The following is a 144,179-nucleotide window of genomic DNA, read 5'->3' as shown; positions in this document are numbered from 1 at the left end:
GAGGAAGAAACGAGGACAACCGTACCGACCGTTTCAGTTTGAAGGGGATATAATAAATCGTTGGGAGTAACTTTGCTGAGAAGGTTAATGTCTCTCCTTTGGTCCTTTGGGATGGGACAGAGGTATTTACACCTTGCCCTGGCTAATAAGCCTAGGTTATAGCGCCTTTACTCGCTCTGAATTGTTTCTTGAACTCACTGTTTTAAAGGAAAAATTGTTTTGAGCCCCTACATACACTAGAAAAAAGTTGGGCATGAAAGGGTTAACACTAACTTTTTCCCTTGAACTTTCCTGTCTGATCGCTACACAGTGGCACTTGTTCATATCAAGTTGTGACAAAATTATGAAAAATTGGTTTATTTGGCAAAAAATTGCGTTTTTAACTAATTTTGGGTCGCTGAATCCATTTCAGCTATCAATTATGAAATTCCATAATTCATTTTTTCGACTACTTTATTGTAACCCCATTTGAAGGCATTGGACATTGAAGGGTTAATATTCAATCACATATGATAAAACTAGTAAAAACCACTATTTTCAGTAATATAATGTTGTTTAGGCAACTAATTTGTAAGAATATTTATGAGCTACAGGGCGTCTCCATATGGGTATTTTTAAAAACATAGATAGAACAACTTCGGGCAAAAATGCGCAAGATGAGGTCCATATACCTGGAAACTATACTAAATTTTGAGTGATGATAGGTGATCCATGGGACATCATCTCAAAAATTGGAAGACGTATAAAGATACATTACTGATATGACATAGAATTACTCAATTGCTTTTTCTTGATGCAGAACAAACGTAAACAATGTTTGCACAAAAAGTTTGCATTTATAGATCAGCAATCTTCGTTTTTCTTTTCAAAGACCTCAAAATTACTCCAATCGGCCGTGTAGTTCTTGAGTTATTTGAAGTTCGAAGGTACGAACAATTCTAATGAATTGAATTGAACAGAAATCCTCGACATCACCTGCATAAACAACATGTGTAAAATTTTGTTTTCGTCCGATTGCGGTAAAATTTTGAGACGCTTTTTTGCAATCTGAGAGAAATAAATATTTACAAAAGAATTACAAGCCATTGATTTTTGGGGTTTTGTCACTCGTCGTGCCACTGTGCACTGGGCTGTCTTTTCGTAAAGTGAACCCAATTAAATTCTTAACCCAGTAGCCATCTATCCTCAACCAATTCCCTCTCTTTTCATCTCTTTTCCGAAACTTCTCGCATTTTCTTCCTTTTCCGATAAACCAGTGTGCACTGGGCTGTCTTTTCGTAAAGTGAACCCAATTAAATTCTTAACCCAGTAGCCATCTATCCTCAACCAATTCCCTCTCTTTTCATCTCTTTTCCGAAACTTCTCGCATTTTCTTCCTTTTCCGATAAACCAGTTATCCCATGTATGTATTTTGTGTTGTAATCTTAAGTGTATTGTTTAACAAATTTTATTCTAGGGTTTTCAAGGGGTTATATACAAAGTTGTGGCGAAAAAGTAAGCTAAGTTCGTGATTTTTTTTAAAGCGCTTTATGCATTTTTTTTTTGAAAAAGCGAAAGACAGCTCGTTGGTTGTGCTATCGAAGTTCGAAAAAAACAAGCTGAATTAAAAAAAATATTGAAGGTTGGCGGAGTTATGGCCCAGCCCCCGTAGCGAGTTTTTTTTGGCAGAGGTTTGCTGTGAACGCTCTCCAAGCCGAACAGCTCAACTGCAATCAAAAAAGTAAAAAGATTATTGAAGAAAAATGTATTTTGGTGTACTTGAAGGGATCGGTTCCCCAATAAAAAAATTTTTTCGTGCAAAAAAGATGTTTTGTGGTGTTCAAAATTTTAAACAAAAATTCATGGCAAAGAATAAAAAAATCTTGGACGAAAAAGGAACCGTTCAAGTACACGAGAATGTAAATACAAACAATTCAAAAAAAATTTATGAAAATCGGATGAATAGTTTTTGCGATATCACGTTCACCGCAACGGTACTTTTCAAACAACTTAGTTCCGAGATAATTGCGTTTGAAGTTTTGTGTTAACTTCATACGCGGAAGAACCAGCGCGCTGTGAACGGCTGTGATTTGAAATCTAGTGCTCCGATCTAGATGAAATTTCGCACAGACATTTTCAAAAGTATGTACTTTTAGAATATTCAATAATTTTTTTTTAGATTTTTTGAGTTCCAACTTTGTATATAACCCCTTAAGTTGACCGTTGGTCGCAAATAGTAAAGTATTTTAATTATTTTTATCATGCATCACAATAAACATTAAGTTGACTACATGTAATTATTTCTTCATATCAATTTACTTAATTTATTTATTCTACATATATATATATATATATATATATATATATATATATATATATATATATATATATATATATATATATATATATATATATATATATATATATATATATATATATATATATATATATATATATATATATATATATATATATATATATATATATATATATATATATATATATATATATATATATATATATATATATATATATATATATATATATATATATATATATATATATATATATATATATATATATATATATATATATATATATATATATATATATATATATATATATATATATATATATATATATATATATATATATATATATATATATATATATATATATATATATATATATATATATATATATATATATCTATACTAATATTTATGTTTTTATGGCAGGTAGTCGCTCACCTATCAGCACTAATTTCTGTAGGACTTGCAGTATGACCTGACCTACACTCACTCTTGATACTCACATCTCAAAGCTGCATAGGACAAAGTACCCAAACGGTAGCACAGTTTTATGTCTAATTACTTCATTAAAATACGAGAATTGCAGCCTGGTGGGTTCTGAGCCTTTTGAGGGCGAATTACTAAAACGCGACCTTATATATAAAATCATAACATAACATATATAACACTTCCACCATCCCAAGACTAAAAGTCAGCTAGCAAAAAATATAAAAGTCGATTCCGGTAGCATCTATTATTAGTGGTACTCCTTACTAGCATTTGAACCGTACACTCGAACATTCAAAAGCCCAAACGCATGAATATACAAACGCTCAGTCTTTTCGCGACAATACAAACCTGGTCACAAAGGCGAACACGCAATCGCTATATTGCACGCAGACCTACGTCCACGATCGCAGCCAATCATCTACTTAGTTCCCTTACCCAAGCACCTACTTAGTACCACTTTTTCCTGTATAAGATCTGTTTCTAATTGTCTCAAGATTTAAAATAAAATGTTATTTTTCCTGTTGGGTACATATTCCACTGCGACCGGTGTTTTAATGTACAGTGGCAAAATTGTAAGTCTTCTTGATATGTAGTTTTGAAATTGAAATAATGGCAATTATTTCTAATTAATTCATAGATTCTTCTCCACATTTACTGATCAAAAATTCAAGATGTTTCGATTGAAATAAAGTACCTTGCTTCCTTACTTTTTTTTCTAAAATTCCTGATTGTTTCGAGATCTTTTAGGATCAATGGATTTTTTGCCTCAAGTTTTCTGTCAAACGGTCCGAGCGGATCAATGTCTTGCATAGTTTGCTACTTTAAAGTATTTCCCCATCAATGACTCTCGCAACATCTCAACATCTCTTGATTCAAAAAATTTGAACACCTCAAGAAAACCAACCCCAAGCCAAAATATTCCTTCCTCTACGTTTAATGATTTCTTAGTATATTGTGGTTTGAACGTCGAATTCATTAAACCCAACCCTCGTCTCATGCTATCACAGGTATTACATAATATACATTTTAGTTATATTTTGAAGCTCACCCTATCTCATAGAAAGTTTTCTAACTTAAAACACTGCATCCAAAATATTTTAACCCCACACCCAAAGACTAAACGCGCAAATGATTTCCCAGAGCATAACTTTCTATTTAGCACCCTCACGTCATCCCTTTACCATAATCCGAAAGCTGGGAAAACAAATCCCCATCCAGGAAAAGTCCACCAACAATACCAGCTGTCACCACCGCCAACGGGCCGTTGTTTGTTTTGCTCTGTCAGAGCGCAAATTCCAAACTCTAATTTGATTCACATTTTAAAAGGATTAGAAATCCTTCAACGACGACGTCGGTCATGGAGCGTGAACTTTGTGCGGCTCCTGTCACTGCCACGGCGACGTGGTGTGTTGGTGGTCCGTTTGACGGCGAACATAAGCGACGACGATTGCGTTCCGCGCAGACAAAAGGCTTCCCAATGCTAGGTCCCTACCGCTGATGTATGACGAGAAGAAGGGGAACATATTTCAAGTTGCCGGGCTTTAAAATCCTTAAAATCACACGCTCATGCCAGCACGACGCTCGTGGGTGGGAAGGATTGTGGGATCGCAGCAGGCCACAAATAAGGATATCTGGCGTTGACATACATTACATGTTGAGTGGTGTGACGCGTGAAAATACGCAAAATTCTGTCACTGGACAGAGAATTAGGTTTGTCACTTGATGCTTTACGTTGAGAGGGCGATCATCATTAAACTAATACCCGGACTGACCACTACCCGGCAGAACGACCCGATAAAATACCTCAATCAAAATTGACCCCCAGCGGGGTGTGGACGTGAATAACGACGTACCTAATATCAAAACTAATTGACATGCTGAAGTATGTTTTCAAGCTGTGTCCTATTTTGCCTCGGTTACCTTTTTGTAGCGAGTACATTTGAAAAATGCCTTCGGGCAAAACCGATGTTATTAAAAAGAGTGAAGGGCATGCCTTTTGATGCCATAAGCAAGTATCGAGATCGTTTTCAAATTTTGAGTTTTCTGAATGTGTTATTAGATAGTGCAGGAATGGTTGCATTGTTGTCATTCCAAGTTACTGACGAAATAGTCAAATTTTCTACTACACCCTGTCACGGAACTTCGACGTCTTTCGCGGCTCAATATCGTAATATAATGTGAATGTAGAGATAATGACCCTCCTGACACTAAGAATCTTTACTGGTCAGGGTCAAACATAACGGTTAATCTGTAAGAACATCAACTCACTTCGGTACCAGTAGACTAGGTCAATTTCCTCGTTCATTGTGCTGTGCGTGAACAAATGTCATTTAGCGACTAATTATTCTATTGGGAGCATCCAACTTCAATATTTCCCCTTCTCTGAAACCTATATATTATTCAGCGAACACTACTCTACTATTATTATGTTTGTTTACAAGACTAAAGTACAGTCAAAATCCCAACATCTGCTCTAACTAATCTCGAAAAGCATGACATGGTGGAAAACGCGTCCGGATAAAAACCGTTGAAAATCTCTTCAGTCTCACGGCGATACCTACATACTCAATTCACAATCCCCGAAATGCACAACTCCCGCAAAAGAGGATCGCCAGCGTGTGTCCATTGCAAATCCACAATCACATCTCAGTACGACTCCCGTTTTGACCTTTTTCTCACCAGGCTCGAAGTAATTTCCGCAGACGCCCGACGGGAAACCTTTCCGGAGTGCCATTGAGCGAGAGAGAATGAAAAAAAATCAAATGAACATTTTCGCGCGCGCGTTGTTCATATATCGGCGCGCGAAATCCAAATGGGAACAAAGAACGAAACTCAAACGAAATCTCGAATCGATGGCAATTCCGATCAGCTGGAAGTCCGTTTCGTGTGGAACGTGTGGCCCCGGGACGTCTCGTCAAGCTCAAGAGGGCAAGATTCTGTAAACTACCGCCACATATGGTGCGGTGAAAGGACAGCTGTTACCGGGTTTTCGCTCTACGCCCAGCGTACTCACATACAAAGAGGCGCACAATTAGAACTCGGTTCCTTCCGCCCTTCCCGATGACAGACGCAGCCAACTCCTAACATCATAAAACAGTTGAGAAGTTCGCCTTTTTTTCGCTACGGGTCCAAATCTCACCCCTCCGCCAAAAAACATGCTATAGCGCTGCTCGAGTTCTAAGTGTCGTTACCCAAAACACATCGAGATCGGCAGCATAATTGCCGATAAAATAATTATAATGTGTACATTTAATAGTAACAACAGTCAACACATGCTTGCTAGGCTAAGCTTGTAGAGGGGGAAACAGCGAAATCTGTATGCTGTTTGCTTTAATGCTGTCGATGGTATTTTTAACAGTGTGGGTTTTTTTCGGTGGTACTTTCAATGAACACCGTATCGCATAAGCTTAAGCATAACAGTACATTTTGTTATTTCGACGGTATCTAAAGCTAATTTCATTTTTGGATAAGTGTCGCTCTAACTTTGCTCGAATGTTTTATATTTAAATAAATTCCCGATTAGAAACACATAACAAAAACATTACAAAACTATATCTTGCCTTGTTACTTGGTATAATTTTCTATTATTTTAACTACTAACGAGACCAGATTTATAACACAGTTTACTAAAAAAATGCATTCTGTTATAATCTTGTTATTGCATTCTAATCGGGTTTTGTAAAAATTCGAATCCAGAGTGAATCGAATCAAAAAAATCAAAGCGTAAGCTCGATAAAATCTCATTTGGATTCAACAAACAACACAAAATGTACGAACATTTTACAACAGTGCTGGTTTCGGTTCCAAACGGCTGCGCAAAATTTTAGGCTGATTGGTAATGGCCTGGCATCTCGATCTACAAGTTTGTAACAGGATGTAATTGTCGTAGTAGACTGTGTTACAAATCTGGTCTCATTAGCGGTTAAAATAACAGAAAATTATAACAAGTAACAGCGTGAGATATAGTTTTGATGTTTCTGTTATGTGTTTTTCCGATCGGGATCCCGCATTGCATTTAAAATTTGTATGGAAATTAGTATGGCAAAACCTACTCTTTTGCATTTTAATTTCTGGAGCCCACAGTTTCTCCAAAAGTCAGTGGTCAATTACGTAGATACCAAATCTGGGTAATGTACAACAGCTTTGCCGAAGAGAGAAAGACGGTACGGATTAAATACTAAATATTATTTGTATCTTCCAACACTGACGCTGCCAACCGAAGCCTCATTTCAAACTGAAATAACTTCCATTTTGTTTAATTTTTCTGGTTTGGTACTGTTTAGATGAATAGATCTAAAGGATTTGTTAATTTCATAAAAAGAAGTAAAGTTCCTCACTGGAATAATTCTCATGTTTGTCATCTTGTCGAGTGTTAGAAGAAAATATGATATTTATTCACTAATGGAAATTTTCAACAACTTTATTTTATTCAATTCGTTTATTTGATAAGGCAAACTTGCGTTAGCTTAAGAGGACCTTCTCCTGGATTCGGCGGAAAAACAAGAAATATTTAAGAATTTTTTGTCGAAAAATGAAGACATATGAGCTTCTGTTTTTGATCTTTTATTCGTTATTTATCGATAAGATTTAATTTAAGATTTTAATTCAAAATGGCGGCTTCAAAATGGCGGATCTCGTCGGCCTCTGCGCGCGAAGCATTGTTCTATTTTGTCAAATGCAGGTCCTATCGTAGTTAACTGAAATCAGAAATGTTAAAATAGAAAAAAAAATCCTATCACTTATACCCAATTTCAATAAATTTTGACTTCAAACCCGATTTATGTCCTTGTACTTCGACTACATGGCACAGAGCATTAATTCTTCTTCGTATACTCCCAACCGTGTCCGTTTCCTAGATACTTCTGATTCTACTGTATTCTTCGACACATCCATGAAGGAAGAGATTCGTGGAATCCCGGACCATATACGCCCGCAAGTGATTCCCAATATATTTTATAATAAATTCCAAAAAGTCGGCTGCGACAAAATGTTTTACACTGACGCATCAAATCTCGATGGGTCCACTGGCTTCGGTATCTTCAATAATACTATCAGCGCTTCATTCAAGCTCAATGATCCTGCTTCAGTTTACGTCGCAGAGTTAGCTGCAATTCAGTACATCCTTGGGATCATCGACACTTTGCCCACAGATCACTACTTCACCATCTCGGACAGCCTCAGCGCTAACGAGGCTCTTCGTGCGATGAAGCCTAAAAAGCAATTCACATATTTCCTGGGGAAGATACGGGAGTCCTTGTGTACGTTATCTGGAAAATCTTATCTGATTACCTTTGTTTGGGTCCCCTCTCATTGCTTTATCCCGGGCAATGAAAAGGCCGACTCATTAGCAAAGGTGGGCGCATTAAATGGTGACATATACGAAAGACCAATCTGCTTCAATGATTTTTTTAGTATTTGTCATCAGAGGACGCTCAACAGTTGGCAAACCTCGTGGAGTAATGGGGAACTTGGACGATGGCTTCATTCGATTATCCTAAAGGTATCAACGAAGCCTTGGTTCAGGTAGATGGATGTGGGTCGAGATTTCGTACGTGTAATATCCCGACTTATGTCCAACCTATACACCTTGGATGCGCATTTGCGGCGTATTGGGCTTGCGGAGAGTAGTCTGTGCGCTTGTGGCGAGGGCTATCGCGACATCGAGCACGTTGTCTGGGTGTGCGCTGGGTATTTGGACGCCAGGTCTCAGTTAAAGGATTCCCTTCGGGCCCGAGGTAGACCACCCAATGTGCCAGTTCGAGATATGCTGGCAAATCGCGATCTTCCCTATATGTCCCTTATTTATACTTTCATAAAAACGATAAATATCCCAATTTAACCACTCTCTTTTATTTCTTGATTTTAGAAGTTTCTTCTTGCCTTGTGGAACCAATCAGCTCCAGAGTGCCGCTATGTAACCGCCGTCGCCCTTACCACTACGCCTGCATAGAAGGAAACTGAAGCGAGAGCGACTCGAGGTCCGATGACTTTTGGGGATTCCCCGCGGGTCCGAAGAATACCATCCGCCAATTCGGTACTCGACAACTTACTAGACTGAGGCGCTAATTTGTTTCGCTGATCTCCCATTTGCGCGAAAGTTGCAAGTTTTACTCTTCTTTCCCTGTCACCATATACGCCTTCTCTCCCTGTCTTTGATACAACTGCTGCTACACTGATGTGGAAATAAGCCCCCCTCTGAATATCTTGACCAAGCATAAGTCTTCGTTAAAAAAAATCAAATTTGTATTCTGTATTCCTAGTTTTAAGATAGCTGTAACTTTTACTCTTTATTGAAACTCTTGTCCTCCATCTTGTAAATAGAAGTGTATCCCTAGTCTGTGAAATTTCTCATAAATATTTGTTCCCCCTTTTGTGAACTAAACTATATTGTTAGTTTTAAGATAACTGTAAAATATTTCGTAGAATACTTATTATTATTATTTATTCAGTAGGCTTTAACCGCACAGGGTCATTCGCCATTCGTAGAATACTATTACTCCCCCTCTTGTATAACAAACTTAATCTCTTGTTTTAAATTTTTTCATGAAAAAATCTTTTGGCCCTCTCTTGTATATAGAATCTTATTTCTAGTCGTAAGGTAGATGTAAACTTTTTTTTCTTTCGTAAAAAAAATTTCAATATTGTAACCTCATAGTTTTAAGATATCCAAAATCTAAAAACAAAGAATTCGGCACCGCTAAGCTAACGCATTTGTGTCTATCAAATAAACGAAATAAATAAAAAAAAATTGATGAAAAAACAATTTTATAAACCTTTCTTACAAAATTGAAAACTCAACAGGATTAATTTATAAACGTTGAAAAAAGTGAAATTTGTCACTATTTTACTGGAACCTCGTTTAAAAATTATAAATAATTTTTCATGCCAATTTTAGGTAAAAGTCAGACAAAAAAGTATATACGTCCAAACACTTTTGGAATAAAGGAAATCCGATCAATAGAAAAAGACCTATTCTTGACGGTAGCCGAAAAAACATGGTTTTATCCACCTAGAGGTGCAATTGTACCTTTCGCATTTATCCAAACCATGATTTAATACCTAGTTACGTTCAATTTAACACTGTGGAAATGTCCATCACGTTCCTATTACACTCGATATGCATATATAAGTGTACGACTGTCACGAACCTGATAAGAAACATGTCGACGCTGGCACAATTGGAATAAACAAAAATACGATATTTAATTAGCTTAATCAGCGTAAGTTCAATGTTGTCATATTTTGAAATGGGGGTGGGTATAATTAGTGGTAAGGGGAGTATACGTCGGGAGCCACCTAACTTATTTCGCTATACAGGGTGGGCGAAGGGAATGCAAGTGTGAGATTGGTTTATCATACCTTCCATTTGAGACTAGGTTAGAGAACATTGGTTCAGTCATCACCGAAGTGGCTTTAGTTCTGGATTATGCCCGAAACCAGGACCTTGCGGAATAATTGATAGTGAACAATATATTCCAAGAATCAGAATTTTTAACCTATAAGGTATTACGATTGTACCGGTTTATATGAGAAATTCCTATGTGACCTCAATGACAAACCTGTAACTCCAGAACCAAAAGTCAGAACCGAATGAAATTTTATAGCTGTCAGTGGGAGTATTATATCTTTCATTTGAAGTCAAGTTTGTATAAATCGGTTTGGAGTTTGCTGGGAAATAGTTGTGACATTAGCTCAGAAACTTGGTGAGTTCCCCGAGGGCGACAATATTTGTCATAGGTGGCCAATGGGGTCAAAGCTACTTTAATTAGTGATCAAAATCTGCAAATCCAAGTAATGTTGAACGTATTTGAATATGTATTACATCATTTGGACATCATAGGGTTACCGGGTTTATATGGCAATGTGCTGCGTGACCGCACTCTTCAACCCGTAACTACGAAGTCCGATTAACTAAAAATTCCATAGCGTCTTCTGGGATACCGTTATACCGTCCATTTGAAACTAAGTCCAGCCATCTCTGAGAAAATTGAGTGACATTATTTGACACACATACATACATACAGAGACATTTTGCGATCTCGACGAACTGAATCGAATGGTATATGACACGCGGCTTTCTGGGCCTCGGTTGGAAAGTCGATTTTTGTGGTGATTGCATAGTCTTATATGAGAAAGGCTAATCATGGTTTCGAAAAATGCGCCATTTTAGTAAAATTAGAAGAAATGATTTCTCATGTGAAAAAATATGCTATGAATGTGATGGTTTGTCCGGAATATTCCTCCAAAGTAGTTTATCACTTTATTGGTCTTTGAATAAAGCAACACCGTTTTTAATATCGAATAAGATAATAAAAAATCCACCAATACAACACATGATCCGTAGAAGACACAGTTTTCGTCTGACTTAGGATTAGGGCTTAATTCCAATTGCTAAAATTCGCTTACGACAAGGGATGTATCGCTTAGAACAATGTCCCATACATACTATATTACCGTAAAACGGGGGAATATTAATCATTTTTTCGAAAGTTTTTCGAATAACTTTCTAGAACTAAAGTTGATACAACAGTTTGCATAACGCTGATTAGCAACACGTAGATCACGTTTTATTGATTTGTAAAGAATACAACGAGAAGCGTAGTATACTCCTGAAAAAACTAAAGACCCTCGATAAAACTCCGTCAACTCCTATAGGTGATATCCTAGGGTGCATAGATTTCGATTATCTCAAAGAAATATGTCATTTTCCTAAAAATATTTATCTAAAAATATAACATTTTTCGGCAGGTCACACCAAACCAGCTAAACAGATGAAATGATGCCGTCTATTAGACTCAAACCTGTAAAGTTTAGCTCCGTATTGTAACGATTGTACTAATGAGCCGAATAATAAATGCATAGGAAAAAAGTTTTCATTTTTAAAACAAGTACTGGTACAGCTAATAAAACCAAATCACGTGTGATAGTCCAGCTGCGGTGAACATATTCTCAACTGTTTTATCACCAAAAAGCCCCGAGGCGGAGTCTATTTGTAACATGTCATGAAAACATACGCTGTATGGTAACCTAGTTTCAAATCGAGTTCAATTATGTTTGGAAAATTTTCGGTGCTAATAATGGAATAATATGTTATTTTGGCAAGATAAAATGGAAAATTTAGAATCGAATATTTTGCTCGTCTATACTTAAATTTCTCCGGCGCGTCATGATTTACCGTGAATTCTTCAATTTTACGTTTATATTTTTAACACGCCCTCAAATAAACTCAGAAATGGATGAAAATATAACTATTAGATAGAGCACTCTAGGCAAATCACGCAGTTTTCGATTGCGCCTACCAATATGCAATTCGAATATGGTTCAAATTATAAAAGCATCATGGCCGCCTTCTTGTTGTGGCTGATTCGTTGACAGAAGAAAAACAACGATGCAGATGCATCGATGACGCCATCTTGTTGTTGCAAATTTGTTTTGTTAAAGTGTCGGGAAGTATTTCACAAGTTTGCAAGAATTTTGTTCTACATATGATACTTATTGCAAACAAACACTGCCAGCTGCTATCCATCATAGTATTGAGTTACTTTCAACTAACAGTTATCAAACATAATAGGCTCCACCTACTAACTATCATTTAGAGTCGATGTTGTTAATTCGAGAATAATTCTTTTAGTCAACAAAACCACATTTTACGGTCCGATTAGCAGCAGCAAACTTGTTTGTGGTCTATTAGCAACAAACCGTAGTTCGAAAAATGCTTCGATACTTTTCTACAACTGATATTCAACTAAATGGGTAAAACAGTTGTCCTATACTTGTTACATATGTTGCTTGGGTGGTCATAGATTCAAAACGTTCAAATTGTTGAGTATTTTATTTTGTATTACTATAAGAATAAAATAACTTAGTTTTTTCCTTTTTTATTTCGACTATGTTAGTCACATTTTCTTTTTTACATTTTAACGACATTCAATTAGCTAGAGATTACTGGGTAGCAGTCTTCCCATATGCACATCGCACACAATGTTCGCTCTGGTTCTGTGCTCATATTAAACCCACACTTCGTGTACGAACTCAAACACGCTGTTTCGTACCTAAACACGTGCACATGTTCGCCTGCACAACTGAACCCCATGTACGTACACGGTGTGCGTACACATCGGTTCGTGACACCAGTTTTCTCTTTCTCACTCTCATCGTCACTAGCGCTGACTCTTTTTGCCATGTGCGAATCGTTCTCGTGTACGCACCCGGTGTACGTACTAGAGTTTGCACATCCTTCGCTTGAGTTCGATGTTCGAGGCGAACTTCTACATCGAGACGAAGCATGTTTGAAGTTGAACGCGTTCACGAAATTTTGTACACAGGTACAAAATTGTCCATGTTCATGGGAAGTCTACTGGGTAGGGAAAGTTATGAAAATTAAGGCCGTAGTACTCAAGTGAGAGCAGTACTGCCTAAGCTCGACCCTCATTAACAGAAGACAAAGATTAAGCCCGCACGATATTAAGCCTGTTCTAATAACCATGCCACTTCTAGTTTTCCGATCTGTTTACTTCACATCATTGCTCTCACTTAATTTTCATAACTTTCCCTACCCAGTAATCTCTAGCTAATTGAATGTCGTTAAAATGTAAAAAAATAACTTTGTAATAAATTTTTATTCGATGTTTTCGGGGTAACTTTGATCAGCCAAATATGTGTAGGGGAAAGTTGTCTAATACGGACACGGTGAGTAAGACGGACACTTTGCGTTTCTCACAAACTGCAATATTTAATGAAAATGTAATGATACGATAACATTTCAAATAGATTTTAAATGCTTCTGAAAAATACTGCAATAATCAAGTATGAGAAATATAAGATATACGAGCAAAACATTTTTTTTTCGTCAGCGTGGTAATGGACATCATTTTCTGATAAGAGAAAATAACGATTAAAACCTGAAAATCGTTGATTTTGGGAAATATTTCTAAGTGGGCATGATGTACTGGGTATTTAACAATTGATTGGCGAAAAAACAGATACTTAATATAATAATTCCGAATGTAGACACATTTTTTAAAATTTGTGCCATGGTGGGTATGACGGACACAGTAGAGTAGGGAAAGGTGGACATATTTCTTATGCCAATACAAATCAGAATGCCATCAAATTGCATACCCTTGGGCTATTTTTTGTTATCGCTAGATTGTGATGTACTCACAGAAAACAAAATTTATTGATCGAGAAGCGTCTCACTCTGCCCTTATCCTATGTCCATCTTTACCTACGCTGCATGTTCATCTTACCCTCCCCAGGTGTCCATCTTTCCCATACAATTTTGGGCCTATTTTTCAAAATCATTTAAAACATATTTATGTTTGATTTTTTTGTATAAGTTCTTATACTGATGCAACATGATCTCAAATCACGGTTTATGTGAAATTTGCGAGCAAAGCATCCATGGATGAGTCGAATTTGCTATTTAACCTTAAACTGTCCGTCTTAGGCACCGTTCCCCTATCGAAATAAGAAAAAACGCTCGAAATGTTGTGTAAATTGCATATCTACAGGCAACTTTATGGCCCGATATTGTGAGGTCTCGAAGGAAAACAAAATTGCCTAGAAGAATACAGCTGCCTTTTATCAAACTTTTCCAGCAAAAGAGTGGAAATTAAATATTTAACAACAAAACTATCGCATTTTTAATTTAATTATTGGACAAAAATATTGACGGTTTCCAAAAAACTGATCAGTTCAGTTTGATTGAAATCATTAACCCTCTGCTGCTCAACCCCGCCTTTTGGCGGGTTGCGAGAAAATCGCTATTGAATATTCAAAACACGATTGTATGTTGCAACCACGATGAAAAACTCTTCACAATATTCCCATTAATCATACAAATACATCGTTTGCATTTTGACATCACTATGTTGAATACATTCAACGTTGAGAGTTGAACATTTGAGGAAAACGAAAAAAATAAAAAAATTGTGTATAGCAGTGTAATTTTGTTCAAAATTTTCCATGGTTTCTTAAATTTTCAGAGAAAATTACATAAAAAAATTTAAGTTGCCAGCTTGTAGTACTTCTCTGTAGCTGTGAAATTATCTTGCGAACGTTGCGGAAATAGAAGTGATTAGCAATAAAATCATGACTCGTAAAATGGACATATTGGACATTTTTGAGGGTTAAGTGAAAAATCCGTAGCTTTCGTGAGCTGGCAATATATTTTTTGGCTTTCTCATTACAAAACCATTCTACAATACCATTTCTGAGCAAAACAAAAATTTGGGCAGCAGATGGTTAATATACGAGGGATTGTTTAAACAGATTAAAACGATGCAGGAGAGTTGTGTGATTTTCAATTTAAATTTGTGTTTATAAAAGGTTCATTAAATGACGAAATAATCGTTACTGATAGATACTAAATATTTTTAAAATATGGTTTATTTTTTGTTTCGATGATTTTGTTAGAGGGAATCATCTTATCGTAACTTACTGAAAAAGGTATCATTTGATCAAACTTACCCCGGTGATCAAAGATACCGCGATGAGAACCAGTTAAATTGAAACTTGACCCGGTTAAGTAAACCAATGCAATATGCTATATTGCACCTTAATTTGGGTGAAATCCGGCGCTAGCTTAGTCTGGTTTTAAGTTAGTGTGGGATTCTGATGGGATAGTCGAAACGTAATTTGGATTTTGAAGTATGAGTGTATTATTAACACAGACTAGACAGGTGACGCCACTGATCGCAAATCAAGCAATAGTTCGTGAATAAATGCGGCTGCGGACTAATTGGACAGGCTACCATAAACATAAATGTTAAACTTTGGCGAGAAACTGATTTTTCCGATTCTGGTCAATCGACAGCTGAATTTCATCGCGGTTCGACTAAAAACAGCTGAATGAAAGCAATTTAGGCTGCACTTGTTACATCAAAAGCTTTAATTCGTGTCTATAGAGAGCCAACGACCACAGGTGTGTTAATTACCTTTACTGAGCCCTCGATCGTTTCCCAAATTTATTATTAAATCTAATTTTTAGAACTTCTCTAAATCAAGAAGTTTACTGAAGAAAGCAAAGTTCAAATCATTATGAAGCATTTTCGATACCAGAATAAATTGCAGCTCTACCACCATAACTCACTAACTCATCATAAGTCAAGAAACCATTTCTCCCACCATCAATCGCCCTGACACCACTTCCAAACAACATCGATCCTTTATTAGGAAGGATGGTTTACCCACGCCGCCAACCGGAAGGGGTGTGCGTGTGTGCTGCGGGAAACCATTTAAACAATATTACAAACAAATCAATTGCAAATAACACGACCGGCCGATTCGGAAGCCAAACAATTTCGCTAGCATAGAACGGTAGGTAACAGTTTATGGGTGGGCAGATAATAAAGATGAGCTTATCGGCTTGCAATCGAAATCGGTCACGTGCCAGGACGTCGTTCTCAATATTCCACTCCAAGTTCTATCACGTGCTGGTTGTGTTTTCCTCACCCAAGACATCGTGTTTTCCCTCTGACGGGTGACGGCGACACTGGAGGAAATAGAATTATTAACTGCTAACACGAAATATGCTTCCGATGGGATGTCTCAATTGACTCATGAGCTTCCGCCGGATGCCACGCTGCCTATAATAGCGATGAGTTGTGGCCGAGGATAGATCGAAAAGGCGATGGAGAAACATATATTTTGTTAATAATAACTATTTGCCGTAAGCAGAGGTAGGAGAACCGATTACGAATATAATCCAGTTCAAATATTGTTATTTCGTGTGACTGAAGGGGGACTTGCTGTTTGTTGCTTGTCGCTTGTTGGTGCGAACCTGTCCTTGCAGAAACAGATATTAGCAGGTTTTCTACAAAGGAAGCAATAGCACGTCCTATGATTGGGAAATATATTTGGGGAGTGCTTCCTGGAATGTAATATGTTTTCAATAAACACCACTTATTTGGGAACCTTAACCGTATCGTAGCCCGAATTTTAATATCTATCGTGATAGACCAAACAAACATACCTACCTAGAAGTACCTTCGAATAATTTTTTTGTGGACTCAAGAAAATATAATAATCTATTTCTTTGTTTTTGGTTACAAAATAAAGCAGTTTCTATCCCAGTTCACACAAGTTTCAAACGCAACGATGGTTTTAAACATTTTTCCCTTAATAGAGAAAAAATAGTTTTTACCAAATTTTTTCTCCACTCAGGAGAAGTATAGCATAGTGCATATTGCATTGGCTTACTAAGCCAAACCAAATTTCGATTTCATTAATTCTCATCAGCTTAAGCAAGAAAAGGAGTTCTGATTAATCAGAACTCCTTTTCTTGCAGGACATCACGCAAAACTAGGGGTTTGCTCAGAAATACAAATAGTGTTTTCGTTTTTGGGAGCTAGCGTCGATCCGGTGTCACTAAGTTAGTGTAGGATTCTGATAAGACGAAGTCGAAACGCAAATTCCATAACTAATTTAACTAAAGTTGCTAGCTAAATTTGAAGTTGTTAATTCTGAATTGTATAGTAACATTTCAACGACATTTTACAGATTGTCTTCATGATATTGCATAAGCATGATCCTTTACAAATTTATAGTCATTCTTAGAGGAAAAGAAAAAATCGATAATGGGACATAGATATTAGTAAAATACCATCTAACTCCTTGCTTTAATTTCAAAATCAGCAATTTCGTTACGTGCTATCGGTATCCACAGCATGTTCCGAACCACAAATAACCTTCCAACGGCGACGTTTAGCAATTGACTGCTCTGAATGTTCCTTCCTCATATGGCAAGTACACGCTCCCTTCTGCATCCGTTAATAAAAGAACCCAAACGGTAATTTGAGGCAAATCTTTGGGTGGGCGTCGACGATGCGACTGCGGAGGGCGGATTTGCAGCCGCTGTCGGGTGATGTTTTCATGTGTCGATCAATTGATTCCGGCGCGCCGGAAGTGGCGTTTATATCAAACACCACTATTGTATGGATGGATGGATGGTATAGCGGTTCTGGCTTCAAGCACAACAATTGCGAGGCTCGTTGAATTGGTTTGTACGTGACAGAATTGGGAAGACGCGTGTCGCGGCTTCTGAATACATCCAGTAACGGCTTATGGGCAGGGATGCTTTGTAGGTTAGATTCTATTTCGATTCGGAAGCGTTGTGCAGTTGTGGAATACGAACAAATGGTATGCGTGTAAATGATGTAGATCAAGCATACTGCTTTATCATCGTTTGACATTGCTAATTGAGCAGGCGACAGTGAATGTGTATAATTATTATAACAAGAATCAGTGCAACATATAGGTAGGGTGAATTCACTAAACCAAGCTCAGGCCGCTTGAAATTCAATCTACCTAACCACTTTGAAAAACCCGAAAAAATAGGTTGCGCTCAATTTGAATACGAATATATAGTTGAAAGTTGGTATGAGATTAATCAATACAATTTCATATACCCGGAATCTATTTTTTTATTGTTTATTTCACACGGCTCGATGCGGAGCATAGCTGAGCCCTGTAGGTTTTACAATATCAAAATAAAAAAAAATCTCAATTCTGCCCGTCCGTCGGATCATATTGATGTGGTTTGCTATTGCGTTTTGAAACCTGCTTTCTTGGCGGTGAGGCTGCCTTATTCACTGCACTGCACTAGGGATCAATCCGACTGCCTTCTCTCGCGTTATTGTTCCTGTCTATGTCTTCATAGGAATTGCTTTTTTTGTTGTTCACGGTCGGAGGCTCTTGTGTGTTTCTTGTTCTTATGGGTCTTGATCGGTAATCGCTTCTCTGTTAATGATGCTGGTTGTTGGTTTGGAGAGGTAGATCATTGTGGAGAGGATATATCTTACTGCCTGATCCACAGTTATGTTGATTTTGCAGTAAGCTGGTTTTGGTTGTAACAGGCGGACTTTTCTTAACAGCACCTCATTGCAGAATTGCACATATGAATCTGCCCTGGGTGAGTGACGACCGTTATAAAACATTCCATTTTAAGGTTATCTTCATAAAATGACTATATATGAATCCACCGGACTATGTTTTAGAAATCCCTTTCGGTTCGTCTAATTTTCATCCGCTTTGGTAATTTTTTTTCGAGAAAAACTGGTGAAATTTGGTGAATAACACAATGCAGATCACTGGTTGCTCACCATTTTTCGATAAGTTTCACCTATCGAATATAATGTTCAATAAATCGATTATTGCAACGGCCGTATGCCGTATTATCCCAACTTGTTTATATAAAAGGTCCTCTAAATATTGTATAACATTTGGAAGCAACCACTTCTCTACCATATCTCGATATTGCTCGCAAGTGGTGTTAACGTTGTCTTCAGTACAGTTATGAAAAATGTACACAGTATGCCATTCGTGTAAAAACTCCACCACACAGTCACTGTATTGGGATAAAATGGAATGTCTAGGCTCTTCTTTGGATGTTCATTACACTAAATAGGCAGTTTAGTATATTTAATACCCCATACACCAAATGCGAACTTTGTCTGAAAAGTTAAATTTTTTGGTAGCTTATTACGAAAAGTTGGCTTGACCGAGAGGTCATCTTTGATTGAACACTCCAAGATTTGAAGACGTGGTTCAAGCGTATATGTAGTATGATAAAATTATAGAGAAAACTGAACCATTTAAAAGAAAAATTAAGTTAGGATGTCAACTCGCATAAAAATCGTGATTGACAAAAATGATAAAAAAAAACACCCTTTACAATATTTACTTGAAGTTATGTATGAATCCATTCTAACTTACAACAAAGTTGTAAATATTTGGTGCTGCACCAGGCCCGTGCGCAGAAAATTCTCAAGGGGGGGGGGTTGATTTTTTGACGTTTATTTTAAAAGAAACGTACTGAAACCCTCAAACTTTGAAGATTTTTTCAGAGACGTGGACCTAGTCTTGTGAACCAGACAACTCTGCTCAACAAATTGGGTAAATGTTTGTTATCGAGAAGGAGTCATCAAAAGACACCGCTGCATAGTGGTCGGAAACCCAAAAAACATGAACTTAATACACTAGAGGCCAAACCATCGAATATATTCACAAGGTATCTTTGGTAAGGTAAAAATTAACGACGAGGTAGAAAATTGGTGTCTTCGACAAAGTTTTAGAAATGCTCGTAATGAAGAATTTTGTTGAATCTTGTAGAATTTAATGTTATCGATTTGTAAAGCGTTTTCAATGGCAACACCCTCAAATTTAGTTTTTTTAATGTAACTTTTTCCACAGTGACTTTTCGTGCAAACCGTGCTCCAGACAAATGTAGAGGCATTAAAGCCACATAATATTGTTGAAGACTGTAAGTAATAATACCCAAGTAAAAAACATTACAAAATGAGGCCAAAACCTTCTTACCTTTATTATGCGTAGTCCGGACATTGAAAATAGTGCTTGCTCGTCCATCCTGGTATGCACCTTTCTCTCTTATACGCAGTTGAACTTGGTGTAAACAAATTTATAATTCTTCAATAACTCTAAAACGAATGAGTATCTTTACAAGAGGTATGCGCCGCGCCCCCAATTTCAGGTGAAAGTTTTATATGCAGTATTCAACAATATTTTTACATGCAATCTTCAACAATAATTTAATTTTTACATGCAGTCTTCAACAATATTTTTTAATGCCTCAAAATTTGTCTGGAACATCGTTTGCACGAAAGTCGCAGCAAAAAAAGCTATATTAAAAGGCTAAATTTAAGGGGTTTGCCTTAGAAAACGCTTCATAAATCGATAACATTAAGTCCTACTAGCTCAAGTTGTTCAACAAATTTCTTCATTATGAGCATTCCTAAAACTTTGTCGAAGACACCACCTGCTGTTATGCCAAATTTGTATTTGTATTTGTATTTGTATAAAAAAAACTGACAATTTGTCTTAATGAACTATACTAAACTAAGGTAAACTAAACATAATTAAAATAGTGACAATACACGACGACGAAACTGCGAAGAGTTCATGACGAAGTCAAAAATTTCAGCAAACTCGTTGAAGCGACGACTCATTGCTAAAATTGGACTATTGGTAGCGTAGTTAGTGCTGCGCATTTCAGAATGCAGCAGGGCTCGAGGGCGAAGAGAACGGGTAGGCGCGTAGAGGTTGATTTGCGCTAGTAGCTCCGGATCATCATATTCAGCCAGCAGAATCTTTGACACGAAGGAACATTGCGCTGCATGTCTCCGGCGTGTTAAAGTATTAAATCCTAAAAGACGACAACGGTCCTCGTACGGTGGCAGGTTTAATGGATCGTTCCACGGCAATTCACGTAACGCATATCGTATGAATTTACGCTGAACTGCTTCGATCCTAAGGCTCATTATGAACATTATGCCAAATAAACTTATGCCAAATGAACTTATGCCAAACGAACTTATGCCAAACGACGTGCTCCCGGATCAAGTGAACCCATAGCATCTATTTCAGCAAACTTTAGTAAAAATATAGTTGAACAAAAGAATCAGCTCAATCATAACGTATTCATATAATTGCCATTCTTCTGTAATTCTGTATGCAAAAGTAGAGTATGTAGTGGGTGATTTTATCAATTTTATAAAAGTTTGAAAATTTGAAAAATAAATCTTCTTCATTTCTTCTGAGACTTTTTTTTAAATCGGTAAAAATTCGGTTACACAAAAGTCCAATTTCTTTTTTCTGTGTTAATGAAATTTATGTTCAGATAAAACTACGCAACTTTATAGTATACTAGCTAATACCCATCGCGCGTTGCTGCGACACTCTGCGAAATAGGAGGAAAACACAATTTGTTCCAAAGCGCCATCTGGCGGGCAGATAATCTCCAACTAATAGCACACAAACACGCCCCATACCAAATAGCTACTGTGTGCAAATTTTTACGGAAATCGGTTAAGCCGTTTGGGAGTCTATAAATCATATACATACAAACTTTGACTTTTATATATAGACTAGCTAAGACCCATCGCGCGTTGCTGCGATTTTCAACGAAATAGGAGGAAAACACAATTTGTTCCAAACCGCCATCTGGCGGGCAGATAATCTCCAACTAATAGCACACAAACACGCTCCACAACAAATGCCTACTATGTATGAATTTTTACGGCAATCGGTTAAGCCATTTGGGAGTCTATAAATCATATACATACAAACATTGACTTTTATATATATAGATAGATAGATAGATAGATAGATAGATAGATAGATAGATAGATAGATAGATAGATAGATAGATAGATAGATAGATAGATAGATAGATAGATAGATAGATAGATAGATAGATAGATAGATAGATAGATAGATAGATAGATAGATAGATAGATAGATAGATAGATAGATAGATAGATAGATAGATAGATAGATAGATAGATAGATAGATAGATAGATAGATAGATAGATAGATAGATAGATAGATAGATAGATAGATAGATAGATAGATAGATAGATAGATAGATAGATAGATAGATAGATAGATAGATAGATAGATAGATAGATAGATAGATAGATAGATAGATAGATAGATAGATAGATAGATAGATAGATAGATAGATAGATAGATAGATAGATAGATAGATAGATAGATAGATAGATAGATAGATAGATAGATAGATAGATAGATAGATAGATAGATAGATAGATAGATAGATAGATAGATAGATAGATAGATAGATAGATAGATAGATAGATAGATAGATAGATAGATAGATAGATAGATAGATAGATAGATAGATAGATAGATAGATAGATAGATAGATAGATAGATAGATAGATAGATAGATAGATAGATAGATAGATAGATAGATAGATAGATAGATAGATAGATAGATAGATAGATAGATAGATAGATAGATAGATAGATAGATAGATAGATAGATAGATAGATAGATAGATAGATAGATAGATAGATAGATAGATAGATAGATAGATAGATAGATAGATAGATAGATAGATAGATAGATAGATAGATAGATAGATAGATAGATAGATAGATAGATAGATAGATAGATAGATAGATAGATAGATAGATAGATAGATAGATAGATAGATAGATAGATAGATAGATAGATAGATAGATAGATAGATAGATAGATAGATAGATAGATAGATAGATAGATAGATAGATAGATAGATAGATAGATAGATAGATAGATAGATAGATAGATAGATAGATAGATAGATAGATAGATAGATAGATAGATAGATAGATAGATAGATAGATAGATAGATAGATAGATAGATAGATAGATAGATAGATAGATAGATAGATAGATAGATAGATAGATAGATAGATAGATAGATAGATAGATAGATAGATAGATAGATAGATAGATAGATAGATAGATAGATAGATAGATAGATAGATAGATAGATAGATAGATAGATAGATAGATAGATAGATAGATAGATAGATAGATAGATAGATAGATAGATAGATAGATAGATAGATAGATAGATAGATAGATAGATAGATAGATAGATAGATAGATAGATAGATAGATAGATAGATAGATAGATAGATAGATAGATAGATAGATAGATAGATAGATAGATAGATAGATAGATAGATAGATAGATAGATAGATAGATAGATAGATAGATAGATAGATAGATAGATAGATAGATAGATAGATAGATAGATAGATAGATAGATAGATAGATAGATAGATAGATAGATAGATAGATAGATAGATAGATAGATAGATAGATAGATAGATAGATAGATAGATAGATAGATAGATAGATAGATAGATAGATAGATAGATAGATAGATAGATAGATAGATAGATAGATAGATAGATAGATAGATAGATAGATAGATAGATAGATAGATAGATAGATAGATAGATAGATAGATAGATAGATAGATAGATAGATAGATAGATAGATAGATAGATAGATAGATAGATAGATAGATAGATAGATAGATAGATAGATAGATAGATAGATAGATAGATAGATAGATAGATAGATAGATAGATAGATAGATAGATAGATAGATAGATAGATAGATAGATAGATAGATAGATAGATAGATAGATAGATAGATAGATAGATAGATAGATAGATAGATAGATAGATAGATAGATAGATAGATAGATAGATAGATAGATAGATAGATAGATAGATAGATAGATAGATAGATAGATAGATAGATAGATAGATAGATAGATAGATAGATAGATAGATAGATAGATAGATAGATAGATAGATAGATAGATAGATAGATAGATAGATAGATAGATAGATAGATAGATAGATAGATAGATAGATAGATAGATAGATAGATAGATAGATATATAGATATAGATAGATAGATTCGATTAATGTATTCTGATCCGCCTTTGAGTTACAATGATGGGATCAAGTCTCCCCGGGGATCAAATCTCCTCAGTCTCCTCTATACATCTGAAAACAACGGTTTAGACTCTATTAATCTTGTGCACGAAACGGGCGGACTAAAACCTTGTTAAGTGTCACATACCTGACGCAAATGAGCATTCAATGACATTCCGAGGTGAAAAAGGTTACATTTTAGCTACGCATCCTCCTCCATCGAGTGCGGCATCTCACCCGCAATTTTGAAGTGGCATCTCTCCCAATAGACCTTTCTCGTCAAAAAATTTTATATGATAGGATGCTTCCTTTTTTATCCCCAATTCGTTACTGCTGATTGCCGCGATGATTTGGTACCTGTAACTATTGAAAAAATCAAAAATAGTGCAAGCTGCTTATTTAACCCCATATTCTGAATACCTATCTTGCCTTGCTTCCCCGTATTTTTACACCATTTGGATGAATTTCCTGTGGGGAATAATAAAAGGATGCCAGATCTGCATATATATTAGTAAATCTGCAGATTTTGCATTTTCACTACAGATGTTTTGCAGATTACAAATATTTAGCAGAACAAAGCCTATGCCAGCCAATTTATACACAAGCCTTTAACATTTTTGATCATTTAAAATATATACATACTACATTTCTATGTCAAATTTATTGAAGATTTTTGTAGCAATCTGCAGACTTTTATATTTTCACTGCAGGCTATTGTTTAAATAGACCTGGCATCACTGATGCTGAAATGATTCATTCATATACCTGTCAAAAACATAGAGCATTGCATGAAGATGTATAACCTCACTTTTCTGACAGTTCAGTGTGCTTGTTTACCTAAGACTAGTTTACATGGACTTTTAAAATTTACATTACTTGAATACTTTCGATGCTCTTTGAAAGACTATCAACTCAAGACGGATGAGGATTGGAACAATGGGAACCTGGTGTCACATTATGCAACCAATTCGAATCGACCTTTTCACACAAGCTTGAATACAATAAACCTTTCGTTTCGAGATGCGTAATGTCACCCCTGGTTCATACATTGACCAATCGGCGCTGGATGCAAAACCCGGTGGCATATGCTGAATCGTAAGATCAAGCATTGGGCTATAAAACGATTGCTCTCTGGATGATGGATAAGGATTTATACACATTTGTTTGTTTGCTCGTGGGTTAAGTCCTAACAAGATGATCCGATTTCTTACTCATTTTTGGGTGGTGAAGTTTACCTGAACTTTATAGGTAACGAATTCGGTCGATGATAAGTTATTGAAATGATCGCGCAATGTCCATACCGAAAAACGTCTCCATTGGTCAGAATGCCTACCAGCGTATGATAGCTGCAAACATGAGGACAACAAGGTTATCGCTTTCGAATGGAACAATTATTTATTATTCGTGTTCAAGTTCTATTACAGCAAAAGTTTCGTCGATTGACGATTATCGCATTGTCGTTGATTTAGCCGGCAAATGCAAAACAGTGCTCGGCACTGACACTGACATTCTGGAAGAATATCAGGGAGGAGAAATTATATGTAAATTTATATTATATCCCGAGTTGCCATCATTTTTGCACCGCAATAAAGCTTTCTGCAACTGCTGTCTTGTTCAAATTGGCAGGAAATAACTAGGCAGCGAATGATAAATTACATAGTCAATTTATTTACATTTTCGGAAGGATAAGTAATTAGTATGTTGTGAATATATATGTGTCACCGGTGCCGTGTGTTATGGTGGTACCGGACGGAACCGTTGGTCAGCAAACCGTCCTTGTCGTACTGGACATAGATGCGACGTTTTTTCTCATCTGATAGCACTTGACATGTTTCGGAGATCTGTCTTAACGCTCTCTACTTAGCGCAGGATACGCGAAACCGCTGCTAGCTTTCGAAAGAAAATTCCTAGCTGCTGCTACTCTATCAGTCTTTCTCTCGACTGAGGACTACAATTTCGGTCGACTAAATTGTGCTATGAAAATTGTACTTCCTGGAATTTCACCTAACGAGATCAATTCATTGTGAGGAATTTCGCTGCGTTCCAATATTGCTTGCCTCTGTAGGTGATGATGTGTGTGTATTCACTTCGGCAGCCAGGTCTTATGTTTTGGGTAATTTTGCTATCTTATTCTGCTGAATAAATCATCTGGCTAAAGCCTCTACGTTATACTATGGTCACTTTAAAAACGCATTGCTATTTAATCTTGTAGCTGTTGGCAAGTCAGTCCTGGCACTGTTCTCGACTAATCCTGGCACTATACCGCTGACGTCGCACTTATTACGGTGATCAAACTTGGCGAGAGCGGCAGTGGTTTCGTCGGAATTGTTCACTCGACAAGCAGGAAGTGCAAGGACTCTGCTACTTATGCCTGAGCCCCTCGTTGAAACCTTCGTCCTGTCGGAGTGTTAGCTTCGTTCGATACCGGAGCGTATTGCTGAACCTAAGCAGTCTGCTACTGGCGCTGCTTCCTTCGAATCGGAATCGCTGAATATTCCCGTTAGCCGAATGTCCAACGTGGCCGAAGGCAAACCGATTGCAGCAACACCACCAACCGTAGCTGAAATTTTGGCCTTTAATCCAAGTCCCTGCCATTGACATAGCGACAGACGAGTGCGGCGCAGGTTGGACCATCGGTTGACTCGGTGCCGGACAGGGCGAAACAGCTGCAATAGGAGCGGACCTAGTATGGGGTGTAAATGTCATCAATTGCCATAGATCACCAAAATGCTCTGCGACTAACATTGTGAACAAAACAAACCAAACGAAATTGATCGCAACAACGATAAAATAATCTAAATTCTACCCAAACATTTGAAAATGAGAAAAAGGCAAAAGAAGTTTTGGTCGAATTCATTATAATTCTGTTTAAAAATTGAATACTGTTTTATTTAGTTTGATTGCGCATATTGTTTACATCAGACACACCCCTTAATTCATTGAGTACGTATTTCACTGCCTTTATAATCCTTTTGGAATCAGTTACAATAATCCTTTATAATCATTTTATAATAAGTGTATTGCTAGTTAGGACTTTTATATCAGCCGGGCTCTTTTATAATTTGTTATAAAATCATTATCAAAATTCTTCATAATCCATTGTTGCGTTATGTTTATGTACATGGCCAGGTAGATAGTTTTTAACTGGGACGGAACGTGTGGATACGAAAAAACCTAATGTCAATTGTAGCCAGGGGGAGCTGTCAAATGCAGCCAAAGGGAACCGTCAAATGCAGTCAGGGGGGACTGTCAAATGTAGCCAGTCCATTTAAAATATGTGAGGAAGAAAGAGTGGCTATGCAAGACAAGAGATAAAATGAACAGAAAAAAGAAAAAGAAAACATCTATCCACAGGTTCTGTCCCAGGATTTTAATAGAGAACATCAAAATTCGATTTGTTTGCATTTGGCAGTAGGCCTTTTTCAAATGTTTGGCTAGAAATTCCTTGCTTCTTCAATGAATCATGTACAAGAAAAGTAAAAATGTTAAATTTAACGGAACAATGTATGATGCCGACATCAATTAAAAAATACAGCTGAACGACCTTGTTGGGAAAGTGGTAGCGAACCAAACCAAGTTTCTCATACTATGATCGAATCAACAAAAATTCCAAGATCATGTAAACAATCTCTTTGAACTGTCAAAAAAGTGAGGTTAAACATTACCATGCAACGTTCTCCACCGAGAGGTTCACTTTAGTTTGTTTACATAACCAATGAACTTTGTACCGCGACTCACCACTTCATTTGCCGCGTTGCCAGGAAGCCAAGCAAAAATATACAAAACAGTGCTGCCCAAACACATATTTTGAGTCCCACCATTCTTGCAAAGGTGGAAAAAATACTCAACATTCTTGCATTTTTCAAATTTAAAAAAATCATTAAAAAATCACGATAGCTCTAAAAAGTCTCATTTCAGCGGAAATATTCTTAAAAATGTGGAGTCTTTTGAATAAAAATAAGAAAAAAGGGGGTTAGGTCGGACGAGAAAGGTCTATTGTGGAGGAGAGATGCCGCACAACGACATTTTCCTCTGAAATTATGGATAACCGTGCTCATAATCAGAATGCCTTCTAAAAGGTCCCAGCTATTCAACCGCTATATGATTTACCAAAAAAATCAAACAATTTAAAAAAACGAAATTTTAATGTGGCGAAATTTTAATGTCGGCGCTCCGTGATGCAACTGGACGCACATTGTCATTAATAAAATTTTCGTGAGTTAATAATATGGATTGTTTTATGCTATATGTTTTATGCTATATTGTTTGGATTGTTCTACATCTCCAGTGTTGTAATTCTTCCAAAGACAAACTCACAATATCATATCACGGTATAAAAGTAACCCTATATACGAGATATAGAGAGTGCAACATCTCTCCCGAAATTACCCTATTATTTGATTTTGAATATTTGACCCACGGCCTTTCTGGAAGAACTCAACTGATTGGAGAAAAAACACAAAAAATAGTAAAGCGTCAGTTTAGAATTCACAGTGATACACACTACACATTGTTGCATCTGCAGAAAAACATATACATGATTGTATAAGAAGCCTGTTCAATATTTTCTAGCAGTTTTCTCTGGCATGTTTTGTATAATAACAAAACTGAAAAGAATAATATACATAACTGACACTATCTGTAATTATACAATTCTTTAAACCAGAACCATCATTATCAGTCGTTCCGTACATAGCTCTTGTGATGTTGTTGTGTCTACTATAGTTAACGATATTTTAATTAAGCCATATAACAAGGGACAAACATATTCCCCCTTTGCCAAGCAACTCTGTATGTAGTGTTTGCATAAGCTATCTCAGCTGTTTCCATTATCTCACTTTCGTTTGGCTCGTGTTCACCGTCCAGAAGTAGACAGTTGGATAGAAACTAGCTAAAAAAGATCAACTTCATATTTACACATGATTCACTTTTCCCTCAGCACCTAGGTACCCACTAAAAGCAGAACTACGAACAGCAAAAGTATCGCTCGGTAGCAGAAACAAATTGTGATGTGAAGTGAACCGTAGAAATGACGCGCACATGGTCCGCTTATGCGTTCCGCTTATGTTAGGTACCATTTCAGCGAGCCGAGAAACATCTGCACCGATACCAACACAAACTCGCAAGCCACCATAGTTCCAGCATAAGCAGCGCATATTATCACGGTAGAAAGAGTATAAATCATAAGCACACACTCTTGATGATGCAAGCAAAGCAAAGGGCAGAAGATTAAAAATGGAAACATTGTAGCATATTGCAGCTGCCAGGTGGGATTTGCCCTTGGTGACCAGAACAGGACGGCATATTCTTGCATGTTCTCTGTCGTTGAGTATCCAATCGAGATGTATGAAAAATGTAGCCACGCCTACCGGTGGTTGTGGTAGTAATGCAGAGTAAAAACATCGCAGAGCGTGTAGCACACCAATACAGAAACTTAGAGATGGTTCGGAATTCTATGTTATTTTGTGAGCGCATCAATCTTAAACACGCAGTGAACCATGCGGCTGCACAGCAAAAATTCGTTCAATTTCGGTCAATTTGTGGTGCATGATTTTGAGTATGAAGTTAATAGGAATATTCAAGCGATCGAATGCTAAAGTTATAGGTGTTTTGTTTTGTAGATTTAAGCATTAATAATGGATAGCATGCTATAGCCGCATTAGTTAAAATTCTAACAACTTTTTCGCGTGATTTTGTGTTTAAAAATATATTCTAAATGAAAAACTAAAACTTTATTGCACATTTCGATCGGATCCGAACAAAATTCAACAGCAGCCGATGGAGATGTAGTACATTTTATGTAAAACTAACCTCGAAAAAATCGGTTTTGCCAGCTCCGACAAACTGATGTGGCGTTTCTAATAGCATACAAACAAACGAACACACCAATAATTTTTCTTCAACGGATTTTTTTTCTGAAAAGCTGTAATTTGCCTCATTACACTAACTAGCTCCACACATAGTTAAAGGCAGAAATGGTTGTTCGCACGATTCAGTCGCGCATAACAAATAGTTGTTACTGTTAAATTCAATTACAAATAATATGATATATTCCTCCTTAAGGGAGGGGTAAAGATTTCAGTGTGAAAAGAACACTTTTGCGATTTAGAATATCATTCCAATGACATTCTGTAATTTTTCTATGCAAAAATAACGACAAACGACTCGGTGACAAAGCTTTTTGTAGAACGTCTGTTGGGACGATGGGACGGAAAGTCTTTTTAGCAGAACACAACGTATGTGTGATGAAATCTCGCTAAAAGCTATATTTGTTTTATTAATTTTTCAATTCAATACAATAAATGTGGTTACTTACATTTAAACTAACCTCACTTTTCCAAATACCCTCAACAATAGATTAATTCACGATTTGAAGAACTACAGAGCTGTGAGGTAACTATTAGTGATAATAAATGAAGTTACTTACATTTCCAATAATGTGATAATTATTAATTTAATATAGGAAGTTGTATAATTGGTCTCGAACTGGTGCCTGAAGATAACGTGTTCGCTTTGTTGATCGCTTCTTTTGCCAGTTAGATTATTCCTACCTACGATGAATTTTGTGACATATCTGATCCCATGTTCGGGGGGATCGTCGATGTTTGCTTACTCGGTAACATTCCCCCGGCCGTAACACTGGTCTGGGTCTCAGGGCCAGTTTTACCGATTTCTTGTTCCAAATCCATTTTCGCCAGCTTTGCAATTGGTCGACGAAGTACACCAGTTGATGTTTGTATCAAAGCTCTTCGCGATCTACCGTCTGATCCCATAATCAATTCTACGACTCGCCCTCTGATCCATCCGTTGCGCCGGGTATCTTCCACAATCATTACGAGATCACCTACTTCAATAGGTGCGACGTCTGTGAACCATTTGGTACGGCGTGTAAGGGTAGGCAGGTATTCTCGAACCCATCTTCTCCAAAACTGGTCTACCATGACACGCGACAGATTCCAATTACGGCGAGGAGATGTATGTGACTCCTGCAACGACTTTGATGGTTGTGTGACACCGCTGGAGTTCATGAGGAGAAAATGATTGGGAGTTATGGCTTCTTGGTGTTACGACTCAACTGGAACAAATGTCAAAGGCCGAGAATTTGCTATACCTTCCGCCTCCAGTAACAAGGTGGTGAAAGTCTCTTCGTCTAGGTTTCGACACGAGTACATTGATCCCAAAGCGGTCTTTACGGACCTCACGAGTCGTTCCCATGAACCGCCCATATGTGGGGCTGATGGTGGGTTGAAGTTCCATCGAGTGTTAGCGTTCGTAAATACCTCTGCCAGATCCTGGTCTATGCGGCTTAGTTCACGCCGAAGGTCGCTGCTCGCGCCCACGAAATTCGTCCCGTTGTCGCTATAAATCTCGATAGGGGCTCCTCGTCTGGCTATAAATCGTCTAATCGCCATTTTGCAGGATTCTGTGGATAGGGAATGCACCACCTCCAAGTGCACTGCGCGTATCGTAAGACAAGTGAACAATGCCACCCATCTCTTGACAATAGATCTGCCGACGCGTACGGGTAGTGGTCCAAAATAATCCAGGCCTACGTAGGAGAACGGCCGGACAAACGCCATCATCCTCGCCGTGGGAAGCGGGGCCATATGAGGTACTGCCGGAAGCGCCTTTCTAATTCGACAAACGTTGCAGAACTTGGCGATCGAAGATGAGATATATAAAAGCGTTGCTTCATCTCGTTGACAACTGAGCGACCGAAAATAAAAGTCGCAAGGACAGAACATGCTTCGTAAAACCCGTTTCAAATATATTAGGATATAAAAACCGGATATAAACTTCAAGCATAAAAATCGGACTGGGGCATTCCTTTGCAAGAGTGCGATAAAAAAATCTTCAGTAAAAAAAATCGGAAAAAATATATCCGATTCTTACAAAGTAGTTTTTGTTAACCGAATTTTAATCTTGAACATCAAGATATACGGATGCTCCTACGAGCGATTTATTATTTTTAAACGATTTTTATACTGGAGGTTCATCCTTGCCGAGTTTTACGAGTGATAACTTTTTAAGCGATTCTTTTGCTGAAGGATTTCTGTCCGATTTTTATGCTTGAAGTTTATTTCCGATTTTTATACTCTAATATGTTTGAAACGGGTTTTGCGAAGCACGTTCTATCCTTGCGACTTTTATTCTCGGTCGCTCAACTGTCTCGCTGTTTGCGTGTAGATACCGACAGTGGTACTCGGCGAGAAGTCTTGTAGCCCGATGTTGCTTGGGCATGATGATAGGAAACCTGGTGTCATATGGAACAAAAGATGCACCTGCAATACGGCTTTCCATTCGCACAACGCCTACGGTATCCTTGAAAGCGGACAGCCCTTGCAGCTTACTATTTCCTACGATCTTCGTCTTTCGTTGTTGACTTGGGGTTGATAGAACGGGTACGTCCTCTTGATACTCTTCTTCCTGGACCCATCGCCAAATTGTTGACTCGGCCGTCGATAACTCTTCCTGAGTCAGATGCCCCAGCACTAACGATATTTTCCTCGCCTTCCGTTGAACATTTTGAGTGTATCGGTGTATATATGACACTGTTCTCAACAGTCGGTTCCACTTTGAAAAGCGCTCCCAGGAAACTATTTGCCGATGTTTATCTTCTTAATGTACAAAACACGCTCGAAGCTCTTCGTTAGTCTCCAAAACTACCTTTCGATTTGTTGGCCACTGATCTTCCGGAAGGTACAGAAAATTTGGCCCCCTGAACCAACGACTGTCGGGGGGAAAACATGGACCTTTTCCCCATTTGGTTGCATCGTCTGCCACATTATCCTTAGACGGAATCCATCTCCAATCTTCAGGATTAGTTGTGGTTAAAATTTCGCCAACTCTGCAAGTAACAAACTGTCGGTATTTTTTGTGATCTAGATTGATCCACGCCAACACCGTTTGAGAATCGCTCCAGAATACACATTTTGTTATTGGGAGAGTGTGCGAGCTTCGAATAGTCTTTTGTAGACGAGCACCAAGTACCGCTGCTTGCAGTTCTAGCTTTGGGATGGAAAGGGTCTTTAGAAGGGCAACTTTCGACTTAGCCCCCACACTAACGCTACGTTGACTTCACCCTTTACTTCGGCTCGCAAGTACGCCACACAGGCATATGCTTCCTCGCTGGCATCCACAAAGATATGCAATTGGAGGGACTTTATCTGTCGCTCAGTAATAATAGGAAAGTAACATCAATTTATCCGTACCTGAGCCAGTTCTCCAAACTTGCTAGTCCACCTTAACCATTTGTCATGTTGCTGTCTCGGAATCAGTTCATCCCACTCTGTCTTCGCTCGCCAAATTTCTTGGATAAGAGTTTTACCATGGATCAGAAACTGCGAAAGAAGCCCTAAAGGATCGAACAACGACATCACTGCTCGCAGCACTTGCCGCTTGGTGGGGTGTGTTGTCTCCCAGCCATTGTCGTAGAAAAAGTGAAAAAATCAGGTTTGGGATGCCACAGCATTCCCAGAACTCGTTCGGTGGATCCGTTTCCGTCCAGATCAAGACTTTTCGGATTAGTTGCCTTGGCCTCCCCAATCCGACGCAGAACATTTGAAGAATTCGAGATCCAGTTCCTTATGTGGAACCCAACTCTAGAATGTACGTATTTAACATCCAGTGCTAGCTGAACTGCTTTGTCCTCGTCATCCAAACTGTCCAGATAGTCGTCGACGTAATGTCTCTTAGTAATAGCGACTGCGGCTTCTGGATATCTATCCCGCCAAATAAGTTTTTGGGCGTGACGATCCTCGTGTCGAATTAATATCTGGTGGAACATCTCTTTGATGTCAGCGCAGATGGCCACCCTTCGCTCCCGAAAACCAAACAGCACCGTCGACAGTGAACTCATCAGATCAGGTCCCTTTAGCAGCATCGAATTCAAAGGAACGCCTTCTACTTTCGCCGCCGCGTCGCAAAATATTCTTATTTTCTCTGGCTTTTTGGGATTTAATACCACTCCCAAAGGCAAATACCACGTTCGTCGGGGGTCCGCCTCTTTCAATTCTTCAGCAGTGGCTTTTCGTATGTATCCCTTTTCTGAGTACTCACGCATCTGCCTTTTAACACTAGCGCCGATTGTCGAATCTTTTTCCATTCGTCTTTCTAAGCACTGCATGCGTCGAATCGCCATTGGGAGGCTGTCAGGAAACTCGAACGTGTCAAATTTCCATAAAAGGCCGGTCTCGAAGCGGTTACCAACACGTTTAGTAGTTTCACGAAGAATTCGGCCAGCTCGCCGATTGTCGTCGGAATCTGGACATTCCGCTAGAGCAACGCCCATGTTGTCGATCGAAAAGTATTCTTTTACCAGATCGTGAAGTGTGCGATCATCATTACACTGACAAATGTGGAAGCTATGTGCTGAGCTGGTACGCTCATTATTCTCGGCACCGTATATCGTCCATCCTAAACGGATCTTTGCTGCAATAGGATCTGTTTGCCGTCCTTCCCTGATTTTCAACATCGCACTCAGATGGGAATTGTTATTCCCAATTAGTATCTGCGGTACAGCGTCAACATAGTCCTCGGGTAAGCCCTTCAAGTGCGGGTATCGCTCGGATAGCTGATTATATTTAATCGACTGACGCGGAAGGTTCAGACTGCTCACGGTCCGTACATCGGAAAGCAGATATTTTTGCTCAACCTTACTGCCGGTGATTTCTAATGAAACACGCTGCGAACATTTTTCCAACCTTATCATGTTTGCTGTCCACTGTAGGCAAAGTGGGTCTCGTTCCCCGTCTAACCCCAACTGCTTCGCGATTATATCATCTACCAAAGTCATCGAAGATCCGTCATCCAGAAAGACGAAAGTTGTAACCGAGCGATTATTTCCGTATAGGTCGACTGGCACAATCCGAAATAGGCTCGAAATTTTAGAGTGGTGATGATTGGTGACGGCTTCCGATGTCACGGCTTTCTGGCTAGCACAAGGCTTACTTGAATATGTATGTAGGAGGGGATGGTGTTTCAATTGGCAGCCACCAATTCCGCATAACTTCTTTATTTTACACGGGCGTCTACCATGGGCCCCTAAGCAGATCCTACATAAGCTATTTTCATTAACTGCTTTCCAGCGGCTTTCCAAGGCCATCTTGACAAAACGAGGACAATTCTTTACCCTGTGATCGACCTGCTTACAGACGAAGCATTCTGGGCGTGTAGCTCGTCTTTGCTCGGTTTCTAGGTATCGTTCATCAACAGCAGCGTTCGAAACCTCGTCCGACACGTGCGCATCGCAAAAACTTCTCTCTTTGCCTTTCTCCTGTTTTCCCACTCGCTGTTGCTTTGTGTCAATGTGAAGTGTTACTTGAGAAGCTGCTGAAACCAATGTTGTCATGTACTGGGCAAATGTTTGCAGATTTACCGCATCATAACGCTGTTTATGTAGTGCCCAGTCTAGTTTCAGATTTCCCGGTAGTTTTTCGACTAACTCAAACAGCAAGATAGGGTTATTCAGATGAGCCATCTGGCCGCCAGCCTCCAGGTGATCGCAAAGAGTTTGCACTGTCATTCGGAATCCTATCAATGTCTCGAGTTTATCGGACCTCGGTGCTGAGACCTCGCGCACTTTTTGCAGTAAAGTGTGTATTAAAAGCTCCGGTCGCCCATACAGTGTCTGCAGTGTAGCGATAACGTGGGGTACGGATGCGGGCAGCAAAAGCCTGCTGCGCACCGAATCCAAAGCGGAACCCTTTAAGCAACGTTGCAACCTGATCAAATTTTCTGCATCTGTGTACCCGCAGGCTTGACTGCTTGTATGGTACGAGCTTATAAAGAGGGGCCAGTCTTCAGGGTTCCCGGTGAAGGTCGGCAATTCTCGTGGCATTACCTGCCTGGCAGCCAGTCGTTGGGGCGATGGACCCCATCCATACGGCGGGGTAGAGAGTATACTACTTGACCCCTGTGCGGGCAGCTCAGGCATTTGTTGTCCGGATGGCACTGTAGGTGGATGTGGCATAGGAATTGGTCCCTCGGGTGTACGATCGAGGTGTCTGTGAAGCATCCCATATACTCCCGCGCGAGAATCATACTCCGGACCGAGTGTCGATCGCAGATTGGCTGGCTCTCTGATTATCCCCGTTGATTGATTATTAAGCTACTTACTGGCGGCATATTTGGCGCATAAGGAGCAATGTTACTAATTGATGCACGCCGGTCCACTTTCATAGTGGGGTTAGGAGGGTTAACGCCACCAAGTGTTCTGCTAGGCGCTTCATTTCTCGGGTGATCCTGCCAATTTGTCGCTGTGGCTGATCCCGGGAGTTTCGCAGCTACAGATTTTTGCATCGTCGAGCTAGTGAACCCTTGCCGTAGTGGAATCTGGTGCCTCCATTGGTTCACCTTGCTGAAAATACTTTGATGAGAACATATGCTTGACCTATCATTATCGGCCTCTTCCAATTCCGCTTCCATTATTCGAAATCTTTCATCGTGGAACTCCTGGTCAAGTTGCAGTTGCTTCATTTCGAATTCTGCCTTCTTCGGCGACTTCTGCTGCTCGTGAGTGCGATCCTCTTCTCGACGTTCTAGCTCTAATTGTCTGTCCAAAAGAGCTTCTCGGCACCTTCTAAAACGGGTGGTAATGTCGGAGGAAGTGTTGAACACTTAGGGCAAAGGAAATCCCTTTCGCTGACGCTGTCCCCGACTCCTACGCACGCGTAATGCCACCACGATCGCACTGAAACATTTCATTATTGTCCGCCGAGTTGCATACGGGGCAATTTATTGTTGGTGCCTTCCGGCTATGTTTGGATGGCATCCTTTAAATCTTTTAATTTGTTGGGACGATGGGACGGAAAGTCTTTTTAGCAGAACACAACGTATGTGTGATGAAATCTCGCTAAAAGCTATATTTGTTTTATTAATTTTTCAATTCAATACAACAAATGTGGTTACTTACATTTAAACTAACCTCACTTTTCCAAATACCCTCAACAATAGATTAATTCACGATTTGAAGAACTACAGATCAAAATAGCTGTGAGGTAACTATTAGTGATAATAAATGAAGTTACTTACATTTCCAATGATGCGATAATTATTAATTTAATATAGGAAGTTGTATAATTGGTCTCGAACTGGTGCCTGAAGATAACGTGTTCGCTTCGTTGATCGCTTCTTTTGCCAGTTAGATTATTCCTACCTACGATGAATTTTGTGACATATCTGATCCCATTTTCGGGGAGATCGTCGATGTTTGCTTACTCGGTAACAACGTCTCTGGAAAAAATATGATTTGCGGTGTTACCTGCCATTCAAAAACTACTTTACCGATTTCTTTCAAACTTTGCATACACATTCTATGTAAAAAATACCTATGAGGAATCAGAATATATTAGCTCAAATGGCACGTTCCCCGTATGTAATCGGGGATTTGTGCCTTGCCGTGTGTTTTCATCATTTCCTGAGCGGAAGGAAAGGACAAGGAGGTGTGGGGAAGTAGAATTGGAAGGGTGGGAAAAATAACAGCACAAAACAAAAATAAACAACAGGTAAGTTAAACTCACAAGTAGTTCAACTTGCCTACGAATAAGCTCAAAGCTCTTTACCACATTGGATAAGAAACTTTAGTATGTCTCTGAGTTTCAGTCGTCCAAACATGGTTTCGTCTATATAAGGACGGCTGAAGACTCGAAATCGCAATTGCGCTACCGCTGGACAGTTGCATATCAGATGATATGAGGTTCCGTAGTCGGATTCACAAAGATCACATGAAAAAGACACAGCGCGCTGAATAGTTGCCATGTGATAATTGAGTTTGCAGTGGCCGGTTAAAGCCCTGGTCAGCATGCCGCAGTGGAGCTTCGAAAAATGTAAGAGATTTTTCGAAACCACTGGGCAAGGTTGTTCTAGAAACGCCTTTCTTTGGCGACACGTTCGTAGGTTTCTCCAATATTTGCAGTGCTCGGACGAAGCCCAGGACCGTATTTTTTCCCTTATCCAACTTGTCGAAATTGGCAGCGCGGGCTCAGGATCAACGAAGTCAATCGCTGAACCTGCCCTGGCCAATTCGTCAGCCCATTCATTTCCAGTAATACCGCAATGTCCGGGCACCCAGACAAGGTAGATAGTGTTGACAATGCTTAGTTCTTCGATTGGGGTTCGCGATCACTAGCTTGTGCCGTGATTTGTCTGAGCTAAGGGTGTTGATTGCAGCCTGACTGTCGGAGCAGAAGTTTATAACTCTGCCGAACAAACTCAATTGAAGAGCCGATTGCACCCCGCACATAATCGCAAAGATTTCTGCTTGGAATACAGTACAGTATCTACCTAGTGAGTGAGACAGAGTGTAACAGACCCCTTGCGTTTGTTGTTGTCTTTCCATAAAGCCAGACAACCACTCCTCTCGAGAGGGAAACTTCACATGGAATGTCCTGTAAGGAAAACTACAAGTGAGTGTAATATCGCTGGGAGCAAGAATATCTTCACCCCATGTAACCATTTGTGACCACAATCGTGTATGATTGGTAGCAAGATCAACATGATTGCTGTTCCAAAGCCCCGTAACCTGCAGTCTGTATGCACATGATAGTGCCTCTTGTTTGAGGTGTATGTGTAATGGTTTGATATTTAGAAGTGCCTCAAGAGCGGCAGTCGGAGTCGTGGTGAAAGCACCAGTCAACGCCATGAGCGCCCTTCTTTGCAGATGGTTTAGCTTTGACTGGACTGTCACCACCTCTCCTCTTGTTATCTTTGCCAGTAATCTTGAGCTTATCTTTGGCAAGACGCGATTTGTATAACCTATTATTAAAAGATTTAGGTGGAGAATACATAAGAACTTTCCTAGAATTTTCAAATAAAAGATCAGTAAGTCCTTTCAAAGTCGAAGCAAATACAAATTAAAATAAAATATATATAAAAATAAATATAAATTAAAATACATATATGTATTTGCCAAAGTAACGATAAATCTCTTTGGTCAAAATAAGTACCACCGATCATCACAGCAATCGTTGCTTTCCCACAAAGATAAAAACTCATATTTTCTCTCGATCCGTCAACGCTTCCCACTAACAGCGCAACCCGAAACATGGCCGAAAACGACCCGGATCGACACCTGCGTCAAATCTACGAGGTGGTAGGGGTTTCCGGCGTAATCGATAGCGTAGCGCAGCTGGTCAAGCGTCGCCGGGGAAGTCCACCGAAAATTACCAAAGAACAAGAACTTCAGCAGCATCTGGAACGTGCCAAAGAGGCCCGAGCAGGACGGTTGAATTCGATCGGAGCCAAACATCGGTTCTTACTTGAAACGGCATCGTACATTTTGAACCTCGAGCCAGAAACTCTCATCGATTGCACCGCCGACAAAAATGAGTATGTAGAAAAGCTTGATCAAATGTTCGAAGCCGACGGAATAAGATCGGTGCTGGTGTTTTATGGAATGTACGATGCGCCCGGGATGGATTCCGGGCGGTACAACCCGAAGCACAAACGGCAACAGAGTATGCAAACTTTGATCACAAGTGGAACGGGTGAGAAGGTGACGACCCTGTGTACCGGGGCATACAGGCACACCAATGCCAGAACGATTGAAATGAAGAGTTTGGGCGAGGTAATCCGATAATTTCTGAAAACGTAGATGAACTGGTTCCACCGTGATTTATTTGTTGTTTTAGGAAATTTATTTTCTGGCAATTGCCATACCAGAAAATGCATCGATTATATTCACGTTGACTTCGTTGTCGGAAAACGTGTTGAAACCGGCATTGGACAGCATCAAGGACTACGGTTTTTGTACGGACCTACAAAAAAGTTACTTTTTCCATGGCGTTGAAACGTTCATAAAGTTCCTCAAAAGTATATTACGAACAAATATCTGTTAATTCGCGATTACAATTCAAACATTTTCCTATTCAAGGTACCGAGAAGGATATTTTCGAACGGATTATGTTTGCAGTAGACCATGACCTGTACAAAGGCTTTCTTCTGACGGCTGTTCAGATCGAGGAGTCATCACATGACAGGGACAAGGTGTATGCCGCAGAACGATCCTTCGCCCGTTGGATGCGACAGATGCAGTTCGCGCTAACCCAGGGAGATCAGATTCGACGCGATCCGTATGATGTAGGTCCACTGCACGAGTTGGAGTACTGGCGCAGCATGCTTACCAAGTACACGTCAATTGCGGAGTTTATCGAATCCAGGCCATTTCTGAACTATCAGCACTGTTTGAAGCTTTCCCGCTCGAAGCTTCTGAAGAAATGGCACGTAATGGATAATGAAATAACATGTAAATTGAATGAATCGCGAGAAAATGTTAAGTACATTAGCTCGATTGAGCGATTCTGGGATCCGTTGTATCGGTGTGATCCGGAGGAAGTGGCGATAAATATTCCCAGCCTGCTGACGATCATCAGACAAGTTTACAAGACATCCAGTTTCTATAACACATCCGACAGGATCACAGGCCTGTTGTCCAAAGTAACGAATCAAATTATTATGAATTGTCAACAATATATGACCTGCCGGAGGAAGAAAACGATCTATGATCAGAATAAGAAAGATGTGTTGACAAAGATACGGATCTGCAAAGATTTGGATATGGTTTATCGTTTCCACTATTACAAAACGATCAACGACATGGAAGAGAGTCCGGATGAGACCCCATGGGATTGCTCCGATATGTATATTTTTGGGAAAATGGACACTTTTAACGTACGGCTGGACAAGATCCAAAACATTATGGAGTTGCACCTTAAGTATCAGATCATCGACCAGGTCGGAATTTCGGGAACAGAAACATTCTCCAGTAGGATTAAAAAGGCATATGATGAGATAGCTTCTAAAACGTACGACCCGCTAGTTCATCGTCAGCATCAATTCGACTATGATTACGACATATTTTTGAAAGAGATTGAAGCCGCCGAGATAGGGCTACAGAAATTAGTCAAAGAGATGCTCGCAGTGATTCCAACCATCGAAAGTCGCCTGCTGGTTCTGAATCGCTTCGAAAAACTTCAGCTGGATTGTTTGTGTCTTGATCGAAGATATCTGGACATTGCCGTCATGCTGGAGAAACAAATCTTCGAAATTAAGGATTATTATAATGAAAACCGAGCGAATCCTCCAATAGTTTGGTGCGTTCCAAATAGCGTCGGGCGCATTATGTGGGCTCGGTTCTTATTCCGCAAGATGGATGATACAATCAAGGTGATCAAAACTCGCGGCTGCGTGATCCAGCACAAGAAAGCTCAGCTTTGCGTTAAGTACTACAACTACCTATGCGAAGTTCTGTTGCATTATGAGATGTTACATCATCGAGCTTGGTGGGATTTTGTCGAGCAAGCGATCGAAAACCTAGAGGCTCCGATTTATTCTAAAAATTTCGACACCAATTGGTTGCAGGTGAATTTTCATCCATTTCTAAGGCAAACGATAAAGGAAACGGAAACGGTCCTTAAATGGGGATTAGCTGCACCGGAGTTTGCGGTATTGCTAGTGCTTCAGAAAGATAACCTGTACAATGCATTCGAACGAGTCAAAGATTTAATGGTGCGGAACAATAGAATCAGGCTGAGTATTCCAACGATATTTCTGCCTCTGATGAGAACGATGCTAATCAAATTGGAGGAAGCATTCTTGCCGGGGTTGACAACGGTTACCTGGATGTCGTTGAATTTGAAAGACTATCTGAATCAGCTGGAACAAGTAAGGACTCCAGGGCGGTTTTATATGTATAACTAACAACTCTGTTGTAGGTAATCAAAACTGCGGAAATCTTCGTCAAGGATGTGAATGATATACGAGAAGCACGAATAGAAGATATCCTGTATTCATTTGCCAATACAGACTTACTTGTGCTACCAGTGGAAGCCGTAGCTCCCGCCTCATTCATGGAAATGAACATCAAATATAGACAATCAATTGGTAAGTTTGACTATTTCAATCAGCTTGACATGGTTCAGACATGTGTTTCATTCTTATTAGAGAAATATTTGGAAAAGAAGTCCCAAGCAATGGAGAAAGCAACGATCGAGTTGATCAATAGATTTGTCGAAAGCATCGATGTAGCGGAATTCGACGAAAGAGGAAATCGCAAATTTCAACTTCCTCTGGCAGAGCACAATAATGAGAACCGCCGCCGTGAGGAAGCTCTGCCAATTGACAAATACGATTGGATCAGCTTTGACAAAATCTACAAAGCACTGGCATACCCATCTCCGGAAGCCCACCAAAAAGCTCGTAAGATTTTGCTAGAGTGTAATGTTAACAAAATTTAACTTAATCGATTTTCCAGTATTCCAAGACTACGCGGGGCTGAACTACGACGTCACCCTGCTTCACATTGACTGTATGGAGCTGTTTGCCTACTTTAACCATCGGATCATTGCTATCTTTGTGCGAATGGTGAAGACATCCCTGGAGAAGCTAAGATCACGAATTAAGCTAGTGAAGTATGTTCCATTTCCAAACTTTTACGTAAAAATGCGTTCAACAACCTTCTTCATCTTAACAGCCTCCAGATGAACAAGGCAGCCGCTATGCGAGAGATCAGCCCACTTCTCGTGACCGATATGGAACTACAGGAAGACGCATGCGTCATCATACCCTCGTTGGACGAGATACAGTACAGCTTCCAGCGTGTAATCATGAATGTGGTGGAAACATTTTACGCTGTGGCAACCTGGGGTAGACAGACAAAAACCGAATCCCGTAAGCTACGACGTCCGGTACTGGATGAGGTACGGCACGAACGGTCGTGGTTCAAGACAATCTCGGGACACAAGGAAGTGTCCCGGGTGATTCACGAATTTGACGGTGGATTGCTGCTAGTGCAACCTGACGTCGATTTGGAACTTAGAGAAATGTACAACAAATACGAATACTTGTGGAAGAACGACATATTCGCCGTTCCGCTGGAAGAAAAACCGGCCCTGTTTGAGAAGATTCAAAATGATTTATCCTTGATTGAATTCGTTACTCAAGTCGGGCCCATAGTGATACAGTCGGGACAGGTGATCAAAGCTGTTTTAATTAAATTTTTGGAATTCTACACGAAGCGAATAACAGAAATAACAGACTTCATCACAAAACATGATACAACATTGAAGAGAACTCTGAAAGACCTGGACGACATCAAAATGGCTATGGAGTGTTTGCAGATTGTGCAGGACAACTTTACCTTCGTTGACGTAGATCTTGGTTTTATTGAGTCGACGTATAAAACACTAGCAGACTTTGATTTGGGAACTACCAAAGAAGACATAGAACACGTTTACGGATTACGAGATAGCTTCAAGTCGATGGGCAAAAAAGTGGAGAAGGTAGAGAATGATATAATAGCTCTTCAAGTTCCGCTACAACGGGAGCTTGCGGAAGGAGTTGCAGAGTTCGTTGAAGAGATCGCGGACTTTGATCTCGAATTCGAAACCAAGGGTCCAATGGAAGAAGGCATTTCTGCCAAAGAAGCTAGTGATCGTGTCTTGATGTTCCAGGGAAGATTTGACGAGCTGTGGCGTAAATTCGAAATGTACGCTAGTGGAGAAGCATTTCTGGGTCTCAAGGTCAATGACTATCCGATTCTTCACAAACGAAAGAAGGAATTCAATCTGCTGAGCAAACTGTACTCACTGTACTTGCAAGTGATGCGCAGCATTGACGAGTACTACGAGACACCATGGGCAGATGTCGATATTGAGAAAATAAATACAGAGTTGACAGATTTCCAGAATCGCTGCAGAAAACTCCCTAAAGGCATGAAAGACTGGTTGGCATATATCGACCTAAAGAAAAAGATCGACGATTTTAATGACAGCTGTCCGCTTCTGGAGTTGATGTGTAATGAAGCCATGAAGGACCGCCATTGGGAGAAGCTGGAGAATCTCTTGGGCTGCAAGTTTGAGGTAGAATCTTCGGACTTCACTTTGGGTCATGTCATGGAAGCTCCGCTTCTCGAAAATAAGGATGATATTGAAGACATTTGTATAGGAGCGGTGAAAGAGAACGACATCGACTCAAAGTTGCGACAGGTGATTGCGGAATGGTCAGCGGTCAACCTGCAGTTCGCCAACTTCAAAAATCGTGGTGAATTGCTGATCAAGGCGGGAGAAACGATCGAGGTGATATCGCTGCTAGAAGACAGCATCATGATCGTCAACTCGTTAGCTTCGAATCGCTTCAATGCACATTTCAAAAAGGAGATAATGGTTTGGTTGCACAAACTGGTGAATACGGGGGAGATACTGGAAAAGTGGTTGCAAGTGCAGAACTTGTGGATATACCTGGAAGCTGTTTTCGTAGGTGGAGATATATCCAAACAACTTCCGCAAGATGCTAAACGATTCGCTGGTATCGACAAAACCTGGGTTCGAATCATGTTTAGGGCGAGAGATAACCCTAACGCGGTCGAATGCTGCACCGGAGAAGACACGATGCAGTACACACTGACCGCATTGCTGGGACAGCTGGAATCGTGCCAGAAGTCATTGACCGGCTATTTGGAATCCAAGAGATTGTTGTTCCCGCGATTCTTCTTTATTTCTGATCCGGTGCTGTTGGAAATCCTTGGCCAAAGTTCAGATCCTACCTCGATTCAGGGTCACCTGCTGAGTATCTTTGACGCTGTAGCGCAAGTGGAGTTCGAGGAGAAAACCGTCGGTAAAATCATATCATTGCTCTCGGACAACAAGGAGAAAGTTTCACTGGGTCGACCTGTGTTCTGTACGGGAGGTGTAGAAGTATGGTTAGGTCGGTTACTCACCGAAATGCAGGATACTATCCGCGATATTCTAGCTACGATGGCACAATGTTTGGCTAGTGCTGATTTCGATTTCATCACTGGATTCCAAGGTTTTTGCGGGCAAGCAGGTTTGGTCGGTGTTCAGCTTTTGTGGACCCGGGATGCAGAAATTGCCCTCAGAAAGTGCCGCACTGACAAGAATGTAATGCGAAAAACCAATCAACGTTTCTTGGATTTGCTGAATAGTTTGATTGAGTTAACTGTGAAAGATCTGACGAAATTGGAACGCATTCGTTTCGAAACCATGGTGACGATCCACGTTCACCAGAGGGACATTTTCGATGATCTGGTGAGATACAAGATACGGACACATCTTGATTTCGAATGGCAAAAGCAGGCACGGTTCTACTACATCGAAGAAACGGACGATGTGATCGTTAAAATCACCGATGTCGACTTTATATACCAGAACGAATACTTGGGTGTGACAGAGCGTTTGGCGATCACACCGTTGACGGATCGATGCTATATCACACTGGCCCAAGCTATCGGTATGTCAATGGGAGGCGCTCCGGCGGGACCTGCAGGAACCGGTAAGACGGAAACAACCAAGGACATGGGACGTGCCCTTGGCAAGCTGGTTGTCGTTTTCAACTGCTCGGACCAGATGGACTTCCGAGGGTTGGGACGAATTTATAAGGGATTGGCTCAGTCCGGATCGTGGGGCTGCTTCGATGAGTTCAACCGAATCGAACTTCCGGTACTGTCGGTTGCCGCACAACAGATATAGTGAGTAGCTGTAATGAAGTTTAACAAAAACAAATATGTTTGACTTATGACAAATCTTCTTCTAGTATTGTTCTGTCTGCTAGAAAAGAAAAAAAGACGGAGTTTATCTTTAGTGATGGTGATAGGGTGACCCTCAACCCCGAATTCGGACTGTTCATTACCATGAATCCCGGATACGCTGGACGGCAAGAACTACCGGAGAATCTCAAGATTATGTTTCGGTAAAGCACATTAACTCCATATCCGAATTACATAACTAACTACAAGCATGTTTCAGTTCGGTAGCAATGATGGTACCCGATCGACAAATCATCATGCGTGTCAAACTGGCTAGCTGTGGTTTCAAGGAAAACGTCATCCTAGCTCGTAAGTTTTTCACTCTGTACAAACTGTGCGAAGAGCAGCTGTCTAAGCAAGTTCACTATGATTTTGGCCTGCGGAACATCCTCTCGGTGTTGCGAACTCTCGGTGCACAGAAACGGGCGAATCCGAGCGATACGGAAGAAACCATTGTGATGCGAGTTCTACGCGATATGAACGTATCCAAGCTGGTAGATGAAGATGAGCCTCTGTTTATTTCGTTGATCGAGGATCTTTTCCCGGGGATTAAGCTAAGCACTTCGAGCTACAAGGATCTTCAGAGAGCTATCGGCAACAGCGCGGAGACTTTGGGTTTGGTCAATCATCCCGAATGGAACCTGAAGGTGATTCAGCTATATGAGACATCCCTGGTGCGCCACGGATTGATGACCCTGGGTCCCACAGGAGCTGGCAAGACACGCTGCATCCATACACTACTGAAAAGCTTCACTGAGCTGGGAATGCCGCATAGAGAAATTCGTATGAATCCGAAGGCGATAACGGCTCCACAGATGTTTGGGCGACTGGATGTATCCACCAACGATTGGACGGATGGAATTTTCTCTACTTTGTGGCGTAGAACACTGAAAATAAAGAAAACCGAATACGTTTGGCTTATTCTAGATGGACCGGTTGATGCCGTTTGGATTGAAAATCTGAACTCGGTTCTGGATGACAACAAAACTCTAACACTGGCTAATGGGGATCGTATTACCATGGCTGCGAATGCGAAACTGGTGTTCGAACCCGACAACGTAGATAATGCTTCCCCTGCCACAGTTAGTCGAATGGGAATGGTTTTCATGAGTGCATCAGTACTCAAATGGGAACCCATTCTGAACGGCTGGTTGAAAACGAAACCACTCGACATTGCAGACACTTTGAGAAAATATTTCCAAAAAATTTACGATGATCTTCACAGCTTCGTGCAGACTAAGCTTGCAGCGAAAATGAAAATTTTGGAATCCATTTACATACGACAGTGTTGCGACATATTGGAAGGTCTGATAACTCCGAAAGAAGAAAGCGCTTCAATCGACTTGCCTGATAAACATTTGGAACGGTTGTTCCTATTCTCACTTATGTGGTCCTTGGGAGCGGTTCTTGAGCTGGAAGATCGAGAAGCGATGGGAGAATTCATTGCTAAACATCCATCTAAAATGAAGTGGCCTAAACTGCAACCGGGAGAAACAATTTTCGAGTATCTTGTCTCACCACAAGGTAGCTGGGAGCACTGGAACACTCAGGTTGAGGAGTACATCTACCCAAGTGATAGCATTCCGGAGTACTCCAGCATTTTGGTGCCAAACGTAGACAATGTTCGAACGGCGTACCTGATCGATCTCATAGCGAAGCAATCGAAAGCTGTACTCCTGATTGGTGAACAAGGTACGGGCAAAACGGTCATGATCAAAGGGTACATGCTGAACTACAACCCGGAGTTCCATTTATCTAAAAGTTTCAATTTCTCATCGGCCACGACTCCGAACATGTTCCAACGGATCATCGAATCATACGTTGAGAAGAGAGTGGGAACAACTTACGGACCACCACAGCAGCGTAGGATGTCGATCTTCATCGACGATATCAACATGCCGGTGGTAAACGAATGGGGTGACCAGGTGACCAACGAAATCGTTCGGCAGCTAATGGAGAACTCTGGATTCTACTCGCTAGATAAACCGGGTGACTTCCTAACGATCCTGGACATCCAACTGCTGGCAGCTATGATCCATCCGGGCGGAGGCAGAAACGATATTCCTCCCAGATTGAAACGACAGTTTTGTGTGTTCAACTGTGCGATCCCAAGCAACAAGTCGATGGATAAAATTTTCGGAGTTCTCGGCGAAGGCTACTTCTGCGAATCGCGGTTCAACGCGACCGTAGTTGGTTTCATTCCCAAATTGATCCCGCTCACAAGAAAGTTATGGCAAGCAACCAAGACTAAGATGTTGCCGACTCCTGCGAAGTTCCACTATGTGTTCAACCTTAGAGATCTCTCCCGTATTTGGCAAGGAATGTTGACGATCAAATCGGAGGAGTGTGAAACGATTAAAACGGTTTTGAACGTAAGTTTCTAAATTCATGAGAAACATAAGTTTTGCATCACTTTCTAATGAAACTCAACAATCTTTCACAGCTGTGGCGCCACGAATGTACTCGCGTCATCGCCGATCGATTCACCAATTTCCCGGATCGCACCTGGTTTGTGGACAAGATGCAAAAACTAGCAGAAGAATTGCTAGACGAATCTGACGTGCAGTATTACCAGGAAGATGAAACCTTCTTCGTCGACTTTCTGCGCGATGCTCCGGATCCAACTGGGGAGGAAGGAGAGGACGTTAGTTTAGAACCGCCAAAACTGTACGAGGAAATTCCCAGTTTCGAGGAAACAACTGCTCGTGTGAAAATGTTCATGGAGCAGTTCAATGAACAGATTCGCGGAGCAGCGATGGATCTGGTGTTCTTCCGCGATGCACTGATACACCTGATGATCATTTCCAGGATTATTCGTACGCCGGGAGGGAATGCGTTGCTAGTGGGAGTTGGAGGATCCGGAAAGCAAAGTTTAACCAGACTAGCCTCGTTTATCGCTGGGTACAAATGCTACCAGATTACATTGACTAGATCATACAATATGAATAATTTATTGGATGATCTGCGGTATCTCTACCGGGTGGCAGGTTTTGAAGGACAAGGAATAACGTTTATTTTTACGGATAACGAGATCAAAGATGAAGGTTTTCTGGAGTACATAAACAACGTTCTTAGCTCAGGGGAAATCGCCAATCTATTCCCAAAGGATGACTTAGGTAAGTAAACAGATGCAGTTGAAACAGTTCGTTCCGATGAGCATAATCCTTACAGATCAAATCAGGAACGATCTAATCCCGGTTATGAAGAAGGTAGCTCCCAGACGCATTCCAACACAAGACAACTTATACGATTTCTTCATATCCCGAGCACGCGCCAATCTACACATCGTGTTGTGCTTCTCACCGGTAAGTTATCTTCCAAAAAGTAGCCACGAAGAAACCATTGTACTGGACGTCTCTGTTCCCACAGGTAGGCGAAAAGTTTCGCAATCGATCACTAAAGTTCCCTGGACTGATCTCCGGCTGTACGATCGATTGGTTCCAGCGTTGGCCCGAGGATGCTCTAATTGCCGTGTCCAATCACTTCCTCAAGGATTACACCATCGTTTGCAAGCCGGAAGTCAAACGGGACCTGATCGAGATAATGGCTTTCGTGCAGGACAAGGTAGCCGAGGTTTGCGTGGAATACTTTGAACGGTTCCGACGGCAAGCACACGTCACTCCAAAATCGTTCCTTTCCTTCCTCGAGGGATATAAAGTGATCTACAAAGATAAACATGATAACATTGCTGTGATGGCTAGCAGGATGCAAACTGGTCTGGTTAAACTGATTGAGGCTGCCGCCTCCGTCGACGTGCTGAGAGTTGAGTTGGAAGAGAAAGAGAAGGACATCATTTTGGCAACTCAGGCAGCCGAGATCGTGTTGTCATCCGTTACGAAATCTCAAAAGGATGCGGAAATCGTCAAGGCAGAAGTGTTGGTCGTGAAAGACAAAGCTGATGTTTTGGTGGAGCAAATCGCGGCCGAAACGGCTATAGCCGAAGACAAGTTGGAGGCTGCACGACCTGCACTAGAGGCTGCAGAAGCAGCACTGAAAACCGTTACACCCGCAGATATTGCCACGGTCCGGAAACTCGGCAAGCCACCATTTCTCATTACGCTGATCATGGATGTTGTATTGATTTTGTTCCGGAGACGAATGGCCCCCGTCAAACCAGATCCAGAGCGTCAGTTTATGTTTGCCTCTTGGGACGCTTCACTCAAAGTAATGGCCGATACAGGATTCCTAAACAAGATCGTACGCTATCAGGCCGATCTGATTAACGCCGAAACGGTAGATCTTATGATTCCATACTTCAAGTATCACATGTATACTTTTGAGGCAGCGAAAGCCGCTTGTGGTAACGTGGCAGGTTTACTACAGTGGACAACGGCTATGGCAAAATTCTACGATGTAAACAAAGATGTTCTGCCTCTGAAGGCAAACCTAGCCCGGCAGCAGAAGAAACTAGATTTGGCAACCGTACAACGAGAAGAAGCCGAACAGCTTCTATTGGCGAAAGAGGCAGAACTGGCCGTGGTCCAAAAGGAATTCAACGACGCAATGGCGAAAAAACAAGTCGTGCTAGATGATGCAAAGGTCTGCCAAGATAAAATGGACGCTGCTTCTGCATTGATTAACGGGTTGGCGGACGAGAGAGTTCGTTGGACGGAGCAGTTGTCTCAATTTAAAAGTGAAACTGATCGCCTTGTAGGAGATGTGTTGATTTTGACCGGATTTCTCTCGTACACTGGCCCATTCAATCAAGAGTATCGAACGGTGCTACAGAGAGCTTGGCAACGCGAACTACAGACCAGAAAAATTCCGGTTTCCCTAAACATAAGTATTATGGAGAACTTGACGGATGATGCCACCATTGGTGAGTGGAATCTGCAAGGGTTGCCAAATGACGAGTTGTCGATACAGAACGGTATTATCGTTACCAAGGCGGCGCGATATCCTTTGCTAATCGATCCACAGTCTCAGGGAAAAATTTGGATCAAACAGAAAGAAAAGGAATTTGGACTAATTGTTACAACACTTGAGCACCGATTCTTCAGGAATCATCTGGAGGATTGTGTTTCGCAGGGAATTCCACTGATGATCGAGGACGTTGGCGAGGAATTGGATCCGATATTAGATAACATTTTAGAGAAGAATTTTATTAAAATGGGAAATACGTACAAGGTTAAGATTGGTGACAAAGAAGTCGACGTTCACTCGAGCTTCCGTCTGTACATAACTACGAAGCTTCCGAATCCGCTATATACTCCGGAGATCTCAGCTCGAACTTCGATTATTGATTTTACCGTTACGATCAAGGGTCTGGAAGACCAGCTACTCGGTCGGGTAATTTTAACTGAGAAAAAAGAACTGGAATCGGAAAGGACGAATCTAATAAAAGACGTAACAGCCAACCGTAGGAAGATGCAGGAACTTGAGGCCAATCTTCTACATAAGTTGTCAACGACCCAGGGCAGTTTAGTGGACGATGTGACGGTGATTGTAGTGCTGAACACCAGCAAGACAACCTCAATTGAAGTTCGCGAGAAATTGAAGATCGCACGGGAAACGGAAATCAAAATAAACAAAGCTCGTGAAGAGTATAGGGGGGTGGCCACTAGAGGAAGTGTGCTCTATTTTTTGATTTGCAGCATGTCCATGGTGAACTGTATGTATCAAACCTCGCTGGTACAGTTCCTAGAGCGTTTCGATATTTCAATGGCTCGATCCGATAAACACATTGTCACAACGCGACGAATTAACAACATCATTGAGTACCTGACTTACGACATATTCCAGTATATCTGCAGAGGATTGTACGAGGTCCACAAATACCTATTTGTACTCCTGATGGCACTGAATATTGATTTGGAAAAGAAGAAAATTACCCATCAAGAGTTCCAAACATTCATTAAGGGGGGCGCTGCGTTGGATATCAACACCTGTCCGGAGAAACCGTACAAATGGATCGTCGACACCGCATGGTTAAACCTGGTACAGCTATCATCACTACACCAATTCAGCGAAATTATCGATCACGTACAGAGCAACGAAAAGGGATGGAAGAATTGGTTTTCGAAGGAAGCACCCGAAGAAGACGTCATTCCAGATGGTTACCAAAATATGGACGCCTTCCGAAAGTTGCTCCTAATTCGAGCATGGTGTCCGGATCGAACGCTTTCGCAAAGTAGAAAGTATCTAGCGATGTCACTGGGAGAACGATTCGCCGATCCTGTGATTATCAACTATGATCTTATGTTGGAAGAAAGTAGACCGCTAACTCCGCTTGTTTGTTTCCTATCGATGGGATCGGATCCAACACCAAGCATTGAAGCACTGGCCAAAAAGAATGCTATCAAATGTCGGTCTATTTCGATGGGACAAGGGCAGGAAGTCCACGCCAGAAAGCTCATTGCCACATCGCTGGAAGAAGGCTCCTGGGTGCTACTGCAGAATTGTCATTTGGGGTTGGATTATGTCAACGAACTGATGGTGCTGATCATGGAGTTGGAAAAAACTGGAACAGGGTTTCATACGGATTTCCGCGTGTGGGTTACCACCGAACCTCATCCACAGTTTGCCATCACCTTCTTGCAGATGTCGATCAAATTCACGAATGAGCCTCCGTCCGGGGTGAAGGCAGGATTGAAGCGAACCTATGGTTCGATGACAATCGAAATGTTTGAATACAGTGAATCACAGTTCTACGTACCGTTGATCTTTGCCATTTCATTTCTGCACACAGTTGTCCAGGAGCGGAGGAAATTCGGTCCACTCGGGTGGAACATTCCATACGAGTTCAATTCAGCCGATTGGCTGGCGAGTTGTATGTTTGTCCAGAACCATCTGGATGATTTGGATCCCAAGCGAGGCATCAGTTGGAAAACCGTACGCTACATGTTGGGTGAAGTACAGTACGGAGGCCGCGTTACCGACGATTACGACAAACGATTACTGAATACGTTTGCCAAGGTTTGGTTCTCGGACATGATGTTCCTGGACGAGTTTAGATTTTTCCGGGAGTACCGGATCATGAAGTATAAATCGATCGAAGAGTATATGGAAGCGATTGAGCAAATGTCGCTGATTGATCCACCGCAAGTGTACGGATTGCACGCCAATGCAGACATTACGTATCAAAGTAATACCACCAAGGAGATTCTGGACACGATTGTGTCTATTCAACCGAAAGGTATCTAAGTCGACAGCTAAAATACATTTCACTGATCAACTCTTGTTCCAGAATCCTCCGGCGGTGGTGGCGAAACGCGAGAAGCAACAGTGGCACGGTTAGTCCACGACATGATGTCAAAGGTGCCAATCTTGTACGATCCATATGCCGTCAAGGAACGACTGAAGATCATGGGTCATTTAAGTTCGATGAACATTTTCTTGCGACAGGAGATTGATCGAATTCAACGGGTAAGTGCGAATTTACTTACTTATCTAACGAATTAGTCAAAAGCTGTGATGGCCTCTCCTATATCGTGAAGTCGTCTCCGGCTCGCACTGTCCATGGCTGTTTGTTCCCAAGCTCGCGGAGCACAAGGACTCCTCAGGTGCCCTTCAATTTGGTCGAATAACCTTGATTGTTATGCACCTCTCCTCTTTGCACCTGTCGGATTAATTTAGAGAACTATTTTGACCGGATTGTGGTGTGTAATTCTGAGGATATGCGTAGCCTACCGTAGAAGCCCAATTTTTGCTGTTTGAACGATGGGTTCTTCTCCAAGCAACTTTTGCTATTCGTACTGCATACGCCGTCTCTACATTCCGTCATTGAAATGCATCCCAACATAGATCGTTCGCTACACCTTCCATTCGAAAACACTACAGGTACATTAGTCTACCGCCAACATAGTCCAGGTTTCGTGGCCGCATAGGACAACCGGTCTAAAGACCACTATGTTGCAGATAAGCTTCATGGGGTAGTATACATTGTTCGACCGGAGGGTTTTTCGGAATCCATAGTTACCTGCCAGAGTACGTCTCTGAATTGCTATACTGGTATCATTATTGACAGCCACTAAAGTGGTATAAGCAGAAGAAGTTCGGAGAACCGATAGAAACGTTATAAAAATACCTACGAGGATAATCTAGGCAGCAATCTTCAGACTGTCTAATCTACTGGGCCTATCGGCTCCCTTGTGCTATTTAGTATCACTTCCTCGTTGAGCTCTTAACTTGTTCGTGAACTACTCGGTTTAGTCCCCGACCATAGACGTAGCCTACTCCGACGAAGAGTTTCCCGGCGAGTTCTCTTGAAACCAAGCCAACCAGCCAAGTTCTGAGATCAGTTCGGCGACTCTGGTGGACGAGGGCGTTCGGTTCGCTGATGTCCGACGACCCACGACTGGTGGTGTCTCGTCGCGGTCTACTCAGTCTAGGTCCCTGCGGTGATTCTAGCTTACGCCAACGAAGAGTTCCCCAACGAAAGAAGCTCTCCCGACACCGATTATTTTTTGGTTTTCGCTATATTTATATCGGCCCAACTGGTAGTGTTCCATGGTCGGTTAGGCGATTCCGGGTGGAGTGTTGTGTCCGGTTCGCTGGCGTCCCAATAACCTATACCCGGTGCTCTCTCGCACTATGCTATATTTCTCCCTTAGGAGTCACAGTCTAATCGACTAGTCGCCGGCAGTGGATCTAGCCTACTCCGACGGAAAGTTTACCGGCGGTGGTTGCTCTCCCGAAACCGTTGCTCGGTGTTCATCACGCTATTTCCGCTGTTAGTCGGTCATGATCTGCGTCACCACTTTGTCGACCGCGTAGACGAACCTCGGATATTCGAAAACCACATGCTCAAGTGTCTCCTCGACCTTCTCACACTCCGGGCGTAATAGCGACGTTGCGTGCTCGAACCGATGAAGATACTCCCTGAAGCAGCCGTTGCCCGACAGGAACTGTGTCAGATGGAAGTGCTTTCTTTTGACACACGTCGACAGGTTTCGGATGAGCCGGTGTTCCGTTCTCCGTTTTGTCTAATTCCTGCTGCCACCTCAAATGGGGATCATCCCGGTGATAACGCATACTACCTCTGACGATATTGTTCTCCACGTGCTCACGACTCGTACGACCATCAGTCGGAACGTCCCGTTCAGCTTGGTTTTCAGCTCTGCACCCCATATCGTAGTATCGATGACGAAACACTAGATAGCAGACATCTCGTGCTGCTTCTCGGGCCGCCTTATCACTCCCAATTGCTTCAGTGCACGCTTCGATGCAATCACGTACTCTCCGACGTCGATTTGCATCCGCTGAAACGCTTTGCAGTTGCTGACCAGCAACACCTCCGTCTTGTGCTGAACTATCTACAGCTTGACCCCGTTCATCCAGTTCTCGATCGCTTCTATTGTCTCCGTCAGAGACAGCTTCACTTCTTCACGTGCCTCACCCATCACCGTTAGCGCCACGTCGCCCGTGAAACCCACGATTGTCACATTTCTGTGCAGCTGCAGTGTCGAGACTCCATCGTACATCCCATTCCAGAGAGTTGGATCGAGAATGGAGCCCTGAGAAATACCCGCTGTCATTCGCATTGACAGCGCTCTGCTCTGGAAGTAGCTATTCAGGGGCCGGCATAGATAGTCGGGGACCATAATTTTGTGCCGATGGCATCTTAGCTGGCGCAGTTAAATGCATTTTTCACATCTATCGTGACCACAACGCAGTAGCGATCTCCTCTTCGCCTCTGTTTAGATGCCTTCTCCACACTCAAGCATTATTCGAATTGCATTCACTGTCTATGCTCCTTTGCGGCATCCGAACTGCATCTTGGACTGTCCGCGCTCAACTGCGTATAGACCTATACGATGCCTGATCGCCCGGTGGCTTCCCTGGCTTTGGCAATAACACCAGCGTCTGTACCTTCTATATTTCGGGGAAGATGCGTCCATCTAGACACTCCTGTAAAACCATCCTGAACATACCAAGATCGCAGATTTCAGCATCACGGTTGGTATTGCATCATGACCGGGGGCTTTCTTTGACTTCAGTCGCTTCGATACTTCTGCAAGCTCATCGTTAGTCACTTACCGATCGTCCGTGTTTGCTTCTTCTTCTTCGCAGTACCATGTCGGTGGACAGGAAATTGGATCGTGCTTCGGGAAGAGACCCTCGACGATTATCTTCAGCTTACCCGGCACATTTCGGCTAGCGTCGACGGGTCCTTCATTTTCGCCATCACGACTCGGTACGCCTCTCCCCAGGGATTGGCGCCTACCTCTTGGCACAGCTCCTAGCTAAGCTTGATCTTGCGGTCCTAGCTTCCCGAAACGGTGGTTTGCGCTCTTCTCTATCTGGCTCCGACACTATTCACTGAGCCCGCTTTCTGGCTCCGAGACAAGCAACGCGTAGTGTACTGAGCGTCTCGTTCCACCAGTAAGCTGGACGCCTAGACGACATCACAAGCCGTTACAACCATTCTTGTTAGATCAGCCGCATCCGTGTTCTCGGTCCAGCCGTTCGGCCGAAGTGCCTCAACGAAGATGTCTTTGTTGAAGGCGTTCGTCTTTCACTTTCGCTCGCCGGTAATCCTTTTCCGTGCTGCAGCAGAGTTCTGTTGGCCGATACAATAGCGAATCGCCGTCAGAGAAGGACTACAGAATATGACGTCGATGATAGACTCGCTCCCGTCTCTCAGACATGTGCCTTTATTACACAATCGTTCGTCTAACTTCGCTAGAGCTTCCTGTACGATATACCCTCTTGTGTTGGTTACTCTACTGCTCCACTTCACAGCCCAGGCATTGAAATCACCACCAATGATTTTCGGCCGATCAACTGCTCGGTTAACTGATCTAGCCTCAGGCTAAACTTCTCCACTGTTCACCTTGGAGGAGCGTAACAGCTGCACACGAAGACGACGTTGATTTTGACGATCACAAAACTTTCGTATGAGCGTTCTACCACTTCTTGAATGGGAAATCTTCCCATACTTTGTATCACAGCGGTTCTCGTTATATCCGCCACTTAGTTACCGTTATCAAATCCGGCTAGATACGGCTCTGTAATCAAAGCGACGTTACACATTGTTTCCGTCGTAGACTGCCACAGTCGCTGTGCGGTATTACAGTGATGCAGATTTATCTGAGTTATCTCTATTGTCGTTGTCCTGTAGTCGCCCTCTTGTAGGTAGCACATTTGAAGCCACCCATCTGTTGGCCGTTTCTATCCACTGGAGTGCAAAGCATGCACTTCGGCCTTCGCGTGTAATCTCTTGTAAGATGGCCCGTCTCCGCAATTCCAGCACATCCCGGATCTATCCGGGCCTTTGCAAGCCTTTGCCAAATGTTCAAAGCCCAAACACTTGAAGCATTTCTCTGCTTATTCACTCGAGGGATGGCTCTCAATGGGCATCTCGATCATTCAACCGTAACTTAGCCTACCTCTAGCGGCTTGTCAGCTGCTGTTACCAGTAAAAGAAATAATCGGTATCTGAATTCTTCCGTACCCTTTCTTTAACCGAATCGTCATGTGCACCTCGCCCAGGTCACACTGCTGCTTCAGTGTACCTCTCACCTCGTCTTCCGTCGTGATCTCATCCAAGTCCTTGCACACAATCACCGTCTCTGGGCTTAAGGTTTAAACTTCTGCCTCTTCACCCAGTGACTTAGTAATAATTTCCTGCATAGTCGAGCTGTCAATCGTTGGAGCCTCCTGCAACTGGAAGAGCATCTCACCTTTTTGAGTACGCCTGGTTCTTATCCCGTTTTCCCCCCAATCCCTCAGCTCTGGATCCTCTCTGATCTTCTTGAGGAGCACTGCATACGTCGTCGCCTCATTGGCTTTGACGAGCACGGCTTTTCTCTTTGGGGCCTTCTGACGAACCGAAGGTTTTCCTTTCTTCTTCTGCTTCACTTTTCTCTCTTCATTCCGCTTTTGCTGTTTCCCGTTTTTCTCCTGCCGACCTACAACGGCACTCCAGTTTTCTCCCAGTTTAGTGGCGTCCTTCCATTCGGCGGTAAAAGTGTCCTTGCGCGTCTGCCTCTTGGGCCGACCTGGTCTTCCAGTTCCTGGCGTGGTTATCACTTTCTTTGGAGTCATAGAAACTGGCGTGTTCTCCAGTTAGTGAAATGTAAGTATAGAAGAGTAAATTGTAAATGTTCAATATAATCTTTCCAAAATAACTTTGGGCCAAATAACATGCTTGCGTTCGGTATACCTAAGTCTTCAATTGTCCTTGGGATTTGATACAATCGTCATTGTAGATTGATGTGTCCACTCGAAACAGCCAAACAGGTTCATCCGACTTCCATCCAAACTCGTTCAGTACCCGCAATCATAGCACATGCTATCGCACAAAGAACAATAGGTTCGGCTTACGTAGACAAGAGTGACACGGTGGACTGTTTCTTCGCAAACCAGCTCACTGTAACACCGAACACTATAAACACTGCCCCGGAAACAGAGCGATGATCCGTATTGTCGTTTCCATAATCCACATCGGAGAAAACTTCCAGCAATTGACCTCTGCTATCCGTTTGCTACATAAGTCCCACATCCAAAGTCCCTTTGATATATCTCAGCACCCTTCGCAAGCGTGTCCAGTATTCTTCATTGAAACTGGCTAAAGTAGTTAGTCGCTGTTGCCCGATCCGGCCTGGATGTCATCGAGACATACAATATGCAGCCCACAAGCTCACGGTAAGGGTTTATCAATTCGTCTTGATAGACTGTCCAAATAGGCTTTCTGACTAATGCGCATGGTCCTTTTCTCAGTATCGCGATCTATCTTTATACCGAGAAAACGTTTAATCGGACCCATGCTCGACATCTCGAATTCTCCGGATAAGGTCTTTTTAATCTCCAGAAAAATGTTCTTCGAATGGACTCACCACTAGCACCACGTGCACATACATCAGCAGTATTCCTTGATTCTTTTCTGTTCCTCGAACGTACAAGCAAAGATCGTTTGCACTGCGTTTGAAACCAAGCATTTCCACAAATGAATGAAACCAATATTCTGGACGACTTCTTGAGGCCATGTAGCGACACGTTTAGGCAACGTTGAGGAAATCTCCTGATGTTCAACCATTCCCTCCTTATTTTCCATAACCAAAACTGTCGGACTACTGGTGAATATGTTTCCTCGTAGTCGAATCCGCGCCTTTGACTACAACCTCGCGCTACGAGCCGAGCCTTCTACTCCAGTGGTAGATCGTCGTCAGAGCTTTTATTCTTGAAGATCCACTAATAAGTAATCGCACTCCGGTTCTCTGGAAGTTACACCAAACTCCACATATTGTTCCACTCCAACGAATTGATTTCGTTTGACGAATCTTGCTGCCATTGTGCCTAATCTTTGCAGTTCGGACACCGACGCAACGAAAACTGGCATAATCTGTCGCATAATCTTGATCACAAATGGGCGCGCAGTGAATTTGAGTTGACCTGACATAGGGTATCACGTTCTATCGGTTCATATTCTGCACCATCACCTCCGGTTGCATAATATTCTTCAGGCTCACTGCCAGAATCACTCCCCAAATCATCAACGTTGTCTTTCTCAGCGCCATAGACGATTGGTCGGACTCGGACTATGAATACCTTATTATCCAACTTTTTCTTCTTACACATTGTTTCGGGCGATTCCACAAAATCATCGTCTCACGCCACAAGTATCGCTTCCAATACAGGGTTCCATGCACGATAACCATTTGATAAATATAGAACGAAAGCGCCCTGTCATGCTTTAGCGGCCAATTTCTTACTCCTTTCCCATGGCACGTGAACGTACACATTGAACCCAAACGCACTAAGTCTAGAAATGTTCGACTTCTTACTCTGCTATCGCTCAAAAGCAATTTTATCCTCGTAGGTTATACTCGTTGACACCTGTTTACAAAAGATACAACTGTCTACCCCGCTTGCACCCAAAACGACTTGTCAATCTTCGAATCCTCAAGCATTGCTGAAGCTCGCTCGACGATCGTTCGGTTCATACTCTCACTGGTGCCGTCGTGTTTCGCTATATAAGGAACCGTCCATTCCACTTGGATTCTTGTCTTCCGACAGAAAACTTCGTTTGTTCTGATGCTCCCCTCCATTGTCGCACTTTAAATGTCATCAATAGACACACTTAGAGACATGAGACAGGAACTAGGGAACACTGAGAAGTATTCACTATTTTACGACTAAATTTAATGTTGGTTTCATTTCGTTACAAAGTTTTTAAATTTTCTTCGGAACAGATCATCCTACTTGTTCGGACAACATTGAAGGATCTATTGTTGGCAATCGATGGAATTATCATTATGAATGAACAGCTGCGGGATGCTTTGGATAACATCTACGACGCCCGAGTTCCGGAGGTCTGGAAACGTGGGAGCTGGGAATCCGCTTCCCTTGGTTTCTGGTTCACGGAGCTGATCGAACGAAATAATCAGTTCTGCACCTGGTGCTTCAAGGGACGTCCGAACATGTTTTGGATGACAGGATTCTTCAACCCGCAAGGATTTCTGACAGCTATGCGACAGGAAGTGGCAAGAGCTCATAAAGGCTGGGCTCTGGATGTGGTTACACTGCACAACGATGTGACCAAGCTGGCAACGGAGGAATGTAAGCAACCTCCGAACGAAGGTGTTTTTGTTTACGGTCTGTATTTGGACGGAGCCGGATGGGACAGAAGAAATAATCGATTACAAGAGTCTATCAATAAGGTACTGTACACTGCGATGCCGGTTGTGCACATCTATGCTATCAACTCAACGGCTGCTAAGGATCCAAAACTGTACGAGGTGAGTATTGAGAACAAAGATTAGGTACATATAGGGTTGCCACCTCTCCGGGACGAACTAGAGGAAGACTCCAGTAAGTATTTCGAAACCAACACCACCTAGACCGAACCGAATTATCACGGTTACTTATCTTAGCATTCAGGCTAAACCCGCGCTGTCATTTGTTGCATCAAGAAGTCACTCCAGTTAACTCGGTTCATGGTTGTTGATCGCCAGCCTCGAAGGGCATGAAGTCCCCTCAGGTCCTATTCAACTTGGTCGATCCACCTTCATCTCTGCGTCTCTGTCCTCCACGTACCTGACGAATTAGTTACGAGAACCATTTTTATCGCGTTGTCGTCTGCCATTGTGCCAATATGCACAGCCTACCTCTGTCGCCCTATTTTCGCTCGCTATGCGAACGATGGGTGCTTTTCCAAGCAACTGTTGCAATTTGTGGCTCATACGCCATCTTCACATTCCGTCTTCCATTTGCACACAACTGTTGATCAAGTGTAACACCTTCCGTTCAAAAGCTCTAATAGAGCGCTGGTCCTCCGCCAGCATAGTCGATGTGTAGGAAAATATTTGTTTTACTAACTCAAATCTAATAAATAAATAAAAGAAATTCGGGAGCAAGCCCCAAATCGGGAGCTGAAAGTATTAGTGTGTGCACGCTCACCTGGCTTCTGTTGACGTCATCACAGCGCCGTCATCAAATGGCCTGATCGCCTGAGCCATCCGCTGGTCGAACGAGTGTGTGTTAGCTTCCTTCGTTTGCCCACGGCCTATTCGAGCATCAGCTTCTTGACGGTGTCGGTGCTGGGTAACGCGACGTTGTCACCCACCAGCAGAATTTTACTGACTCGGTGATGCAAGCGGCATAGGTGTCGGTGGGGAGGGTAGCAGTCCTTTCTCCCAAGATAACGATGAACAGATTCACTTCACATACGCTCTGGTCTTAGCCTGCCAATCAAGAAATCTCGTTCTCGCTGTATCATATCCTCGCCAATGTCACGCAGCACAATCGACCGACTCTACTCTTCAGCACTATTTTCAATCAAGCACGCGCGGATCTTAGGTTGTCTATCTCCGAAGTAGGAACGGGCCTTCTTTCCTTTTCACCACTTTACACGCAGAAATTTCGCGCCCGTGTAGAGAAAAGCTCACGCGTGCTCTCCAGGACCGAAAACTGTCGGAACCGAGGAATTGTCGGACGCATACGTCCGATTATCCAACCGTCGCTCTCATTCGCTCAACTCCCTATCTTTTTTATCCTTTTTCATTCGCTTCCACTTTTCTGTCAGAAAAACATTGACGTCGGTCAGATGGATGAAATCGTGCGCCCTTTGGTTGTCGATTTAGCCAATCCCGCACATACACACTAATCACCGATTAATTAACATTGAGCCAACTAATATTTAACTTAACTGTAACAGATGGTTTGTATCTGTAGAGTACATCCGGATGATTTAGCCTTTTGTAGATGGTTATCTTCGTGCAGTAGCGTACTTTGTTTGACCAAACGGTTTTTCAAAGTCGAAAGTAGGCACGATTTCCTTGCCAGAATATGTCTCTCGTAGCTCTGTTGGTGCCTTAATCGTCGGTCACCAGTGAACCCAAATACACCAACTCTTCGACCTCCTCGAGATCGTCCCCATCAATCGATATACTCGGTAAAAGGTGTAATTCAGTTCAATTCTCTTTGCACCAATCTTGATCCCCGCAAAGAATTCCGGAAGACACCGCAATGTGTTTTCCAAGCGCTGCCGGTGTCCTTAGCTGATCGCTATGAGGTTAGTTCATATTATCTTCCACAGCGAGAGTGGCTGATGATTTTGGATTCCCAGGGAAGCCAAATTTTACACCCAACTAATCCGACAAAATCCTACTAAAGAATAATGCACTGAAAATCAATTAAAGCGCCCATAAATTTGATCGAGCAATCACTTTTATTCAAAACTAGCTAATACCTATCGCGCGTTGCTGCGACGTTCAACGAAATAGGAGAAAAACACAATTTGTTCCGAAGCGCCACCTGGCGGGCAGATAATCTCCAACCAATAGCACACAAACACGTTCCAGAACAAATGCCTACTATGTATAAAATTTGACGGCAATCGGCTGAGCCGTTTGAGAGTCCATAAATCATATACATACAAACATTGACTTTTATATAGATAGATAGATAGATTATGGGGTGGTTTCAGTACATACTAATATTTCTTGCAGGCAACCACCAAATATGTACCAAACTCTGAGTCAGTTTCATCAGAGGTGGCAATCCAAGACATATACCTTATTTAACCTCTCCGACTTATGTCCAAACTCTGTTTTACAGTGTCCTGTCTATAAAAAAGCTAACCGCACAGATCTGAATTACATCACACCGCTGTGGTTACCAACACTCAAATCACCGGACCATTGGATTTTACGCGGGGTGGCCTTGTTGTGTGATATTAAATAATGTTCCTTGTGTATCTCGTTTTTACAATAATTACTTTATATTCGTTAGATGTCAATAAATTCCCTTGCACAAGGCCGATCTGCTACGATTGTTTTCTCCACAGTAAAAATAAATTTGTTTTATGACATTGATGGGATGAGAAAAGCTACACATTTGCGTTCGCAATATTTACATTTTTTGTGAAAATGACCGGCAACGTTTTGTTTTTTTTTTGCATACACCGAATATTGATAGAAAATGCAGTTTATTCACCTTACTCGCGCCCAAGCACATGTCCACGACCCCAGGCGTGCCGGAAACTAAATCCGTTGCCTTGTGGTTGCTGTTGCGCATTAACTGGCCGCTGTCCAACCGGAGGAACTCCAAAACCATGCACACCTCCACTAACGTCCGGAATGAATCGTTTTCTGTAAATTACCGTATGTTTCAGTTTCTATATTGTTTCTAACTCTGTAAGTACTTACATGAAAGCGGGCGTTTCAAGTAGACTGGGACCACCCAGTTCCTGTGGGTAAATGAACTTGAGAAAATAGTACGCATGTCCTACCAGAATTCCGACAATAGAGAAAATGCTTCTGCGAATCCCAAAGAATAAGAATTTAAGCTACAATCATCAAAGTACATCAAATGACAGACTTACCCTGACGAAAGGATTAAATTCATTCCTAGTAGAACCCATGGAAGATACATGGCTTTAAAGCGAGTGCCAAACCAAAAATTGACAATCACATCCTTGTTCAGTTTGCACCACACATAAAGAACGGACAGAACCATAGGGTCCATGAGGATCTGAAGGAGAGAAAGATGTTAAACATAAAAACTATTTGAGCCCAACATTACTCATTACTCACCGGCAGATCCACAAGTAACCCGATAATGACGCACAGTATCCAGTTGAAGCACAGTAGATAGAAATAGTCGCCAGGTTTCTGCTTAAAGTGATCCGTCTCTAACCGAAGTGAGTAGTTGTACAGGAAGAAACAGTTCAACATGAAATGGAACCCGGTGGCTGGGTTGAGTGGGTAGAAGAAAACAGCCGTCATCGGTCGCCATAACTAAAGGATGAGAAGACAGAATGAGGTTCGAGTAAAATGCTAACCGAGTTCCAAGTAATGCCGATCTTACCTGAAGTTGTCTGAAAAGGGGATATTGCTGAAGGACCAGATATTGCGGTGGCAGGATTCCGAAACGAGCCAACAAACTAATTCCAACGGTTGCTGATAGCCAGATGCGAGTGAAAATCGGAACCTGCTTGTACCATGTTTGAATATCGCTCATCTTGCCGGTAATTTTAGTCTAACTTTTAACCAACGGTACGGTGTCTCCAACGGTATACGTTTGCGTATGTAATTTCACAATATTCGAAGTGTTTTCATGCGTTTTTCACAATTTTTAAGCAATGTAATTCGAAAATTTTGCGAGGTTTATTTTGATTTTGGAAATAATACGTGTACGACAATGATACGCAAGAGTGTGAAGCAGAATTCCGATGACAGTCAGTAAAATTGCAACAGGGACGAATTTGATAGTACTAGAATATGCTGTCAGATCAGAAAAGTGCGTACACTGAGAAAAAACAATTATTTTTTTCGTCTGAAACAAAGATCGTGGTAAAAACTACTATATTAGAGTAAATTAAAAAGACTGTACCAGTGAATTTTGGTAGACAATATATCATGCTTGACCTGAGTATGATTCCTGTCATTTTTACCATGTTTATTCCGGCATAGAAACATGGTATTTGTTACTATTTCATGGTGGTATATTTTATTATGCCTCCATTTTCGTCCATAAACATGGTTATTTTGAAAATTGTTAACTGGTGAAAATTACTAATGGTGTTTACTATGTTATAGTAATATTATAGTATTTACGATATTTTTTAATTAAATTTAAAACATTTTGTCGTGTTCTTTTATTAATTCACACTTAATGAATTTATAATGATCATATTTTCCTTTTAATTATGCTCCACAAAATTATCGATCAACCTATTTGTAGCACTCGGTGGAAGCAGATATCGCGTCACTAACTAGTTCATGAAGTTCTGTCAGTTGATTTCTAGCGGATGGAAAATGAAATTATTAAAAATATCGGATTATATTTTTAGTGTCATACCTTATTCCTGTAATACTTACCATTGCGGATCTGAAACGTGCTCATTAACTATTATATCCATCTTTTGTTTATTTGTTTATTTTGTTTAATACATCAACAGGCATATCAAAGCCCCAATGATGCTAGCCTAAAAACTAATCTTATTTCTAATACTCAAGTCGCACATAAAAACAATAATCATACAATAACTATAAACAAAGAATAAAACGGTCAAGTGTTGTTAACGAAATTATTAAACAATCTGGAGAAACGTACACGCAGAGTATGTTGAGAAACGTTGAAATCAAATGCTGAAGCTACCTGGTTGAAAATTCGTTGCAGACCAGTGATGGCTTCATACATACTATAATTTGTGCGTCGGAATGGCAACCGGAACATATTGTTGTTACGTAGTGCTCGAGGTGCGACGTTTATGTTGAAATGGTCCAAAATAGCTGGGTCATCTATACGGCCTTGCAGAGTGTCAGCGATGAACAAAGCTCTTGCGGTATTCCTTCGAACATGTAGGGGCTCTAGTTGAATCAGCTGACATCGGTTTTCATAGCTAGGTAGTCGGACAGGATCTCTCCACGGTAATCTACGGAGCGCGAAACGTAAAAAGCGTCGCTGCACACTTTCAATTCGTTCAACGCCATTATTATAGTTCGGGCTCCACACTTCAGGGTAATATTCTAGAATTGACCGGGATAAAGAGCAGTGCAGCGATTTGAGACAATAAACATCCGTAAAGTTTTTGGCTATCCTGAATATGCATCCCAGTGCTCGAGACGCTTTACCTACTGCATAGGATACGTGTTGTTTAAACGTAAGTTGAGAATCCAGAATCACTCCCAGATCCTTCACGTGACTGACACGTTCGATTTCTGTCTCTAGTAGACGGTAGTTAAAATAAATCGAATCCTTCTTCCGTGAAAAAGATATTACCGAGCACTTCTTCGGGTTTACATACATGCGGTTCGTATTGCACCAATCAGCAAGGACTTGAAGCTGCTGTTGGAGAACTCTGCAATCTTCAATTGAACGAATTAGGCGAAAAATCTTGAGGTCATCTGCGAACGATAATCGTGGAGTCTTCAAAATTAGATGTACATCATTGAAGTATATCAGAAACATCAACGGTCCCAAGTGGCTTCCTTGAGGTATTCCAGATGTAGAAGAGAATGCAGGGGCCTGGCATTCTCCGATGACAACCGCTATCTCTCGGTCAGTGAGATAGGATCGAAACCATTGCAAAATACTACCATTAATTCCAAATCTCTCCATTTTTGCTATTGAGATATCGTGGTTTATCTTGTCAAAAGCGGCAGATAAGTCGGTGTAAACAACGTCGGTGTAAACAACGTCGGTTTGAGCGCGATGTTCCATACTCTCTGTTATGAAGGATGTTAAACATAATAGGTTAGACGTAGTTGACCGTCCAGACGTGAAGCCGTGTTGATCGTCACTTAGGTACTGCTTACAGTGAGCCTGAAGAGGTTCCATAATCACAAGCTCGAACAACTTCGAGACAGCACTCAATGAAGTTATTCCACGGTAGTTATTATATAGTCTCGCTTATTTCCCTTTTTATGTACTGGGAACATGTTCGCTGATTTCCAGCAAGATGGAAAAATACCTCTGTCAATAGATGTTCGAAAGATGTGAAGAAGCGGATTAACCAAAACTTCAATGTGCCTTATCAGAAAAGCGGAGGGGAACCCGTCGGGTCCCGGATTGAAGGATGACTTAAGTCGAGAGGAAGCTCTGGTAATCATCGTTGCGTTGACATCGATAGCACTCAGAGTTTGACCCACAAGTGGAGCTCTGCTAGCAGCGAGTTCGATTTGCTCAATAGTTAATTCCTCATCTGTGTTTTCCGAAAAAAGTGCACATGTATCTCGTGATGTGGAAGCTGTGTTACCATTGAAAGTCATAGACGACGGCAGTCCAGATTCCTTGCGCTGCTCGTTTACATATTTCCAGAAACGTTTAGGATGCGACTTGAGATTACGCTGAATATTTTGCTGATATCGATAGAAACAGTTTTGACTGGCTCGTTTGTACGCATGGTTGAGACTGACGTAATAGTCTCTGAGTGATATTGTACGATACTTGGTAAACCTCCGCAGGGCAGCTCTCTTAATAGACTTCAACCGTCGCAATGTACTCGTTTGCCATGGAGGGCCGGTTTATCGATGGTGAACTTTCTTCTGAACGTACCTGTCAATAACGTACGCCAGAACGTTGGAAAAAGTTTGGACTGCGGATTCGACATCTTCGAGGTCCAAAATATTTTCCCAATCGATGGTGGAAAAAAGGTCTGCGATACTGCGATGGTCGGCTTTACGGAAATCGTAGGTGACAGAATGTGGTGCAATATCGAAATCATGCACCACAGTGGTATCAATCGTAGCGATCAATAGAGGATGATGCATCACTGGTTTTACTAGAGGAGAGGGCGCCATCACTATTGATGTGGCGGAAACCTGATCGCTGGCAAAACAAAGATCGAGATGGCGGCTATTTTCATTGGCAATAGAATTGATTGGTAGTAACGTGGCTGAGCTGTAGCTGTCAAGTAGCCTCACTGCAGCTGGGTGGAGTACGGAATGGTCCGAATCCGGATAAAGGAATCCGTTGCGCGAAGACTTCCATGAAATGGTAGGAAGATTAAAATCTCCTAGTACCATGATCTCATCAACTGCGTTCGCGTCTTCGAGGATAGTAAAAAGTGAGCTGCAGTGTGCATCAACATATTCGATATCATGAGCGCGGTCGGGTGGAACATACAACGCACACAAGTATAAGTTACGGTCGCCAAGCTCGATAATCGTCCAAACCTGCTCTAGGCAAGCCCAAGAAATTTTCTCGACAGTTTTTGCCTTCAAACTGGTATTAACCGCTATTAATACGCCGCCTCCGGTGAATTTTCGGCTATTGCTAGGGCTCCGGTCGCAACGAAACACTTCGTATCCAGTACCGAACACCAGACTGGAAAGCGTGTCATCGTTCAACCACGTTTCGACGAAGACAATGATGTCAAAATTCTTATCGGATATTGCAAGGCGGTATTGCTCGACGATTGAGTTGATACCGCCAACATTTTGGTGGTATAACAGCAGCTTATCCCGTCGTTGACCAAGGCTTGAAATCGAAGAGCTTTGAGGCAAGGAAGAGCTCACAGATGCATTGTACTTGCCTGAGGTAGGTTTACGGAAGACCCCTCGTCCCAACTCCACCACAGGACCGGGACGGCTGCTGGTCGCTGGCAGGAATGGCTCGACTGTGATGGGGGGACTAAGGGACTAACCCACTTCATTCAGCTTTGTTCCATTTAAATATCGACATCCGTTTGTTTATACACGCGGAGAGTTTTTTTCACAGCATAGTTAGCATTAGGAATTGAACCATGTCCATAGTAATTTCAAAAAAAAACGTGGTCGGTTGAAAGACACTGGTAAATCCTTTCATTATTACTATGTTCGTGGTAAAGCTAATAAAATTTAGCAGAGCTATAGAAATTCGAGCCGAAAAGCACAGTAAGATTAAAAAGTTTAGTAGTTATTTTAACCATGAAATAAAGATTAACTCAAACACGCAAAAAAGTAAAAACTACCATGCATATTTCTCCAATCCACATGGTAGTTTCAAGCAAACACTGGTAAATTTAAAGTGACTTATGGTAAATTTTACTATTCCTTTAAAATAGTGTTTTCTACCATGACTGCATACCCAAATAGAAATGTACAGTATCAATACAATGATTTTCACTGTGACAGTACAGTAATTTTAATTTACAATTAAGTTTTAGTGTTATGCTGCAATACAAAAACAATAATCTTTAACATTTTTACAGTAAATATCAGTGTAAAATAGACTTTTTCAGTGAAAAAGGGGGTGGTTATGTATCTTAACATTAAAAAGATCAATTTTTCTCCATACATTTTTTCTCGAAAACAGTAAAATTTAACGTGAATGCTTGTATCAGTTTTTTGCTGAACAGTGAAATTTATTGTTATATGAAATTTTATTGTAAATCTACTGTGAGAACTGGGCATCGAACAATACTGAAACAGTAATAACTATAATATTTATTGTTTTATGATTGTTTGTAGGGTGAATGCTATTGTGAAATTCTATCCGGGTAGTTAGTTACCATGTCCTTCTTCTCAGTGTACCATAACTATGTAAGTTAGAAAGTACCACGTCGTTACTTCCAGTGTATAGCATATTTGGTTTGCATGTCGGCTATACTGCCAGCATTCTTATCAGTCAGTGTGTCAGTCTAACATTGTTTTATGCTGTTTTCGGTTTTAGAATCGAGTCGCCCTAGGTTCGCTCTAATGTTTACAGTTTCCATACAAAAGTGACAGCTCCGAGCGAACCTAGAGCAACTCTGCTCTAAAAACGAAATCAGCATTAGTTATGTATTATGTAAATTTTGTTGTGATTTCGTAGTGCTCATATTGTACATAGCATCAGGCAACGTAAAACTATTTCCTTTGGAATGTATCGTACGTTTTTGAAACATTTTATCTCACCTGGTAGTCACCCAAAGAAACGATCAATTTTCACCGCGTCTGTCTTGCGTAACCTTGTTCCTGTAGAATTGTCCTACATTGCGTACGATACAGTTAAAAGCGAATCGAATGGGGCTCCTGTACTGATTCTACACGGACTGTTTGGTTCCAAGTTCAACTGGAACAGTCTGTCCAAAGCATTCCACCAGAAGACCAAACCCACTAGAAAGGTAAAAACTTCGTAATATTTTGTTCCAGTATTAACTAGAAAATTGAATTCGCTCATAGATCTATTCAGTAGACGCACGAAACCATGGAGACAGCCCGCATACAGCTGTGCACTCCTACGAACACATGGTCGCCGATATGGTAGCACTCTACAAAAAACTCAACATCGAGAAAGCATCGATAATTGGCCACAGCATGGGAGGACGAGCCACCATGCTCATGGCTTTAAAATACGTAATTCCTCGTCATCTGCACTTTTTCATTTTAACTTAACTTTCGTATTTCAGCCCCATTTGATTGACCGAGCCATAATCGTGGATATATCCCCCACAACTGGTCTCGGAACCAGTAACACCGACATCCCACTATTTCTGCAGTCGATGAAACACATTCAAATTCCTGCCAACAATACGATTCATCAAGCGCGTAAAATAGCCGATCAGCAGTTGGCTAAAATCATTGACGTCAAGTCGTTGCGAGATTTTCTCATCACGAATCTAATCAAATCGGAGGAAGATGGTTCCTTTCGGTGGAGAATCAATCTAGATACACTGGAACGTGACTACGAGTCAGGTGTAGCAACCTTTCCCGATGTAGGGGAGCTACGCTTCGAGGGACCGACGCTGTTTATCGCTGGTGGACGATCGGATTATATAAAGTGCGGTGAATGGTTGGAATAACAATCCGAACTGTAAAGTTAACAGCTTTTTATTTTCAGTAAATCTGATATTCCCGTTATAAAGAAGCTTTTCCCGAATTCGGAAATTAAGGTGATCGAAGGAGCGGGACATTGGGTGCACAGTGAAAAATCGACTGAATTCGCTGGATTGGTTTTGAACTTTCTGAATGAAGAATCTCCGTAGTAAACGGAATGTGATAGGCAGTTACTAGTCAAGACTTGTAGTTGCTTTGTGAACTTTTTGAAACGTGGAGAACAGTATAATAAAAAAAAACCGGATGCCCAATATAATAGTGTTTAGAAAACTGCAGTGGTGCAAAATTGACCATTTTTTCCCGAAGAAAATATTTTAGTGGGCTGTTAAAATAACAGGCAGTTAGGTAACAGTTTTTCTTGTTATCCTTTTGATTTTTTAACTGTCTGTTAGCTACAACAACCGTCTTTCGATCGACGCAGGAATATCAATGGAAAGTAATGTGATAAATCCGTAATAATCGAAAGCGAAAGTAAACAGAGAGCAGCATTCATTGCTTCTTATACCCTGCTTTAAATCCGTCAGATTTAAATTTATCAATTATTCAAAAAGAAGCCATAGCAAAATGAAATAAATTATTTCTTTGAATAGAATCTTTCTTTCACTCGTTACATCAATTATGATGATGATCTACTCAGACACTTTTAACATAAAATCTCACGGCATTTCGGCTGCTTTGTCTACAATATAAATCTTCTTATTAATTATCTACAAGTTTTACTTTGTATTTTTTTTTCCTTTTTTGACTTTTATTTAAATTATATTAAAATAAAAACAAAAAAGTAAGAAAAAAAAGATCTTTCGATTATACACCATTTCAAACATGTGTTTGTTTCTTAATCTTGTGTTGTTTTGTTTTACCTTATGCCTAAATTTAATTACAAATTCATCTGGATTTTAGTTTTTTTTTCTTGTTTTTAGCTCTTTTTTATATAAATAATTTATCTAAAAACACTTTAAATAAAGTCTCTGCCTTTTACTCTCATTTGCTCTTGATTTTGTTTGCTTTATTTCGAAACGTTGTTAATTTTCAGAACGTTCAGTGTCTAAATTTCTCTCACCATTGACATGAAAATAAGAAAAATATCCTATATTTACAAAAATTTACAACCACAAACACACCCAAACACTCATTATTTCCATCGTCGGAGACTATACAAAGCTGAAAGATTCCAGACGGTTTTTTAGTTCCTTACAACGCGGTTCCTCCTTTTTATGGTTTCGTCCAACATCTACGCTTTACAATAAAACTTTTTATACAATTTGCCTTGAATGCCTTTGCATCTTCTTCCTTTGTTCGCGATATTCGTAGTCTCTCGAATAGTATGAATTCTTTCACACACCTCGTTCGTCAATTTTTAATCCATTTTTCCAATAAATTAAATACTCTCACATTCCTCGCGCAGAACTGGTGACCATGACTGAATACCTAGATCCGTTTTTTGTGTATTGTTCCACTACTTCAACTTATCTCAAATTAGTTAAATATCTCATAAAACATCTTTTTGTTTCTTCTCTGGGCAGTACAGTATTTTGCCTACCCAGACTCCGACTCAATATTGTTTCGCCCTATTTCGATAACGTGAATTAGATGGCGCACGTTTGGACGTCACTGCCAACACAATAAAGCAGTAACACCTCGATTAAGTCTCTATTATATCCCAGACACAAAACATTTCCTTTGTTCTTCGATTTATCACCATACTAAATTTTGCCTACATGTTAATATCTTTTTCTCTGCGATTTTGACTCCGTAATGTGTAAAAGTTGACTCTTTTTTTTTGACGTTCTTACATTTATTTCACAGTTCTTTTCCATTGTTTTTATGTTTAATATATATTAGAGTTAAATATACTGGTATCGAAAAAAGTTTTCTGTTTCTTCTTTTTTTGTAGTATTTTATAATTTTTTGGATAATTAAAACAAATACATTGTTTGATCTCTACATCTACGGTGGATTGATAGCTGGAGGAAAGGAAAACGGACATGAGGAGTTCGAACAAACAGTAATCACACAATAAGTTTGCGAGAAACAATACTACGCGGAAGTGCTACAGAAACGTCTCAATACAGATCGGGTCCTCGTCTGTGATGACCCGGTGGGACCTAAAGGATATCGATTACACATTCATAGGGCCTTTTATATCATATTGTCGGCTTTTGCTTCTTTTGTATTATGGCCTTGGGTTTCAATCTTCAATAAAGGATTTGCCTGTCTGTTAGATGAGGGAAAAACCTTGGACTTACTCATTGGTATTTACCACCATTCATGCCCGCGCCACTGCGCGTGTCCTTTCTTCGCCATTATACCTTGGATAGGACGTTTAATCATAGTCCATATCGCTGCCGTCACTATCTTCCTCCTCGGAGCTGGAAATTTTCCGTCGCTTTTTACGTGCACTTCGCGATGGCAGAGTTTTTCGGGTAACTGTGGACGCATTCGCCGTGGCCGACCGTGACGATGATTTTGGCGTTCGACTGATGTGCGGTATACTACTGCCGCTGGAGGCAGTGTTATGTACATTGTTGGCCACATGGCCACCGTTCCCCGTGTCGTTGCTGGCCGGGATACTGTTGGCGCCGGGTTCATCCGCTGCGCCAGGTTGCTTCACGGGGGTAGTTGTGGTTGAGTTAGGTTCCGAACCCTTCGCCGGTAATCGATCATCATCATCCAGCAAGTCGGGATCGTCCGGATCGAGCCGTAGCATTAGTTGCTTGAACTGGGAAGAGAGAAAAGTTACGAAATATGATTCAATTTATATGGTTCACATACTATTCACGCAAAATTTTCGGGAATATTTTAATGAAAGATAAAATGTTTGATGAAATTTTAAACAATTTTCTGAAAGCCAATGATGTGCTATTTTTTACGTTGCGGCATGAGTTGAGGTTGCATGTGGGGATGAATATACTTACATCCAAGTACCGCTGCACCAGCTCGATCCTGCTCTTCTCCTCGTGGACATCTTCTTCGGAACGTTTCTCTTGGAGCAAAACGATCGTAGCTTTCGGATCGAACATTGAGTTTGATCTTCGTTGCATTGTTTTGTCGTAGATTTTACCCGTTTCCGACGGAGAGTATCGAGATATTTTACTAAAATGTAGCAAAACGATAAAACTAGATTCATCGACTACACAACACCACACGCTAGAAACTCACCAATCAGTGATACCGTAAATGTCCTTTAAATGCTGCTTGAGTATTAACAGAAGCATACATCCTTGTGCTGAGGTGATACAGTTCTGTAGATCAGTTGTGTCCTCCGGTAGTCGACCGAGTATTACATCCTGATCGTCATCGTCGTCATCTTCCAGGGGATTTGGTTCTGTTTCGTTATGTAGAACAAACAAAAAGGTCAAACCATGGGGAATCTGATCAAGCATGGGAAATATTTACTCTGATCGGGATTGTTTTCCGCGCCAGGCGGAGGTTTGAGTCCTTCCCGGAACGTGGCCAGCAGGTTAGTACCGGTAACGGAGATTAGCACATCAATATGATGGATTATATACAATGGCTCGTCCTGCACCACATACGGAAAGTACGCTAGATTGTCCGCCAAGTAGAGCATCTGCTTCAGCGAAATTTTACCATCATCGAATTGTTTCGTGATGGACTGAACTAACGCCCGCCTTTGGGGTTTGGTATTACGTAGCAACGTGTACAAGAAACCGTTCATCGCACTCGGTGGCTCCTGGGGGTCTTTGATTCTGAAAAAAAAACATAAATTGAATTAATATTTAGTACATCTCTCTACGGTAAAATTAGATTTACCTATAACCTCTAACTATACTATTGTCGTCATGCGTCTGTAGCAAGACTTGCAGTTCATACGAGTACTGCATACCGGCGTGAGATTTCATATTTACAAATCCTGGATACTGCTTGTCGATCTCCTGGAGATGACGATCTGCACTATGTGCAACCTACGAATTAAGGGGGAAAATACCGATTTATGGCATTCACCAAATAAAAAACCAACACCATACCTCTTTCTCCGGGTCCGTACTTAGACATATTAGATAAGGAACTATTTGTACTGGATGTACCAGACCTTGCCGCAGCACAATCTCGACCACTCGCATCGCCCACATCCGCACGCCGGTATCACGATGCAAAAAACTCCGCAGAATTTCCTTAAGATAGATTTGAATCACCCTACTCGCCATACCTGATGATACGTCCCCCATTTCCTTCAAGTCTTCCGTTTGCGATTGCTTCGCCCCTGTGGTGAAACGATACAATTTTAATATAGATAAGCCTCACACGAATGCTGTCCCACTTACATTCTTTGTCATTCCTAACCATTTTATTCTCTTCTTCCGTCAGATACATGAGAATATTTTTCAGTACGTTAATTTTCATATCTGTTAGCACCTCTTGCTGCGTTAGTAGATAGTTATAGTAATCTCGCAGCTCCGTTTTGGTCAGATATTCGTAGTTCTTCACACAAAAGTTACCCATCGATAGAAGAGTCTCTTTGCAGATTTCACTATGACTACATGATAGAAAAAACGCCAGCGTATTGTAAACCTCTTCGCAGATACTGGCCGGCAGGGCTCCTAGGGAGAACGATATTAGATGCACAGACGTGCACAAAGGTAACCACAACGATAAATACCTTGCGCATCTTCAGCACCACCGTACACATCCGGTTGTTTGAAATCGAAATACCGCATAATCAAGCCCACTGTGTAGATGCTTCGTCGGAACTGTGGCCTGTACAACATTTCAATTGGTATCGATGGGTCACTAATTAATTTTTCCTTGCTGGATACTAAGCCCTTATAATAAAACCTAAAATATTTCCAATACGTTTAAATTAGCTGTTCTATGAAACCCCAATAACGTTTAACATACTTGGAGAAACAGTCCCGTATTAAGGTATAGTTCTTGGTAATTCTATTTACAACCGCCGACAGACAGGAGACACAACTAAGCACTACTGCCTGGCTTTGTGTTACCACCAGCATCATCAGATGCGACTCCAGATCAGCAAGGAAAATTTCGCTGGGATGCTCCATCAGAGGAACCACCTGTTGAAGAGAAAAACATTCCCGATAAGCAACCACCCCTCCTTTCAATTAACTACACGTTATCCCACCTGCTCCAAAATTTCCGCCACGCTGCTGATAAATTTGTAGTTAATGGCATTCTGGCAGCGTATGTTGAGATACGGTTCCAGCGTCATCGCATGATTCACCAGTAGCTGCGGTTGTATTTTGGCGAAAAGATGCAACGCGGTAATACAACCGACCAGCTTCTTGTTCTCGGAGCTCTCCAGTTTCATCGTCGCATCCACCAGACCGTCGACGATCTGCTGGCAGGCTTTGATCAGTGTTTTCGGGATTTCCTTTTTCGCTTTGGCATCCTCCTTGCTCTCTTTTGGTTCGAATATCTGTGAGTTAAAATATTGATTTGTATAATGAATTAAAAACGTGAGGAATAAAGTTCAATTAAATTCTATCCTTATTTCAATTATCGGCAATTTTAACATATTTCTTCTTTTCCTTTTCAATGTAAAATAAGGTGTCCATATAAGGTCACAATGTTGCCACTCGCTCAAACGTCATAAAAGTTTCTGGAGTTCTGGCATACAGATCTCTGTCAGAATGTATTTCGTGAGAATTCGATTACCGAGCACTTCTTCGGATCTACACGCGCGACCCTTGCTACACCACAATCAGCGAAGGTTTGAAGCTGTTTTGGAATAATATTTTGAGATAATCTGCGAAGGACCGGTCTTCAGCACTAAATACTCATCATTCAAGTAAAGGAAAAACATTAATGGTTACAAGTAGCTCCCCTGGGCTATTCCTGGCGAGTAAATGTAGGTGCCTAGTAATTTTCAATGACAACCATTATCTCTAGATCAGTTGACCTTTGATTCCAAAATTCTCCGGTTTAGTCATTGTTTTATCGTAGTTTGCTCTATCAAAAGTGGCAGATAGCTCGGTGTAAATAATATCAGTGGTCGCGACGTTGCATACTTCCTGTTATGTTGGATGTTAGATACGTCAGATTATTCGGTAGTCAACGCCCAGGCAAGAAGCCATGTTGATCGTCTTTCTATAACCATCAAACGGGCAAGCTAAAATTCTAAGACCCTGTGATATTAATAGCCTTCTTTGGCGTTTTTTTTTTTGAAAGAATTTGGGCTAGACCATTTCAATTTCTAATTACAAGTTCATTAAAACAGAATGACTGTATATGCATTATGCATTCGAGTGTACTAGGTTTTTTTCTCGTACTCTGCCTGAGAGTGAATTTACGACGCAGTTGTGGTTGCTGTCGGCCGTAACAGCGACGTGGACCAGAGTTAATAAAGCGAAGCCTGAATGACAAAAACATTGTAGGCTTAGAGAGGAAAACACAGGACAAATCAAACGGTTTTCCTCGACACTCCCAGGACAACGATAGCTCATTAAAAACCAGAATATGGTCACCCTAATAAAACTATGCAAATAAATTTTGCGTTATCGTTTGAAGTAAAAGACCGTGTTCGGTTCATCCCGACGCAGGATGGTTTGCGGAGGATAGGCTGATACTCGAGGTTCAACCGAAGACTTTCACCTTATATTTTTGTTCTGATTGGTGTTTATATTTGTAGTTTAATTGTTTTTATGAATTGGGTAATCAGTTTACACTCGCTTTCTACGTTTTGTTGCAGGATTCAAAGAGGTTCAAAGTATTGAGGTAGGTGGTATTCAGCTCTGTATGTTTTGTGTTTGGGGCAGTCGTAAAGTTAATAGTTAAGGTTTTCCCCTTCATTTCAGTTGGTCCTTGGTTAGTGTATGTCTTCTCAATCGGATTCGGCTTATGATTCGTTTTTGTTCTGTTGTCAAGTTCAAGCCGTGCCACCATATCGGTAAAGTCAAGAGCTGGAAGTGAGTGATTCCTTTTTCTTGTGAGATTTTTTGATATTCTCTCTTCCAGTCATCTCAGATCTCCTTTTCAGTGAGCTTTAAGGGGTTCCAAAGAATGAACGATTTGAATACATTTTGGGTTCCATTCCCAGCTGCTACTGCTTCCGCGTCTGCTCTTTTGGTTCCGGCGATACCTTCATTGCTGGGTATCCTTTAGATTCTGATGTCATTGGCTCTGGTTACCTTCACTTCCTTCCAGGTCATTGCTGTCTAGTTGTCATTACCTAGAATCGTTTGGCAGAGTTTGGCATGTTCCGAAAGCGTCTCTCAGAATCACTGGTTGACCGATTTTTTTCCTTATCCTCTATACTGCCCATAAAAGTATATGAGTCCCATATTGAAAAACAGCAAGCCGAGAATATCGCTGATAATTTTCATGGAGTCTTATAGATGGGACAACCATGTTTTGGTATTTTTTTCGATATTTTCTTAACAAACCTGGTAATCTTAATTCTGCATCGTGATTCAGTAGTGATACAGAATACAAACCAACAGATTACTCATTTTCGGCTAAAAATCCATATAGAACTCTTATGCTTTTATGGACAGTATACCGCCTATAACCGAAAGTCAGTCCCATGTAGATAGGGAATCCCATAGAACATGGGACTGACTTGCGATTATGGGCAGTATAGGATACCCAGTAGTTCCGTATCGGTGATGGAGAAATTTGAATAATCTTGAAGCGTGGAGACGTAGCTGTTGCTGCTCCTTTTGATTTGTATTCGTCCGGGTACAATATGTTTAATCCTTGGTATTATTTCACCAACGTTTGCAGGAAATTTTACTTCCAAGAATGGTTACTATATTCCGCTTTGATTTTCTGTCCTTTGAACAGTTTGGTGGCTATTTTTGCTTTGTCGCAGTGATCAGTGATTTGTTGTATCTTTCAGTCGCTCTTTGGTCCTTTTTTGCACAGTGGAAAAAAATGAACCCTAAACGCGACTTTTTTTGAAAAGGCTAGATGACGTTTATCAAGAAAAGTGTTTTTTTATGAAAAAACGTGAAAAATTTATTTATAGTATTTACAACGACCGCACGGTATATAATATATATCTCGGAAGAAAGTTGAGTAAAACTGACCAATTAATATTTCTTATATAAAAAGTTCACAAAATCGATTGGAGACAATTAGAATATACATTGAAATGTCTGTTATATTAAACGTTGACGCCCAATGTGGCGACGCCACATCGCTTTAAGTATGGTGCTGCATGAAGTCGTTCCGCTCCGTCGGACTTAACCTAGTTGATAGTCCTTATGTTTGAGTAACCCGGGCAAACGAGTGCGTCATAGGTTTGCTTGCGAGGGGTCGCCGCTTCCGACGGCGGGTCGATGGCCACCTCCCCGGCGGATCCTCAGCGGCTTTGCGCCGCTTCGGATCCTTGGTCTCGTTTATGCGATATTGCCAAGGGCTATTTGGAATATGGATTCAAAGAACTGTTCATGTTTGAAAGAAGGAATCAACCTCTAATTTTGAGTAAACTGGGCAAACGCTATTTGATATACAAATTCAAAGAACTGCTCATGTCTGAAATAAGGAATTAATCCTTGTTTCTGGCAAATATATATGTGTATATTTGCCAGAAACATAAATGTTGATTCTGTAATGACCTATAAACTGGCTACACTGTATTGTTTTGTAGTTCATGTGTGAGGCTCGTGTGTATGTGAATGTGCGAGAGAGAGAGAGAGAGAGAGAAAGAAAGAGAGTGAGAGCATGAATTACCATGTCCAGGACACGGCTTACATCAGGTATCTGCAGTGATGTACCAATGGGAAAAATTCCATCTTCCCGGGTTTTTATTTTTGGGTTTACCCCGGGTTTTTTCCCAAATCATTTTAACCCGGACGAAATATGGGTTTTTTCGTTTTATCGAATGTATGATGTTCATTTAATGTTTTTAACCTTTCGGCAGTCGCGCTAGTGCACTGAGTACACGCTGCTCTGAAAATCTAGCGGCTGCTCGTTCAGTGGGCCATTTGCGCGACTTCCGGAAGGTTAAAGAATCTTGCATTTACATTTGAGATACCGAAAATAAAAGTCGCAAGGATAAAACATACTTTGTAGAACCCACTCCAGATATCTTAGCATATAAAAATCGAATATAAACATCAAGCGCAAAAATCGGACAGAGATCCTTGAGCATGAGAATCGCTTAGAATATTCTCACCCGAAAAAGTCGGCAAGGATGAACATCCAGTATAATTCGCTCACGGGAAATTCCGTACAACGTTACATTCAAGATTAAAAGTTGTATAAAGAAAAGTCCTATTTAAGAACCGGATATACTTTTTTTCGTTTTTAATTCTATGGGACATAATCGAAAAGCTTCTGGCCGATTTTTAAACTTGAAGTTTAAATCCAATTTTCACATTCTAATATATTTATAACGGGTTTTACGAAGCATTTTCTGTTCCTGCTACTTTAATTGCGGTCCATTACATATTTCAAGTTGTTTCATATAATACTGGAAACAATAGTCATTGTGACTCAAATTAGTGAAAATTAGAATAATCATGTGATGCCCAAACTACTTTTATTCTGCTTGTTACTCATTTTAGGGGTTGCTATACTTTTAGCGAAATGAGGTAGGTATTCATACAAAATTTAGAAAATACCTATTTAGTTCGGTGAAAAGTAAAAGTGAGTTATATGCAGAAAGCGAGTGGCCTTGAGATTCGTCATTAATATGAACCGTAATCAGAACTCTTACAAATCGTAATCCGAATTCTTTCGGCATCTACTACATCAGCAACAGTAGAAAAAATGTTTAGTACGTTTAGGTGAATTCACAGTAAGAAACGCAATCGACTTAGCCCAAAACGTGTTGAAAAGTTTTATCACTTATTCAACCACAATATTTGGAAAGAAATGTTGGATTATCGCTATAGCAATGATTCAATCGAGGAAAACCATTCAGAATTCATATACATGCAAAACTTTATGACAACAATGCTCATAAATAAAATAAAAGTGTTTGGATAACAATACATTAATGTTCAATTACTAATATATCACAAAATTGCAAAAAACCCAATCTTCCCGGTTTTAACCGGGAAATAACCTTGGGTTTTTTCCCCAAAATTATAAAAACTCGATTTGGTACATCACTGGGTATCTGCTACGCCGCCATGATTTCAAAGCCAACATCTAAAACGTCGCGTTAGGGTCGATCCACAATAAACAAATTCAATTTCATTCGACACAATTTTGTGATAGTCAAGTTCGTTTAATTTGTTGGTGCTCCATGGTATAAAGTATTTGTTATTCACGTACATGTCCAAAACAAAACATTTCTTCAATTAGCTGTCCAATCTTTTCACTTTTTAACAAATGTCTAAAAATTGAGTCGTGCCGTACGGTATCTGACTAGTGAAAATCGAGCTTCGAGCAACATGAGCAGAACAATTTGAACTGTCAACTGTGCCATATACGTGGCTTACATATACTAGGCTAGCTCGTTAGAGTGTAAACATTTGACGAGAGCGCGTCATAGAAATCGTCGGCGAAAACAATTACATGAAATTTATATATTGTTTGCTGCTAACGAATGATCGGCACTTGGTAAATCACAAGGAAACTATGCGGATGTCCAAAACCTTTGCTATGATCAGAAAATTACGGTGGGATATGTTTTTTATGGCATGCATCCAAATTCTCGATTTACGCTAATAATCACATAGATGCACTGATTATCCACTGTGTCTAATGTAATTATGGCGTAATTTACGTCAAAAATCCATTGCACACTATTTTTTCCACCGTAAGAGCTCAAATATTGTCAATTAACAACTTTCGAGAAATCCGTTTGTTTATCTCAACGATTTCTCTGACGTCACCGAGAACTGTCAATTCGCGGAATAGCAAGCCTCCTTTCTGTGAGCCGTGGTCCAGGATATCTGGAATTAATGCAGCATTAATCAAACAGTGTGCGTGAGCATTCTGCTCACTGAAACACAGCCAAGAAAGCTACTGCGCAGTAAGTAATCAACCAGCCGAGAAAGCAGTCGGAAAGAATAAAAGCTCCAACGTAACAAAAGCAGAAACCGTGTTAGAGACTAAATCCGAAAGGTGCTTGCCGGGGCACTATCTGTTACAATTCTTTCTTTCAGTCATGAGCTGTTCTTTGTATACCAAAGGGCCCTCGCTAGTAAACTGGTGATACAATCGTTTGCCCGGTTTACCCAAACCTACGGGGTTGACTCCTTTTTTCAAACATGATAAGTTTTTTGAATCTGCATGTCAAATAAGTTCACAAGCAAAGTGTTGATTTACTCGTTTGCCCGGTTTACTTAACCTTTCGGAAGTTGCGCTAGTGCACGGAGTGCAGGCTGCTCTGAAAATCTAGCGAAATCGTCTTAGCGCACCAGCGGCTGTCATTTCCGCGACTTCCGGAGGGTTAACATAAGGGTTGATTCTTCTTTCAAATATGAACAGTTATTTGAATCTATACACCAAATAACCCTCGGTTTTGTCGCATAACCAAGAACAAGCATCCGAAGCAGGATCCGCCGAGGTCCCAATGGCGGGTTGGCGGCGGCAGTAAAACTCGCAAGCAAACATGTGATCCACTCGTTTGCCCGGATTACTTAAACATAGGGGCTAACACCTTGTTTAAGTACGACGGAGCGGGGCGATGTCGGACAGCACCATCCCTAAAGCGATGTGGCGTAGCCACATTAAGCGTCAACGCCTGATAACAGAAATTTCAATGTATTTTTTTAACTAAGCCAAACGACAATTATGCCAAATGATCATTATGCCAAACGACCATTATGCCAAATGAACATTATTCTAAACGAAAGAATGTCACCTACTGTTATGCCAAATGAACTTATGCCAAACGACGTGCTTCCGATGAAAAGTAGTAATTCTTATATAAAAAATCTGGAGAATTTCAATCGATAAGCAGTTGGAATCTGTTTCGCCTTGGGAGATTTCGAAAAACTAAAAAATTGTGCGAGGCAGTAGATAACCTGAACGCAGTCGTGTCTAATCTCTCCAACCGCATTGAGACACATTTTCCGGCTAATTCTGGTTCTGTAGCTCAAAGGGGGCTGTCTGTCAAGCGACTTCCGGGGGATGTACCCACTCCAAAAAGAAGTCGCGAGAATTACGCTAAAATTCGCGCCACTGCAGCCGCTGTCTGTCGAGCAATTCAGCGGGAAATCAAAACAGTTGCTGATGAGCGGGAACAGTTCTGGGTCTACCTGAGCCGCCTCGATCCGAGCCATACAGTGGATGATATCGTCGCTATGACCCAAGAATGCCTTGGAATAAGCGATACACCCAAAGCAATCTTGTTGGTTGAGAAGGATGCTGATCTAACAAAGCTCAATTTTGTTTCCTTCCGAGTCGAGCTTCCGAGTGAACTGAAGGACGTGGTACTCAGAGCATCTACTTGACCAACTGGAGTGCTGGTTCGCGAATTTAACTTCGACCAACAGAGACAGGATAGATTTCGTCAATAGGTTACATCGGCCTCCGGGATGCACCGCCGCTTGTACTATGGAAGCCCTCGATCCCCACGCCACAGTCCAGCTACTGCAGCCAGCGTTCACCAGTCGTCCCGGTCCTGTGTGCGGGAGTGGAAGAAGGGTCTTCCAAACTTCATACTGCGGCAAGTATCCATCTATTTCGAAACCTTCTAGCACCGAAATGTTCTTCGATTCCAGCTCACCGTCAATTGCGCAAAGCTCCTATCGGTATCAGACGCCGCCTTTTATGCCAGCGACCCGCTGCCGTTCGCGAGTGGTACCTAGCCCTACTGCAGTGAGTACAACCCTCGGTTTCCCGTTTTCCAGGTCACCGGAACGCACACTTGCCACCAGTCCTGAGGAAGCCTTTAGTCCCCCCATCACACTCGAGCCTTTCCAGCCAGCGACCAGCAGCCGTCCTGGTTCTGTGGTGGAGTTGGGACGAGGGGTCTTCCGCAAACCTACAGCAGGCAAGTATGATGCATCTGTGAGCTCCTTTTTGCCTCAAAACTCTTCGATTTCCAGCCTTGGACAACGACGGGACAAGCTGCTACTATACTACCAAAACGTTGGTGGTATCAATTCAACCGTTGAGGAGTATCGCCTTGCAGTCTCCGATAAGTTTCGATATCATCATCTTCGTCGAAACGTGGTTAAACGATGACACGCTTTCCAGTCAGGTGCTCGGTACTAGATATGAGGTTTTTCGTTGCGATCGGAACCTTAGAAATAGCCGTAAATCTACTGGAGGTGGTGTATTAGTAGCAGTTCATCGCAGCTTGAAGGCACGAGTTGTTGAGAAGACTTGCTGGGATTGCCTCGAGCAGGTCTGGACGATAGTCGAGCTTGGTGACCGTAAGTTGTATTTGTGTGCGTTGTACGTCCCACCCGACCGAGTCCGTGGCATCGAATATGTTGACGCACACTGCAGCTCAGTTTTTACCATCCTCGAAGACGCTAAATCGGTTGATGAGATCATCATACTAGGAGATTTCAATCTCCCCAGTATTTCGTGGAAATCTTTCCGAAATGGATTTCTTTACCCGGACTCCGATCACTCCGTTATTCACTCAGGGGCGGCGAAGCTTCTTGACAGCTACAGCTCAGCCACGTTACTACAAATTAATCCTATTGCCAACTAGAATAACCGCCACCTTGATGTTTGTTTTGTCAGCGATCAGGTTTTTGCTACATCAGTAGTGATGGCTCCCTCTCCTCTAGTGAGACCAGTAGCACATAACTGATCATCGCAGTATCGCAGACCTCTTCTCCACTCTCGATTGGCTAAATATTCTGGACCCCGAAGATGTTGATACCGCAGTTCAAACATTTTCCAACGTTTTGGTTTATGTTATTGACAGAGACGTCCCGAAAAAAGTTCATCGTCAACAAACCGGCCCTCCTTGGCAAACGAGCACGATGCGACGACTGAAGTCCATTAAGAGAGCTGCTCTGCGGAGGTTTACCAAGTATCGCACAATCTCACTTAGAAACTATTACGTCAGTCTTAACCATGCTTATAAACGAGCTAGTCAAGATTGTTTCTTTCGATATCAGCAAAACATTCAGCGTAATCTCAAGTCGCACCCAAAACGTTTCTGGAAATATGTGAATGAGCAGCGCAAGGAATCCGGATTGCCGTCATCTATGACTTGCAACGGCCGCATAGCTACCACATCCCAAGATATGTGCAGACTTTTCTCGGAGAAATTCGCGAATGTGTTCACAGGCCTTAACAGTTGATCAAATTGAACACGCTGTTAGTCAAGTTCCAGTCGTGAGCCAAACTGTAAGCGCTATCGAAGTCAATGAAACAATGATTACCAGAGCTTGTTCTCGGTTAAAATCGTCTTTCAATCCGGGACCCGATGGCTTCCCTTCAGTACTTTTAAGAAGGCACATTGACGTTTTAGCGACTCCATTTCTTCGCATCTTTAGAGCATCTATTGTCGGTGGCATTTTTCGATCCTGCTGGAACTCCGCGAACATGTTCCCAGTCCATAAAAGGGTAATAAGCGAGACGTTACCGTGGAATTACTTCATTGAGTGCTGTCTCGAAGTTGTTCGAGCTAGTGATTATGGAACCGGTTCAGGCGCACTGCAAGCAGTGCCTAAGTGACGATAAACATGGCTTCACGTCTGGGCGTTCGACAACGACTAACCTGCTTTGCCTAACATCCTACATAACAGAGAGTATGGAACAACGCGCTCAAACCGATGTTATCTACACAGACCTATCTGCCGCTTTTGACAAAGTGAACCATGACATAACAATCGCTAAAATGGAGATTTGGAATTAACGGTAGTTTGTTGCAGTTATTTCGATCCTACCTTTCAGGTCGAGAAATAGTGGTTGTCATTGGAGATTGTCAGGCACCCACATTTACTTCTACGTCAGGAGTACCCCATGGAAGTCACTTGGGACCGCTGATGTTTCTGCTTTACTTCAACGACGTCCATCTAGTTCTGAAGACTCCACACCTGTCCTTCGCAGACGATTTCAAGATGTTTCTTCTCATCCGCTCTACTGAAGATTGTAGATTACTGCAACGACAGTTTGAAACCTTCGCTGACTGGTGTAACACGAACCGTATGTGTGTAAATCCAAAGAAGTGCTCGGTGATATCGTTCTCACGAAAAAAAGACCCGGTTTGTTTTAACTACCGTCTACTGGATACTGAAATCGAACGCGTTAGTCAGGTGAAGGATCTAGGAGTGATACTAGATTCGCAACTCACGTTTAAACATGTCTCATATACAATTAGCAAAGCATCTCGAATGCTGGGATGCATCTTCAGGATTGCGAAAAATTTTACGGACATTTATTGTCTCAAATCGCTGTACTGCTCTTTGTCGCGGTCAATCCTGGAGTACTGTTGCGAAGTTTGGAGTCCAAACTATAACAACGGTGTTGACAGAATTGCGTCCGTGCAACGACGCTTTTTACTTTTTGCGCTTCGTAGGTTGCCGTGGAGAGATCCCATCCGTCTGCCAAGTTACGAAAACCGGCGCCAGCTGATTAGTTTGTTCGTTGCTGATACTTTGCGAGGTCATCTGGATTGCCCAGACATCTTGGAACAAATTAATATAAATGTCGCACCTCGAACAACGCGTAACAACCTTATGCTCAGATTGCCATTTCGACGCACTAATTATAGCATGCACGGAGCCATTACTGGTCTACAACGGATCTTCAACCGAGTCGCATCAGCTTTCGACTTTAATTTGTCTCGCCCAACTCTACGTCTTCGATTTTCCAGAACCTTTAACGGACCCGTTAATTTCGGCTGATTCGTTCATTGCTGTTTTTTATATTTTTTTCACTGCATTGTTATTATTTTACTGTATTATTTTTTTATTAAGTTTGTAACGATTAGACTGTTAGCCATAAGTTTAGCATTAAGACATCATTGGGGCTTTGATTTGCCCGTTGGTGTATATATGACAAATACAAATACAAAGAGCAAAGCATATGAACTTCGATTCTGTCAAAGCCGTTTCTCGTGCTGTCATTTTAACTACCTTCAATCGGGTAGTTAAAATGACCGCACGAGAAACGGCTTTGACAGAATCGCAGTTCATATGCTTTGCTCTTCGAAATCTCCCATGGCGAAACAGATTCCAACTGCTTAGCTACAAAAACCGTTGTCCGTTAATATAACTGGATACTCTTAGCATCCGGAGGGACTGCTATAGAGTTCTTGGCAATACTTTCTGCCAGAGTGGATTGCTCTGCAATTCTCAAACTCCTAGATTTTCAAACCAGCATTCTCCTGCGTCTACCTTTCAGGAGATCCAACTACAGTCGCCACAGCGCTGATACGGGACTTCAGCGAGTTTTCGACAGAGTTGTCACTGTATTTGACTTCCACTTGACGAGAAATAGGACATACACTACTGCTATAAGCATAACTGTCCCATGTGCTATGGGATTCCATGTACACCTGGGACAATTATGCGTAGAGCGGCAGTACAACACATAAACAATCTCCATTTTTCTTCGCAACACAACTCAATATTCTAAGCTAAAGCATTGTCTCAAATTTCTGTTTAACAGCTTGTAATTTATACAGAGAAAATCAAAGACACTCGCAGAAAAACTATGGTCCCCTCGTCTGGATGCGATGAATTACATCATGTTGAATTTCAGATCGAAGAGTAAATAGGCACCGCAGGGCTTTTTTTACGAAGCAGTCTATACTTACCGATTTCAGTAACGCGTCGAAACCCTGAGTTCCAGTCTCATGGGACGAGCAAACGACATCGATAATCTGAGTAATTTTCCTATTCATGGCTCCCTAAAACAGACTATCATTAGCGCCACTATTCTTCCCATATTGGGTTGTACTTTGACCCTCCTTACCTTATCGCTAGGATTGCACGGCGTGAACCACATCGTCATAAAAACATCCATCACAAGTTTCTGAATTCCCTCTTCATCGTTAACCCTTCGGATCATCTTCACACAAATGTCCGGGATCTTATCCTGCTCCGGATACTCGATGCAAATGTCACGTAGAATTTTGATTACCCGTTTTCTCACTGAGACACCCGTATCCTACGAAACCGATGAAAAAAATATAAATTCAAATTCTTGCAAAAAAATCCTTCTTAACTCACCAATATCCGCTGCGATATCATCTCATAATACTGATCGATCAAATCCGGATCGGAAAGGATATACTTTCCCACCAGATCCACTGCCGCCTCCCGCACCGAAATTGCAGTGTCGAGTAGCTTCTGGTGCACCCCCATCTGCATATCTTTCCGGGCGAGTACCATCTGGTCAACCTCGACGATATTGCCGAGACATTTCATGGCTCGCGTTCGTATCGCGACAACCGGTTCCCTGACGACGAGGATGATTTTCTGAAGGTATTTGTCGAAACTCTGCGAAAACGATCGCTTACTCGCCAGGTACTGCGCGATCAGATTTGCGCTACTGTAATCGATGTAGGTTTTAATTTCGCTGACGGCGGCTTTCAACCCACTTCCACCGAATGGACAGATTTGTGCTAGGTAATTGTTCTTCCGAGTGTCCAGCATCCGAAAGATCTCACTGTTTAGCTCCTGATCCACGCCAGGTTTGATTTCTTCAATGTCGGAGTCGTTTCCACCGCCGTCGGATTCGTCCGATTCAGTGTGATACTTTTTACGCCTTTTCGCCTGCTTCTTCCGAGACGCATAACCCTTTTCACCATCGGCAATACACTTCTTCCGTTGAATAATGTCGCGGTACCATTGCGTGATGTAAAAGTGCCGTGCATGATTCCACACGATATTGCCTTCCTGGGCATTGGCTGCTAGAAAATCCAGCAGGATTTTCTGCAAAAACTCAGTCCTTTCCTCTTCCTCGTTTAACTGGAATTTAGAATTTTTTTGGTACTCATCCCCTTCCTTCTCCTGTTCGATTTTGATGTACTTTATGAGAGAATCCATCGTTCGCACTTTGCACCTAGACTCGACTGTATCTTTTCTCAGGCGTGCAGCTACAATTCCAAGGTATTCCAGTGAAACCACTCGAATCGATTGCTCCACACCTTTATCGGACATCTTTTTCACTAGCATTGTACCGAGCAAACTGAGTAGCAGTTCCGATGCCGGCCATTCCGGTTTGTTGACCGTGGTTAGCAAATCGTGGATAAAGTTTTCGAACAAAGGACGGAAATCCGTTTCGCTTGAGCGACTTTTGCACTTGTCGAGGAAAGTCGCCAGGAAATTACCTCCAATGCTAAGCGCCGTATCATATTTTCCGATGATGAACAAATCGGTCGACTTCGGGTTACTGCTATTAACGACAGCATCGTTGTTTGCTTTCTTCGGGTTGTGATCGCCAAAGGATTCCGGTAATACAACGGCGCATTGAATCAGCTGAAGTACCAGAGCGGTCATCATCTGAATATTGCCCGCGTTATTGACAAGCTTATACGGACGGAGATTCCGTTTGGAGTGCGGAAGACGGTCGATCGACGAAAGAATGTCCGCGACAATGTTCCGTCGATGGTGTGAATACTTTTCATTTTGGAAAATTGAAGTTACCAGATCAAGACACACGAATTGAAGCGTCTCAATGTTGTCCACAAAGAATGGTTCCACTCCAAGGGCAGACGCATGGATTACAATGGTATCCACAAAATGGAACTTTTCAAACATCGTTACTAGTAATTTGCCCAGTTCTACGATTTTAGTGTACAGTATCGAGAGACCTTTCTGCTGATAGCTCGGTATCTTTTTAGACTTCTTTCCGTCGACTTTTTTCTTCGTTTCGACCGAATACACTGGGTCGTACGAAGGGAATACGGTTTCACGCAGTTGAAATTGCACAAACTTGATTATAGCATCGATGTTGTCCTCTTGCAAGAACTTGGTGCTTTTGCAAGTGTAAATCGAACAAATCAACAATGCTGCCTCCATGGCGTTGAGAATTTTTTCGATGCAGTCATCCCCGACCAAATCATCCTGCAGCTCGGTCCCGCTCAGATTCTTGGCAGAGTGAATAGATCTCATTGCGTACGTTATAAGTAATGTAAGCTTATTCTCAGGAATAGCTTCGATTGCATTGCGGGCTTTCAGCTTAGCTGCTTCCGCTCCTATGTTACTAAGCATACTAGTTGGGATGCAATCTTGCTGCTCATCTCCATCGTCTAAACTGGGCGCTTCGGTTTCATCCAACTGGTCGAAAATTTTGCCCATAATCGACATAAACCTCTGATAGGTATTCGTATTCATTAGTTCTTCCTTAGATAATTTTTTCACTACCGGTGCAGTCAGTTTTTCAACCCTCCTCAGTTTTGGCTTACTGAACATATCCTCCGGATCTGCTGCATCTCTTTCCGCTCTCCGTTTTGCTAGTAAACCTGTATACCTTCGTTCATCCTCCTTCATTTTAGCAAAGATCATTTCATTGTTTTTCTTGACCAAACCAAGCCGCATAGCAGCTTTCGGTTCTGCTAGGGAAAACTTTTTTAGACCTTCTTGCATCAACGATAGATGTACCTCATTTAGCCTTTCCAGGCGAATTGAACACTTCTTCAACGTTAGACCATTCACGTCCGCCAAGTCCATCATTCGGCAGAGCTTCTTCCGATTGACCCGTTCAGGTTTCTTTACAGAAGCTGGGGCAGGTGGCGCAGGCGACTGCTGCGGCGCAGGTGCTGCAGCTGGCGTTATTGGAGCAGTGGTCGTTGTTGGTGTCCTCATTAAAGCTCCCGTGACGCCAATTGAAGTTATCGGAGTCATTGCAGGCCTAGGAGGAATTGCGTTTCCGACTCGCTGGAGTGCTCCAGTAACGGCTATAGGACGGGGACCAGCTGCTATCGGCGTCCCTGGTGCACCGGGTGTTCGGGGCAATACGCCAAGAGGCCTTGGTTTGTATGGCGTGATCCCCGGCGGATTTGCTTGTTGCACGGTCGGAGTAACGGCCTGAGTCTGCTGAATGTCTTGTGGCTTCCGCAGACTGGTATGGGTTTGGTCGGTTTCGGGTGCAGTTGTACCCTGCGCAGGTGATGGTCTCCCTCGAGAATCAAGATTTTTGCTCTGCTGTTGCTGCAGATATTCACTATTGCGTGGGGCTGCCTCCGGGGTTTTGATGAGGTTATTTGGATGCTGCTGTGGGGTCTGCGGGTGAGGATACTGATGGTTGTTTAAGGTACTACTGCCGTTTTTCATTTGAGATTGCTCATTTCCAGCGGGATGAGATTGTTCTTTCGCTAGCGCTACATTGTTCTGGTGTTGCTGCTGCTGCATGTTGTTGGCCAAATGTTGCTGTGGGTGGTGGTGCTGATTCGGGGAGGCACTGTTTTTGTTTATCACATATTGATGCGGCGGCACTGGTACTGCTTGCTGTTGGTGTGCGATCTAAAAATGAACAGAAAGTTAGTGGAACTCATAGCCGAATCAATTTAGAAATATTAACCTGTTGCAACGGAGGCTGCTGCAGGTGCTGCTGCTGGGGAACATGATTCGGTAATTGTTGCTGTTGTGTGATCACTTGCCTCGCAGGTGCTGATCCTGGAAGCGCATTCGAGGAAGTACCAGCAGCCAGTACTGTTTGCTGGGGCTGCTGAATCACCGTTCGATGTGGATCAACCGTTCGTTGCTGCTGTTGTTGTTGATGTTGTTGTGGAAGTTGAACATGGGTCTGTTGGTTTTGAATAACCGACTGATGTGTCACAATAACATTTTGATTGTGTTGCTGCTGTTGCTGATGTAACTGTTGCTGCTGCTGTTGGAAGAGTTGCTGCTGTTGTTGGAGTTGGTGATTTTCTGAAGGGTTGGAGTAAGGAATATTTTGAAGGTTAATAACTTGCTGCCGAATGATGACTTTTTGGGGAGATGGTTGTTGTTGTTGTTGTGGCTGCAGAGGTTGTTGTTGATCTTGGAAGGAAAGATTGGTGGGAGCAGGTTGGCTCAGGTGCCCTAGCTGAACCGTCGTTTGTTGTGGTTGTGGCTGCTGCTGTACTACCACTGGAGGGTGATTGGGATGGTGAATGGTAATTGGGGGCTGACTGAATAAAATTTGCTGCTGATGCTGCGGTGAATGCGTCTGCAGAAACTGATTTGTGTAAAACTGCTGCTGCTGCTGTTGCTGCAACGGCTGATGGTGTGATTGGATGAAGGAATAGTTTTCGCTTTCAAAATTAAAAAGTTGGGCTTGTGATGTAGATACTAGAAAAAAGAAAAGAACAAACGAACTAGTAAAAGACTGTCCAAGAAAGGTGATAAAATAAAAACTTGCTCTAATTGGTAGTGATTGTGTAGTATATTAGTGACACACATCCGGAATGCCGAACACCGATTCCGTGATGGATTGATGATGAAGATGATTCTATGCAGTACAACGACATAGTCTATTAAGCAGAAGTTTCTAATGCTGCTAAGGAACTAGCAATATGATGTTCATGCAATAAAGTATAACTTATTTTTCGTGTTGCTAACTATTAAAAAGGTATTTTAACTTTTTGGTTTGAACATAGTATAAAATTAACATTTTTTCAGTTTAGACAGCATTAAAAAGTACATGGAGGTAACAGCGAATTATTTGATTGATGTTGTTTTCTGAAGAGTACGATTTTTTGCGTAGGAACGTCAAATTCGCCTGCTAACAGTCAGATTAAAAATAATTAAATGAATGAACCATAAAACTACTTTCCGATGAATTAGTTGAGCCCAATCAAAACAGCCAAAGTAAATGAAATTAAATTTTGTTGTATGTCAATGTTAGAACCAATTGAGGAAAAACAATACAGATGCAGTGCATACGTGGAGTCAATAGTAGTAAATGACGAAGAGATGAGAGATTAGTTTCTGCCAAGACGATCAGTGTGTACTACCCAAAGTCATCCTCCCCCAACTTACTCATTTTCTGTTGCTGCGCCAGGATCTGCTGCTGGTGTGTTTGCGGCATGCTGAACACATCCGGTCGGCAGGAATGGATAGATTGTAACAGTAACGGACCCTCTTGCAAGTGTTTGCTGGGCGATTGCTGAGCATACTGATCCTTGAGCTCGATGTGGTCCGAATTGGTCTGTTCGATCGCAGTCACTAGCTGCCCGATGAGACTGTCGTCCCGCGTGGCTAGCAGGTTGTTGGCTTCCTCGGCCACTCGGGGATGAAATAACAGCGAACGATTCAGCGAGGTGGATCCCGTTGCAAGAGAGTCAGATATCGGGAGCTCGCTGAGCACTGGAAAATAATGAAGAAAAGCGATAAAGTAATACTATTTATATGCAATTAAAGAATGTACTTACGGTCCGATAGACTTGTCAGACCAGCCAAGGTGGTAATTGGAACGCTCGGTATATCGCGATCTCCCATTGTTATAAAAGCGAAGATTTCGAACCAGGTAGTATGGTCGTATGCTTAGTATTGGCGGTGGTATATTAGAGCTTCGGAGAGCAAGTGAAAAACACTGTATCAGTGTTTTATATTTGCTAGCGTTGGGCTCAATGATTTATCTTACTGCGCTCAACTTGCTTGCTGTTTCTAATGTTGGCCCAATGGATAGTCGCGCATCTACAAAGAAAAGAAAATAAGAAATAATCAAGTACTGATCCGCAGAATCGGAAGAACGAATGACATACGCCAGGTATGACATAAACACACACAGGAATCACAATATTAATTCTGTCTGCCGATGCAAGCAAATTTATTAGCGCTTTTTTGGTGTGTAAAATAAAGAGCTTCGACCACCGAAAAATGAAGTTTATTGTCTCTTTTTGTAATGCTGTCGTTTCTCTGCTCGATGCAATACACACCTAATACGCGCTTTCTCTTCATCACTCACACACCACTAGTGCTATGTCACTCATCCACCCGTGCATCTTTCTTGCTTTTGACGTGCTGAGTTCATAACAATAGATTAAATGTAAATGGTTCTTCGAAAACTTCATTATTCAGTCTCTATTTTTGAAGTATTCTGTAACATTCACCAGACCCGCATTAATAAAAACTTTATCGAAAATCCTCCATACCATAGAAAAATAAAAAGTTCTGTAGTAACCACATACGTTAAGGTCCATTTAAGTTATTACGATAAGGTGTTATTCTGTTAAATTTATATGGAATTGTATAACGAAGACACGATTTTTTTTCTAATGTTGTCCTACTGGAGCAGTAGAGCTAGGGTCTCGGAAGGGCTCCCCGTCAGAATCACTCGTTACAATTGCAGCCGAGACGGGAAATGTCACCCACTAAAACACTGCTTAAGGCCAAATGCAGCGGGCCGTGATTCTGAATGTGATATTCATTGTACGGGGCAGATATGTGCGGGCCTAGGGACTTCACAATCGCGTGTATTATCGCAAGAAACTCGAGCGTTTGTGCGTGTTCTATAGCGTGGGCACTTGTATGTCGCATGTGCTAGGCTAGCGTGTATGCAACTTCGAATGTATAAATTCGTTTTTAAACCCGTGTGTCTATACGCATATTCGCATATGTTTTTGGATGACCGCACGCGGACCGTGCATCTGGTACTAAATTTTCGGTGTACCGCTCAGATGCTAGAAGAGAATGAGTTCTAACATATCACTAGCGTTGCTGGTCATTTCGCCATGGAACGTGTTGTCTAGTCGGATGAGCGTAATTTTGATTGGTCCAACTGAAGGCATGGACCTAGGCTTCTAGGGCCGAGAATTTGACTTCCGGACGTAACCGATTCATTATTGCGCGAACACTGTGGCGTTTGTAAACTGCTAAAGCGTTAATTTAGTCATCGGGACACTATCCTGTTCGTGAGATCGCGGGCGCGGGTGTGTGAAGGGCCCGAGAGCTTGTATGTCGCGTGTCCTACCGTGTATATTACTTTGTGTGCATCAATTCGATTCCATAACCATGTGGCATGTATGGTTCTTGCTAAAAGTTTCCGCATATCAGTAGAGTTTCCGGTCACGTCGCCAAGCCATGTGATGTCAAGTGAATATGAGCGTCATTTTTACATTGGTCCAACTGGACGCATGAGGCTAGGTTGTTGCGACCGAGGGTACAGATTTCCGGACGTGACTTCCATGGGTTTATTCTTGAGATTGCGTTCGTAAATTTATACACCCAGGTTTTTTTTACGCGGGGGATACGCAACGCGTAAAAAAACCGCGTTAATTGGAAAATCCGCGTAAAAAAACCGCGTTAATTCGAAAATCCGCGCAAAAAAAACTCTCAGCAAAAGACTTAGAATATTTTTGGAAGTTTTTTTTGCGCGGATTTCGCAATTAACAGGGTTTTTGCAAAAAATATTCTAAGTACTTTTGAATGCAAAAGACTTAGAAGATTTTCGGAAAGATGGAAGAGACGGGTCTGGAAGATTCCTTATGGCCCGCACCCCAACAATATGGGTATTTTCGGAATGGTCTTGAAGAGTAGGTTCCAGAAATTCATTTTTGAAGCCATTTTGAAATCAAAGATTGTATTGTACTTCCGGTTTTAGCGAAATTCGCTATAACTCAATCAATATGGGTATTTTTGGAATGGTCTTGAAGAGTAGGTGCCAGAAATTCATTTTTGACGCCATTTTCAAATCAAAAATGGCGACTTCCGGTTTAGCGAAATTCGCTATAACCCAATGAATATGGGTATTTTCGGAATGGTTTTGAAGAGTAGGTGCCAGAAATTGATTTTTGACGTAATTTTGAAATAAAAGATGGAGACTTCCGGTTTAGCGAAATTCGCTATAACTCAATCAATATGGATATTTTCGGAATGGTCTTGAGGAGTAGGTGCCAGAAATTAATTTTTGATGTCATTTTGAACTCAAAGATGGTGACTTCCGGTTTAGCGAAATTCGCTATAACTCAATCAATATTGATATTTTTGGAATGGTCTTGAAGAGTAGGTGCCAGAAATTGATTTTTGACGTCATTTTGAAATCAAAGATGGCGACTTCCGGTTTAGCGAAATTCGCTGTAACCCAATCATTATGGGTATTTTCGGAATGGTCTTGAAGAGTAGGTGGCAGAAATTGATTTTTGACGCCATTTTGAAATCAAAAATGGCGACTTCCGGTTTAGCAAAATTCGCTATAACCCATTCTATATGGGTGTTTTCGGAATGGACTTGAAGAGTAGGTGCCAGAAATTGATTTTTGACGCCAATTTCAAATCAAAGATGGCGACTTCCGGTTTAGCGAAATTCGCTATAACCCAATTAATATGGGTATTTTCGGAATGATCTTGAAGAGTAGGTACTAGAAATTGATTTTTGACGCCATTTTGAAATCAAAAATGGCGACTTCCGGTTTAGCGAAATTCGTAAAAAACCGCGCAAAAACCGCGTAAAAATCCTGGGTGTAGTTGGTAAAATGTTCGCTTAATTACAGGGCTATTTCAATGTTGGCGAGATCACGATGATTATAATTATATTCAAGTATAAGATTTGGTAATAAAAAGAAAAATAACACTCTGAATAAAAAAAATATGCAAGAGATTAAGTAAAAGCGTATAGATCGGTCGATATAATTTTTGGTATACATGAGTAGTGGAAAAGCATAGACTGGCGAATCGCTCGGGTGTGTAACGACACACCCAACGGGGCTCGCTCAAAATTTTTAAAAGTTTTCCAGTGATATGAAGTATATCTAACAGGAAATAGCAGTCAAACACTTAGTAGGTCGGTTTTCCTGCTGAGTTATGTGTTATTAGATTGAAATATCGCGAGAAAAGTGTAATTATGCATAGAGATTTATAGTCACATTCTAATAACTTTGGCATTGACGGGTGTGAAGCAAGCCGCCAAAAAATACGCCCGATTGTTCTGCTTAGTGCCTGTAGTGCCGACTGGATCTGAGCAGTTGGTGCAACAATTCCACAGATGGATAATTCTTCACAGAAACCCCATGAAATATAGCATAGCCCATGAAAAAAATTATTCAGAGCAACACCGTGGGGAGATCGTTTCCTGTTACTTTTCAATGCTTATACGTTTTTACCAAATATTTTCCTAAATAAATACGTGCCAGAATCAAAAATATTTTTCGTTCTAGAATTGCGAATATATTGCAAATATCCAATGGATGCGTGGATGTTTTCGCGCGGGGCGTATTGCACGTAAAGGCGGCCTCAGAATGTACATGTATGAACAGGCATTCTTGAAATGGGTCGTTGGATGAACAGTAGTGCTGACGCCTTTCATCTACAGGGCTAAATATGTGTACATCTATCGACAAAACTAAGCACATAATTACATTAATGCAGGCAGGCTTCTTCCATAAAAGCACTACCAATCAGTGGGAGATGGATTGTATAAACACACACATGAGTAGTTGAAAAGCAAACTACTAGAAGTACAGCAAAAACAGACTAGGGAGATATAAGAAGCACACATGTAATCAAACTACTTGAGTTCGTCTACATGCCAGCAAATGATAATAATTTACCATTAATGGCATTGCATTCTGTTAGAAGAGAGAATGGATGACTCACGTGCTTCGGTACACTAATCGTACCTTAATTTATCCAATCCGATTTTCCGGAATGAATCGAATCAGATGAACACCGGGAAAAGTGACCAACGAATCTTAGGAAGGATTACCCAGCTCCACATCCATTCTCTAACCCATCTGTCACAAATACTGACGAACACATACACAGATAGACATATGACTAGCACATAAGAGTTGTACAACTAGTACGAAAAACTACGATTATTACAAAGCGACAACGAATGGGTTTCTACTTATTCTACTTTATTTAATTAATTTTATTAGTATATGCACGATCACGAAGTCGACCGATAAATGGACACACAATGACTCCCACTGTGAGCCCCATCCACGAATACCGCCACCAAATTGTAGAACAATATTTGCAAACACGACACACAGCAAAAGTCAATCCACGTCGACCCGCCAGTCGGCCACGCCACCGCGCACAGACCAGTGGTTGAGCGTTGGTATGCGCAGGTGCAGAGTATGAAGAAGCATAGAACATAGTGGATTATTCAATTTACTGACGAAGATATTCTAACTGCTATGAGAAAGCTAAACTCTTCAACATCGGCAGAACCAGATGGTATTCCTTCCATTATAATGAAAAGATGCGCAAGCGCATTGTGTACGCCTTTAAGACTAATTTTTAACCAATCGCTGTCGCAATCAACGTTCCCCGTCTGTTGGAAAAAATCAGTTATGTTTCCGGTTTTTAAAAAAGGTGATAAGCAAAGTGTTGCGAACTATCGTGGCATAACTTCACTCTGCGCTGTCTCAAAGTTATTTGAAATATTAGTAGGAAATGTGCTGTTTCGTGAGACCAGAGCATATATATCGAAGGACCAACATGGCTTTTTTCCTGGTAGATCGACAACTACTAATCTAGCCCAATTCACTTCGCTCTGTATTAAAAATATTGATCTTGGATCTCAGGTCGATACTGTATACACAGATCTCAAGGCTGCATTCGATCGTGTAGATCACTCTCTTCTACTGGCAAAGATGAAGCGGTTGGGCGCTTCGGATTATTTTATAGGGTGGCTTAAATCATATCTCGTAAATCGTTCTCTGTGTGTAAAATTAGGAAATAACGAGTCATACAGTTTCATCAACTTGTCGGGAGTGCCTCAAGGGAGCAATCTAGAACCGTTGCTTTTCTCGTTGTTCTTCAATGACGTTTGTTTTGTTATACCTTCTGGGTGTAGACTTATCTATGCCGATGATCTCAAACTATTTCTTATTGTGCGGTCAATAGAAGATTGCAAGGAACTACAGCAACACTTAGATGCTTTCTGTAGTTGGTGTAATCGCAGCTTGCTGATTCTCAGCGTGTCCAAGTGCTCCATAATATCTTTTACACGTAGAAAAAATCCAATACTGTGGAACTACACCATTTCCGGGGAATCGCTAGAGAGAATGACAGTTGTCAGAGACCTCGATGTACTTCTGGAATCACAACTGACATTCAGAAATCATTACTCTCATGTTACAGCACAGGCAAATAGAAATCTCGGTTTCATTATAAGAATCGCCAAAGAGTTCACTAATCCATATTGTTTGCGGGCACTCTACTTTTCACTTGTGCGATCTGTCTTGGAAGCTTCAGCACCCATTTGGTGTCCTTACACAAGCATTTGGATCAACCGAATTGAAGCAGTGCAGGCAAGATTCCTCCATTTTGCTCTTAGAACTCTGCCGTGGCGTAACTTAACAGAGCTACCACCGTACATCGATCGCTGTCGTCTGCTCGATATGAAAACCCTAGCCAAAAGGCGGAACACATTTAGAGCAGTATTTGTTGGGAAGATATTAACTGGCCAAATAGATGCTCCAGATATTCTCTCACAAATAAATGTCAATGTGCCCCCGAGAAGTCTCAGATCGCATAACTTTTTAAGACTCGAGATTCAACGCACCGAGTACGGTCAAAACGAACCCATTAGGGCGATGTGTAATGTTTTTAATAGTGTTCATGGCCATTTTGACTTTTCTGTATCTTGTGATGTTTTCAAAAATAGACTAAGGTTGACTTAGATTTTAAGATTCATTTTTTTGTAATATTTGTATTTTTTATTTATGTAATGCTGTGTACTATGTTATTATATTTTATTGTAGTGTGAATCCATTGTAATCAGGTGTGAATATATGAAAAGATAATGGGTTTCTACGCCCATTTGAGGATTGCTTCTGAAGTATATCCTGAAATGGGCTTTTCCCATTCAACTACATGACAAAATAATAATAAACAAATTGGTGGGTAATGTCAAAGACATAACCGAAGTGAAGTAAAATACACAGGCTGTTAACTGGAATGCTGCATTAAAATCAGCTATGTCGATATTTGTTATGATGTACTGTGCCCTGTTGCTGTGGAGCATTTTACCTCTGCACAGGTGCGTTTTGCCCTGCCCATTTTCAATGACCAATTTATAATGATTTTGGAAAATTGAATATTCTTCACGTTCCTGAATATTTTGCAAAGCGATTGTGATTTCAGAGTAAAATGTTGGCTATATGATATCATTATTTAAATTTTCCCAATTGATAGTCTATAGCTAAGTTAAGATTATATTTTCTTAACGCCGATTTCTTTACCCTCGCTTAACTATTAAGCCAGGTTCACCAGTACGTTTAAATCTGGCTTAAGCGCTAAGCGAGGGTGAAGAAATCGGCCCTTAGGAGTGTATTTCACCCCATCTACGCTTGCATTACATTCACATAAATCACTTGCGACGCATTTGTGCAAATGAAATCTTGGTCATATGCCTTGAAAATTTCAAACGTGTACCCGAGACACATGCGTGGCAAAATTTAAATGTTAAGTTTGTTCCAAAGTTTCGAGTGGGTAATTACCAACTCGATTATTTTCAAGTGGATTTTACTACCTTTACTACCCACATTACCCACCGGCCCTGATTATTGAATATTTCATTACATATATGTAAGTGGGATCAAAATGCATTCGTCTTGCTGAATATTTTTAGAAAAACTGGCCACTTTAAAGTGTGGCATGTACAAATAAAGTAAATTAAGGGCCAAATCGAATAACAAATAGTTTTTGGACTTACTGTAAATTGAACTTACTCTACAGTTAAGAGCCAGCAGAAAGGTATTTGAGCGTGGAATGTCAGAATTAGAGAGTTAAGGCGAATACCCTATACATAATATGTTCAAACCTTCGCCAAGCAGGTTTTTTAGCGTGGAGTTTTCGCATTCGCATTTTAGCGTGGAGTAACCCTGCAATTGCCACGTATGATAATAACCATCTACGAATGTAGTGCCAGGACATTACTTTTAATAGAGCATTTCACTAGTTGAACTGCGAAATAAGTAAAATCATTTAGCTGAACATAAAATAAACCGGTTTTAATATGAACGTACAAATCCCGTCATACTTGCAGCAGTTATACATCAAATAAGCCAACATCATCTGTTTCCCACAACACAGCAACCAATGCTGTTAAAATCATCATCGTCAATCGCACTACCGCTCGCTAAAAGAAAATTAACCAAATGATGCATTTATCTGAGCCTGCCATCCATAATTTAAAGAGCAAGAGAGCAGGGTCTCTCGCACACAAGCATCCCTTTGAATGCGCACACTTGCAATCCGCGTATTGAAAAAAAAGCGGCGCATAAGCCCTCTCGATCTCCTCGATGCATCACTATCGAGGCGTAATGCAATAACCATCTTAAAGCAATTGTATGTCAGAGGTTTTGTAGCACTGATGCACGCAATATGCTTGATGATGTTTGCAATACCGTCAACCTTGGCCCTTTTACTGTAGAAGACGATTTTACATTTGAAATTACTATTGAAACATCAACGTTTATTGTTTCTGTACTGTAGCATAGCAGCGAAAATTCCGGTTTTGTTACTATACATCTCTATTCGGATAAGAGAGCGAGTTCAAAAAATTGCAAAAAATGCTATAAAACACCCTTTACTTTTTTACACTCCTACTTAACTGACAACACAAAATACCGATTATTTCACGAACTATTCGAACAACGGTAACTCGAACTGTACAACTCTGCTCAAAGAATTGATACAGTATAGAAAGAGGAACCCAATAAACGGCAGTGTGTATGTGTTTTGTCGCACGCGCACTAACATTCGTTGCATTCCGCACAATTCATCGAGCAGACGTCGGAAAATGTTACGTACAACTGGCCGCAGCGATGATAGTAGGTGTAGCTCTAGCTTCATTCAAAAAGAGCAGCAACTAGCTTGTTACTAGAGGGTGATTTGCTTTCAGCCCAACTTTTTATCCAGTTCCCTTAATTACTAAATCTTTTTACCAACACAACAAACGAGTATTCTTCAACCAAAATGTTCAGTTATTTGTACATATCCTCGAATTTATTGTATAACTATTCGACATTTCAACTACTCATATTCCTACATTCATGGCCAATATCAGTCTCTATTTTTGTTTTCATCACTGATTTCTAAACAGATTTTCGTGGTGGCAGTTGAGATTCATTTACCTGCCTTAGTTTATTTATCTTTGCATTGCCCGTATCGCTTACTTGCGAAGCACGGATGCAAGAAAACATGTGGATTCGTGTGCGGTGTTCACCAGAAGCTGTTATTCTACATAAGGTTTATTTGTGGTTCTCTTTTATCTCGCATTTGCTACCACAGTACCCGTTATCCGGTGGAAACGCATTGTCTATAATGTACTATAACTATTATATCCAGTGGGGCCTTGCTCGGTGATCAGTGATGCCAGGATTTATTGTGTGATATTGATTTATTTAGTAGCTGTAGGGAAAGTGCATCTAATTGGCAGCAGTAGAATGATTCAATTTTTTTTCTGAAACCAGCGGGAGCGGTAGAACTAGATTTTTGGAAGGGCTTCCTGTCAGAATCACTCACTATAATTGCAGACGGGAAATGTCGCCCACTAAAAACTGGCTGTTTAAGGGCAATTGAAGCGGGCCGTGATTGTTATGATATTGGGTGTATTGGTCAGATGTGGGGTAAGGAGAAATGGCTTGGCTATCAAATTTAATATTCGCGTTTGTAACCAGATTTGTATTATTGTGAAGGTCACGGGCGTTTGAATATCTGAAAATATTGGATCGGTTGGCACGGGCCTTGTGTGTATATATTTGTTTGTATAATTGTGAATACTTGAATGTTCGCACAGACCGTTATGCCGATGTTTAATTTTGAGAGTATGATGCTAGACGAGAGTAAATTCGTCAACATCATTAGACTATCTGGCGCAGGGCCACTGAAACTTGTCTAGTTGAGAATGGTCCAACTGAAACCATGGGCCTAGGATACTACGACCGAGTGTGGAGGCTTTCAGGCTTGGACGATCAGTAATGGCGTAAAAACTAACCCCCTATAATAATTACCGAAGCTTTCTTATGTTAGCGAGACTGCGAGTGTAGGTTTACATGAATGATCGCGATTGCATGTTTCTGTTTGTGATCTAGATTATATCGTCGCGAAAGAATCAGGTGTCTTAACGTGTTCATTCGCGTGGGCGTTTGTATATCGCATGTACTAGAGCGTATAATTAACACCGTTCTATTCTTAAAAATATAAACAATAGTATACCCCGTTGCTTTGTGTAAATTATATCAATTTTCTTGGCAATTGGTTACCTAACGATTGAAGTTATCTATTATTTAGTCGTAAAAAACAATTAATTTTTTTTCTGACCCTAAAATAAATATCTAACATTGTTGTCGAGTTGGGTTTATGGTTTATAATTCATCTAATCCGCATATGGCAACCGTCATAACCGACATATAACAACTTGTTTTGAAGAGTTGACAGAACTATACCACATTTCAAATTAGCCTTCAGTCCGTCACACGAGAGATTTTGCAAAATTTGGTAGCAAATTCCTGCCAGGTGAGCAAAAAAATCAATGCGTTTCAAAACCAATTTATCTTTGCTTGCGAACTTATTTGGCATACATATTCAAAGAGCTGCTCATGCTTGAAAGAAGGAATCAACCCTTGTTTGAGTAAACCGGGCAAATGAGTGGACTAACAGTTTCCTTGTGAACTTATTTGGTATGCAGATTCAAAGGAACGCTCGTGTTTGAAAAAAGGAATCAACCCCAAAGTTTGGGTAAACCGAGGAAACAAATGAATCTACAGGTTACTTTTAAGCTTGGAATACAGACTCAAAGAACTGCTCATGTTTGAAAGAAGGATCAACCCTTGTTTGAATAAACCGGGCAAGCGAGTGCATCAAGATTTTGCTTGCGAACTTATTTGTCATGCAGATTCCAAGAGCTGATGATGCTTGATAGAAGGAATCAACCCCTAATTTTGAATTAACCGGGCAATCGAGGGCAATTGAAAGGAGGAATCAGCTCTTATGTTTCTGGCACAATTGATGCCACGAATGAATGTTGTTCCAAAGACAACGGAGTAGGAGGTGTGGACTTTTGCTCTCAGCCGACAGCAACTGGAAAATCAGGGTAATCCCAACCAATACCCGACTCTGGGTGACTGGAATGATGCGGAATGCATCAATGATTATGATGAAGGTTTACTCTCAATTGAGATTTAGCTCGGTGGTTTAAACGATGGAGTTGATGATGTCGCTAGTAGTTTTCGGATCTCACGTGATTTCCAAACTCGCAATGGCGGTGAAGATTGGAGCATGGTGATGTTTGATTTTTAATGTCACTGATATGAGCAACACGGTGCGATATGCAATTCTTCGTTTGTAAAACTCCGAAAAATTGAACCACTATACGACATTTTATGAACTAAACAAAGCAACGAAAGCTGAGAAAATGGCTATAGAAGCTTGCTTGATTGTTGGACACCATTATTGTGTAGTATTCTTGTTGGAATTGAAACAATAGTAAACGATTTCGACTTCGACAGCATGAAGAACAAAGTTACTTTACGCTCGTCCAGAACATGCCGCAAACTCAGGTGATTCGCATTTCAAATGCCAAAACATCTCGACATTAAGGTAAAAGACAAAAAAAGTTAAAGTCCTCTGGAAACTCTAAGCTTGCTCATATGACCCTGTTGCACGCTTTTCTAAACTTTCTTCCTTCAACTTTTTGCTCTTCCTTGAGTACCATGGCCCTTAATATTGAATAATATACTTCAAGTTCCATTCCCTTGCTAATTAAATGCCATTACAACAAATCTTATATGCAGCATGGATTTGGCTTTATATTATGTTTGAGTGAATGCGGAATGAGGGTAATGACATTCGGGCAAGTGGTCTATTCGGGATTATGGCATTCGGGTAAATGGCCAATTCTGGTTGATGACATTCGGGTAAATAGCTTTCGGGCGAACGTCATTTGGGTAAATGACTCGGACGAATACATTCGGGTGAATGTAATGGAACCTCTTCAACAACCGATTCCTGACATTCTCGTCTACTATGATCCCCATTTTATCTTCCTGGATAGATCGTACATGCTGAAACCACCTTGTCCGTTTTGTTATTGTAGCACATATTCAATGCTTCACCGACACCAAAGATTGTCCAATGTGTACTAGGCCACATTTCAGCTCCCCTGAATTGTAGCCCTCGCATCTATAGGATTTCTAATCGGAAATTTCCTGTGAGGCACCTCGACGGGTAATGAAACGACCAATGACCTTCTTGCAAGAATTTGTAGACAAACTCGCTGCGACCTCCAAATGCTCTGATCGTTTAACAGGTGTTAAGCGCCACCCACCTTTTAACGACGCACTGTCCGATTTTTATCTAATAGAGCCAAAGTAGTCGTTGTCCACCAACGTAAACGATAACCACCTAATTGGAGGTAACGGGCCAATCTAAGATACAGCAGGTACTGCTCTATGCACACGACACCATGTACAAATTTTTCTAGCTAGTCGCATTTGAACTCTAAGCTTTGGCACGCGGAATCGTTGCTTGACTTCGTTCACGGCAGTTTCATTGTTGGTGTGACGGTACATACGGTACCAATCGAGAAGAAATCTGGTGACCCGATGTTCCTTCGGTAGAATGTAGAGTAACAGGGTATTCAACATCAAAGATAAGGCATTGTGCTTTCACCGACAGTCCTTCCACTCTCGAATCCCAAAGTCTTCAATCGTCGGTGTGGCTGCTGCGATCAGCTTTTCTCCAATGGCTTCCGATCCTATTTCTCACACGCAAATTCGACTTCAACGATGCAACTTCGTAGAGAAACTCGTCGGATTGCACCAACCAGTATAAACTACGCTGAGCTTTCTGCAATTCTTCTTTTGACAAATCAGAAACCTCACCTTAGAGCGCGCTCAAAATTTCTCAACGAACCGATGGAAATATGAAGCGCATCAAAGTAGACAACTTCGAAAAACGTTCAAAAGCAACTATCCATTTCAAAATTAAATGCGCAAATAAATAGGCTGGTCTTAGCTCTTCGCTAGCATCTTCGATCTTAACAAAGTCCTTTGGCCATCCATCATTTTTGTAGTGTACATATTATGGTGCCTTGCACCATCGACCAGCAGATTCAAAAGACGGACCTCGTTCCCACTTCATGGCCTCGTCAGCGACGTTAAGCCTTGTTGGAATCCACTCGCATCTATCGATGTTAGAGAGATTTAGTATCTCATTAGCCCCAAATGCCACGCATGAAGCGACATTACCTTAAACTAGCTGTCGAGCATCGTTCCCAAAGGTTAACGTGAATGCAGATACGTCCTCATCTGGAAAACAGACTAACTCTTCCAGTCGTTTGGAAGCTACATCTTTATCAGCGACAGAACATTGGATTGTTCTAATTATACGTTTCAGTACCACTTCATACTTGACAGCTCAGTTCCGTAGCCGGGTTTCAGCCTTCGCCTGATCTCCATCAACCTCTCACGGCAATTCAACTCTTTCTTCTACGTAGTGCCTTTTCATAGCCTTTACAGCCCTAAGTTGCTCTTTCTCGTTCTCCGTTATGTTCAAATTTTTCACATACGGCGATTGTACTGGCGAGCGCGTCACATGTAATATCACGATGTATGTTACTCCTAATTCTCATTCGCGATAACGAACACGGAGTTGACAGACTTGCAACAGCATGTGTGTTCATGTTCTTAACCTTTGTTGAGGGATCTCAAATCAACCTCACTTTTCCATGCTCGACATTATCGTGTTTCCACAAAAGACTCGTTTCGTATCTTCCACTTGCTACACTGCCGCTCTACGCATAATTGTCCCATTTGTATAGAGAAACCCATAGCAAATAAGACATTTATGCTTATAGCGGCACTGTAGTCTGCGCTAATATTTTCCGTGCTCTTTGATCCCCGATACCTTAGATTTTGTAAGCTTCCAAAGGACGCCCAACCAACATGGGGTTTTGTGACGATTGGTTCTACTAGTTTCATTGGTTTTGCTGTTTCTCCATCTCGCCGAACTCCAGATGTTGTCCAGGAAGCCCAAGGTTATCCAGTGTACACCTCAATGACGTTGAACAGATTTGCATTATCGATGTGTATTTTCGCTGCATATTAAACTTTCTCGATATCACCACAGACACACAATACAAGAAAAAACGAAAGCAATTCCACAGAGCTCATCTTTTTAATTCAATAATAAATATTGCCATGTTTTAAAACTCTTCCATCGAACTCGAAGTCCGCTGAATATAATCCTAGCTGAAGAAAGACTGGCTATCCTTCAGATTGACAAAGAGTGGACTTTATGTAGAAATTTTGTTCATGTAGACATACCTGTACTTCACTACGGCTCATTTGCCTGACTGTGCTAACGTTCTTTTATTCTCATCTTATTATATCTGCCGAAGAATGGCATGAAAAACATTCCTGATCAAGCTACTATATGCTTCATTAATAGGGTTGCGACCTTTGACAGAACATGTTACACACTAATATAATTACATGGTGTTTTTCGGTAAATACCGATTTTAGCTTTACAAATCTGCTGTCTTATCAGCCCGAAGCAGTCTTCCCATATACACATCGCACACAATGTTCGCTCTGGCTCTGTGTTCATATTATACCCACACTTCGTGTACGAACTCAAACACGCTATTTCGTACCTAAACACGTGCACGTGTTCACCTGCACAACCGAGCCCCATGTACCGTGCAGAGCCCATCCACCGATAGGCCTCCATTTTTACCGATCAATTTGACGGTGAAATTGTTTTGACTCGAATATTGCACGGAATTTAGAAATTATAAATAATGTGAAATATGGAAATAATACGTAGAACATCAATATAATATACACCTTCATTATTCATCTTTTCATATTTTTCCAAATAATTATATTTGAATGCTGTATTAAATCCGTTGCCATTTTCTCTTAACTCAAAGTCAACTGTTAATAAAACTGTGTAAGGACAATATTTCTAAGTGAATTATACCGAAACCGAATGAACAAAGTCTGCAACACATGTGGCTCGCGGCTAACATCGTTGTCACTAGTGTTCCAAGCTGCATGGGCCATTATTTTCACCTCTGGATGTCTTCTCGATTATTCTGATACTTGATTATGACCCAACCAGTGTCATATGAATCAGCTTAATCAGTCCAGCTATCTCCAAGAATTATTTTTACAGTTCGTTTCGTTTCACTGAATCGTGCGCTGTCTTGAAATTCGTGGAGATGATGAGCATCGTTACACCTCAATAGCTATCACACTCGAGCTTTTGACCCTTCTTGTAGATATGGTACATCCAAACAATTTGAAGGCATGCCTCTTTCCGCACAAAATCAACCAGATTCAGCTCGTACCAGTTTTTTCTCGGTTGCCCTCAGTTAGCCATATTGTTTCCCATTCTTATGTGCAGCTGCTATTTGTATTCAATTCACAATAATAATAGTTTTTTTAGCCGCGACCAGCAAATGTCCACTAGGGTGACAGGAAAAAAATGACCCCTATCGGCCCACCCCTGAGTCGATTCCTAGTCCCACCAGGAATACATGTTCCAAATTTGAAGCGAATCTAGCTACCGGACCAACGTGCCTGAAGTTTGTATGAGATTTTTCGACAATTTGCATGGAGAAATCCCACTAACTCGCCTTTTTGCCGCTAGACGGCACTGTATGCATCGAATTATCACTGTAAGCGAAAATAAGAAAGACAATTTAATTGTCTACAACTTTGTCAAAGACTGCTTGTCAATCCGGCTTTGTTTAAAGAAGTTATTAAACTTTTAACGAAGTGATGTCTGAGTCAGTTTTCCATGGGGCCTAGCAGTGCATGGTTATGTATCAGTGCTCGATTCCCACGTACTATACATTTTTGTGAAATAACCGTTAGATTTAGCTCAATAGTATGCTCAGAAGAGTTATAGTAAAAAATACGAGTCATGTTTTGGTTAGAAAATTTTAGTTCTACATTTTTTTAGTTCTACACTAACTTTTCAACGGAAAGAGATAGATATCAGGTGTCTTCTACAAAGTTGTAGAGCAGGTATATAATTTTTCAATAATTCTTCCGAACATTTCGAAATTCTATCTCTCTTCTATGAAAAGTTAGTGCTGGCGCCCTCTATGCGGTCACAGCCGGAACTAAAATTTTTCAACCAAAACATGACTCGTATTATTTACTACAATTCTTCTGAACATACTATTGAGCTAAATCTGACGGTTATTTCACAAAAATGTATAGTACGTGGGAATCGAGTACTGGTACATAACCATGCACTGCTAGGCCACATGGAAAACTGAGTCAGACATCACTTCGTTAAAAGTTTAATAACTTCTTTTAACAAAGCCGGATTGACAAGCATTCTTCGACAAAGTTGTAGACAATTAAATTATCTTTCTTATTTTCACTTACAGTGATAATACGATGCATACAGTGCCATCTAGCGGCAAAAATGCGAGATAGTGGGTTTTCTCCATGTAAATTGTCGAAAAATCCCATACAAACTTCAGGCACGTTGGTCCGGTAGCTAAACTTGTCCGATTTGCTTCAAATTTGGAACAAGTACTCCTGGTGGGACTAGGAATCGACTCAGGGGTGGGCCGATTGAGTTTTCAAAAATTCATTATTTTTCTGGGCAGTCTAATGGCCACTTGATTGTAACCCATAGACCGAAGGTTCAACAAAAGTGCTCCTCGTCAGAAAGTAATTGCAAACGTCATTTATTTAGCAGTGGTTTATTATTTGTCAGATCAACGAAACCACGATTATAACTAGTGGTTCTAGTTACAAGTAATTAAATCATATCATTTAGTTTATCACCTTCTAAGGTCCAAGGCCTCAAGGTCAGAGGCAGTGCATCCCAACGACCACACTTTTCCTTCCCGAAGTGATGTGCTAAGGAACGATGCAACTTCTCATGTGGTTTAGTTGGCCTCTTTGCAGACGTTGTAGGATATAGTCTGGTTGATTTCCTTGTCGCATAAAACAAAGGATTCGGTGTTGATAGTTCGTATCAAGTTTATGCCCAAGTATTAAACAACGCACTGTGTCTGTCTGTAGATTCTTTTCGCTTTAAACAACGGTAAGCTGTTCTTTTGGTGCTTTTGGAACTATAACGGTTTAAACAAGTTTCTTCTTAGTGGCGGTTGGTAGAAGGGAAGCAAATTTTCGGAAAGCGTGCAAAGTCCAAAAAAATTTGCAGTGACGTTGTTGACTTGAGACAACCAACAAAGGTAATTATCTCTATGTATGCCCAGATTCACGACTTTTCTGCTATCTGGATGGTTTCAAAGCAGAAACTATTTCAGTGTTCAGGGTTACCGTGCCTGTTTGATAGAAAATTATGATCTGGGATTTTTCGGGTTCGGGAACAAAACATATTTCTCTCGCCCAGCTCTCGATAATGTCCGGATCAGAATTTACCGCCACGATGAGCATATCTACATGTTCCTTGGTTTGCTGTTCATTAGCATAAGGTTGATACTGACAGTTCAGATCTTGTGGTAGGCTGTTTACATACGAGCTAAACAGAAGGGTACTCCCTGAGGTACACCGTCAGTTTTTCTCCGCTACTATCTCCGCTACTATCTAAAATTGTGGTCTTCACGATTTGAATTCGGTCTGTCAGAAACGAGTTAAGGTAATTGTTCCGAATCGCGGCTTTTTCGAAAAGAGGGTTAATTTATTTTGGAAATGGTTCTAAATGGCCTATTTTATAACAAGCAATGAAAAAAAAATCGGGGGGAAAGCTTTAAAGTAGTTTAAACTGGAAAAATAAGTTGTTCCCACTTACATATCTAACAATGAATGGCATTGCTCATGAGAAAGTGATGTTAAGGGTGAAGGTAGTGTGATGCGGCTTTGCCGCATAGTCGAGTCCAAGGATTCGAAGTGGCGCAAAGCCGCTGAGAAACCGACGGACGAGGTGGTTTTGATCTTGCTATCGAAGGGTGCAATCAAACCTGTAATCCACTCGTTTGCCCGGTATACTCAAACATAGGGGCTATCTGTTGTTTAAGTCCGACTGAGCGGCAGCGAAGTCGGACAGCATGACAAAAAGCGATGTGGCGTAGCCACATTAGGCATTAGCAATGTTTTATTTATTAACAATAGGATAGTATTCATTTACTACAATAAAATGTTGTCAGTGCCGAATGTGGCTACGCCACATCGCTTCATTCAAGTGCTGTCCGACTTCGCTGCCGCTCAGTCGGACTTAAACTAGGGATAGCCCCTATGTTTGAGTATACCGGGCAAACGAGTGGATTACAGGTTTGATTGCACCCTTCGGTAGCAAGATCAAAACCACCTCGTCCGTCGGTTTCTCAGCGGCTTTACACCGCTTCGAATCCTTGGACTCGACTATGCGGCAAAGCCGCATCACACTACCTTCACCCTTAACGTCACTTTCTTATGAGCAATGCCATTGTTAGTAAGGTAAGTGGAAACAACTTATTTTTCCAGTTTAAACTACTTTAAAGCATTCCCCCCAAATTTTTTTCATTGCTTGTTATAAAATAGGCCATTTAGAACCATTTCCAAAAGAAATTAACCCTCTTTTCGAAAAGCCGCGATTCGGAACAATTACCCGAGTTAATCAGACTACATGCGTTGGGTGGAAGCTCTTCGCGAAGTTTGTGCTGAAGTGTGCAAGCGGAGTCAACCAGAACCATCACAGTGCATTGGTTTCCATCGGGCTTGTAGATGTCATGAGTGACTAACGGGGGCAATAGCTGTGCTTTGCCGTTTGCGGTATTCCAATTCATTCCTTGCAAGAAGCGAGGGATTCGAATTTTCAATGACCTGAGCTAGAAAAATGTTTTCAAATATTTTTGAGATGGCAGGTCTAAAGTCATTTGGTTGCATTGGGTTCAATATTTTGGAAATATGAGTGATATTTCCGTTCTTCCATGTAGCAGGAAAAGTATTGGTGTCAATTATTGCATTATACAGGTTCACTAGCATCGGCAGAATGAACGGACGGTGGAGTAATTTTATAAATGATATTAGGATGCCATCTGCCCCAGTGGTATTTGATTGTATCTCTGTGATCTTCATGTGAACTTCTTGGTTGTTGGTGTGCTGAATACGACGATGGCCATCACAGAAGAAACGGTTCGAAAGGTTCGGCTTAATTTGTTCCGTTGACACGTTCTGCTTACTGTTGTTATAGATGCCTTCGCGGCGCGCTTTATTCTATACTTTACGAGCCGCTCTCCGTACTCCTTCATCGAAGTTGAGATGAGAGTGGCGGCTATGTGCAGCTTCCGAGCGTTGTCATACCACTGATTGTCTCCTTTTATGCGGTTAAGGTTGCGTGAGTAGAAGATGTGAGCCAGATCTCTGATGCAGATGACCCGTTTGATTTCTGCTGTGATCCATGACGATTTTTTATTCTTGATTCTAATACGTTTTTCAGGGGAATGACGATTCATCAGGTTTTTTTTTATCTCAGAAGTAGCACGCTCAGTGTTAGATTGGTGTCTGTAATATTTTAAAAATGCTGCTTGGGCAGAAATCTCTAACTGTGATTCGTTGGGCTGCAGGTGTTCTGATTCTTACAAAAACTGTTTTGTGATGAGAAATGCAGTTGGTTATTGTTTTAGAGATCACGCTAGACTAGGCTATGTCACCAAGAGATCACATCGATGATCTTTGTATGGGAAGTTGGTAGAACCGACAAGTGGAATGTGTACATTTATGTTGTAATCACCCAGTAGAAACGGCCTGTCAAAGCCGAGCTCCGGTATGTCAAGTAGTAGATTTTCATAGTCTCGGGCCAAACTTTGGTTGCTAGTGTTAGGGTTGTAGATGATAGCGATACCGACGTTCATTGATTTGAGCGTGTCCAACGAGAAAATCAGGACTGGTGTCGCTTTTATACCTTTCAGAACATACAGGCCGATTCCTCCGCAGATTTTTGTGTCGACCTCTACTTGATGGTAGGCTATGCTTGATGAAATTGTAGGATAGTAAACGTACTGGTCCAATAAGGCTGGATGACTTCATCTTCGATGACATTGCAGGCCACGCACGTTAAGGTGGCCGAATCGTTGGTGGGAATAGTTGTTTGGCAAGTAGTGGTTTTATGCGGAATGATTAGCGCTTAGGTTTAGTTTGTCTGCATAAAAACTTCAGCAGATTCTGCGTCAAAGAATATAGAAGTCTCGTCAATGCTGGGATCGTGTTGGAGGAGATGACTGGTGTCTTCAATTGGAGTGTATTTCTTCTACTTAGGAAGGCGTACTGCGACTCTGTCATTTCGGACGTACACCGATTCCATCAACTTTTTCTGCTTCATTTTTATTGCGATTGCGGATCAAGATGCACAGTTTAGCCTCTTTATACTTCTCGAAGTATTTTCGAAGGGCGTCCGATTTAGTGCTGACGCTATCGAATGCAATCAGAATGGTAGGCGTGATAGGCCAGTCGGTCCATCTGGAACCTCTTACTGGAAAACGGAAGCACGAGATTACGAAAGGCATTAAGTCTGGGATGTCTAGAAAACACGGAAAACTTTTGACAATTAGGTTTTCCACCAACCGACATAACCCCAGCTTGGCAGGGAACTTTGTGGATAGAGATTCAATAGCTATTGACACTTTGGGAGCAAATTTTGACAAGTCAATTGATACATAAAAAGTTCCAGAATCGTTCTTTCTAGAAAGATCATATTGATTAGAATATTCGACTAAATTGAAGCGATACAAATTTTTAATTGCTTTTTTTAATTTGTAATTTTTTTTTATGTATCAGCCAATAATATTTTGAATCAGGTTAATGAAATAATAACAATAATAAATACATTTGCCTGATTTCTAAAGTGAATCATGTTTTATCTACAGCCGCTGTCAGTCCAAACATTTTGATAACAACGAATTAGAGCCGAACCAAAGTCCTTATATATTAACCTGGCAGGATATCGCGTTTTAAAAAAAACAAAAATACTATTCATCGTAACACACATGAAGTAACACAAATCCCACATACCTTCTCAATAAAGCCAGCCTGACAAGAAATTACAAGAAGCGAACCGATTAGTGTATCAACAAGTGCAACGAACCGCACTACACAATTCTCACTATCACTGGCATCACTGTCAAAATTCCCGTTGTATGGAAAATCATTATGCTTTTCAGCTGAAACATTGCTGGGTCAGTATTTTTTTACGATCCTCCATCAGCAGCGTTTTAAGTAATTGACACTTCAACCACTTTAGTAGATAAATGATTTTTCTTCCATTAATTGCGAATTAATTCTACACTCTAAAATCGAACGGTCAAACCACGGAAACCATTTTTCAACCATTCGAAATAAAAACAACCAGGGAACAAACCGTGATTACCAACCTTGTAGTTTCTTTTTTTTCGTCGAGTACACTTTCCCTAGAATGCCAGAACTCTGCTCGGCAGTTTGGAATTTCTGTAGCGTCCAGAATCGCGCTGGAAAGGCGACAGATTTGACACATAAACACCACCAGTATTCATTTCACGCATTTTTCTCCCTTTTTCAACAAAAATTTTTCTTCACACAAACCTGCTCCCTTCTTTCTGGCCGTTCCGTATGCGACGGTCGATGCGAAAGTGGAGCGCGGCGCGACGCGACGAACAGCAAAAAAGAAAAGAAACGAAAGGAGAAAAAGAGGTTGCCTGTGAACCAATCCCGACGGCTACGACGGAAAATTATCAAATTCTTTCGTCGTAAATTCCGGCCTGATCCCACGGCCGGACCATCACTGCTGTACACGATTTCACTAGTCCACTGTAATCACTGACCGATGCGGTTAGTTAAGGGCCATTTTCACCAATTTTCAGCGGATAAATTAGCAATTTTCGGGGATGCACTCCGTCTACTGAGAGAGTTTCACTCGCGACGACGACGACGAACAAGTCGAATGCTGTGTGTGCGAGTTTAACAAAAATGGCGAACGTACAAACGCGAGCAGATCGCGCACGCACACCGTTGGGCAAAAGTGTGTACTGACACGAAGAGAAACGGGAAATGCAGGTAGTGTTCGTGTGTTATGGCTGCAACTATCAGAAGGATCGGCCGTCAGCTAGTCGAATGAAAGTAGGTGCGGCTTTAAATTTCTCGAGCTTTCGCTGTTGGAACGCGAACAGTGGAAATGTTTCGGAAGCTTTCAAGCAGTTTGAAATATGTTTGCACAATGGGCTGAATAGAGATTTTGCGGGCGCAAGTGCACTATTTCGACAACGTTCATTTCGATATTCAAACACAGCCAGAATATCTTAACGTAGAAATCGGATATAAACTTCAAGTCTGTAACTACTGTAAATACAAATATGCATATTTTATTTTATTTATTTATATTTGCTACGAGCCTGAGAGCTCGGAACATTTTCTCTGCCATTGTACAGTACTATTTTTTGAAGGAAACGATACTTCGGAAGGCATCTAATGACTACTCGCGAGGCATGGCATACCTGTCCCAAACGGATCCTCAGTTACATTAATAATGTACTACCCGGTTAGGACGACAAATGTGGACAAACAAACATCTCGCTTCAAACTACAAACAGGGGGAGCCACAAAAGATAACATGAATAGTGGTTGAAGTGGCAAAGTTTCCCCTAATAAAAACATCAGCAAGTATAACATGCACCTAATCCAACAACAACAACAACAACACCTAACCTAACAACGTTGCCTAATCTGCGCTATGGTCGGCTGTAAACTTACAGCAGACGCAATACGGCCCGGATAGAATTTTACAATAGCATTTACCCTACAAACAATCATAAAACAATAAATATTATAGTTATTATTGTTTCAACTTTGTTCGATGCTAAGTTCTCACAGTAGATTTATAATAAAATTTCATGTAACAATAAATTTCAATGGAGAAAAATTGATTTTTTTAATGTTAAGATACATAACCACCCCCCTTTTTTACTGTAAAAGTCTATTTTACATTGAAATTTACTGTAAAAACGTTAAAGTTTATTGTTTTTGTATTGTAGCATAACATTAAAACTTACTGTAAATTATTGTAAAATTACTGTACTGTCACAGTGAAAATCATGGTTTTGTTACTGTACATTTCTATTCGGGGGGTCTTTCCTGCAAACTATGCAATGATTATTCTCGCGTGCTAGATTGAATGTGATGGTAAATTTAAACGTATTATCATTCAAATGTTTACACAGCTTTTTCGCAAAATAATTTTCTAGCTTAAGTCTGTTCTCTGTGCATATCACTCTTATTCTTCTTTACGACAAATGCAAGATTCGAACGAAAGTGGTTCGTATTCTCGTTTACGATAATAATGGAGGTTTAAAAACAATATGGATGTACACTTTAGGATACACGTATGAAAAACTCGAGGAAAAACTGCCACAATTTTTCCAAATTAAAGATTCTCATTCGCCTGACAATGTTTGTCCGCCTTTTTTTTGACTGGCACGGGCGAGGCACGGGTTGGCATTATAGGCAATCTTTAAAACAAATATAGAGCTTTGATTTTTTTTTATCGAATCTCACTTTTGCATTTGTCATTGGGTGATATTCTCAGAGATAAAGTATCGCTTGAGACATTTTTGATCACCTGATTTTGCATGGTTATTTTTGGTTTCCTGTTACTCGGGTGTTTTGTTCCAACCCGACGTCTAACAAAAATGTCGATTCAGCCCAACCTCAAACAAATAGTATTAATCTGAGACGAGACATGTGAATAGCAAAAAATCGAACGCCAAACGCAGCTAGGGGGCACTGTCAAATACAGAAAGTCCATTTGAAATATGTGAGGCAGAAAGAGCGAGACGAAAGATAAAATGAACAGAAAAAAATGAAGAAGAAAACATCTATCCGCACGGCGAAGAACCTGATAGGTTAAAGCCACTAAATAAATAAATAAATAAACTATCCGCAGGTCCCGTCCCAGGTATTAATGAACACGGTCGTCAGTCGAATTTTTCTGTTCGAAGGAGAAAGGAGCTTTAACTATAGAGCTAAACTTGATTGTCAAGCAAAAAGGTTCGAATAAGGTTGTGTCATGGAATGCGTAATAACAATGGTGGCCGACTACGACTAGACGTAACAAAACATAATAAACCTCTCAATCGACATGAAGCTTGTGAAAACACTCGGTAAAAATAAGTACAGTCGTGATTCGCTGATTGGGACACACCTAGTGGCAGATCTTTCTAAGAATGTATAATAAATTTGCATCAAATTGAAAAAAAAAATGAATTTAATTTCCATTTTTGCATCAGCTCTGCACAGCCTCGCAGAAAAGTTTGTTTAACAAACGTCCTACGCTGATCCACTTTGTTCGACGTTTTGTTAAATGTAGAACTAGTTTTTCTGTAGGGTTTTGACGTCTTACACGCAACGCAAACAACAGTGCAGGCAACGCAAAATATATTATGAATAACTATTTTGATGGAAATAAATGCATTTAATTTCGCTGATTTTTAAAAATGCATCATAAGTGATCTGCCCGTAGGGCTACACCCTCTTTCTAACTAACGAATTTGATTCGCTAGTTGGACCATAAATGCGTCTGCTCACATCTCAAATAATTGTCAGTTTGATTGTCAAGGTAAATTTGACACGAAATTTTGACATTCAGATGCTTTTTAGTTGGACAACTACCGAAGGTTTTAATTTTTTAATTTCCATTTTTGCATCAACTTTGCACTCCCTCGCAGAAGATTACTTAACAATCGTCCTACACGGTTAAATAAAACAACCTGCAGCATAAGTTCTTTTAACTTACTTTTGAGTTGTGCCTCGCTTTCGCACTTATTAGTGTTGTCAAAAACAAAACGAGAGATTCGACTCAGTCGAGGTCTTCCGTGGAGGAAGGTACTTTTGAGTTGTTTGGGGTATACTCAAAATTAGGTAAATTCAACTTAAATTTGAGTATAAAAAACCTATCAATGAGTTGTAATTTTTGCCGTGATTAAATGGAAACTACCTTCAACACGGTTTACCTAATTTTAAGTTCCTCCACGATACCACGAGATTGAGTCAAAGGAACTCAATTTTAGGTAGTTTTTCGTTTCCGTGTACGCTGATCCACTTTGTTCGATGTTTTGTTGAATGTAGGGCTGTTTTTGTAGGGTTTTGACGTCTTACACGCAACGCAAAATATATTGCACGCAACGCAAAATGCATTACGAATTTCTATTTTGATGGAAAGAAATGCATTTAATTTCGCTGATTTTTAAAAATGCATCACAAGTGATCTGTCCCTAGTTACAGACACTCTATACACAGACTAGCGAAATGTCAAAAATTGTAGCCAAATGGACTGTCAAAAAGTCCTGCCAAACGAGCATGAAGGTTTTGAGAGGGGAAGTACAAGAGGAAGCCCATGCAAAGCTTATATGGGAGCTTCCGTGATGCCAGTTTACATTCATGGTAGTTAGTTTTACAGTTTTTCTCAGCAAGTATGTTATATACAGTGTCTGTAGACCCATTAGACTGTGCACGTGACTCGACGCTGACAAAGTCGACATAAATTTGACTTTTACTGTGAGCCGTGTTTACCAACACTGCCATTTAGCTGTGAAGCAATGTTGGTAAACACGGCTCACAGTAAAAGTCAATTTATTTCGACTTGCTAGTCGACTTCGTCAGCGTGCACAGCCTAATTAGCCTATGCACGCTGAAGAAGTCGACTGATAAGTCGACATAAAATGAAGTTTACTGTGAGCCGTGTTTACAAACATTGCCATCAATCTGTGAAGCAATGTTTGTAAACATGGCTCACAGTAAAAGTCAATTTTATGTCGGCTTCGTCAGCGTGCACAGGCTACTTGTGATGGTAAATGTAGCCACCTTTTTATTTATTCATCTCACCTTCAAAGAATGTATCAATACCGATGGCAACACTTGTACGGTGTCAGCACATAAACGTCAAAATTTTCGCGATATAGAAGGAAAGGTGTCCACAATTATCTATTTGTGAATAAGATTGCTCTTTAATTTCGAACGAACATATTATTGTAATACGTAATATTATAATTAAAAAATATTTCGTGTAATTGAATTAATAGAGCAGCCACACTACTATCCCCAAACGATGAGCTCGAAATTTGGTACAATATCGTCCATCACACAGGTTTAATAACGAAGATGGTTTGACGCGTCCAACGAAAGACCATTGGTAGATAATTTTACACTATCATTTCATACGGTAAATTTCCTTACTGTATGAAACCCACGTTGATATTTTGCCGTTTTGACGTTTGAAATGGGAGGAAAACAAATCGTTTACACGGAGAATTGGGAGAAAAACAAACCGCTTCTGGGCTTAAGGGGAGGGCGGTAGTATAAAAATGCAAGATCTCAGTGTGCGTATTTTAAACGTCAGATATCTCAATGTAATTTGGGATCATCCATAAATGACGTAGCATTATATGTGGGTGGGGGGAGTTTTGTATTTTGTGACAACAGGAGGGAAGTGGGTCATGTTATGCTACGTAGCTTCTTTAAAGGGGAATAGGGGTTGACCTGATGTTACGACAGCCTTACCCGTCTCATCTAACATCGTTTTTTATATATTTTTTAATTTTTGCGGAGACAAGGGGGGAGGTTTACCGTTAAGCTGCGTAAATATCAGGGGGGGGGGGGTATTCATAGTTTTGTGACGAAATGCTACGATGGGGTAGGGGGATATTAAAAATCGCTCAAAAATACTACGTCATTTATGGATGACCCCTTTTATTGCTCAATTTCGTTGGTCTGACCAACTTAGGCCTGATTCAAGTCCACCTCAAGAATTCCACTAGAAGCCACACAAAAAACTTAAATGTTTCTACCTTTCCTTTTCTACATCTTGTATTCTGTCTTTTCATTGCAGCGAAATACATCAATCGTTGTGACGTGGTGAAAATTTTCGGCAAACTATCATCGTGCAATCAATTTTTTTGGCGTAATTTCGGTCGGAATCGGTGTAAATTGCTGGCCAGCTTGCCACAATACAATTTTTCGCATTTGGTCGCAACGGCTGGCGGTGAAATCCGGCGTGGGAGACTCCGAAGATGAGCTCATTTAAGCGAGACAAAAAAGAGGAGGAAGAAGGTAAGAAACTGATAACATCACAAAGTTGAGTCGAACGATCCGAAGGGCACCGGAATTTGACCACGCAACGAGTGGAGCTGGTTTTACATAAAGATTTTTACACTATTATTTTTTTGTAATTTTCGGCGCTGGTGCAGGGGGTAGTAACCCCTTTCTGAATGTGGAGAAAACTGCGGTGCTGCAGGAAACACGAATGTTTAACGAAACTCCGGTCAACGCACGCAAATGCACCCACATACTGACCAAAATTCTCTATCTCATCAATCAGGTAGTGTTGAACAGTATTATTATAAGAAGATTACCTAATTCTATCTATTCATGCATTTCTAGGGCGAACAACTGGGCTCTCGTGAGGCGACTGAATGTTTTTTTGCCATGACCAAACTGTTCCAGTCGAAGGATGTTATTATGCGTCGCATGGTTTATCTGGGCATTAAAGAGCTCAGTCCGATAGCCAGAGATGTTATAATCGTGACAAGTTCTTTGACCAAAGACATGACTGGCAAAGAGGATTTGTACCGTGCCCCAGCTATTCGTGCGCTATGCAGTATTACCGATAGTACAATGCTTCAGGCGGTCGAGCGTTACATGAAACAGTGCATTGTGGATCGAAATGCGTCGGTTTCAAGCGGAGCGCTGGTAAGCTCTCTGCATTTGGCAAACACTGCCAGCGAGGTGGTCAAGCGATGGGCCAACGAAGCACAGGAAGCTTTGAACAGTGACAACATTATGGTGCAGTATCATGGTTTGGGATTGTTGTATCATATCAGAAAAGCCGACCGGTTGGCTGTTACGAAGTTGGTAAACCGTTTGACCAAACAAAATCTGAAAAGCCCATACGCTGTGTGTTTCCTGATCAGGATTGCATGTAAGATCATAGAGGAAGAGGATGCAGCCGGAAATTCCGGTACTGAATCGCCATTGTTCGATTTTGTTGAAACTTGCTTAAGACACAAAAGCGAAATGGTTGTTTATGAGGCAGCTCATGCTTTTGTAAATCTCAAAAGAACAAACCCAAGAGAACTTTCCACAGCAGTTAGCATTTTGCAACTGTTTTGTGGATCTTCAAAAGCAACATTGAGATTTGCCGCAGTTCGAACGATGAACAAAGTTGCCATGCTTCACCCCCCGGCTGTAAACGCCTGCAACCTGGATTTAGAGGGTCTTATCGCTGATTCAAATCGCTCCGTTGCCACTTTAGCGATTACCACACTACTGAAGACCGGTGCGGAAAGCTCTGTAGAACGCCTAATGAAGCAAATTGCCACTTTCGTGGCTGAAATATCCGACGAGTTTAAGGTGGTTGTAGTGCAAGCCATTCGCGCTCTTTGCTCTAAATTTCCCCGCAAGCACGGAGTTATGATGAACTTCCTTAGCGGAATGCTACGCGAAGAAGGAGGTCTGGAATACAAAACATCTATTGTTGACACTATCATTCTGATAATTGAAGAAAATCCGGAAGCAAAGGAATCAGGTTTATCACATTTATGCGAGTTCATCGAGGATTGCGAACACACCTCTCTGGCTGTAAGGATTTTGCATCTTCTCGGCAAAGAGGGACCCTATTCCAAGTGTCCCTCGCGTTACATTCGGTTCATCTATAATCGCGTCATTCTTGAGAATGCCACCGTAAGAGCAGCTGCAGTTGCAGCAATTGCTCAATTTGGTGCTTCCTGTCCGGATCTACTACCTAATGTACTTGTACTGTTGAACCGGTGTCAGATGGATTCCGATGACGAAGTTCGTGACCGAGCTACCTATTACTATTCCATCTTAAACAAAGCCGATCCGGAGCTAAATAAGTCCTACATCATCGATAGTGGAATCGTTTCCTTGCCACTGCTGGAGAAATCCCTTAAAGATCATTTGAACGGTCCTCTGACGGAGAAGTTTGATATATCGATTGTTCCGAAATCGCAAACCGTACAGCCGGAGGTCACCGATGAAGTTATGATCATGAATAACAGTAAGCCAATTGTTTTCGTTAAAACAAGCTTGTGTTCACTCACGTTGTTTCCGTTCTAGCAATTCCGAAAATTCCACGCATCACTCGCGAAGAAGCCAACACCGAAAAACTGCTGCAGATTCCTGGAATCCATCGACTCGGTGCCCTGCACAAATCTTCGACGCCGGTTCAGCTCACCGAGAGCGAAACCGAATATACGGTGTCCTGCATCAAGCACTGTTTCGCTCATCACGTTGTTTTCCAGGTAAGCATCACTTTGATTGGTCTCTCGATCGGTGATATTGCTACATACCCAGAGCCGTAGCGTGCAGTTGGCCAGGTTGGCCCCCCGCCAAGGGCGCCAGCCTCGGAATGGCGCTGAAATCATGAACGACTGTTAGGATAAATCATGAAATTAGTCAAGATAATGTGCCACTTCCAAGTGAACTGACCACTGAAAAAGAAGAGAATGTATACACTAAAGGGTTGCAAAACTAATGCAATTTTTGCTCCAAGAGAAACTGAGTCCGGTTCTAACTCAAACTTCTGTTTTAACTGAATCGTCCTCACATATGGATCATCAGAGTGATACTCTTCTGAAAGAACATAATGATTTGTCGTAGTGAGTGGTGTAGCTCCTTTTAGTTTTTTCTGCAAAAGTGCTTAGATCATCTTAAAGGGAACGCTTTAGATTCCTAGGAGACTTGATCATATGGACTCTCTCATAATAGGAATTACTTTTTTCAGCATTCTCAATGCAAAAGTCATCATCACGATTCTCGGTACAACAGCCGAAAATGGAGACAATTCTTGTCGAAGAAGACGTATTTAAACAGCAAAGTCCACTCGACAAAAGTTTGAAGGGATACACAATGTTGTCCCATCCAGTGCGATTTCCATTCAAAAATCTTTGCTCAATGAAGCAAAGGGACTAGCCAACCCCTTGCTTCAGTACATCCACGCACAATTTCGAATCGGCGACCCTACCGCCGATCTCAACTTCATAAGCGGACATTTAGACGCGATAGTCCTTCATACAAGCCTTGTCGCCACTAAGTTTGTTTGCTTTAGAAAGAATATTACTATTCTGAACTTATCTGGATGACCTTTCGGGATATCCGCCAGTGTTGAATATGTTTGCGTTAGTTTTTTTTTTTCAAAATCTTTACAATACTTAGCGGATTATCATTGGTCCAAAAGAAGTTCAAATATGGTCAAACCGAGTTCAATCAATGTTTTTAAACGGGTAGTCGAAATTTGGGTTTTTTTTGTCAGGAGAATTATTTATGCCCGGGCCTAAAGTCGGGCGCAAAATGAAAACTTAGTACGAAGGCAGAGACAGAAATTATGGAAGATATAATAAATGGAAAGACAAGCCAAAGGACAAACCAGCAAACATGTGGTAAGTCTGGGGGTCCGCAGAGGATGACATTCTCAACGGTTTTTAACCGAAACTGTTTTGTCAAGTCAACAAAACTTTTAATAAATGATGAAACATCCGACTGCATTGTAACATTACTTTGACCCTCCCAATTCATGAAAGAACTGGGTGTTATCGAACTGAAACATCTGCTCCTCGAGTTTGTCAGTGGATTGTTATACAACGTATGTTGTATTCGCATGTCTATGTAAAATTCTTTAAATCTTTACATCTGAAGTCTTTCTTTTGGGGATTCATGTTTACATCTGCACTACAATCGCTGACAATACTGCAAATGCCTTTGTGGCCACCGCTTTAGGAAAGCGGAGCTATTTCCATGTACATACGAAATCATTGTTCGAAAGTCGAACTAAAAAGAATGATGAAGTTAACACCTAGTGGGCGCAAAACTGAGACTTCGCCAATGGCGCCGAAAGGCTCTGCACTTAAGCTATTACAGATAGACATTTTATTTATTCCGAACCTTTGCTTCGATTGTTTTATAAATTTATTTCAAATATCTAAAACGATGATACTTGAAACTCAATAACCACAAGAACCACCCCCATTTTGCAACTAGGAAAGAATAGTAAAAAAGAATAGAAATTTATTATTATAAATAATTTTAGAAATTTGATATGATATACGTACTTGATGAGCTACAGCTGCTCCTCGATGTGCCTACGCCGAATGGAGTATCCTCCAACGGACTTGATCCTGGGCCAATCGCTTCCAGTTGCTCTGAACGTTGAGCACCCTCAGGTCCTCCTCAACTGCACAAAGCTATCGTTGACGCGGCCTACCCCGAAGCCGACAGCCTCTTCCGGGTTCCCCTTTGAATATTGTCTTCGTTTGACGCTCATTTGGCATTCGGACCACATGTCCAGTAGAGTGGGACATGGTTATATGAAAAAAATAAAAAAAATTCTCCGAATAACTTTCTGGGTCCCATTTAGGTCCTAGAACAACGCTGCAAATTTTCAGCTCTATCGGTGAAATTATATTTTTGGCCCCTGATTTAAAATTTCGTATGAGGAAATCGCCTTTTGCAAAATAATTTTTCCGAGAGTCGCCTTCCTAAAAATAAATAGACGTCTGATTTTAATAGGAAAATTTATCAAGGAAACAAAGTCTCAAAGACCACGAAACGATCGGTGCTTGTGGAAAAAGTTATTAAGCAAAAACCTATTGACACCCTGATGGAAATTTCAATTTTCATAGCATCAGTGCTGCTGACGGTTGAATTAGAGGGATTCCATGAGCAACCGGCAGATCGCAAAATGTGACCATTGTCAATTCGAACGAAACTTTACAATTGTGTTCGATTTATGAATCTCCATGATTTTCTCTGGTAATTGCAGTATTCTAATAAGAGGGCAATTTTTGAAAAGGGCGTAGACGTTTCAATAATTTGCAATAATTTCAATTTTTTTGTTCGATTAGACTATTTAATACAGTAAAACTATCTGAGAACGAGTTACAATGAATGAATACTACACCAAAAAATATACACTGAAAAATGTGTCATTTTTTACAAAAATAAATTTATGATAAAAATTCAAATTGCAAAAAAACCAATTTTTTTAATCTATATATAAAAGTCAAAGTTTGTATGTATATGATTTATTTACTCCCAAACGGCTTAACCGATAGCCGTAAAAAATTGTACATAGTAGGCATTCGTTATGGAGCATGTTTGTGTGCTATTTCAATTATATAGTTTAATCATTAGATCCTATGGTTGAATAATACTTTGATTGTTTTATATAGCTTTCAAATGGTTTACAATATCGCCTTGATGTAAATGGGAAAGTTACAGGAAATGGGTCTTACGAAAAACTAATTGCTGTTGATGGAGAAACGCGAATAACTTCTGAAAAGGTCGTAATAAAACAATAAGACAAAATAATTTTGTTTTAAAATTTAAAATATCTCGAGAACTACTACATTTCAGAAAATTTTTGTTATAAGAATTTCGGTTTAAAATGGCGTTTGGAATCATAGTCAAAAATAAAATTCTAATTTTGACTGCAAATAGTATAAATTATGAAAATCTGTCAAAAGTGGTTGTCAGGAAAACTTTTTTATTTAAAGCTTCTCCATGATCCAAATACACTGAAAAAGTTTCTTTTATGTATGTAAAACGATAAACATTAGACTTTTGACAATTTATGATGGGGTAACGCGAATAACTTTTAAAAAGGACTTAATTACACAAATTAATTGTTCTTGTTGGGGCAAAATTTCAAATATCTCGAAAACTATCGCATTTTGCAAGATATTTGTTAATTGCATTTTGATTTAAAATGATATTTAGAATTATATTCTGTAATAAAATTACAGTTTTGTATGTCAATTAGTATGAAATTTAAAAACATGTATAAAGTTATTGTTAGAAAAACTTTTTTTGGTGATAATTTCTCCATCATGAAATCACATTCAAAATGTTTCTTTTCTCTTTAAGTTTTTGTTGACAAAATATAAAAAATTAGAAAAAAATGTTTTTTTTTGCAATTTGAAATTTTATCATAAATTTTTGTTTTTGTGAAAAATGACGCAAATTTTTTTTCAGTGTATATTTTTTTCATGCAGAAGTATTCATTCTCTGTAATTCGTTCTCAAATAGTTTTACTGTATAAAATAGTGTAAACGAAAAAAAAATTGAAATTATTGCACGTAGAAACGTCTACGCCCTTTTAAAAAATTGCGCTTGAGTCAAAATAATCTTATTGACTGTGGAAAATGTTTAGTCTTCTATGCCGGTTAAACCTGTAAAGTTTTAACGGAATCTAAGATGGTCGGTCACGATTTTAGAGATTTTCGGACGGATCTTCGTGGAATTCCTCATTATGCACAAACATTTTAACTTTACCTTATTATGCACAAAAGAAGCCTCAATGAAGTGGCCGAATAGTTCAGATAATTGATTTAGACACATTAAAACAAGATCAAAACAAAATTGCATATAATTTGGCAGCCAACAGCAGTGGTGCTAGAAAAAAATTAATATTTTGTTAATCGTCAGAGCATCAATCGGTTCCTGCTTAATAACTTTTTTCTTAAGGCTTAGATCGCTTCGTGGTCTTTGAGACTTTGTTTCTTTGTTAAATTTCCCATAAAACGATATTTTTTAGGAGGCAATGGGCGACTCCTGAAGGAATTAGTTTGTGAAAGTTAATTTTTGCATGCAAAATCCCATGTAAACTTTAATCAGTGGGCGCAAAAGATAGTTTCAGCGATCGAGCTAAGAATTTGGACAGATGTTCTAGGACCCAAATGGCATCTAAAAAGTTGATCAGAGCAGGAATATAATTTTTGTACCACCCTAGCGTCCAGCCCACAGCGATCCGGCAGCACTGTTGAATCGCTTGGAAGCAAGAGGCTGACATGACGTCATATTGGCGTAGTCAACATAAAAAACTTTGTAACTCCTACTGTTACTACATTTCAAGCTATTTTGACGTTGTCAAACTGACCCTCATTGATCGGTGGAAAAACAATGTTGCCTATTGTCAAACTCTGTATGTAGAGATTGGGGCGCCAGTTGCCTGCTTGGAAGTGATTTTGCGTTCGTCCGATAGTTCTCAAAATTTCGCAGTGACATGTAGTATATTTAACAGGAAATTGAAGTTAATCGCTTAGGAGGTCGTTTCTCCTGTTGTGTTTTTTTTAACTCGTTTATTTGACACGGCTCATAGCGGTAGCTTAACGGAGCCGTGGATCTTTTATATGTTTATAATACATGTAAAAATAAAAATACAAACAAGAATTATTGTAGTAATGTTGGATCTCGTGCGCGCAACTTTTTATTGCGAGTGGAGACCTTCCTTCGCGAGGTCTGTTGGCAAACAGCGTCAGGAGGGTCATTTAATTCTCTCTTGTTTTTCACGTCTCGGTCGAAGCTGGCTTGGTGTCCGGGATCAGATGTTCTCCCCTGTTTCTTGCACTTATTGTTGATCAGTGTAAATCCGTCGTCATTGTTACTACATTCGTTGCCGATGTTGCTTTCAGTTGCTTTTGGGGTGCTGGATGATTCTTTCATAGTTGTCAATATGGTCTGAACAGCTGCCACAAATTTGTCCACCGTTTGTGCTTCAGGCATTGGTATTGAAAACTCTGTTTTAAGTTGGTTTGCCGTAGATGAGTTGGCAATCGGTTGAGATGCATTTTCTTCTGCATCTTCAGCGCATGGTTGTCCATGATGAGCTGTCTGATTACAATACTTGCACGTAGGAATTTGCCCCTCTTGAGTGCATAGCGTAGTTTGCATAATTGTAGTTCCGTGAGTTTTGAGTTTTATTGTCAAATAGGAGGGTATAGGCCTTTCAACCCGCATCCTCACTACAAAAATGCCGTTAGGAGTACCCGGGAAGAAGTTTCTCCAAGTATCAGATGTAACGGATTCTACTTCTCCGTATTGCGACATGCATTTTGCAATTGGCTCAGGAGGGGTACGAGGTGATAGGTCATATAACCTTACATCTATATAATCATTCTCAATATATACAGAAATCTTAATTCTAACGTTGTCTCTTTCAACCACGTGTTTTAAGTTGTTCTTCAAGACGAAACGCTCGGCTTATGCTAACGTGTTGAATGATATTAACACTGCATTGCGAAGATGATGATATTGAAGGTACAAGACTTCCGAAAACCTAAGTTGCATTTTTACCTTCAGAAGGTATTCCACTACACTGAAACTCGGTCGTTTTGAACAAAATTTAAACTCAACGACCGCAGCGTTGGGTTGGAGTAGAGCTTTTTCGTCAACTTTACTCATGATGACAACAATAATCTGATGTTTCCTTTGTTCTCGAGACAATGCACACTAGATCGAGAGGCCTGTTGTTCACTTGGCTCGATTGTACGTCTGACTGCGGCAAAAGTAGAAAGTAGACTGTCCTATTCTGTTATGTGTTGGTAGGCAAAAATATCGCGAGAATAGTGTAAATTGACGTAGTGATTTTATCGTTACATCCTAATTATTTTGCTATGTACGTGCGCCAATCAAGCCACCAAAAAATACACCCACTTAGCATCCACAGCACCATCTGAACTCGACAAGTTGATGCAACGATTTTATTGATTGTGGATTGTGGATGGAGGAGATTTTTTGCAGAAATGCCATCAATTAGCGAATTCAGAGCAACACGCTGATGAGATTGTTTCATGTTGTTCTTCAAGTATATGTTTTACATTATTATTAATACGTGCCAGAGTCAAAAATATTATTTTTCATCCTGGAAGTGCACATATCCAATTGATACGTGGATGTATTCGCGCGGGGCTTATTGCTTATGAAGACGGGCTGAAAATGTACGTGTAGGAACAGGCATTCTTCAAATAGGTCGTTGGATGTGCAGTAGAGCTATCACCTTTCATCTCCAGGGCTAAACCTGTGTACATCTATGAATAATACACAATTTATCAATAAATAGATGCAGACAAGTTTCTTCCATAAAAGCACTGCTGGTCAGTGGGAGATGGATTGTAAAACACACACACACACCCTAGTGTCCAGCCCACCGCAGTCTGCCGTGTTGTATCAGCTTCACAATATCCGTCCTATATACTTGGTATAACTCATGGTTCATGCGACGCCGCCAGATTCCATTCTCCTGCTTACCGCCGAGTATTGCTCGCAACACCTTACGCACGAATACTCCGACCGCTTTACAGTCGGTTTCCTTTAACGTCCATGCTTTATGACCGTATAAAGCCACCGCGAGAATCAGGGTCGCCCTATTTGCAGCTGCAATACGGCTTTTCAACTCGCGGGTAGAAGTATACTACATTTGTTATCGTACGTCACTAGAGTTTCAAGGTACACAAATTCATATTTCAAATATTTTACCATCAACACTGCCACTATTGGCACCACGTTGTTTACCAGCGATCATGTATTTTATTTTGCCGATATTAATCATGAGTTCAATTCTCGCTGTCTCCCTCTTAAAAGGCGCAAATGCCTCTTCCACGGAACGTGGATCGATCCCGATAATATCGATATCGTCAGCAAAGCCCAGGAGCATGTGCGATCGTGTGATGATGGTGCCGCTCCTCTGCACACCGGCTCTCCTAATCGCTCCCTCGAGCGCTATGTTGAACAGTAGATTCGACAGTGCATCACCCTGCTTCAATCCATCCAAGGTTACGAAGAAGGTCGAAATTTCATCCGTAACCCTTACACTTGATTTCGATCCATCCAGCGTTACACGAATCAGCCGTATTAGTTTCGTCGGAAAACCAGCATAATTCGCCATAATTCATTTCGTTTTACTAAATCGTACGCCGCCTTGAAATCTATGAACAGATGATGTGTCTGCAAGTTGTACTTCCGGAATTTATCGAGGATTTGTCTCAGGGTGAACACTGGATCCGTCGTTGATCGACCCCTACGAAAACCGGCTTGGTAGTCGCCGACGAAGGACTCCTCAAGCGGTCTCAATCTGTTCAACACAATACGGGATATGATTTTGTACGCCGAATTACGAAGGGTTATTCCTCGGTTATTAGCGCACTCCAGTCTGTGCTTTTTTTAAAGACGGGGCAAATAAGGCCGTGTTTTTGATATAATATGGTGTATGACTTCATATAGTTGCTCACTGTCGTGTTGAAGACGTTCAAGTGGGAGCTGGTCCTTCCCCGCAGCTTCGTTGTTTTTCAGCTCCTTGATAGCTTTCCTAGCCTCATGTAGGCGGCTCCACAGCTTGTCCGTCATCGTTAATGTTTATTCTTCACTCTGATACTCCTTCGTTTCCACCGTTCAATAAAGTCTCAAAGTGATTCTTCCAGCTGGCAGCCACTTTTGTTTTATCTGTCAGCAAATTACCTTCTTGGTTGTTGCACATGGCAGGAGATGGCGCTTTTTTTCTCCGCACGCCATTGACAGTTTCATAAAACCATATATCGTTCTGTTCCATGCTTGATATAATATATGATGTAACAATTTGTGCACAAATAATTTTGTCTTCTAAGTTTTCGGAACATAGTTCCGTGTGAATAAATTAAACTTAAACGCATTGTTTATTGTGAACTGATTTTTAAGTTTAGTTTCAAGATTTTAGGGTTTAGCTCATTCTGAACTTACACAAAAGATGAAAGAAAACATTTGGTTCCTTGTGCACTGTACATGTTGCACCCGTGGATGAGACGTCCGGGAGCAAGATATCAGTTGGCAATGTAATTTGATAGATGTAACAAGCAGTAATCTGATTTTCATAAGTTCATAGCATTTTATGAGCTAAATAGTATCAAGGTCAAGGGTAAAGAAGGATGGAAAAAAGCAATTTCGATGGATGTATGCGGTGCATGATCAAATAGTCGCACCTCGTTTATGTTATCTTCTATGTGGACGGGAAACTTGAATATAAAATTCCCATTACAAATCTAGTTGTAACCAAGAAAAAGTTCGGTTTTATAACCAGTCTTGAATAAATTTAGTTGTATTCTTTACTTGATGGATCTATGTAGAGGTAAGTTTTATCTTAGCGGATTAATGAATGCTCGGAGCTAACTTTGAAGTCATCTACAATTGTTCTGATACGATAACCTTCCATTTGTATCCACACTTCACAACCCTGCAACGAACAATTCTTTGTGGTCGATTGGACTTTCGATTTTTGTATCGTTCATTTGAGCTTGAAAGATATTTTCATTGATTACTTTTATTTTTTATTTCCTTTTGCTCCTTCTTTTCAGTTCGATTGCGTCAACACACTGTCCGATCAGTTACTCGAGAATGTCCGTGTCGATTTGGTTCTACCGGAAGAGTACGTCACACGAGCCGTCATTCCGTGTGCGAAGCTTCCGTATGGCGAGAAAGAATCCACCTACGTCATTGTTGAGTTTCCACCGAATCGGGCCAGTTCAATCGGTATGTACTATTGTTCATCAACACGTAAAACAAATATGCTAATAACGATAGCGTTATGTCTATAATTCAGCTGCCTTTGGAGCCACTCTACGATTTGTGGTAAAAGATTGTGACCCAACAACCGGGCTGCCTGATTCGGACGAAGGTTACGACGACGAGTACATGCTGGAGGACATCGAGATCACCGTGGCCGATCAGATTCAGAAATCAAAGAAACAGAACTTCAATGCCGCTTGGGATGGTGCGGATACTGACGGTAAGCGTTTTCAGAGGGATTTTACTATTGGATAAAATACAACATTTTAATTTTTTTTAAAAGAATGGGTTGAAGCGGAGGAAACTTTCGTGCTGGCCACCGTCAGCAGTTTACAGGAAGCGGTGAACACGATTTTGAAATTCCTTGGTCTTGCCCCTGCAAATCTTTCGGAGAAGGTTGCGGATGGTGCGCACACACACTCGCTGCTGTGTTCTGGTTAGTATTACTTCTTATAAAATAAAGGCATGTTCCATAAAATTTACAAGAATCTTACAGTATCTGTTGTACTAACAAGATAGCTTTAAAATAAATTGGTGAGGAGAACAGTTATCATTTAATCATTTTCCAGGTGCATTCCGTGGCGGTATCGAGATTTTGGTCCGTTCAAAGTTGGTCGTTTCGGATGGCGTGACAATGCACTTGACGGTACGATCGACGGATACGGAAGTCGCAGAATTAATTACATCAGCTGTGGGTTAGACGAAACAGAATCTGTGCATCATGAACTACGGACATAATTGCATACACATACGAAAATCACACCCACAGACACACTCTTACTTACCCCCCTGTGCAAGAGAGTTCATTCTTTTATGTTATAAACATTGAAAAGTATCTATTCTAGAGGTTAGCGTTAAGTTTTTCGTCGGCATTCGTTAGTGACTATTGTAGAGTGTAGAAGAAGCATCTGCAACAACAACGGCAATTAGCATCTGTAAGTTTATCAGAACGAACAGATTAATGAAATAAAGTACGAGTAAATAGTTGAATGAATATGTGAATAATTGTATTAATACTTGTACCGAATGATGAGGAAAATATAGAACTTTTCTTTTAATCAACCAAAAATATGATGGTATTTGATTCGCATAGCGCATACAAATCTATTCACTAGGAAAAACGCACTGCCCCCTTTTTGCGCCCAGTACAGATTAAACAACATCGCGCGTTTCGTTTGCATAAAATATATATACAATGTTTAACATTTATTATGCGCTATGCAAAGGCCACGCTCCCCACAGAATGATAATCGGCTGCAGCCAACTGTCTTCGTACCATCTCGCAGCCGAACGGCAGACGACGCCAGGACATAAATTATTCGCGACTGCATAAATTTGCGTCCTTTCACCACCGCTGGAGCTGACTGTATGCCATTGCACACATTGTCGCGTTCTCGCCAGGATCAAATGGGCCCAGCTCCAGTTTCGCTCGGTGCCAGATCACGGGCCATGCATAAAAAGTAATAAACAACAATTATATTAAAATTCGCCAAACCGCAGCCAAATTGTTTAATGTAGTGATATAAATTTCGTGTCCGGTACCTCTGTGGACTCTTTCCATTGTGTCGGTCTCGGTAATCCACGGTACGACATGCAGATTCATTATGTGTGAGTGTATGCTGTGTACGGTTTCATTTAGCGAGCGGACGATTTTTGCTATGGCTGTGTGGCAATAGTGCAAATGAGGTTCGACTGTGCCAACAGCAGCGCGTTCTCGTTGATCAAACAAAACGACTGTGTGCCCTGCATGCCGGATCATTACTCGCACTTATAGGATTCGCATGCGGATACAATTCTGCAGGAATATTAAAACATGTAGAACATTATCATAATTTAATCGAGTGATGGGTGAAATGTTTCCAGCCGGATAGTCAAATAGTGATTTATGTCCTCTGTTTTTTATTGATACCTTTTGAAATCAATATAATGTCATTACAACTTCTTGGTTGGCTTCGTTCCGATCGCAAGTAATTGTAAAGTATCCATGGAATAGTTTTTGAATTTCTATTTTGAAGCGACGTGTTTGGACTTTTAAATTTTAATTTTGAGGACCAGAAAAAAAAACGTTTGCGATCTTGAAACATCATTGATTACATTGATTATTGAAATTCACCTTAAATCCTAAAATTTTACTTATTGAACGTTAAGATATTTTTGCTGTTGAGAACTTTGTATCAATAGTACTTACATTTTATCAGCTTCATTGGCAAAGTACAGCAAAGAGGAGATTTGGTGAAATAAACGTCGGTAAATTTAGGTTTGTTTGTTTACCTTTTGTTGTGTTACGAAAATTTGAAATTCTGATAGAAGCACGCCGCCCTGACAAGAAGGACCCGCCGGACAAACAAGAATCCGAGTAGTGGCCAAACCATTACTTACAACTGTAATATATTTAAAAGTACTTACTATTCAAGTGTTTATATCACAAAATATGACTAACCATGTTCCTGTTTCATATCCGTTGAACCATACTGAGGGCCAACATATATTTATTTATTCATAACACTCATCTTTTTCCTCTCTGTATCTTTTTAGTTATCTTTTTTTTCTCTGGGAAAAAACTGCAACAGATTACATAAAAATCACATTCTAGGATTTATTAAGGCTTGATGATAGCATAGCATAGCACGAACACCTGCACAAATCGTAGATGGAGTTGCTGAATTGAGCATATCCATTGTCATATCAGCCTCCTTAAAAGCGTTTTTATTTCATAATAGTCCTATCATTTCATTAGGAAAAACGCTCCGAACCGAAGCAGTTTTCATAGATGACGGAGATATTAAAAGGCGAAAAAAATGTGAGCTGGAGATAAATATAGGCCTTATTGCCATGATATTTACAATGGGCTACACTTGACTTTCTCTCTCCGCAACTCAATTTGATGACCGGAACGAACCTTTCGCTTGACTTCGTGCTACGAAGCGAAGGGAACCGGATTTGGAAGTGCAGGTTCTATTATTTAATCGGGACAACCACAAATGGTCCAAAATATCGAAAATTCACAATTTAAAAAAAAAAAGATTTATTAAGGCTTGATGATTACGTTGCGTTCTGACGATGATTTTGGCAGATTGCACACTGACTTCATCATGTTTGACTGCTGATTATCTAATAAGAGTGACTTAGGAAGTAGTAAGTAGGAATTCATATCAGTCCGACCCATATTAAAACCTAAACAGCATGATAGCCATTATTGCCGGCCGCCCCCGTCTCCATCCTTCACGGGGAAGAATAAAGGATAAGGTTGACGAGAGGTGTTGATGCTACACCTACTTAACTCATCACGACTCATCAGACTCTTCCATAGGTGTCGCGGAGTTGGTGGTTTGGAAGGGTATAAGGTCTAGGATTCGTTCCAAGCATGCGATGCGATCTGTAAAGCATGGTTTATTATGGTAGTAGTTTAGCTGATTTTCGAGTACACGATCACTCGAAAAAGAAAAGATCTGGTTTAGTTTTTGATTCTTTTAAAAGTCTGGGTCGCCGGCTACCGAGAGTATCCTATGTTTTCTAATCAAAAACAATTTGAACTCCACACAGCCGACCGTGGGAGTATTGACTAGAAAAGCTAATCTTATCTGCGTAATGGGATCACTATTAATATTTAGACAGATTTTACTATTTCTTCTCTACGATATATTTATTTGGTTGAAAACTGAATCTATGACAAAAGGTCGAAAGACAAATGGTCGAAAATACAAAAGGTCGAAAGGACAAAAGGTCGAACATACAAAAAGTCGAAAGACAAATGGTCGAAAAGAGAAAAGGTCGAAAGACAAATGGTCGAAAATACAAAAGGTCGAAAGGACAAAAAGTCGAAAGACGAAAGGTCGGATAAATTTAAAGTCGAAACCAAATTTTTAACCCTTCATTTTTTTAAGTACCCTTCCAGGAACTAAAAATCAAATATCATAGCCAATATATTCATAGATTAAACCACAGAAAACAGACATATAAGCTAGAACAAACTTTCCCGAAAAACCTGTGTAAAACTTTTAAATGAAAATACGTTCAAAATCACCATCGCATACAGGTTCGCATGCGTGAGTCACCATTTTACCCAAGTTTGCATACAAGTCCCGTATAGCGATTGCTGGCCGATCGAAGCGCCGACCAGTGGGAAGTAGCTACTTGCTGTTGTCATTTCAAAGCGACAATTTAATTTCTTACACAAGTTGAAAACTTTATTTGTATGTCAGTTCTCAGTGATAAAAGGATTGCCAATGTTCTGTATCAATCGCGCGTATCAGAGGTTAAATAGCTTCCAATTCAGAAACTCCAGTTCCCTGTTGTAAATATAGGCTGTGCATTTTTTTCATCTCCTAAGATGAAGTATGAATACCGGGCGGCTAAAGCAAATGTTCTGCTTGCATACAAGCCAAACGACGTTTTCTCTCCATATCGTTTTCTGTTTGCTATAGCGCGGATTGTCGACTTACAGGCGATACTAAGTGCGGACAAAGACGCACCGCTAAACGCCGTCCGCCGGATAGTCGCATCCGTATTTTGTTTCTGGTACGCTCTGCGGAGATCCGACACTACCAGCAGTTACCGAACTCCAAGCTAGGACCTTAACAACACCCTCGCGCAAGGCAGCGCAAAACAGCCGCGTCGTTGTCAAATAGCTTTCATCAAAATTGGTGCAAGCAGCGCGGTACCAGCAGTCGTCAACATTAGAAAAACTCTAGAAAGAGAACTGCGGAGACTCCATTTTGGATCGATTGGATTCGCGTTTAGCTGTCAAAAAACGAATCCAATCGAACATTGCCTATCCTTATAACATTGGACGTGTTGTCATACAATGCGGGGGCATACGTTGCCAAAAATGCTGTTTTTCTCTCCGCAGTTCTCTTACTATGAGTTTTTCTAGTCAACATTTTAAAGGTGTGAAGTGAACAGCAACTCTGGTTTCGGAAGCTGACTTATTATTGGTAGGGGAAAGAGGGTAACAGTGGAACTATGAAAACAATACGTTTTCATAGTTCTACTGTTACCCTCTTTCCCCTAGTTATTGGGGACTCTGCCTGTGATGAAAACCAGTAGGTTAGTCGCGATATTTTGATTATTGTTTGGTGTCATCCCGTGAGACGGAGTACCCTTCGGTTTTTGCATCTGCCGTTTCGTTTCCCCCAAAATTTTGCAAAACTTATCCACTTTGGGGGTGGGTTTCTGGTCGGGCAACCTTGAACGTGACAAGTGGTCCTCGTAAGAGGTGACGTTTAAACCGCTTGTTCAATGAACTAGGAAACGCTAAAGCAGATAGATCCGTAGCTATATCTTGCAGGCTACAGATCAAACAACATGAATTTGTATTTTTGAAAATATCATTTATTCTTAGGAATATAGTTTATATTATATTTAGAATTATATGTTTCTCTTATATATAGAATAAAATGTAAAATAAAAATGTCGCATACCAATCATAGTTAGTTTATCATTTCTAAAGCAGAAGAGTAAAATAAATAAATATCTCAAAACTGCCGCCTAATGTGGCTACGCCACATCGCTTTACTTCGTGTGCTATCCGACGTCGCTCCGCTCAGTCGGACCTAAACTAATTTATCGACCCTATGGTTGAGTAAACCGGGCAAACGAGTGGATCACAGGTTTGCTTGCGAGAGCGGATCCTCAGTGGCTTTGCGCAGCTTCGGTTCCTAGGCCTCGGTTATGCGGTTACACCGCATTAAGCTGGCTATGCAATCAACTTTAAAGCAGTTCCGTCCCAGCTTCATCGTACATATTTTGTGCCTGGCACTATTGAATATTTCAGTGCTATTTTCTGTATAATTAATTGTGGCAGGCGATCAAAATACGATGTGTTGAACCCCAAATCGCAAATCATCACTGAGAAAGGAATATAATAGGCAGATCATCATATAAAGAACAGCTCATGTTATAAAGAAGGAAAAACACCAATAAAAATTCAAAATTTTTGTATTTTTATTTCATGATTTAAATTTTTATAGCAAAATTCAAGTTCATGGTAAAATTCATTATTTGTTTAACATTAACATATAAGTTAAAATCGATTTTCAGTAGTTTCAAAAATATAGCTTTATTCAGATTATTTTTAAATTTAAAAACTGCCAAGACCGGCGCAAGTTTCAAAGTTGAGGAGATACTACTTGAAGAGAGTATAGCTGCGTATGAAACGATGATGAATGATAGACAACAGACGACAACGAAGCAGCTATCACAGATTTCCGAACTAATTCAAAGACCCCAAATCATCATGAAAACTGAACAATACACAGTCAATAGTAGTCAGAGAAGGCAAAAATAAAAAGGAATGGTCTACTCCATTTAAACACAACACAGTAACGAACTAAGCAAATTGAAATACATGGTTATTAATGAAATGCAATTGAAAAGTAACAGACAGTAAAAAACAGTAATTGATCGTCTTGGTTGTTTTAATTCAGTTATGATTCTAATTAAAACACTATGTTTTGCACTATGCTATATTTCACCCAAGGAGGAAAATTTGGTAAAAACCAAAATTTCTCACTAGGGTGAAAATTTGTTGGTAGAACCAGTCTTTGTACAGGAGGGCACAAATCCTTATTTCATACTTAGTTGCGTTTCGGCTTCGCCTCATCAGAAACCGACACTAACTTATTGTCGGAATAGATTAGCGCCGGCTTGACGCAAATCCCTTAAAACTAAAACACACTTTGTGTTTCAATCGAACGACTGATTAAACGTCACAATATAGGGAATCGTTGGACTATATGGTTAACCCATATTCGTGTATAATATTTTTATTAGCGTAGCCTTTCTTTATGATGATTTTTTTTCACATTGAGAAACGTGTTTAAATGCCGACCATGCGCTAATCCGTCATGTCATAGTTTACATTTGGGTTGAGCGGGGCGCGCATTTTTGGCTTTTAAAACTTTTACTTCTAATAGGTTCTTGCGCCCATTACCTACACGCAAAATTTTATTCATGCATCGGTAGCATACTTTCCTACCTGCCTCTCGTTTCTTCTGCTGTAAATTTTATGCATTGGACACATTCGGTCTATCCATTGAATGCTTACTAGAAGTATATGCATGAAAATGCATAAAAATCACAGCAAAAGAAAAGAGACGGGATTAGAAAATATGCTAACTATGTATATTTTTGTTTCGCAGTATAGCAGATATGGAAGTACAAAAAAATCAAGGATAATTTTTTGAATTGGAAGCATGACGAATACGTCAAATAAGTGAAAGTTTAATCAGTCTGTAACGGTTAAGATCTGATCATATGTGTGAAATTATTGCACCCAATATCGCCCCTCAAAAGGTTCGTAATAATTAATTAAATAATCTAATCAATTGAAAATAGTTTTTTATGCAAATTCGAAAAAAAAAATGATTTTGTCACATGGTGCCGTGTGTATATCAAGTAAATATCACATAAAGGGTGAGTCAATGAGTACTGCGACTTTTCCAGCCTGCATAACTTTTGCTATGCTTGATTGAAATTATACTATTTTTTCCAGTTTCTCCTTGAAGTGTATTGTTTACATCTGTTCAGTTCTGCAGTTGTCAGTGAAATTCGGGTTGAGATTAAAGAAAATCAATAAAGGATTTTGTTCACCCACCAGTAAAATTCTGGGTTGTCGCAACGCGGAAAACTGATATTTCTACATCATTCGGCCGTTTCAAACATTTTCCCAAAGTTCCACGAACGGATGAAAGAGGACCACAAGCCAGAAGCGGTAAGAAAACCGGGAACAAGGCGTGAAATCCCAAAGAAACCTGCGACCAGAGGGCCAAGAAATAATTCAAATTGAAATCGTGGAAGGTGTAGAACTTCCCAAATTGGAACGAATATCAGCAGAGTGTCGCCAAAATTGGAGCCCTGAAACTCTACACGACACTGTTAAAGAAATACCGATACTGCGTCATTGACGATGAGACCTATATCATAGGAAGTTATAAGCATTTGCATTTGACAATTGGTACCATAAACGGCGAGACTTGCAAAAACGTGGTTTTGACCCAATTTAGCTGCTTGACACTACTCTAAAGTCGTGCATGAATGGTATGCGGCTAATTCTGTTGATTATGCACCGAAAGACATGAGCCCACTAATCTGTTCTCTACTCCATTCGATAGAAATCTGATGGAAGGCGTCAATCGCAAATGTCGAGCATTTGACGCAAACTCACCTTAAAATATATGTAAGCTGAACTATATACATAAATATATTGGGCTTCGTGAAACCTCTCTTACCATTCTAGACGGGTTTATCATTTTTTCCGTTTGATCGAGTTGTTTTTTCAACCATTTTCCTCACTGTTATTCCAGTTGAAACATAACGACAATTCCGAAAACACCTGTCTACTTACTTGAGAACCCAATCCCACACCCATCCGTCACCAGGTAGCGCTGTTGGTATCATCGACATGCCTTTGAACAATCAGGATAGTCAGGTCTCTAAAAGATATTTCCTTTCTGCTATTACTTTGTCAATATTGATAATTTTTCCCATTCTCACAACCATCTGTGTAAGCATATTTGGCTTCGAACACGGCAATATTGCTCTCTCGCGGCGGAACTTTCATTCACACATTCCCACCTGTTCGCGTGCCACCCATCCCAGTAACATATGCTCGGTGTAATCCACCATTGCTCTTCGCGTGCCTCTACGGTGGTCTCTCTCTGGCATCGGCGTATATCCACTGACTCCACCCCCAAAATGTGAGCTCGTGAGTGACCAATGGAACTGTCTGCACCATGGCAAGGAAAATGGTGAGCGCTCACTCACTGACGCGTGGACCGCGCATGGCATATCACCTACGAATTCCAACCGGAACTCTTCCCTGAACTAAAGCATTATATCGTTTATGCTGCCTACATAGGCTGAAAGCATAAAAAATCGTCCATTTGTTTATGTCGCAAACGAGCGGCGCTTAATCGTTTGGAACGTGGTTCGTGTGGTAAAACAGAAAACAAAAGCCGACAAACACGCATCAATTCAGATCGTTCAATCTGTGCAAATTGTTCAATAAATTTGCGGAGTGTTGTCCTACCTAGTTAGATGTGTTTGGGGGTGTTTTTATGTGTCTTGTTTGATGGCTATGAAAGATAGAATGGTTTTGTGTTGCGGTATAACTAAAAAAGTGTGTGGAAAATGTCAAACTTTCATTTCTGTTTGCTCTAAATATTTCTCAAGAAACATTCAAATTATATAAATAGAATATTTGTATTTATAAATATGATTAAACGATTATCGATTTGAATTTTCTGAAATTTTACTCATACTTACTAGTAATTTTATTTTAGTTGTTTAGACAACTACTTTTCAGTATCATCTTTTTAAACGAGCACTAATCAATTTATAAAATATACAGGGTAGACAAACCATTATCCATCTTAGTCATTATGTTAAATTATTTCGTTGATAACTAGGTTTACAATAATTGGATACCGCTTTGGTATTAACATTTTTGTTTCATTCTTAAGAATTAGTACAATGAAAAATATGGTCCGAAAAATGAAAAATACTTGCGTTTGAGCTAAGCAAAAAGTCGAATACACCGCAGACAGACACTACTTTAACGAATGTGTGGCATGATTAAGGCACAGTAACCCTGTAATGCCGATACGGCTGATTCTACTAATACTCTGATTTCAACAAAGTTCTAAACTATGAAAGTTAGAAAATATTACGTGATGGTATATCAACAAGGGTCCTTGAAATTTCCAACATGGAAATCGTATTTTTATGCTAAATTTCATAGAAAAGCATAAAACGTCGAGCCCTGGTTTTCCGATATCTTACCATTAACAACTTTTTTGCATTCGGTGACTAGTTAAGCTCTCAAAAATAAATGTACGTATCGTTAGTGCTATTTGGACATGTATCTCAAAATGCTACTTGATCCTTAATGCAGACTAAAGGCATGACCGCTTCATTTAGTGTACAGGGTGTGCCATAAAAATGTAGCAATCTTAGTGACTCAAACAAAAATGGCTCTATCAGGACTAATGATAAAAGCACCGATGTATAATATCTCAACATGATTTTTGACATGTCTTAATTACATTATTTGTAATATTGACCTTGATTATCATTACATTATTTAGCTTCGGACGGAATCTGGAGTATAATCTTGATACACGCAAGTCCGACATGGAGGCCTATGCATCTGTAATATAAGATTTAAAAGCACAAACCCTGCACAGTGTCACCTCTCCATACAAAGTGGTGACAAAATTATAAAAATTAGTTTATATGGCCAAAAATTGGATTTTTAACTAATTTTTGTTTTTTATATTATAACGACATATAATTAGCAAGGGACTGGAAGGTGGAGTATTTTTCAAATATTAAGAGCCATAGTACTCAAGTTTTAGAAAAGCGTGGAGTAGGGTCAATGAACAAGCTTAGAGTTTCCCGGCTACTTAACTCTTTGTCTTCTGCAGCGCAGGAGTCAGGATCTTTTGGCATTAAATGCGAATCACCTGAGTCTGCGGCATGTCCGGACAAGCGTAAAGTCAATTTAATGACTTATGCTGTCGGAGCCGACTAATTTTTGGTCATTTCAGTTTTGAAATTCTAAAATTCTTATTTTAACTATGTTTATGTATACCCATTTAAAGGTGTTGGTCGTTGAAGGTTTAATATACACACGTCATTAATGGTAGCCAAGCATATCTGATAGCAGAAATGGCTGCCAAAATTAGAAAATGTTTAGGTGTTGTAACGACTGGATACGGGAATTTTAACAGGTGTTTACGGCTTTCTCAGTCGGTAAAATTTAGGCAAACGATTGGTTTATAAATTGGCCGACGTTTCGGCCGTTTTTGATGGTCTTTTTCAAGGGAAACTGGAATTTTTATTATTGGTCAGAAAAAAAATATAAAATGCAAAAACACAAGACAACAAAGTACAAAAAGAAGATATAAAAAACATAAAACATGTAGCGCATTGTGAACTTACTTTGTCTTAATCGTTTTTGCATTCTTTACGTGATCTTCGTGGCGAACGGTTGTGTTGATAACGTTTTAGACGAGGAACTATAGAAGTACTATGTGGTTGTGAATTTTGCGACTCTTTTTTTACGGTTTAAAGCGAAAGTAGAAGCGGAAGAGAAAGCGAGTTTCTTAATAATGAAAATGGCTGACGACGGAGGAGATTCAGTTCCCCATGATAAAACAAATCTAGGAAACCAAAAAATGGATACAACTGAGGAAAAACCAACGTTTGTCTACAGTGCAAAAGACTTAGCTCCATACAGAGTTTATATTGAGGTTATGAACAACACGAGGCGGATCAATAAATTTACTATAGCATCGATACTGAGAAAGATTGACAGGTACAGGAGTTACGCAAGAGATCTGAAATATCTTGGAAGTAATAAGATCATAGTTTTCGTAAACTGCTGGCGACGTGCGAATCTACTGGTATCCGAGCCAATGCTTAAAGAGAATGGGTACAAAGCATATATACCTCGGCATCTGCTGTGTATTACCAGAGTAATAGGAGGAAAACCGAAAGACCTAGACACAGAGGAAATTATGAAGGAAATTGAAAGTGATGTGCCGATACTGGAAGTGTACCGACTAAATCGCTGGGTAAGCGAAATAGACGGAGAAGTACCAATGAATTAGTTAGAATTACGGCCCTATTCTGCGCGGCGAGTGAGGTGAGACGCCAAAACTCACTTCACTGTCACATGACTTTTGTCACCCTATTCTACGAGTCGAGTCGGGTGACGTGAGAGGTTCATTTCAGAGTGAGTGACAAAATGAACCACAAGTGACACGGAGTTCATTTCGCGAAATGTCAAATCAACGTTAGCCATATTTTTTATTACATTTTGCTGCTGCTGTGTAAAAACTTTTTAAAAAAACATATTCTGTACTTAATAGGATAACTCTTGTGCGGTCTGCTTGTGGTAAGTGTTACTAAACAAGTTTTGCTGCATTTAAAGTACGTACAGCCTACAAACTAACATTCCGGTATTTTCAGCAGCTGCCTATTCTCCCGTGGTAGAGGAGAATTATAAACACTTACAGCACACAACTGATATAGCCATCTTAAACCGGAAATGTAATCTATACCTAATAAGAGATCCACTACAAGGATGCCCGATGTTCACGTTAGTGGCAATATGACCGCAAATCAAGGTGACAAGTGGGACGAGCAAGGCAAACGCGAAACACCTGACAAATTACCGTCCAGTGAGCAGGTGCTAAATTTATGTTACTGAAATGCTCCACTGAACAGTTCGAATCCGAGCCTACCAGTGAGATTTACGTAGGAATTACGTGTCGCAAGCCAGGTGGAATTACCGTGCAACAACTTGTGTTTGTTGCTAACTCCCTCGTGGAGAAGTTCGTCTTCCCATTACTACCAACGAGGATCGGTGCCATGGAGCTTTCGTGGTACGAATATTATTGAATGTTCTGGTGCTGCTACTTTTTATTGCTAAAATCGAAACCATTGAAAAAATACTTTTTATTTGTCATTTTAGGACCCATCACCAAACACCTTTATACATTTATCGGCTGGTGTTAATGCCGGGAGTCGTCAGTGAGTTTAAATACACGAAATCATCAACCAGATCGATATCGCCGTGGAGTTAAATGAATGAACGAGGAAGATGCGCATGTGGTAAAAATTGAAAAGTGGTGGCTCAATATCGATCTGTTATACATTGTCATGATCAGAAACAACCGGATTGTTCAGTCACGATGATAATGCGTAATCCACCAGAAAGCAGATTACTGATATTTATCACTGCAATCTCAACAACCTTTATGCATTAAGTATTCACCTACGCCGGTAGGTTATATGTATCAGTATTCGTAGTACTTTATTGACAAAGTTGTTGTCGAAAGTATGGTTTTTCACGAGCGTCATAAAGGGCTATCCTTCCATGTAACTCGGATTCATTTCATTTAGACATGTTACATTAAATAAATCTTTTTATATTTCTTAGAAATGAAATGTATAGGATTCACTCCAACTTTGACCAACAATATAAATTTATCTTTTATTGGCACATGTATTCCTTACATCCAGGTGATTGCAATAGTGCATGGTTGCGTGCCCTCCAATTGGGAAGGGAGTCGTGAAGCATTAAAAATCAACGTTCGCTTCCTACTTATCAACAGGTCCAATTTTTAAGAAATATGACAAGGGGATGTTACTGGGTGACCAGTACGTTCTTCCGGCTGGCTCTAACTAGAAACGGTTGTGTCACTAATATACTAATTAGACCAGCCAGCATTCCGGCTCATTTTTCGGTTGAGCTTTACTGGGTCGTTTTGGGGAGTGGGTGGGGGCGTATCAGGCCTTACGGAGGAGAAAGTATTGAAACCTGTATGCTTTTCTCATATAAAGAAGGCTATGCAATCACACCAAAAATCGACTTTCCAACCGAAGTTTGGATGGCCGACTGTCATATACCATTCGATTCAGTTCGTCGAGATCGGTATAACGCCCGTACAAGAATTTTTAGTTGATAGGACTTCAGGAATTACGGGTTGTAGAGTTCGGTCTCCAATCAAAGTAACTTCGACCACTTTGGCCATCTACGACGGTTTTTGATGCCTCAGGGGAACCTCTAAAGTTCCTAAGTGCATGTCATACTTATTTCTCAGCAAATTTTTGGACTATTTTTGCAAACTTGACTTCAAACGAAAAATACAATGCTCCCATAGACTACTATTGAATTTCTTTTAGATCTGACCTTACACGTTGGTTACTGTAGTCACATAGGAATTTCTCACATTAACCAGTACAATTGCAACACCTCAGAGTTTCAAATCTCTCGAAATGGACAACAAATTATTTAGATTTATAAATCTAGATCACTGATAGCCAACTAAACATTCTTCTAATCAACTATCGATAATTCTGGAAGTCCCCGGCTCCGAGCATATTCCAGAACTAAAGTCAATG

At 40.7% G+C, this 144,179-nt stretch overlaps 6 protein-coding genes and 1 long non-coding RNA gene across 12 annotated transcripts; 4 read left to right on the top strand and 3 right to left on the bottom strand.

The window, feature by feature from the left end:
- Window positions 1-33,423: 33,423 nt before the first annotated feature.
- On the bottom strand, window positions 33,424-36,063 carry LOC131679323 (uncharacterized). The gene has a single exon (XM_058960031.1). The coding sequence runs from the start codon at window positions 36,061-36,063 to the stop codon at window positions 33,424-33,426; it is 2,640 nt and encodes an 879-aa protein (XP_058816014.1).
- A 3,040-nt stretch (window positions 36,064-39,103) lies between these two features.
- LOC131684050 (dynein axonemal heavy chain 8) lies at window positions 39,104-62,725 on the top strand. The gene is made up of 15 exons (XM_058966574.1): window positions 39,104-39,612; window positions 39,677-39,857; window positions 39,919-41,708; window positions 41,759-41,927; window positions 41,988-42,242; window positions 42,298-42,454; window positions 42,517-45,528; window positions 45,594-45,749; window positions 45,806-47,957; window positions 48,029-48,701; window positions 48,757-48,890; window positions 48,955-52,720; window positions 52,772-52,950; window positions 59,721-60,266; window positions 62,587-62,725. Exons 1-15 carry the CDS (start codon window positions 39,397-39,399, stop codon window positions 62,710-62,712), a joined length of 13,512 nt encoding a protein of 4,503 aa, XP_058822557.1. The 5' UTR covers window positions 39,104-39,396; the 3' UTR covers window positions 62,713-62,725.
- Window positions 62,726-62,727: 2 nt separating this feature from the next.
- LOC131684051 (derlin-1) lies at window positions 62,728-64,185 on the bottom strand. The gene is made up of 5 exons (XM_058966575.1): window positions 63,838-64,185; window positions 63,564-63,767; window positions 63,353-63,501; window positions 63,177-63,287; window positions 62,728-63,119 (listed from the first exon to the last, which is right to left on the bottom strand). Exons 1-5 carry the CDS (start codon window positions 63,988-63,990, stop codon window positions 62,966-62,968), a joined length of 771 nt encoding a protein of 256 aa, XP_058822558.1. The 5' UTR covers window positions 63,991-64,185; the 3' UTR covers window positions 62,728-62,965.
- A 4,967-nt stretch (window positions 64,186-69,152) lies between these two features.
- LOC131684049 (protein ABHD11-like) lies at window positions 69,153-70,863 on the top strand. Its single transcript, XM_058966573.1, has 4 exons — window positions 69,153-69,559; window positions 69,618-69,791; window positions 69,845-70,215; window positions 70,276-70,863. Exons 1-4 carry the CDS (start codon window positions 69,317-69,319, stop codon window positions 70,418-70,420), a joined length of 933 nt encoding a protein of 310 aa, XP_058822556.1. The 5' UTR covers window positions 69,153-69,316; the 3' UTR covers window positions 70,421-70,863.
- Window positions 70,864-71,333: 470 nt separating this feature from the next.
- Window positions 71,334-113,840, bottom strand: LOC131684048 (nipped-B protein). Of its 5 annotated transcripts, none has more exons than XM_058966568.1 (18): window positions 113,291-113,840; window positions 112,932-113,206; window positions 92,425-92,689; window positions 92,033-92,359; window positions 90,591-91,342; window positions 87,296-90,532; window positions 87,039-87,233; window positions 86,881-86,973; window positions 75,373-75,666; window positions 75,129-75,304; window positions 74,890-75,065; window positions 74,555-74,830; window positions 74,258-74,493; window positions 74,043-74,194; window positions 73,668-73,978; window positions 73,431-73,596; window positions 73,187-73,364; window positions 71,334-72,990 (listed from the first exon to the last, which is right to left on the bottom strand). In XM_058966568.1, the coding sequence occupies exons 3-18, from the start codon at window positions 92,489-92,491 to the stop codon at window positions 72,595-72,597; spliced, it is 7,032 nt and encodes a 2,343-aa protein (XP_058822551.1). In that variant the 5' UTR covers window positions 92,492-92,689; window positions 112,932-113,206; window positions 113,291-113,840; the 3' UTR covers window positions 71,334-72,594. The 5 variants fall into 5 exon arrangements, with proteins under 5 accessions (XP_058822551.1, XP_058822550.1, XP_058822555.1 ...); XM_058966567.1 differs by having other exon boundaries at window positions 112,932-113,154; XM_058966572.1 differs by having other exon boundaries at window positions 90,591-90,940; window positions 112,932-113,840.
- Window positions 113,841-118,765: 4,925 nt separating this feature from the next.
- On the top strand, window positions 118,766-131,337 carry LOC131679022 (coatomer subunit gamma). Its single transcript, XM_058959539.1, has 8 exons — window positions 118,766-118,991; window positions 119,129-119,259; window positions 119,322-120,957; window positions 121,017-121,201; window positions 130,058-130,232; window positions 130,303-130,488; window positions 130,552-130,704; window positions 130,838-131,337. The coding sequence occupies exons 1-8, from the start codon at window positions 118,952-118,954 to the stop codon at window positions 130,966-130,968; spliced, it is 2,637 nt and encodes an 878-aa protein (XP_058815522.1). The 5' UTR covers window positions 118,766-118,951; the 3' UTR covers window positions 130,969-131,337.
- Window positions 131,338-141,897: 10,560 nt separating this feature from the next.
- On the top strand, window positions 141,898-143,176 carry LOC131682726 (uncharacterized). Of its 2 annotated transcripts, none has more exons than XR_009304128.1 (3): window positions 141,898-142,167; window positions 142,242-142,657; window positions 142,747-143,176. It is a non-coding gene; the product is annotated as an uncharacterized LOC131682726 (long non-coding RNA). The 2 variants fall into 2 exon arrangements; XR_009304129.1 differs by having other exon boundaries at window positions 142,242-142,681.
- The last annotated feature ends 1,003 nt before the right edge of the window (window positions 143,177-144,179 follow it).

The sequence above is a fragment of the Topomyia yanbarensis genome, chromosome 2 (assembly GCF_030247195.1).
Source record: "Topomyia yanbarensis strain Yona2022 chromosome 2, ASM3024719v1, whole genome shotgun sequence".
Lineage (NCBI taxonomy): Eukaryota > Metazoa > Arthropoda > Insecta > Diptera > Culicidae > Topomyia > Topomyia yanbarensis.
This window is presented reverse-complemented; position numbering and strand designations above follow the sequence as displayed.

Excerpts from the sequence above, each read along its gene's own strand:
- LOC131679323 (XM_058960031.1), bottom strand. The coding sequence starts at position 36,063 with ATGCTTCACAGACACCTCGATCGTACACCCGAGGGACCAATTCCTATG.
- LOC131684048 (XM_058966568.1), bottom strand. The coding sequence starts at position 92,491 with ATGGGAGATCGCGATATACCGAGCGTTCCAATTACCACCTTGGCTGGT. Across the intron at positions 75,305-75,372 it reads TGGCGGAAATTTTGGAGCAG|GTGGTTCCTCTGATGGAGCA; the intron begins GTGGGATAACGT and ends TCTCTTCAACAG. Across the intron at positions 74,494-74,554 it reads GGTTAGGAATGACAAAGAAT|GGGCGAAGCAATCGCAAACG; the intron begins GTAAGTGGGACA and ends GTTTCACCACAG.
- LOC131679022 (XM_058959539.1), top strand. The coding sequence starts at position 118,952 with ATGAGCTCATTTAAGCGAGACAAAAAAGAGGAGGAAGAAG. Across the intron at positions 118,992-119,128 it reads CAAAAAAGAGGAGGAAGAAG|GGGGTAGTAACCCCTTTCTG; the intron begins GTAAGAAACTGA and ends GCGCTGGTGCAG. Across the intron at positions 130,705-130,837 it reads ACACTCGCTGCTGTGTTCTG|GTGCATTCCGTGGCGGTATC; the intron begins GTTAGTATTACT and ends ATCATTTTCCAG.
- LOC131684049 (XM_058966573.1), top strand. The coding sequence starts at position 69,317 with ATGTATCGTACGTTTTTGAAACATTTTATCTCACCTGGTAGTCACCCA. Across the intron at positions 69,560-69,617 it reads AGACCAAACCCACTAGAAAG|ATCTATTCAGTAGACGCACG; the intron begins GTAAAAACTTCG and ends ATTCGCTCATAG. Across the intron at positions 69,792-69,844 it reads TGCTCATGGCTTTAAAATAC|CCCCATTTGATTGACCGAGC; the intron begins GTAATTCCTCGT and ends TTCGTATTTCAG.
- LOC131684050 (XM_058966574.1), top strand. The coding sequence starts at position 39,397 with ATGTTCGAAGCCGACGGAATAAGATCGGTGCTGGTGTTTTATGGAATG. Across the intron at positions 45,750-45,805 it reads AATCTCAAGATTATGTTTCG|TTCGGTAGCAATGATGGTAC; the intron begins GTAAAGCACATT and ends AGCATGTTTCAG. Across the intron at positions 48,702-48,756 it reads ATTCCCAAAGGATGACTTAG|ATCAAATCAGGAACGATCTA; the intron begins GTAAGTAAACAG and ends TAATCCTTACAG.
- LOC131684051 (XM_058966575.1), bottom strand. The coding sequence starts at position 63,990 with ATGAGCGATATTCAAACATGGTACAAGCAGGTTCCGATTTTCACTCGC. Across the intron at positions 63,768-63,837 it reads CCCTTTTCAGACAACTTCAG|TTATGGCGACCGATGACGGC; the intron begins GTAAGATCGGCA and ends CTCATCCTTTAG. Across the intron at positions 63,502-63,563 it reads GGTTACTTGTGGATCTGCCG|ATCCTCATGGACCCTATGGT; the intron begins GTGAGTAATGAG and ends TCTCTCCTTCAG.